Raw genomic sequence first — 142545 nt, 5'->3', positions numbered from 1 at the left:
TTAATACTTCACTGTGTGGCTTTCTAAAGTTTCTTATAAACATATATTTACAATATATGTTAATGAAATTGGGGTTATATCATGCATACTGTTTTATAAGGTTTGTTTTTTTTTTTTTGAGACAGAGTGTCACTCTGTCACCCAGGCTGGAGTGCAGTGGCGCGATCTCGGCTCACTGCAACCTCTGCCTGCTGGGTTCAAGCAATTCTCCTGCCTCAGCCTCCTGAGTAGCTGGGACTACAGGTACGCGCCACCATGCCTGGCTAATTTTTTTTATTTTTGGTAGAGACAGGGTTTCACCATGCTGGCCAGGCTGGTCTCGAACTCCTGACCTTGTGATCTTCCTGCCTCAGCCTCCCAAAGTGCTGGGATTATAGACGTGAGCCACTGTGCCCGGCCTTTATAAGGTATTTTTAACACTTAATATGTTATGAATAATATTCTATATCAAACATACTTGTATGATAGGATTTTTCATAGCTACAGAGTTGGTGACAGTATTATTAAGGTATTCCCAGCCTTCTGGAGTGATGAACTTTGCCTTCCATTTCAGAGTTTTTTTTTCCTGTAACGGAAAAATGTCTCCTTTTGTAACTGAGAATACTATCCAGACGTCAGGGGCATCACCAGGGGACATGGTCATTTCTCTCTTTTTTCTTTAGCCAGACTGTAGAAGCTGGGGGAAAAGGCAGTATATCTGTGGCAAAGTTCCTGGCCACAAAATTTTGGCTACATTTATAAAATTCTAATTCCAGGTGAAAGGGGAATATAAGCTTAATTTTTCTTAAAACTACAAAGAACAGAGACAGATACCAATGAGCTGCAGGCATCATTGTGTAAGCTGAGTGCAGAAATCGTCTGGTAGCTGGGCAGGCATCGTTGGCCAGAGCATGGCAGGCTTTCCATGGCCAAAGCCACTAAGATTTTGACTGCTCAGGACTTCATTTTGGGGCTTCTGGGGCATAAAAGGCCTTGGTACAAAGAGCATGTTATCCTTTTCAACTATGGCACCCTTTTCAGATGTAAGATTCTGAGCTGATAGGAGCATGAGACCAATTGTATTAATTCTTGGATTTAGTCCTAAGTAACTTTTTCTCTATATAACAAGTCTGAATGGATGGCAAGGCAAGAGAGGAGTTGTTCTGTTTATTACATCTCTACCTCTCCTTGAATTTCCTCCTTCATCCCCACTTCATCCTATGGCTTTGTGTTTACATGATGTTTTTATTTTATTTATTTATTTTGAGACAGAGTCTCACTCTGTCACCCAGGCTGAAGTGCAGTGACGTGATCTCAGCTCACTGCAACCTCTGCCTCCCAGGTTCAAGCAATTCTCCTGCCTCAGCCTCCTGAGTAGCTGGGATTACAGGCACCCACCAGGACACCTGGCTAATTTTTGTATTTTTAGTAGAGACGGGGTTTCACCATGTTGGCCGGGCTAGTCTTGAACTCCTGACCTTCAGTAATCCACCCACCTCGGCCTCCCAAAGTGCTGGGATTACAGGCCACTGTGCCCAGCCTACATATTTTTAATACCTCTATTTCTGTTTTCAAACACCACTATGTATTTCACTGCAGATATGAAGGACTCCAACTGGCATTAGAGGGTATGTATTTAAAATCCAAGCCCACTTAGAAATTATAATAATAAAAATAACAACATCTAGCACTTATTATACATTAATTAATACTATTTTGGTGTTATTTATTTATTTTTGAGACAGAGTCCTGCTCTTTTGCCCAGGCTGGAGAGCAGTGGCACGATCTTGGCTCATTGCAGCCTCTGCCGCCCAGGTTCAAGCTCTTCTCTTGTCTCAGCCTCCTGAGTAACTGGGATTACAGGCACACACCACCACACCTGGCTAATTTTTTTGTAGTTTTAGTAGAGATGGTGGTTTGCCAGGTTGGCCAGGCTGGTCTCGAACACCTGACCTCAGGTGATCCACCTGCCTCAGCCTCCCAAAGTGCTGGGATTACAGAAGTGAGCCACTGTGCCCAGCCTGGTTTTATTTATAATTTCATTTAATTCTTAGAATAACCTTATTATTTGTCTATTATAATTATTCCCACTTTATAGATGAGAAAACCAAGACTCAGAAAAGTTAGGTAACTTGCCAAAGTTCACACATCTAGGCGGTTGCAGAACCAGAATTCAAACCCAGTTCCATCTGACTCCAGAGTCGTTTCTGACACCGGTCTACTTTCTCTCTCAGTAAGTTTAGAAGTCAGGGAACTGGAAGGAACAACAACAACAAAATAAACCTAACAATGCCAAGAGAATTGCTGACAAGATATATCTCATTCCCATCCATGCTTAATGTCAATTTTTGTATCTTGGGTAAGGGTGCCTATTATAAAGCTATTTGCTCAAGGTTCTCCTCCTCCTACCCCGCCCCCATCATCAGATGATTTTTATTTATAGCTATGTTTAAACATCATGGGCAACACTCAGACTTGCTGTATAATGATTTTGCCATCTGAGCAAAGATTCTCAAAGCATATTTGCTTTATTTACTCTCTGGTGTTTGCCATTAAATTAAAAAGACAATTCTTTTTGGTTTGCTTTAAATTTTTTGTTCCAAATATTCTTCAGCTCTAGAATTGAGTCAGTGAGGTCAAATAAGTCAAGACCAGATAAGTCAAACTGAATTTTCATTTTCATGTCCATTAGATATTTTGTTCTACAGAATACACAAACATTCTGAATTTCTTCTAAAGAAAAATATATCCTGATTAATTCAGTTCTGTATTGTTTATGATCACGTATGCTTTACTTCACTGTCTGATGCTAAGAGCTTCCTAGAATTCGTTCCTTAAGAAGTTAAGTCATGGCATTTAATCATTTGGCAGGATGTTTTAAGTACATATAATTATTATATCTTTCCTCCATTTTGTGATAGTGGTGAGCCAAGTAACCTGCATCAAGAAAATAAATAACACCTACATTAATGCTACCAACAAGGAGCTCACAGTACTTTGGAAAAACTCGTTATAATTTTAGCACATAGTGGGTGTTCAATACTTCATCATCTACCAAACTAACATCACCACACCCTTTCCAGGTAAGAGAATCTAGGCAGGCTGGGTGCGGTGGCTCGCGCCTGTAATCCCAGCACTTTGGGAGGCTGAAGCGGGCGGATCACCTGAGGTCAGGAGTTTGAGACCAGCCTGGCCAACATGGCGAAACCCGTCTCTACTAAAGATACAAAAATTAGCCGGGCATGGTGGCAGGCGCCTGTAATCCCAGCTACTTGGGAGGCTGAGGCAGGAGATTTGCTTGAAGCTGGGAGGCAGAGGTTGCAGTGAACCGAGATTGCACCACTGCACTCCAGCCTGGGCAACAGAATGAGACTCCGGCTCAAAAAAAAAAAAAAAGAGAGAGAGAATCTAGGCAAAGAGAAATAATGTTGATGCTGTTACATATGTCAGACCTTGGAAGGTCAACTGCATGACTGTGGCTGAGACTTTGTACTTGGGAGTATGCAGTTTTAAATCCTGACCACTATCTTGGGCAAGTCCCTTCTCTTTTCTGAGTGCCCGTCTGCTTCTTGCCTCATCAGACAGTTCTCACATAGGTTCATGGCAACGGTAAAGAATAAGATTAGACAGCACACTGGGTATGGTTTTATAATCATGGGCACTAAGGGATGATTTTTTCCTTATTCATTCCACTTGGTCTTAACTCTTACCCTTCTATTGTTTGGGGATGTTAACTGCAAAACAGGGACAGAATTTGGGCTAAAGGGTCTTTTTCCCAGTCTGGTAAATTAAGTATGTGATAAGACTTCTAGAAGAGTAGATCTGAGGTACTTTCTTTTGTGCACACTAATGGGAGGTGTGAAGGGAAAGCAGAATTGCAATTTCCAGCCTAGGGAGGCCAAGCCAGTCGGCCTCGCCAAACAGGTTGTCTTGGATAAAGGAGGATTTTCAGTCCTGCTATTTGCTGATGGGGCCTCCAGTGCCTTCTTCAGCCTGTTGGTGGGGATGATGCCCTCAGAGCTACAGAGTGAGCACTCTCCTCCCAAGCATCGCTGAGCACTTGGGTGTGGAAGGGTTGCCTGATACTGAGGGTGGGGCGCCTGGAAGACAGGCGATCAGGTTCAGCTCTTGCCTTGCCCTTTATAGTTAAATGTTCTTTGGAAAGCTTCTATATCTCTCAAATCCTGGGGGCATTATGATCTCTCTTCTGCCTATCCCAAACCATATTCAGCCAGTACTGTTGGGAGAATACAAGCTCCAGGTCATGGTCCCTGGTCCGTCTGGATGACCCCTCCGGATCTGGCACAATAGTTGGCGCTCTATGGAACCAGATATTTATGTAAAAGCAGGGACAATGGAATGTGAAAACGTTTCGCAAACTCCAAAGCGATTCATAACCAGACAGAGGTCCAATCCTAGGGTATACGAGCTCTCTTTTAAGCACGTATCACAGCTGCTTCTCACGCCACCGAGACGCGGTCAGGACAGGTGCATCCATCTTCTCTGGGCTTCCCCTCCTGAAAGAAGGCCAGGGCGCGCAGGGGTTGAGGGTCTCTCATTTCCACGGGGAATCAAACTTGGAGGAAAGCAACCACCGGCGAGGAGCGGGGCGCGTGGCAGCGAGCCGCGGTCCGAGGCTCAAAGAAAAGCCCAAGCCTCGCCCCCGCTATCGCACCCGACGAGACACCTAGGTCCGGGGAGGGGTGTGTGCCGGGGAAGTCAGGTGCACTGCGCGGCACTCCCCCGATAGGTACACGCTCCTCCACCTACGAGTGACCTAATTACAAGGTGCCAGCCGCGCCCAGAGGTGGGGGTGGTTAATCCAAGCGGCCACTCGCTGCCCGTTCTTGCCCCCAAAGATGAGGGAAACCCACACGATTACAGAGCCGCTGCACCCCAGATGAGCCACGGGGTCGCAATTCTCGTTTCCGTGATCGGGCTGCCAGGCCCCAGGTGAGGAGCTGAGTTCATCACCAGAGCGGCCTTCCCAGGGGAACCAGTTCCAGGTTGCCAGTAGCCCCGGCTTCCATCCGGTCTGCGCCTGCGCGCGGCCCAAGCCCTCGCCTCTCCTGGCATAGTGCTAAGGGATTAGTCCGGTTCGCCGCTGTGCGCACTGCGCATGCTCCAGCTCCATCCTTCCCTTCCCCCCCACCCCGCCCTCCAGGAGCCACGCCCAAAAAGCCAAGGCGTTCAGTTACCAGCCGGTTACGTCGCGCCTGCGCTTTGACCCCCAGTTTGCGCCCCAATTCCGGTCGTGCGGCCGCCCCGGGTGGGCTCTGCAGTTGCGCAGCTTGCTCCCCGGCCCTTTTCCCCTCCGCTCCCCGCCGCCTCCTGACGCCGGGCGTGACGTCACCACGCCCGGCGGCCGCCATTACAGAGAGCCGAGCTCTGGAGCCTCAGCGAGCGGAGGAGGAGGCGCAGCGGCTGACGGCCGAGTACTGCGGTGAGAGCCAGCGGGCCAGCGCCAGCCTCAACAGCCGCCAGAAGTACACGAGGAACCGGTGGCGGCGTGTGCGTGTGGCCCGTGTGCGGGCGGCGGCGCGGGAGCAGCGCGGAGCGGCAGCCGGCTGGGGCGGGTGGCATCATGGACGAGAAGGTGTTCACCAAGGAGCTGGACCAGTGGATCGAGCAGCTGAACGAGTGCAAGCAGCTGTCCGAGTCCCAGGTCAAGAGCCTCTGCGAGAAGGTGAGTTGTAGTACGGCTGCGGACAGCCGTCGCGGGGCCGAGCCCGCCGAGGAAAGGCGGCCGTGAGGAGGGTGCAACATGGCGGAGGCCGCCGGCCCGGGCCCCCCGAGTCTCCGAGACCGGCGCCCATCCCGGCCGGCGGCAGCTTCCGAACGACCCGGCGCCCCCTGCCTCCCGCGCAGGGATTGGTTGTCGCCGCCACCGCCGCCTAAAATGGCGCCGTTCACCCGACTCCTGTGCTTCTGAGTGTGCCGGCTTTGGCGCCAGACGAGGTGGCAGGGTGAGCAGAGACCCTGTGGGTCATCGTCAGGGACGGTTTTGAGGGTGAGCCGGCTTGGATTCTGCGGCTTGGGAATGGAGCCTGGGCCTCTACGGTGGGCTGAGTAAGAGTCTTTCCGCTTGTACCCAGGCCTAGTTAGGTCCAGAGCTGCCCAGAGGATCCCCCAAAGGCAGTCTTGTTCGGCCATATCCCAGAACATATCTAAAAGTCACACCGTTTTAGTACCCCTTGGTGTTTTGTATTAAACTCACCAAGCGATCTTCTCCAGAAATGAAGGTAAGGGGTGTCTTTAAGAATTTTAAAATTATTCTCTTAACCTAATTTTTACGAAGGTCATGGTGGTAGCTATAAGGGAGGAGTGTAACTTATTTTTCATAGTTGGAAGAAATCGGGAATTTGGTGAGTCATACTACATAAGGAGCTTTTGATTGGAAATCAAGTGTCGGTTGAATATGATTTATATGCTGACTCAAAGCCTTCTCTATGCTTAACACACTTGGCATTTTGCCGTTTATTTTTAAAACGAACAACATAAAATGGAAGCGCGGTAAATTTTGTATCTTTGTTGCAAAAGTTACTTGATAGTATTTTGTGGCTGCAAGTAGTAGTAGTAATAATAACTGTCGACTGAGATTGTATTACAGACATTGTGCTTAGTGTTTAAATAATGTCTCACATACACTGAAAATAGGATGTTGTAGTCCACTTAGTAACACTAAACTTTATATTAGCTAATTCCGTTTTGTTTTCCCCTGGGGGTTGGGGAAACAGGTAGCTAATTTAGCTATTAGCCGTGTGTTGTATTTTTAAATTCTTGTAACTCAGTTTTCTAAAGTACACAAAATGCTGATCTCTGCTGTGAACATTTTAACTTCCCTTTTCAAAATTAACTTTGCAGCATGTCACTTTAGTACAGAATAGTGGAGTATCATATTAGCATTTTGTATTCGTGAAAAGAATTAATGGAGAACTATTATCCTGATTTGTTTGTGGTTTGATGGAAAATTAGGTTCATGAGTTTGATGTATATTTTTCCAAGACAGGCTTTTTTAGAAACCATGTTGTGAACAATTGGAATTTAAGTAAGTCAGATTTAGATTTATTTCTCCCAAGCCTGAACAAAACTACTACTAGTGGATGAGGTGGCACATCATCTGTTGGAGATGCTTTTTAATGGTAGCATGTATTGAATCTCCTATTTCTTTACCCTCTCACATCAAATGAGGTTGGTATTTATTTTAAAGGTTTAAAATTGGCCTTTAAAAATGAATGTATATTGCCAGGTCTTAATTTCTAGGTACCATATATGATGATCTTACAGATTTTTGGAATTCAGTGCATTATATGAAAGACTGTTAAGTCAATAGTTGGCTAGTTGACTAGTCTTTTGAAGAAAACATGGAAAGGAGGGAGGTAATGACGTAACTGGAAGACTGGACTGCGAGTTAGATTTGGACATGAGTCCTCCTTCCGCTCCTACTTGAGTAATTGAAGTGGGACAACCACTTCACTTAGTCTTTGTTTTCCTGTCTATAAATTAAAATGTGTTCTGAGATTATACAGTCAATTCCGTTTTAAATTAGTAGTGTGTTTAATATTGAACATTATTGAATATCTAAGATTGCGTACTCTTTTGAGGGAAATGAAAAGCAATGAAGAATAAGGATGTTTATTGTCGAGGAGCTATGAATCTAGTTGGAAAGAAAAGCATGGTATGAAAAGGTGTGGGAGATGGAGCATGGAAGTAGAGGGTTTGTGTTGGAAACTGTTGTAGAAGATAATAAGATAATACTGGATGCTAGAGTGGGGTAGGTGAAGCTGATGCATCTAATATTGCTTTCCACGTCTTTGTAAAACTAAGGTGTAGTGAGGTAAATCTCCATTGCTTGCGCTCCTTACGCAAATTTTAGTTCTGAGTGCCAAAAGAGATGGAAATAATATTTGAGAGTAGGTGTTACATAAAAGTTTCCGTGGAATGGATCCGTTTTGGTGGATATCATTGTACAACCTTCATACTGTTTATAACTGGTAAGTATTTCAACTTTCAGGATGATATTAAACTTCCAAACTAAATTAATTTGAAGACAGTTTTTTGGGCATGTAGAATCCATGAACTGATATTTTTTGTACAAGTCTTTTAGTAAAACAAAAGCTGTCTTTCACTGTTAATATTTGTGTGCCAATGGCATCTCTGGGAGAGAGCTACATTGTGCTCTTTGGTGTGATTGCCTTCTAAAGAGTAATTTTGAAAATTTGAGGGCTAATTTTTTTCATTAGTGTATAATAATAGTATTTTTTGAAGAAAAGATACTTGTTTGATAATAGTTGATAATTTCTTCAATCATAAGAAGGAATGATAATGTAAAAGCCTTCCTTCTACCCACCTAAATGCCTGATTTGAAGGGGAAATATTTAATTAGTAAAGATAGATGTATACCATAAGAGGTCATTGTTATTAAAAAATCCTGAGGCCATTATTTTGTTATCCTGTTAACAATTAACAGTGTTACATGTTCAGAACTGAGAGAATCTAAGTATGCATTTATAGACAAGAGTGAACATGGTTTTTATGTTACTGACTAGCTAAAAAGAATTTTAAGATGTGAAGGTTTATGTAAAAGCCAAGGTTGTTAATGTATGGTATACTTTGTCGTCTTGAGAATCATAATTTGTTGATAATTTAATAATTTGGTGTGCAGTTTTGTCTCAGGCTCAGTTCTGTAGTCAGCATTACATCAGTGTAACTGGCCTGGTATGTTTCAGTCTACAGATTGAAAGGAGTAAATAGTATCAACTTGCTTTTGCGTTGACTACAGTAAACAGTCTTTTATTATGTGACTTCAGCTTTGGTTTAGCTTGGGTATGATTCTTGGCTTTGTGCTTACCAAACATGTGGAGAACGTTGTTTGACAGCCAGATTTTTTTTTTTTTTTCAGAGAAGTTCTTTACCTAGGTATGCTGTTTTCCATTGCTCTGCAAGCACTATAAATAAAGTGCAGTCAGTCATTAAAATGTTAGTTTTAACATTTATTACATGAGTATGGAAAAAACAAACTGCTTCTTTCTAATTAGATGAGCTGAAAAATATTTGACCAAGATGACATTCTTATATGAAGTGGGTAATATGTTGCTGTATGTGTGTACATTTCATTTTAAAGGCTGTTTGGCTCATTTCTCTAGAAGTGATTTGAATATTGAGGACAAGCAGGTGGGGGAAGCATGTTACAGAACATTATTTTTATCATACTTTTGTAAGATCGTTATTCTCAGTTACAGATACAAACCAAAGACTCAGAAAGGTAAGGTGACTTGACTAAAGGGGCTGAAAGTGAGATTGCAAAGGCTTGTGGATTCTAAGCCTAATGTTCTGGTGTTGCTTCACAGATCCCCTTCTCTTTTCAGAGGTAGTGTTAATAGTGAAAGATGTAGGTAAATTGGGGCCAAGCTAAATTGGGAAGTCAACACTTTCGTAAAATGAAACTTTTTTTTTTTTTTTTGAGAAAAGGTCTTAACTCTTTCACCCAGTCTGGAGTGCAGTGGTGCAATCTCGGCTCACTGCAACCTCCACCTCCCAGGTTCAAGCAGTTCTCCTGCATCAGCCTCCCTAGTAGCTGGGATTACAGGCGCCCACCACCGTGCCCAGCTGTTTTGTATTTTTAGTAGAGATGGGATTTCACCATGTTGGCCAGGCTAGTCTCGAACTCCTAACCTTCCGTGATCCACCCGCCTGAGCCTCCCAAAGTGCTGGGATTACAGGCTTGAGCCAGCGCGCCTGGCCAGAACGTTATTTTTATTTTCATTTCTTGAAAGCTTCCTATTCATGTTACATACTGTTGTCCCACTTTGTCCTGTAATTATTATTCAGTTTTGGATGTAGCTGACAACATTTGCCCCTCAAATAAGATTGGTGAGATGAAAACCCTAGATAATTTCCCTTGTATTCTCGGTATAAATCATGATCCAGAGACTGAGCTCTAAAGTATTCTAATAAAGTATAACTGACTTTTTATATTGTTCATTGCAACTTATAAAATGCCTCTTTTCAGCAGGGCGAGGTGGCTCACACGCCTGTAATCCCAGCACTTTGGGAGGCCACAGCAGGCGGATCACGAGGTCAGGAGACCAAGACCAATCCTGGCTAACACGGTGAAACCCCGTCTCTACTTAAAAATACAAAAAATTAGCCGGGCGTAGTGGCACGCACCTGTAGTCTCAGCTACTGGGGAGGCTGAGGCAGGAGAATTGCTTGAACCTGGGAGGCGGAGGTTACAGTGAGCCGAGATCACGCCACTGCACTCCAGCCTGGGTGACAAAGGGAGACCCCACCCCCCCTGCCCCCCAAAAAGCCTCTTTTCATCCTCTTAGCTTCCACAGTCAAATGTCATGCATGTGTGTATTTGTTTCATGGTCTTCTAGGCAGGAAGCTGTAATGCAGTTAGTTTGGAGTTGACTTCATGAGAAACAGAAAAGGTGAACATTCCCACTATTCAGAAACACAGGTTCCCCAACCCTCCCTACGTTCTCCATTGGGGCCAGAATTGTATGTTTTCAGAAAATTGGCAATAAGGCTAAGTTGAAGCTCATGTACTGTAGAAAGAATGAAGGACCCTTCAGGAGTATGTGGGATAACATTTGTATTACCAGTCTGGTGTGGCCCTGTTTTATGGCAGCAAATACGTTCCCTATCTCATGGTAAGTCAGGTTTGTCAGAGTTACCTGTGAGATATCCTTTGCTTAGTTTGGAAGGGGTAAGTTAGGAAAACTAAGAGACTGGGTTTGGTGGGGTCTTTTATCAGGGTACTGAGGAGAGAGGCAAAGTTATATATAGCAGGGAGACACTATTTACTCTTTCTACTTTGACCCATTTCTCTTACTTCATTATCATCCTTGCCTGAGAGAGCTGTCAACCTCCACTCATACACAAGCAGATCTGAATTGGATGAGAACTATAAAGGAGGAAGATTTTTGTTTTTGTGGGCTTTTTTTTTTTTTTTTTTTTGAGATAGAGTCTCACGGTCGCCCAGGCTGGAGTGCAGTGGCGTGATCTCAGCTCACTGCACCCTCTGCCTCCCAAGTTCAAGCAGTTCTCCTGCCTTAGCCTCCCAAATAGTTGGGATTATAGGTGTGTGCCACCACACCCAGCTAATTTTTGTATTTTTAGTAGAGACAGGGTTTCACCATGTTGGCCAGGCTGGTCTTGAACTCCTTACGTCAAGTGATCCACCCGTCTCAGCCTCCCAAAGTGCTGGGATTACAGGCATGAGCCACTGGCACCTGGCCTGTTTTTGTTTTAAGTAAGTTCTCTTTTGGCTTCTGGGGCAGAAGTGGTAGACCAGGCTGAAGAAGGGAGAGGTGTCTATTGTCAGTAAATGGCTGAGAGGTGGGGTTTGAAAGAATGGTAAAGAACAACCTGAGATTAACTGCTCTTTTTTTTTTTTTTTTTTTTTTTTTTTTGAGACGGAACCTCACTCTGTTTTTTTTTTTTTTTTTTTTTTTTTTTTGAGACGGAACCTCACTCTGTTGCCCAGGCCAGAGTACAGTTGCGTAATCTTGGCTCACTGCAACCTCTGTCTCCCGGGTTCAAGGGGTTCTCCTGCCCCAGCCTCCTGAGTAGCTGGGATTACAGGCATGTGCCACCATGCCTAGCTAATTTTTGTATTTTTAGTAGAGATGGGGTTTCATCATGTTGGCCAGGCTGGTCTTGAACTGCTGACCTCAAGTGATCCACCCGCCTCAGCCTCCCAAAGTGTTGGGATTACGGGTGTGAGCCACTGTGCCCAGCTAACTGCTTAATTTCTTCACAGTGCAGTATTATTGTCTGTTTATTGGTCTGTTGTGGATTGTGGTTTAGAATGGATGAACAAGGCAGTGACACAGATAGGTGTATATCTGAATCTGGTTATTTTTTAAACTAAACGTGACCAGTTGGCGAGTCCCTCTTGCACCCTGTGTTGCTACTTCTGCCTTAGTTTAGTCATTTAGTTGCTACTGCAGATGGGGATTTTTACCCTGCTGGTGTCGGGGCTGGAAGAAGGTTGCAAACCTTTGTCCTAAATGAGGACAAGGAGTAGAATGGGAGACAAGCAGTAGCATGTGTTTACCTGGCCAAAGGCATGCAAAGTGTAGTTCCCAGAGGTTATGGAGTGTCAGTGATGCGTCGTGTGACAGTGTACATTTATTTTTGGAACCAGTATTTAATAAACCCTCATTGTATGCGTTATTGTCACTATTGAGCTTTGTCTAAAAAGCACTACCTTATTCTCGTGTATAAGGATTTCTTAGTTTGGTTTTGCTCTTATTAATAGCACAGTTCTGGATTAGTCAGGAGGTTGACTTTATAGTTAATTCTAGGTAGGGAATGTTTTAGAATGCTTGTGCCGGTGGTGATCAAGTAACTTATTTTTCTGCCACTCATCTGTAAATGAGCAATAATGCCCACTATCTATTTCTTTTGGCTGGCTTTACTTAATAAAATAGGCTTAAGAGATGCTTTAGGATGGGATAGAATTCTAGTAATGAAATCAACCTTAAAGACCATCTAGGCTGGCGGGGCGCAGTGGCTCACGCCTGTAATCCCAGCACTTTGGGAGGCTGGCGGGCGGATCATGAGGTCGGGAGATGGAGCCCATCCTGGCTAACACGGTGAAACCCCATCTCTACTAAAAATACAAAAAATTTAGCTGGGCATGGTGGTGGGCGCCTGTAGTCCCAGCTACTCGGGAGGCTGAGGCGGGAGAATTGCTTGAACCTAGGAGGCGGAGGTTGCAGTGAGCCGAGATCGTGCCCCTGCACTCCAGCCTGAGCGACAGCAAGACTCGTCTCAAAAAAAAATAAAAAAAAATAAAAAAAATAAAAGAAACAACCATCTAGGCTAATTCATCTTATACAGATGAGGGAGGAAACTGAGACCCAGAGTAGTTGAATCTTGTTCATGGTGTATTATTGTGACAATTTTTTAATAACTACATATATAACATTTCTCAGTTGTGTAGTAGATTAAAACTTCTTTTTCTGTGCAGGAATGATTGGGAATGTTTAATTCATTCACATACGTAGGTTAGTTGGTAAAGATTGAGTTTAGTCTGTTGTGCATATGAGACATAGGGCTTTAAGCATCTTTCCTTTTGGTCGGAGGCAAAGGTGATATTGCAGAAACAGATGGGAAAACTCACAAATTTTATATTTTCTTTTATTACACTTTTAGAATTATCCCTCATTCCCAACATTTTTCTTTTATTTAGGTCCTAAGCCTTAGAGCCAAACAGAAAATACTAGTTACTAGAATATTACGTGGAGGGTTAAACTTAAAATGTAACCATACTGATTTTAATCAAAGAAGATTGAAATGTTTCATGAAATATTAGTGGTATTTGTTCAGTATAGTTAATGAAAGACAAGTAGTCATGCACCACATAATGACATTTTGGTCAGTGGTGGACTGCATGTGATGGTGGTCCTATGAAATTATAATGGAGCTGAAAAATTCCTATCACCTGGTAACCTTGTAATGTCATAGTGTTAACACTTTATATTGTTTATGTTTAGTTATACAAATGCTTAACATTATGTTAACAGTTGCCTACAGCATTCAGTACAGTAAATGCTGTACAAGTTTGTAGCCTAGGAGCAATAGACCATCCAATAGCTTAGGTTCGTAGTAGTCTATACTATCTAGATTTGTGTAAGACCACTCTGATGTTCACACGACAGCTAAATCATTTGATGTATCCCTGTGGTTAAGCAACACATGATTAGTGTGAAGAATGGTTTGATAGTTGAAGGAAATTAACTCAAAACTCATCTGCTTCTAGGGCTAGTAATATGTTCTACATCATGTATCACCCCACACCTCAAACTCTAGCCCTGTACACTAACTTATCACAAACCTTGGATTTTTTTGCACAGTTATCAAAATGACATATCAAAACAACCGTTCATCTTGACATAGAAACAGTATGAGACAAAATGAAATTCTCTTGGAATATTGAAAAAATTTTTTTTGCCTGTTAATTTAGTAATTTTACTTATTAAGAGTTTTCAAATGATTTCAGTTCTTAAACTGAAAAATAAAATTCAAAAATTAATTGCATTTTTTCCAGTGTTTCTTCTATGTCTTTATATTGGTAGAACTGTCCAACTATATGGTAAGGATGTGAAATGTTAAATTTACTTGAACTAGAGTTACAGTGAACATTAGAATTAATAATCAGACTTTTTTTTTTTCTTTTTTTTGAGAAGGAGTTTCGCTCTTGTTGCCCAGGCTGGAGTGCAATGGCGCGATCTTGGCTCACCGCAACCTCCACCTCCCAGATTCAAGCAATTCTCCTGCCCCAGCCTCCTGGGTAGCTGGGATTACAGGCATGCGCCACCACACCTGGCTAATTTTTATATTATTAGAGATGGGGTTTCTCTGTGTTGGTCAGGCTGGTCTCAAACTCCCGATCTCAGGTGATCTGCCTGCCTCGGCCTCCCAAAGTGCTGGGATTACAGGCGTGAGCCACCTCGCCTGGCCAATAATCAGACTTTTAGTAGTAAAATTAGTTTCAAAAATGGAGATTCCTTTGTCAAATAGTACTATTAGTAGTACTAAGATTGTAAAGAGGTTATTTGTGTCTGATTTTGAGTTTGATCCTACAGAGAAGACAGGTTAGGCCAGCATTGACATTTTCCATCAAGGGCAGAATTGATGATACAAAAACTTGATTTCTGTCTAAGCATGGTGGCTCGTACCTATAATCCTGGTGCTTTGGGAGGCGGAGGCTGGAAGCTTGCTCGAGACTAAGAGTTTGAGACCAGCTTGGGCAATGTAGTGAGACCACCGTTTCTACAAAACAAAAAACAGGTTTCTTTAGTTAAGTACAGATCATTGATCTGTGATTAATCTGAACACTTTTTCCTCAGTATAGACCTTGGGGTTCTTCTGTGTTTGACTACCTTCTTTTGAAGGAAATCACCTTTTTTTTTTTTTTTTTTTTTTTTTTTTTGAGGCAGTCTCACTCTGTTGCCCAGGCTGGAATGCAGTGGCACAATCTCAGCCCACTGCAACCTCCGCCTCTTGGGTTCAAGTGATTCTCCGGCTTCAGCCTCCTGAGTAGCAGACATTACAGGCATGCACCACCATGCCCAGCTAATTTTTGTATTTTTAGTAAGGCGGGGGGTGTTTTGCCATGTTGCCCAGGCTGGTCTCAAACTCCTGACCTCAAGCGATCCACCCACCCTGGCCTCCCAAAGTGTTGGGATTACAGGCATGAGCCACCGTGCCCAGCTGAAACCACTTTCAATATACCTTTAGGAAAATACTTTTAGTTTCATCATGATCGCTTTCATGTAGCTAACAACAAAAATGAATATTAACCCCAAATATTGGAGCTAGTATTTTGAAGCAGGTTATTTCTTGGTATACTTTAGTGCCAGAATTGGTACTGCTATGTGATTAACTGTTTTTGAGACTAAGAAAACATTTTGCTGGACATCTGATGAAATTACCTTAAAAATAGTGCTTGGGTGTTTTCCCTGGAGTGTAGTGGCAAGAGTACTCTGTTGTCCATCAGAGCCACTTGCTGCTCTCAGATGGCATTGCTGTCAAATGGCATAATCTGATTTCATTGGAGTACCCAAGTCCTAAGACTTGAAGAATAAGGGTTATTATCTCAGTCTCATCTTTTCTCTGAGATAGCATTTGTTCAGGAAATGTTATCTGTTTTCAATGGTGAAGGGAGTGAGAGTCTGCTTAGGAGTTACTGTATACATTAAACATTGGTGACCGGCTTTTAAAGAATTAGAGGCTAGGCCCGGTGACTTACACCTATAATCCCAGCACATTGGGAGGCCAAGGCAGGAGGATATCTTGAGCCCGGGAGTTCAAGACCAGCCTAGGCAGCATAGTGAGACCCTGTCTCTACAACAAACTTTTTACTTTTTTATTTTTATTTTTTGAGATGGTGTTTTGCTCTGTCACCCAGGCTGGAGTGCAGTGGCATGATCTTGGCTCACTGCAACCTCCACCTCCTGGGTTCAAGTGATTCTCCTGCCTCAGCCTCCTGAGTATCTGGGACCGCAGGCAAGGGCTACCATGCCCAGAATATTTTTGTATTTTTTTTTGGTAGAAATGGGGTTTCACCACTTTGGCCAGGCTGGTCTCGATCTCCTGACCTCAAGTGATCCACCTGCCTCGGCCTCCCAAAGTGCTGGGATTACAGGCGTGAGCCACTGCACCCAGCCCTACAAATAATTTTTAAAAATAAATTAGTTGGGTGTGGTGGCACACCTGTGGTTCCAGCTACTCTGAGGCTGAGGCAAGAGGATTGCTTGGGTCCAGGAGTTCTAGACTGCAATGAGCTGTGATCATGCTACAGCACTCCAAGCCTGGGGAACAGAGCAAGAACTTGTCTCAAAAAAAAAAAAAGTAAATAAATAAATATCAGACACTTCTCAAGCCCTAGGTCCCAATTCATTTATTTTTTATTTTTTTTTGGACGTAGGATTCCAAAATACTTCAAGGTCATTATTAAACATTTAAAGTTAATGTCATAATGTTAACGATGCAGGTTTAAGATGCTGATATAAAAAGAAGCTTGAGTAGTTGTTGTGTAATCCTAGGATTATAGATTTTAAAATGAAAAACTCTTAGAAAATGGCGAGATGTGGTAACTTTTCTTAATAATTGTAGGAGAAAATTGCAACGCAAAAATGGGCATAGAAAATTTCTGGCTGTATATTTAAAAAATAAGAGAAACAAAATGCCAAAAAGTTACTTAAAATAACAGTTTAAAATAGTTTATACAAATACTTAAGAACATCATCTAGCTCTTGATTAGATGTTCAAAAATATGCATGGACAACTTGTATAAGAGGAGAAATAACTGATGGTAAATAAACATGGAATAAAAAGTTTGTACTCAGAAATGAAAAATGCCATTTAAGTTAGTGAGATCACATTGTATATCTGAAATAGCTGAGAATGAGTATATTTCATTTATTATTGTATAACAAATTGGCATAATTGCGTTTTATAGTACGTATGAAACAAAAGAAGTTAATGCTATTTTGCCCCATAATTCCACAATTAAAGCTTCTTGAAAGGAAATAATTCAAATGAGCAATAATACTGTACATGTATAGGTCTATTTAGAAGGGCATTATGTAGTTTTAAAAAATCACTATAATGTAGAAACGAGTTAGTGAGTATGAAACTTTAGGACACAAAATGAGATGCCAATCAATTATAAATAAGAGGTCTGTGTGGGTAAAAACTGAAAAGTAATAGAAATGAGAAGAATTCTGGTTGGTAAGAATAAGATAGTTATATATCTTAAATTTTTCATTGAAATCTTAACCTTTTAATGTTTCTTTTTTTAGCCTTTTTTTGTTAGTTTGTTTTGAGAGTCTTACTGTGTTGCATAGGCTGGAGTGCAGTGGCGCGATCTCAGCTCACTGCAACCTCTGCCTCCTGGGTTCCAGCAATTCTTATGCCACAGCCTCCCAAGTAGCTGGGATTACAGGCCTGTGCCATCTTACCTGGCTGATTTTTGTATTTTTGGTAGAGATGGGGTTTTACTGTGTTGGCCAGGCTGGTCCCAAACTCTTGACCTAAAGTCATCCACCTGCCTTGGCTCCCAAAGTGATAGAATTACAGGTGTGAGCCACTGTGCCTGGGCTTTTCAGCCTTTTTTTAATGCAAAGAATTGTGACATGGTTGTAATCATTTTGTGCTTTTATTTATTTATTTTGAGATGGTGGTGTTGCCCAGGCTGAAGTACAGTGACATCATCATAGTTCACTGGATGAACATAGTTCACCTTGAACTCCTGGGCTCAAGCAATTCTTCTGCCTCAGCCTCCCTAGCAGCTGGGACCACAGAGTGCACCACCAGGCCTAGCTAATTTTTATTTTTTGTAGAGACAGGGTCTCACCACATTGCCCAGGCTGATCTTGAACTCCTGAGCTCAAGCAATCCTCCTGCCACAGCCTTCCAAGTAGCTGGCACTACAGGTGTGTACCACTATGCCCAGCTAATATTTTAATTTTTTTGTAGAGATGGGGTTTGGTATGTTGCCCAGGCTGAGCAGTAATATTTTGAAAGGAATCTTTTTTTTTTTTTTTCTGAGCAGTAGGTCTCAATAATGCACTTAAAATACTCAGTATATCATGCTGTAAGCAGATGTGCTGTCATCCAGGCTTTGTTGTTCCATTTCTAGAGCACAGGCATAGTAGATTTAGCATAATTCTTAAGTGCTAAAGAATGGCTTAAGTGCTTTCAGAATGGTGAATGAGCATTGGCTTCAACTGAAAGTCACCAGCTACATTAGCCTCTAACAAGAATCAGCCTGTCCGTTGAAGGTTTGAGGGCAGGCATTGACTTCTCTAGGTAGTAAAGTCCTAGGTGGCATCTTCTTCCACTAGAAGGCTATTTCATCTACATTGAAAACCTGTTGTTTAGTGCAGCCACCTTCATCACTTATCTTAGGTAGATCGTCTGGGAAACTTGTTGTAGTTTCTATATCAGTACTTGATGCTTCATCTTGCCCTTTTATGTTATGGAAATGGGTTCTTAAATCTCATGAAGCAGTCTGCTAGCTTCAAGCTTAACTACTGCAGCTTCCTCACCTCTATTAGCCTTTATAGAATTGAAGAATTAGGACCTACCTCTGAACTAGGCTTTGGCTTTTAAGCGAATGTTGTGGCTGATTTGATCTATCCAGACCACTAAAACTTTGTCCATATCAGCAATAAGACTGTTTGGCTTATTTACTATTTGTGTGTTCACTGAAGTAGCATTTCTAATTTCCTTAAAGAACTTTTCCTTTGCATTTATACCTTGGCAGTTTGGTGCAAGAAGCCTACCTTTAGGCCTGTCTCGAGTTTCCATATGCCCTCCTAAGTTTAATAATTTCTAACTTTTCATTTAAAGTGAGAGATATGCAACTCTTCCTTTCACCTGAACATTTGGAGGCCATTGTAGGGTTATTAATTGGCCTAATTTCAATATTGTGTCTCAGGTTAGGGAGGCCCAAGGAGAGGGAGAGACAGAATGGCTGGTCAGCAGCAGTAAGAATATATACGACATTTATTAAGTTCATTGTCTTATGGGCACGGTTGGTAGTGCCCCAAAGCAATTACAATAGTAACATCAAAGATCACTGATGACATATCACCATAACAGATACAATACTAATGAAAAAGTTTGAAATAATTTTAGAAGTACCAAGATGTGACAAAGAGACAAGAAGTGAGCACATGCTGGTGGGAAAATGGTGCTGATAGACTTGCTCCACCCAGGGTTGCCATGAAGCTTTGATTGATAAAAAAATGCAACATATGCAAAGTGCAATAAAGAGAAGCACAGTAAAATGAGGCATGCCTGTAGTTATTGTGTGCTCTTAAGGAAATTACTGTTACTATTTTTGAGGTGGAGTCGCGCTCTGTCACCCAGGCTGGTGTGCAGTGGTGCGGTCTCCGCACACTGCAACCTCGCCTCCCAGGTTCAAGTGATTCCCTACCTCAGCCTCCCGAGTAGCTGGGATTACAGGCGCCCGCCACCACGCCTAACTAATTTTTTTGTATTTTTAGTACAGATGGGGTTTCACCACGTTGGCCAGGCTGGTTTCGAACTCCTGACCTCAAGTGATTCATCCGCCTTGGCCTCCCATAGTGCCAGGATTACAGGCGTGAGCCACTGTGCTCGGCCAAAAATGATAAATAAGTGGTTAGTGAATCCGTTGTTGGTTCATGTACTTTTAAAAATTGTCTTCTGCTGGGCGCAGTGGCTCATGCCTGTAATCCCAGCCTTTGGGAGGCCAAGGCGGGTGGATCACCTGAGGTCAAGACTTCGAGACCAGCCTGGGCAAAATGGTGAAATCCTGTCCCTACTATATAAAAAAAAATTAGCTGGGTGTGGTTTGCACCTGTAATCCCAGCTACTCAGGAGGCAGAGGTTGCAGTGAACCGAGATCGCGCCATTGCACTCCAGCCCGGGCAACAAGAGCGAAACTCTGTCTCCAAAACAAAACAAAAAAAAAATTGTCTTCCATGAAAAACAGCATGGATGATTTATGAAGTTTAGTTTAAGCCTGCTTTGTTTGTAATTTCATGTTACTACAGTGGTTATGATGGCCTGTATTCAAGAATGTTGAATCTGTGGGTCATTTATCTTATAGCTGATTGTTTTATAGTGGGTTGGAAATAAGGTTGTGGGATTTCTGAATCCAAACCAGAATACTGAGAGGACACTGGTAATAATATAGTGTCCTCAGTGGTGCATGCCTGCAGTCCCAGCTACTCGGGAGACTAAGGTGGGGGGATTACTTGAGCTTGGGAGATAAGGCTGCAGTGCGCGGACAACAGAACAAGACCTTGTCTCAAAAAAAAAAAAAGATTTTAAAACAGCATTAGGAGATACACCTAATGCTAAATGACGAGTTAATGGGTGCAGGAAATCAACATGGCACATGGATACATATGTAACAAACCTGCACATTGTGCACATGTACCCTAAAACCCTAAAGTATAATAAAAAAAAAGAAAAAAAAAAGAAAAAAAAAAGCATCCTCAAAGATTGCTTTCCTTCAAGTTAATCTGCAGATTTTTGGATTCTAGGACAGTATGAGATGTTAACTTCCCACAGTTACTTGTGATAAAGTCTTATTAAGAGAATAGTCTCATTCCAGTTTTAACCTTGTTCTTGGAAGTTTATACCAAATTTTTGTTGGCTTGAAATTCATTCATTTCAGTCTATACCATTTGACTGAATTTCAGAAGGGTTCTGATAAAACCAGCATGGTACTAATTACATTCTTTTTTTTCTTTTTTGAGATGGAGTCTCGCTTTGTCACCCAGGCTGTAGTGCAGTGGCATGATCTTGGCCCACTGGGTTCAAGTGATGCCCCTGCCTCAGCCTCCTGAGTAGCTAGGATTACAAGTGTGTGCCACCATTCCTGGCTTTTTAGTAGAGCTGGGGTTTCACTATGTTGGTCAGGCTGGTCTCGAGCTCTTGACCTCAAATGATCCGCCTGCCTTGGCCTCCCAAAGTGCTGGGATTACAGGCATGAGCCACTGTGCTCGGCCCTAATTACGTTCTTTTAAAAACTTTATCTTAATTTTTTCCCCAGATTTTGACCATATTAGCTAAGAAATTTGAGGTCCTGGAAAAATGTTTTAGGAGAAGCAAAAGGTTTGGTATGCGTGTTTTGCTTTTGCTTGTCCTTCAGTTCTTAATTCAGGTGATATGAGACTTTATTAGAAGTCAAAATGCCAGAGTAAAAAGGTGATTATTAAAAATACAAAACCTCAAATGTCAAAATTAAGTTACTTAAAAGTCTGGTTCTACCATTTACTTTGAGTATTAAACTAGGCAGTTGAGATTGTATAACCATCTTTGAAAATGATGGTTGCTAAAGGTCTGGAGGCTCTGGAGGTGATCCATAAAGCCACTCTTATTAGGTGCTTTCAGGATTTACAAGTAAGTCCTTGTGATAGCACAGCTTATCTTTATTTTTAGTTTTTTTTTTTCTGAGATGGCTGTCTACCAGGCTGGAGTGCAGTGGTATGATCACGGCTCACTGCTTCCTTGACCCTCCTGGGGTCAAGTGATCATGGCTGACTGCATCCTTGAACTCCTGGGCTCAAGTGATTCTCCCAGCTCAGCCTTTTGGGTACCTAAAACTGCAGGTGTGTGCCATCACAGATGGCTAATTTTTTATTTTATTTTCTGTAGAGAAGGGTCTCAATATGTTGTTGCCCAGGCTGGTCTCTGAACTCCTGAGCATCCTCCCGCTTTTACCTTCCAAAGTGTTGGGATTACAGGCATGAGCCGCTGCACTCGCCAAAATGATCTTTTTTTTTTTTTTTTGAGACAGAGTCTTGCTCTGTCACTCTGGCTGTAGTGCAGTGGAGTGATCTTGGCTCATGCAACCTCCGCCTCCCAGGTTCAAGCTATTCTCGTGCCTCAGCTTCCCAAGTAGCTGAGATTACAGGCATGCACCACAACACCCAGCTGTTTTGTGTTTTTAGTAGAGACGGGGTTTTAACACGTTGGCCAGGCTGGTCTGGAGCTCCTGACCTCAAGTGATCCACTCGCCTCAGCCTCGCAAAGTATTGGGATTTGGGATTACAGGTGTGAGCCATCGCACCCAGCCCAAAATGATCTTTTATATGAACATCTGTAGCTTTTATTGTTCTAGTGTTCTGGTGTAGTCTGTTTTATTGTAGTAACTATCTGAGAGCTGGTAAGTTGAGACCAAAACAACAACAACAAAACAACCAAAATCATGCTTAAAACTGGTTCTTTCCAAGGTTGCGTTTTTGTTAAGATCTACTTAATAGTTGATTGGGTGATTTTTTTTTTTCTTTTCTTTTTTTGTCTTTCTCTGGTCGAGGGATGGTTGCTTCTACTGTATACCACTGTTATCGCCAGTATTTAATTATACTTGTTCTGGTCTGTGAAGTTTGGTAGGAAGGGAAAAAAGAGCTTTGGTTGGCTTTTCTAGATTCACAAGTTAGAAATTTCACTTAAGAGTTAACTGTTCTTTTTATTTTAAAGGACAATTTGATAGTGTCAACATTTAAAAATCAAACTACTAGATACACTAGTTAAGTTCACTTCATAGTATCTTCTCTCAAGAAATGTGCCCGCATATGTATACAGAAGAGAAAATACGAGGATATATATTGCTGTAGTTTCACACCCCTCTGCTGTTGTAATTGGTCAGGGGAATACTCTGCCTCCGCTATGAGAAATTAACCAGCTGTCTCAATAAATGTTATGTATTATTATATATTGTTAGAAAAGCAGGCTGCTGAACAATATTGTTTCTCATTTAAAAATGCAAAGGAAAACTATTGTTTCTGTAGACATACAGTATGTGTGTAAACTTTGTAAACAAAGTTTTAAAGGATATACAGACAGTCCCCGATTTTTCGACTTAATAATGGTGTGAAAATGATAGACATTCAATATACTCCTCAGTTTATGATGGGACTACATCCAGATAAATGTATCATAACTTGAAAACATTGTAAGCTGAAAACACACTTTTGACTCGATTATATTTACGATAGGATTATCTAGATGCAGCTGTGTTACAAATTGAGGAGCATCTGTACATCAAAATTTTATTGATAACTTTGCCCAGAGGGGGTGGGATTGTGTAGGGTGCTCAAAGGGAACATTTCATTTTATCTGTGCCAAAATTTTTTACAAGAATGTATTACTAATTTGTGTAGTTTAAAAAATAGATAACACTGTTTATCGGTGTGATTTGCCTAAATCAAAATAAAAGCAACAAATAGCATTTAGACTTCATTTTCCTTCATGATTTGAATAGAAATTTTGAGTCAGTTGTAGTAAGGAACTTCAGGCAGTCCTGAAAGTCAACTTTTTATTATTAATACAGAGAATAGCCTTGCAGATAAACAGATATTCACAGATGTATATTAACATTTAACTTCTGATAGATTTAAATGTGCAAATTACATTATGGCAAGATTTACATGGTATATAACCATCTGTTTTCTTATGTTATGCCCTTTTAAAACTTCTGAATAACTTTTGCAAGTTTCTTCTCAGTGTAGGACTTACTACATTTAGTTATTTTCATTAATATATGATAGGTGTTAAAAAACACTAGATGTGGTATTAATGCCAGACAATCTTGGTTAATGGGATATGCCTAGTGAATTTGTGTTTTTTAGTGATAGTAAATGGGAAGTTGGAATTATCCTGCAGAGAAAAATTTCAAAATGAAGTAGGATTTGATAATAATGGGTTGTACATATTTAATAGATATCTCAGGCCGGTATAGTGGCTAACGCCTGTAATCCAGCACTTTGGGAGGCAGAGGTGGGCAAATCATTTAAGCTCAGGAGTTTGAGGCCAGCCTGGACAACATGGTGAAACCTCACCTCTCCAAAAAATACAAAATAGGCATAGTGGTGCACACCTGTGGTCCCAATTGTTCATGGAGACTGAGGCAGGAAGATCGTTTGAACCTGGGAGGTGGAGGTTATAGTGAGCCGAGATCACGCCACTGTACTCCAGGCTGGTCTCGAACTCCTGGGCTCAAGCCATCCACCCGCCTTAGCGTCCCAAAGTGCGGTGGTTCTTAAACTCGATTGCACACTGGGAAAAGGAGGGGTGGGGATGCTTAAAAATTATTGATGGCTTGATTCCACTCTCCAAAATTCTGACTTTATGAGGGGAAGGGATGGGCATTGGTGTTTTCGTTTTTGTTTTGAGACAGAGTCTTGGTCTGTCACCCAGGCTGGAGTGCAGTGATGCGATCTTGGCTCACGGCAACCTCCACCTCCCAGGTTTAAGCAATTCTCCTGCCTCAGCCTCCCAAGTAACTGGTACTACAGTCATGCACCACCATGTCTAGCTAATTTTTTTGTATTTTGAGTGGAGACGGGGTTTCGCCATGATGGCCAGGCTGGCCTCAAACTCCTGACCTCAAGTGATCCCCCCGCCTTGGCCTCCCGAAGTTCTGGGATTACAGGTGTGAGCCACTGCGCCTGGCTGGGCATTGGGATTTTTAATGTGCAGCTAAGATTGCATACCAATGCTTTGAACCCAGTCCTTGTCATCTGTGGTTGTCATGGCTCATTAGCAACAATTCTGTGGTAATTTGGTATCTTATGTAAAGTGGTCTCTCCCAGTTTCCCTCTCCCTTTCCTTTGTGACACTTAACACAGTGTACTTTTGGCTTGGTTACTTGTTTGTGGTCCTTCTCCCCTCTACGGTAGTGGGAATGAGCCATCGCGTTCACCACTATATGTCCAGTTGCTAGCATGGGGCCTGGTACATAGTAGTCACTCGGATGGTTGAGCAAATGATTTTCTCACAGGTATGAGCCACGGTGCCTGGCCAAAAATATGTTTTTAAAAAGTCAAACAGAGCTGAGGTGAGGTGGCTTATGCATGTAATCCCAGCCCTTGGGAGGATGAGGCTGGAGGATCACGTGAGACCCCATCTCTACAAAAAAGTTTGTGAAAATTAGCCAGCCATGGTGGCATGTGCCTGTGGCCTCCACTACTGAGGTGGGAAGATTCCCTGAACCAAGAAGATCCAGGCTACAGTGAGCTGTGATCATACCACTGCACTCCAGCCTGGGTGACAAAATGAGACCCTGTCTCAAAAAAAGAATTAAAAAGGAATCTTTGAGTGCTGCATTGTAGTTAGAACTCTGAAGGTAAGGAAGTAGGTACCTGAATGTCCTGTTGCATTTTCATTGATTTTATGTGACAGCTAACAATTAGTATTTAAATAGATGGCTATTTGATAGGTTTTTTAAAAACTCCTGGTATTGATGATAGGAATGCACATTTTTTTCCTAGGTAACAGGGTGAGATAGCTAATGGATTATAATCACATCTCGCTTATTTTAATGGGATCATAAATGCCTGCAATTTTATCTTAGACTGAGTCTGCCCCTTAAGCTACATTAAGTGTAAGTAAACAAATCTTTGTTAATATTGTTTAATGCCAAATGTTTTGCCTTATTTTTGTCTCCCATCTGTAGGCTAAAGAAATCCTGACAAAAGAATCCAACGTTCAAGAGGTTCGATGTCCAGTTACTGTCTGTGGAGATGTGCATGGGCAATTTCATGATCTCATGGAACTGTTTAGAATTGGTGGCAAATCACCAGATACAAATTACTTGTTTATGGGAGATTACGTTGACAGAGGATATTATTCAGTTGAAACAGTTACACTGCTTGTAGCTCTTAAGGTAATTTCAATTTTATGTTGGGGCATGTTGAAATGGGTAAGACAGTCCTCTTAAAAGTTTTTTTTCCCAATTATTTTCTCTATCTGAATGTTAAAACAAAATTCCACATTTAGGAATGCATATGTTCAGGTTTCGGACTTACAAATCATAGGCGTCTGCGTTCTGGGTAAGGGGATGGTACAGAATCAAAACAAAAGGAAGAGAACGAATGCCTCAGTCAGATTGTTTGAAAAAATAGGCTGGGTGTGGTGGCTTACGCCTGTAATCCCAGCACTTTGGGACGCTGAGGTAGGCAGATCACCTGAGGTCAGGAGTTTGAAACCAGCATGGAGAACATGGTGAAGCCCCATCTCTACTAAAAGTACAAAAAACTAGCCAGGGGTGGTGGCGGGTGCCTGTAATCCCAGCTACTCTGGAGCCTGAGGCAGCAGAATTGCTTGAACCTGGGAGGCGGAGGTTGCAGTGAGCTGAGATTGCGCCACTGCACGCCAGCCTGGACAACAGCGAGACTGTCTCAAAAAAAAAAAAAAAAAAAAGAAAAAGAAAAGAAAAATGTTAGAGGGCTGGTCAAATAGATATTTTAGTTCAGTAAATTGGTGTATGGAGAGGTAATATAATTAGGTTTGTGTTTTTAGATACTTTTGAAGTATTATAAATGTATAAACATACTAAATGTCAAAATGTTTAAATCAGCTGGTCATGGTGGCTCGTGGCTATAATCCCAGCACTTTGGGAGGACAGGACAAGGTGGGCATATTGCTGAAGTCCAAGAGTTTGAGAGCAGCCTGGGCAACATAGTGAGACCTCATCTACAGAAAAATAATAATAATAATTAACCAAGTGTGGTGGCACAGGCCTGTAGTCCCAGCTACTCAGGCTGAGGTGGGGAGAGTGCTTGAGCCCAGGAGGTCGTGGCTGCAATGAGACTTCATCTTGCCACCCTACAACTCTAGCTTGGGGAGCAGTGAGGCCCTGTCTCAAAAAAAAAAAAAAAAAAATACCGAGGAAGAAGTTCAAGAAAAAAAATTTTTCTGAGAAAGAAACTCAAGGAAACATTTGCTGTAAATATTTAACAGTGAATATTATGTACATTACATACATTATGTATGTACATATGGTTTATCTCAGTTGAATAGTTTCCAGCCATTAACCATGACAGTAATAATCTAGAATAGGCTGGGTGCAGTGGTTCACGCCTGTTATCTCAACACTTTGGGAGGCTGGGGAAGGCGGGAAGGATCACTTGAGTCCAGGAGTTTAAGAACAGCCTGGTCAACATAAACCCCATCTCTACAAAAAGTTTTAAAAAATAGCCAGGTGCAGTGGTGCATGCTTGTAGTCGCAGCTACTCAGGAAGCTGAGGTGGGAGGATCACTTGAACCTGGGAGGTCAAGGCTACAGTGAGCCATGATGCACCACTGCACTGTAGCTGTGTGACAGAGCAAGACCCCTGTGTCTTTAAAAAACAAAAATCTATAACGGTAAAAATGATAACCGAAAAAAGCAAGTTCCAAAATTACATGCATTACATGCCAGTTGTAGCTTTGCAAAGTGTACCGATGATGATATGAACATGAAGCAAAAGATGGTAAATAGCTGTTAGGGTGGCAGGCTTTCCCTTTAAATAAATTGTTTGACTTTACCTTTACCCAAAAATCTTGGGGAGATTTTTTTTTTCCTAGGCAACAGACTCATTTTTATTAAAGAATATTCAAAATGATAAATGGCTGTCACAGACTTTCCTAATATTAGAGCAGCAGTGAGATGTGGTTTTAGCGTGAGCTGAATTTTCTTGATTAATATCTGAATTGTGTAAAGTGCTACAAAATATTTTTGGAGATCGTTATTTTCTGCATCTGTAAAATGAAGGAGTTGGACTAGATGGTGGAAGGTTTCTGCAGTGACTCCAAATACTATGAAAAGAGCTAACCTGTGCTAAAAACCCAGGATGAATCCCAGTGCTCAAAGAGGAACGAATGTGCTACCTTTAAGAGTTTATGCAAGCAGCCTGGGCAACCTAGTGAGACTTCATCTCTTCAGAAAACAATTTTAGCCAGACATGGTGACATGTGCTGTAGTCCTAGCCACTCTGGAGGCTGAGGTGGGAGGATTGCATGAGCCTAGGAATTTGAGGCTGCGGTGAGCTACATCACTGCATTTGAGCCTGGGCGACAGAGTGAGACCCTATCTGGGGGGAAAAAACTTACTCATGGAGGTTAATGGGCTGAATTGTAGCCCCCAAAATTCATTTGTCTAAGTCCTAACCCACAGCACCTCAGAATGTGACTGTATTTGGACAGGTAATTAAAGTAAAGTGGGGTCACATGGTTGGACCCTAATCCAGTGTAAGTGGTATCCTTATTGGAGATTAGGACACAGATGGGGAGAAGATAAGACAGATGGAGAAGATGAGCATCCATAAATCAAGGAGAGAGGCCATCAGAAGAAACCAACTCTGCTGACACCTTGATCTTGGACTTCTGCCTCTGGAACTGTGAGGAAGTAAATTTCTGTTGTTTAAGCCACCTATTCTCTGATGCTTTGTTGTGGCAGCCTTAGCAAAAGAATACCGGGGGGAAAGGATGTTTCTTTCAGTAAATGGTGCTGAAGCAAATGGATCAGAATGTATTGTAGAACTAAATGTAAGAGCTAAAGGTACAAAACTTCCAGAATAAATCAGAAAATCTTTGTCAGTTTAGGTAAAGATTCTTAGATATAACAAAAGCACAATCCATAAAAAATTGAAAAATTTGACTTTATCAAAATTAAGATTATGTTTCTTCAGAAGATGACACCAGAAAAAAAGTACTTGTATTCAGATATTAAAAAAAAAACAAAACTTTTACAGCTCAATAACAAGACAGATAATTGTTAAATGGGCAAAATATTTGAATAGATAGTTAACCTAAGAAGATGATACATGAGTGGTCAGTGAGCACATGAAAAGATGCTTGATATCAGTTGTAATCAGGGAAATGCAAATTAAAGTAATTGAGATACTACTTCACATCTATTAGAATGGCCGTAATCAGTAAGGTTGATAATACCAAGTGTTGGTTAATACCGGAGATTAAACTCTTCATGCATTGCTGGTGGGAATATAACATGGTCTAGGTACTTTGAAAAACAGTTTGACTGTTTCTCAAAAAGTTAATTACCAGGTGATCCAACAATTGTATTCTTAGGAATCTTCCTAAAAGAAATGAAAGCATATGTCCTCAGAAAAACTTCCATGCATATGATTATAGCAACATTATTCATAGTAGCCAAAAACCTCAGTAACATAATTGCCAGTTCATCTTACCTGTGAGTAGAGAAACAAAAAATGGTATAGCCATACAGTGAAGGACTGTGCAACTATGAAAAGGAACAAACCACTGATCTATGCCAGAACATGGGTGAGCCTCAAAAATATTCTAAGTGATATTTAGCCAAAAGACTACATTTTGTATTCCATTTATATGACATTTCTAGAAAAGACAAACTCAAGACAGAAAGTAAATCAGTGGTTGCCAGGAGCTAGAGTGGGAGTGGAGAGTGACTGCAGGAGGGATCTTTTTGGGATATTGGAAAGGTACTAAAACTGGATTGTGGTGATTGTTGCATAACTATAAATTTGTGAAAAGTTACTGAACTGTAAAGTAATTTATGGGGTTTTATAGCCCATTGATTATGTTTGGTATAAAGTTGGTGGTAGAGGGAGTTTGATTTTAGTTGAGATGAGGTGGGCAAACACCCCATGGGCATTTAAAAATTTTGTAGAGCTGTGGTTTTGGTTCAGTATGATATGAGGATGTGTGCTGTTTTTTAAACAAAATTGTAACTGCATTTTTTTCTATAGAAAGTTTCTTGAATTTTCATTGGTTTTTGAAAGAGCTAGTTGTTTATGTTTTGCATTTTATCGTTTTAGGTTCGTTACCGTGAACGCATCACCATTCTTCGAGGGAATCATGAGAGCAGACAGATCACACAAGTTTATGGTTTCTATGATGAGTGTTTAAGAAAATACGGAAATGCAAATGTTTGGAAATATTTTACAGATCTTTTTGACTATCTTCCTCTCACTGCCTTGGTGGATGGGCAGGTATGTGGATCTAAAACTCATTGCTGATTATTTCAGAGAATCTGCTTTCCTTAGTGTTCAGATGCTCATGACTCTTTCCACTCTTACACCCCTTTGGGGATATTTTTTAGTAGATATTGATAGCATTCATTCAAACTTAAAAAAAGTTTAATTACAAATGTGTCCAACTTTTTTAAGTGCATTATTCTTTATATCAGGCACTGAACTATATGGTGGGATCACAGGGGTGGGGGTGATGTAGCCCATTTACCCTCTCAGACTGTTTTTGGACAAGTTTGGGAGATGTAAGGAGCTAATTATTGGCCTAGGTAGATGTGCATACAAAAGAACTTACAATAAAATTTTATGAGTATGAAGATACTAGTCTCTGGCAGGGGGCAGGAGTGATATCCAAGAAGTTTTCTCAAAGGAGCTGTTTGAGGTGGAGTCTGGGTGTGACAGTGATGGTCTGTTAGGAAGAACGGGAGTGTACTCAATAGTTTAGAGTGGGCTGGAGCAAAGATGAACCCTGCAAAGTCAAGTCTCATTCAGGCAGAGCACAGAAACACCAGAGGGGCCAAGTGATGGGGGTGCCCAGCTCATTTTTAAAAATTTTTATAGAGACACAGGGTCTTGCTCTGTTGCTCAGGTTGGTCTCAAACTCCTGGCCTCAAGCAATCCTCCTGCCTCAGCTTCCCAAAGTGCTGGGGTTACAGGCATGAGCCACTGTGCCCAGCCAAGAATGTTTACAAATTTTTTAGGTAAGGTTAACCTTTTAAACCACTCTTTTCAGATCTTTTGTCTACATGGTGGTCTCTCGCCATCTATAGATACACTGGATCATATCAGAGCACTTGATCGCCTACAAGAAGTTCCCCATGAGGTATGACTTGTATTTGATCAAATATTTTCAGAAAACTTACTAGGGAGTGGAGAAGTTTAATTGTAAGTTCATTAGATGTATTCTCATATAATTCTCAAAAACAACTTGAGGTGTGAGCACTCTTGTCTGCCCTGTTGTTCAAAAGAAGCTGACATTAAGAAACCTGCCAAGATCACAACAGCCGTGGAGCTGGGCTTATTAGGACCTAGGTTGTCTGTCTTAGACTCTGCAATTTGCATAATGTAGGCAGATTAATTAGGGCATGTTGCTGCTGGGTCCCATGGATGTCAACTGTGTCTCATAAAGTCTGCTGGAAAATACATCTTACTTGATGCAGATGTTTGACTTCAACTGCACAGTCTATTAGCATTGTCCACAAACATCACTCAAAAAGGGTGACTTAGGGTGCTGCTTCTGATGAATTACTCAAATAATGTGTTAACCATGTTTGTAAAAGGCATTTTATAACTTGAAGTTATTTTTTAGGGTCCAATGTGTGACTTGCTGTGGTCAGATCCAGATGACCGTGGTGGTTGGGGTATATCTCCTCGAGGAGCTGGTTACACCTTTGGGCAAGATATTTCTGAGACATTTAATCATGCCAATGGCCTCACGTTGGTGTCTAGAGCTCACCAGCTAGTGATGGAGGTATGCTGTGTTCTCTGAAATAAGATTTGTTTTTTTAGTAAACTTAAGGAAAGAAGATATTAGGGAGTTTTAAATTAATGACATTTGTGAGAAATTCCATCTATTCCTTCTGATGAGTTTACCACAGCCTAAGCCTTTTCAGTAGATGCATACTACTAGAATTAAAAGCTCAAGCTTTTGATTACAATGAATCCATTAACATGTTTTCAGAGAAATCTGAATGACTAGGAAGTATTTGGGATTTAAGAGTGGGAAAGTAAGATATAGGGAGTTGGAGTGCATGTATAATATTTTATGATCCCAGTGTTATTTCATATATTTAACATGTATGTATGTAGGAGAGACTGGAAAGAAATGCACGAAAATGTTTTAAGTGGTCCTTTGGATGGTACGATTACAGGTGATTTGAAAGAAGGGAAAGAGGCAAAGGTTCTTGACATGGCGCACTGATTAGCATATTTTTAAAATAAGGTCCTAATTAGATTAATACTAGTACAGCTCTGTGGTTATCAATAAAATCTGACTTTGCTAAAGATAAAGAAATTTGTGAACAATACTAAACAAAAAGTAACAAAAGTAGCTCATGCATTCAGATAGATGGATTTTGAGGAAATGAGGCTGGAGATCCTAGAGGCATATTGCATTTGTTCCTGAGCAGTGAACAACTTACAGGCCTTTACCTGTGACTGACAAAATTGGTAAGGTTCTGGTCTCCAGGATTAAGTGTATCTACTTCTCTAGGGAATGGCCACTTAAATACTCATTCTTAAATCATGTTTTAAGGCCACTGCAATAGAAGAGGCTAATGAGACACTATCATTTACAGCAAGACAGATACATGAGAAGCATTTCATTCTTTGGTGGTTGCTGCTGTTTGTTAAAAGTTTTTTTTTTTTTTTTTTTTTTTTTTGTACTAAAAAAAAAAGTTTCGTAATTAGGGGGAAAATAAATACATGTGTATCTTACAGGTTGTATGAAGTACAGCAAATTATTAAGTCATCCAGAAAAAAAGCATTAACATTTCGTAAGCCCCTTTGGCAGGGTTGGGAATGAGTAGAGATTTTTTTCTCTCTTGAGTGAAGTAACATTTAGTTGAATTGAGGGAGTAGAGTAAGATTTTTGTCTCCTTTTCCTTGTAGGGATATAACTGGTGCCATGACCGGAATGTAGTAACGATTTTCAGTGCTCCAAACTATTGTTATCGTTGTGGTAACCAAGCTGCAATCATGGAACTTGACGATACTCTAAAATACTCTTTGTAAGTATTTCTACCTGAACATTTTATTGCATTACTGCATATGTAGGTTTTTGGTTTATTTATTTTGAGAGAGAGGGTGTCACTATATTGCCCAGTCTTATCTCCAACTCCTAGGCTGAAGTGATCCTTTCACCTTGGCCTCCTAGAGTGTTGGGGTTACAAGTATAAGATACACTGCCCAGCCTGAATACACAGTTTAAATGTGAGGTTTAAGAGTTTAAGGGGGCCAGGTGCGGTGGCTCACGCCTGTAATCCCAGCACTTTGGAAGTCTTAGGCGGGTGGATCACCTGAGGTCAGGAGTTCGAGACAAGCCTGACCAACATGGGAAACCCCTTCTCTACTAAAACTACAAAAATTAGCCCAGTGTGGTGGCACCTGCCTGTAATCCCAGCTACTCAGGAGGCTGAGGCAGGAGAATTGCTTGAATCTGGGAGGCAGAAGTTGCAGTGAGCCAAGATTGCACCACTGCGCTCCAGCCTGGGCAACAGAGTGAGACTTCGTCTCCAAAAAGTGTTTATTAAGGGATTATGCTATGTTAGATTCCAACTTTTATTTTTAAGTTTTTGTTTTTTTTTTTAATGGATCTACATTGAAACACACCAACAGGAACTTATTATATATAGATCTTCGTATGAATTACTAGGTTTTTCACTTTTAAAACCATGTTTTGTGTTTTTTTGTTGTTTGTTTGTTTGTTTTTGAGACGGAATCTCACTCTGTCGCCCAGGCTGGAGTGCAGTGGTGCGATCTTGGCTCACTGCAAGCTCCGCCTCCTGGGTTCACGCCATTCTCCTGCCTCAGCCTCCCGAGTAGCTGGGACTACAGGCGCCCGCCACCATGCCCGGCTAATTTTTTGTATTTTTAGTAGAGATGGGGTTTCACCGTGTTAGCCAGGATGGTCTCGATCTCCTGACCTCGTGTTCCGCCCGCCTCAGCCTCCCAAAGTGCCGGGATTACAGGCATGAGCCACTGCGCCTGGCCAACCATGTTTTGTTTTGTTTGAAATTTCAGTCAAGGTAAAAACCATGTTTTTATAAAAGCATAGTCTCTGTGGCTGAAGTTGCCTTGACTCTTTCAAGGGGAGTACAGTTAACAGACCATTATCATTAAGGTTCTGTTACATTAAGACAAGCCGAAATTGAAGAGGAAGTGTAAAGTTTGGAAGACTCATGTTCTTGATTTTGATTGTCAGTACATGGAGGTCTTGGAACATAAACCATGAATCTGTCTTGTTTTTCAGCTTGCAGTTTGACCCAGCACCTCGTAGAGGCGAGCCACATGTTACTCGTCGTACCCCAGACTACTTCCTGTAATGAAATTTTAAACTTGTACAGTATTGCCATGAACCATATATCGACCTAATGGAAATGGGAAGAGCAACAGTAACTCCAAAGTGTCAGAAAATAGTTAACATTCAAAAAACTTGTTTTCACATGGACCAAAAGATGTGCCATATAAACATACAAAGCCTCTTGTCATCAACAGCCGTGACCACTTTAGAATGAAACAGTTCATTGCATGCTGAAGCGACATTGTTGGTCAAGAAACCAGTTTCTGGCATAGCGCTATTTGTAGTTACTTTTGCTTTCTCTGAGAGACTGCAGATAATAAGATGTAAACATTAACACCTCGTGAATACAATTTAACTTCCATTTAGCTATAGCTTTACTCAGCATGACTGTAGATAAGGATAGCAGCAAACAATCATTGGAGCTTAATGAACATTTTTAAAAATAAGTACCAAGGCCTCCCTTCTACTTGTGAGTTTTGAAATCATTCTTTTTATTTTCAGGGATACCGTTTAATTTAATTATATGATTTGTCTGCACTCAGTTTATTCCCTACTCAAATCTCAGCCCCATGTTGTTCTTTGTTCTTGTCAGAACCTGGTGAGTTGTTTTGAACAGAACTGTTTTTTCCCCTTCCTGTAAGACGATGTGACTGCACAAGAGCACTGCAGTGTTTTTCATAATAAACTTGTGAACTAAGAACTGAGAAGGTCAAATTTTAATTGTATCAATGGGCAAGACTGGTGCTGTTTATTAAAAAAGTTAAATCGAGTAAATTAGAATTTGTAGACATGTAGATAAAATAAAAATCAAGGGCGCTACATAACCTCTCTGGTAACTCCTTGACATTCTTCAGATTAACTTCAGGATTTATTTGTATTTCACATATTACAATTTGTCACATTGTTGGTGTGCACCTTGTGGGTTCTTCCTGCATATTAACTTGTTTGTGAGAAAGGAAATCTGTGCTGCTTCAGTAAGACTTAATTGTAAAACCATATAACTTGAGATTTAAGTCTTTGGGTTTTGTTTTAATAAAACAGCATGTTTTCAGGTAGAGCTTAAACTAAATGATGTGTTTACTTAGTGCAGTTTCTGGTTATGAATATTATATTGCTATGTGTATATTATATGGACTCTTTAAAATGATTGACAGATTGGCAAATTCTTAAATCTTTGTACATTGTTGAGTCATATGTTCTTAGAGTTAAATTTGTCTCAGATAAGAAAGTGTTAAAGCATTAGCCTTTGTCAAGTTCTTTGAGTGATACTAGTGAAACCAAATAGAAAACTATTGTTGGATCATGATTTAGTCTTATGTACATTCACCCGAAGACAAAAATGGTACTTAAAGTGGCAGTGTTCAACATTTAATGAGTTTTTCCCCCTTTTATCCTTCGAATAGGATTAGATGTTTAAAAAAAGTTCTTCTATGGGAACTAATATTTGATATTTTAACCTACCAGAGTAAACAGGAACACTTAATCATACTTGTGAGTGTAGTAAATAAAAGTTTTCTTGCTTTGTGCTGTGTTGAATCTGGGACCAACAGGGAAATTATAGCATATCCCCTTTCTAAAATGTTTGAGGAACACATACATACCAAATGTCTTTTCTGATCTAATTGATAGTATTTTTAGTGGCTTGTGGAGTTAATTTTCTAAAGCAAAAGGCTGTTAGGGTTTCTTCATTTCATTTCATTCTTTTCTTTCACAAGAAATACATTCTCTGTGTGTCTTTTTTGTTGCTCTGTCACTCTATGCCCTTTCTCTCCGACTGAAAAAATAGCTTATCCATGTGCAGTGGTTTTAATACCCAAGTAATCTAGACACCAAGCAGCTGTTTTTCAGGTCCTGTGATATCAGAATTGACCAAGGAATACGTATATTGTAATTGACACATGGTGTAATCTTCCAGGTACAAATTCTCTAAATTTTGTGGTTAGCAGAATGGGACTTGTGACAAGAATAGCTTGGTTTTAGCATAACTAGGGTTTAAAAGAATTGTTTAATTATAGAGACTGACTGGGCTTTGGCCATCTAAACTGGAAAGTGTTAGTACCCTACCTTCTTTTGAAAATGGCTATGGTAAGGAAAATGTGTTAGTAAATTATGTATTTTCTTTAAAAAGACATAATTATGGTTGGATGGGAATCACTAAGTTGGGTGTTAACTGTTGTCTCAATTAGTAACATTAGGATTTTCATTAATAAACTTAAAAAGCTTGCCCTAAGAACAGGCCTGGCACGGTGGCTCATGCCTGTAATCCCAACACTTTGGGAGACGGGCGGATCACTTGAGGTCAGGAGTTGAAGAGCAGCCTGGCCAACATGGCAAAACCCCATCTCTACAAAAAACACAAAACTCAGGCCGGGCTTGGTGGCATACCATAGTCCCAGCTACTTGGGAGGCTGAGGTGAGAGGATCGCCTGAGCCCAGGAGGCAGAGGTTGCAGTGGGCTGAGATTGTGCCACTATACTCCAGTCTGGGTGACAGAGCCAGACCCTGTCTCAAAAATAAAGAGGATTCTGAGTTTGTATAGTGAGGGCCTGCAGAAATTTTGAAACTTACTTTGTAAGGTTACAGTGAATTTGTACATGATGTGCTCATGTCTTGGGTTGAGTATCCTAGACATGATTTTTTCATTTGCTGCATATTAAACATTTGTTGGTTGTAGTAGGTATTTCTTAAATAGAAGTTTGTCAATATTAGATTAGTTTCAAGAAGAACTTAGCTCAGGAAAAGGATAGTTATTTCTGTGGTTCTCAGCTTTGATGCCTACAGAGATTCTGATTTACATTGCTGGAGGAGGGCCCAGGCATACATTTTTAAGTTTCCCAAGTGATTCTAATTTACATATAGGGTTAAAAACAGCCAGGCGCAGTGGCTCACGCCTGTAATCCCAGCACTTGGGGAGGCCGGGGTGGGTGGATCACCTGAGGTCAGGAGTTCGAGACCAGCCTGGCCAGCGTGGTGAAACCCCATCTCTATTAAAAATACAAAACTAACCAGTGTGGTGGCAGGAGCCTGTAATCCCAGCTACTCGGGAGGCTGAGGCAGGAGAATCACTTGAACTCAGGAGGAGGAGGTTACAGTGAGCCAAGATCGTCCCATTGCAATCCAGCCTGGGCAAAAAGAGCAAAACTCCATCTCAAAAAACAAAAACACCTCACTGCTCTGTTTCCTAAGTACATACTTAAGAAAATTGGGATACATGGTGGTGGTTCATGGACATTGATAAGGAATTAAAATGTGCCATGCGACTGTGTTTCAGTGGTGACTTTTACCTGTTTAGTATAAATATTCCTTTACTTCCAACCATAAATGTGTTCTTAGAAATGGGCCTATAGTTTAGTAATCTATAGTTTGGTAATAGGCTTGTTTGTTTTGAGATGGATTTTGGTTCTGTGAGCTAAAGCTATTTTTCATTAAAGCCTTAGTCCTCACACATTGTTTTGACATATTTCTAGTCTTCACAAACTTTTTTAATTTAGATTTTTTTCCCTTCACAAGTATACATCTGTTTTAGCAAATAGCCTTATGAAGGTTGTAGATGTATTATTTTGGGCATGCCTGGTGATCTCTATATTTTTTCCAATTACGGTTTAAGCTTTATGTTTTAGGAATATAAGTACATTTTATTTCTACTTTTTATTATATATATTTAATTGCACAAGTACTACTGTCTAGAAAAAAATGGGATGTTGCTAACACAGCATTGTTGGCTTGTAGGCAGTGCTGTTCTGTAAATAGATTGAAATGTATTTTTATCAGCTGGTATATAAATTTGAGGGAAGAAAAATGTGGACTGTGTTTGAATTGTTTAAAAGTTGAACATGGGCCGGGCGCGGTGGCTCACGCTTGTAATCCCAGCATTTTGGGAGGCCGAGGCGGGCGGATCACGAGGTCAGGAGATCGAGACCACGGTGAAACCCCGTCTCTACTAAAAATACAAAAAATTAGCCGGGCGTGGTGGCGGGCGCCTGTAGTCCCAGCTACTCGGAGAGGCTGAGGCAGGAGAATGGCGTGAACCCGGGAGGCGGAGCTTGCAGTGAGCCGAGATTGCGCCACTGCACTCCAGCCTGGGCGACAGAGCGAGACTCCGTCTCAAAAAAAAAAAAAAAAAAGTTGAACATAACAAAGATCAGTGGTAACCAAGTAAGTGATATAGGCAACAGACCCCAGTTTGTTTTGTATTTGCTGTCATGCCTGGACCAGAATTCCTCATTCCCAAGAGTGAAAGAGGAAATAATTATAGCTAATGAGTGAATGCTGGAAAAAGTCACACTTTTTTGTTTTTTAAGGAAAAGCACAAACCATCATGTCTGAGGTTGAATTTAATTAAGTACAGTCGGGACATCCATAGTCAAGGGTTCCACATCTGAGGATTCAGCCAACCATGGGCTGAAAATATTTTTGGGAAAAGGAACCAATAAAAACCAACGCAGTGGCCAGGCGCAGTGCCTCACGCCCATAATCCCAGCACTTTAGGAGGCGGAGGCAGGGGTGGGGGGGATCACCGGAGTTCAGGAGTTAAAGACCAGCCTGGCCAACATGGTGAAACCCCATCTCTACTAAAAATACAAGAATTAGCTGGGCATGGTGGTGTGCGCCTATAATCCCCGCTACTCGGGAGGCTGAGGCAGGAGAATCCCTTGAATCTGGGAGGTGGAGGTTGCAGTGAGCCAAGATAGAGCCACTGCACTTCAGCCTGGCCAACAGTGCAAGACTCCATCTAAAAAAAAAAAAAATACAATGTAACTATTTACATAGCAATTTCATTGTTTAGGTATTATGAGTAATCCATGATTTAAAGTATAGTCATCTGGTCAGTATCCACAGAGTTTGCATCAAATGAGTCAACCAACCTGGGATTGAAAATGCAGCGTTCTTTTTTCTTCCCCCTGAGACGGAGTCTCGCTCTGTCACCCAGGTTGGGGTGCAGTGGCACGATCTTGGCTCACTGCAACCTGTGCCTCCCGGGTTCAAGTGAGTCTCCTGCCTCAGCCTCCCAAGTAGCTGGGATTACAGGCGCGCCTCACTGCGCCCAGCTAATTTTGTATTTTTAGTAGAGACGGTTTCACCATGTTGGCCAGACTGGTCTGAAACTCCCAACCTCAGGCGCTCCACCTGCCTCGGCCTCCCAACGTGCTGGGATTACAGGCAAGAGCCACCGCGCCTGGCCGAAAAATGCAGTATTCTCGAATGCAGAACCCACTGGTAAAGGGGACTGAGTTCCAGACTTGACTATCCAAGGGAGGTGTCCTGGATCCAGTCTCCCAAAGTTACTGAGGGATGACTAGTTTGTATCCTCAACAGGCTTGTGAGAAGTAGCCAGGATTTTGTCTACTCTGCGTACGATGCTGCTAATGCAGCAAACCGCTGCTCTTATTTTACTACTTGGGTCCCTTTGGAATCTATTTTGAGATAGCCTCAGTCATGGTGTGCAATCTTCTCAACCATTCAGTGTTTTGTTAGTGGGAAGGATTTTAATGTGTTCTTCCTGCCGGGCGCAGTGCTTATGCCTGTAATCCTGTCACTATGGGAGTCCGAGGTGGGTGGATCACTTGAGGCCTAGAGTTGAAGATGAGCCTGGCCAACATGGTGAAATCCTGTCTCCACTAAAAATACAAAAACTAGCTGGGTGTGATGGTACTTACCTGTAATACCAGCTAGTTGGGAGACTGAGACTAAATCGCTTGAAACCGGGAAGCAGAGGTTGCAGTGAGCCGAGATCGCGCCATTGCACTCCAGCCTGGGAGACTCTGTCTTGAAAAAAATATATTTTTAAAAGCTTTCTTCCAAGAAATAATTTAGCTGTTCTTTCTTAGTGCGGTGGTAGGTTGTAGCCACCTGCAAGCGAGATTACTGATGGTGGAAGTCAAAGGCCAGAATCGTGATAGGAAAGGAAGTTAAGAGTGCTTCTTGCTCCATAGAACACTAGGAAGACCACAAGGGAATGTCATTAAAGCTATTAGAAATGCCCAAAGCTGTTGAGTGCCTCTACCTCAAGGCTTAGCATACCTTCTGATCTGCAAGGAGACTAATCATTAGGCTTTTTGCAGTTCTAGAACTGCTCTGGGTATGGCATTGGAACCTGGGGGTAGGAGCAAGAGCTAGTAATTGGGTTTGGCAGGCCTGGTCAAAGGAGAGCTTTAAGGTCAGGTATGTCCAAACGTATCAGGAAGTAGGTTACATGGTGTGGTGAAATACACCAGATGTAAAATCTGTAGAGTGTACTCTTGCTGTTGAGTCCAACTTGCAATGTAAGTCCCTTTGTAGTGAAGGTCTTGAGTATGTATTGCATGCAGCAGGCAGAGGAGCGGGAGAAGAAACTGTATAATGTATTTGGTCTTGAACATTCTTTTCCAAAACCACATTCATCTCTACCTTGGTTGAAATGTATAAAACTACCATTTTAATTTTCATCTTTTCATTGATCTGTGACTAAAATTAGGATGCAAAGACAAACCCAAGGCTTAGCCCACTGCTGCCTCCTCAGAGCTACACTGGAACTGGTTGTAGGGTAAAGGGATATAGGCAATTTAAATATGAGTCGAGATTTTTGGAATGGCAGTATGGCTCTCATGGCCTCTGGAAGGATCCAGGTGATGTGCGACCTGGTATGGCCTCTTGGCCTGTTGCCACCGCACCAGGTTTTGCCCTTAATTTTAGTTTTGGCTCTGGATTTCTTTAGGGTATTAGTGATAGCTTTGTTGGTCTTTGGGTTTTTCTAGCTTCACCACAGGTCCTAGGAAAAATAACCGTACTCTAGAAATGAGAAGCCAGGATCTTTAAAGTAGGGCTGAGAATATGAGTAGACATCTTTTGGATTTTCAAAATGTATTTGCTTAAACCACCTTTTGGCAGCAGTTGGACATTTCTGCTATCAACTTGAGTGGCAGATGGCCTACAGCATTTGGTATGTTGAGTATAGAGTAAGTGATTCGTGGCTTCTGAAATACATCAATTTGACGTTGCAGTCTTGAAAAGGCAATAGCTAACATAACCTGAACCAGCTTGGGTTTCCAGTGCACTCAGTGCTGAAATAATTGCTGTGAAGGGTTGAGTTGAATTCAGAATGACTTAGGAGAGTAGTAGCTACTGAGTGTTCAATCTTTGAAATGACAGAATTAGCTTATAGTGAATGTTGTCTAGCACTGAGCGTTTCCATGTGCCAAGCATGTTACATGGATTATTGAGTTTTCTCAACTCTGTTGAGAAGAGCAGAGAAGGTTCTGCTATTCAGGCATTCTGACTGCAGAGTTCCTGATTTTCAGGAAGCATTAGGTTTCGCTTGCCTTTGCTGAAATTCTTATTAGTGGTGTTTGAAGGGTGGGCAAGAGCCTACACAGCTTTAGGGTTTAGATGTGTCCCTCAGCCCCATTCAGGCAGCTAAGTGTGTGATGGGCCCTTTGGGAAGTGTGGTGAGGAAGGCTTGCATGCTGGGCCTTTTGAGTGTTGGCCCAAGTCAAGTAGCCTGGTTACAGCATTCTCAAGAGTTCATGGACTGCCGGGCACAGTGGCTCACACCTGTAATCCCAGCACTTTGGGAGGCCGAGGCGGGTGGATCACAAGGTCAGGAGTTCAAGACCAGCCTGGCCAAGATTGTGAAACCCTGCCTCTACTTAAAATACAAAAAAAAAAAAAAAAAAAAAATTAGCCAGGTGTGGTGGTGGGCACCTGTAATCCCAGCCACTCGGGAGGCTGAGGCAGAGAATTGCTTGAACGTGGGAGGCGGAGGTTGCAGTGAGCTGAGATCGCGCCACTGCACTCCAGCCTGGGTGACACAGTGAGACTCGTCTCAAAAAAAAAAAAAAAAAAAAGTTCATGGACTGACCTTTGTGTCTCAAGGGCATTTATTTGAGCCAGAGTTTGAAGGGGAGTTAGGTGAGGTTCAGCTGAACCACCACAGCCTAACAATTGCTCTTGAAGATAAAAGAATTTTCACAGTGGACCCGGATTAACAAATACTAAAGGAAAACCCGAAGGTATATATGGAGTGGAGCACCCCATCCCTAACTTTTACAAATTCATCTAAGTGGCACAGTTCCTCCATTTTTTATCTGAATTCCTGACTGAATTCTGGGTTTTCTTGTAGCTGAGAAATGACCTAAGTTTTTTAGACTCTTTCATAAACTTCTGGGATTCTGTACAAGACTGCTGGAAACTAGTCAGCTCTTTAGGCTGACAGTTGTAGTAATGAATGAAATCTCATGCTAGCCTATAATCACCTGACCATCTTCCCCTCCTTTTGAAGACCCTTACCTTCTAATCTGAGAGGAGCCAGAAGCCAAGACCAACTTACTTTCTTGTCTGGTGTCCTGATGGCCAGTTAACGAATTCTGATACGGAGGACTTGACCCTATGAACAGTGCCCATCTCTAATCTGTATGAGTGCACATTCTTTTTAAAAAATGGATCTTTTCTACTCTTATTAGTATAAAATACATACTTGTAGTAAAGGAATAGAGATGAATACAAAAAAAGTTTCCCCTCCAGCCATATTGGTCTGAGTTGGTTACTACTAATGGTTGTGGATGTTTTCACAGTCTTATCAGCAAGTGTGCTGTGTGTAGGGTGGTTGGGCTCTAGTCTTCCTTCATGATGATGTGTATTAAATTGCTTCTCTGGGAGCAATACTCCTCGCCCTTTTAAAACAAGTGGTAACAGACACCATTCCGCACATTGCATATTTTCATTTAGCATCTTGAGTATTAACCAATGTGAGCTTTTATTTTACAAGCAACAGTAGTGAGTTGGTAGAAGTATGATGGGTTCCTGAAGTAGTTAAACATGGAGGCAAAACTAAGTAGACTCAGCAGCTTATTAATGTGTGGCCACAGTTGGGCACAGCTCCAATATAGGGTGACCAGTTGACCCGGTTGCTTAGGACTTGAAGGTCTTCTTCTTCTTCTTCTTCTTCTTCTTCTTCTTCTTCTTCTTCTTCTTCTTCTCTTCTTCTTCTTCTTCTTCTTCTTCTTCTTCTTCTTCTTCTTCTTCTCCTTCTCCTTCTCCTTCTCCTTCTCCTTCTCCTTCTCCTCCTCCTCCTCCTCCTCCTCCTCCTCCTCCTCCTTCTTCTTCTTCTTTCTTCTTCTTTCTTCTTTCTTCCTCTTCCTCTTCCTCTTCCTCTTCCTCTTCCTCTTCCTCCTCCTCTTCCTCCTCTTCCTCCTCTTCCTCCTCTTCCTCCTCCTCCTCCTCCTCTTCCTCCTCTTCCTCTTCTTCTTCCTCCTCTTCCTCCTCCCTCTTCCTCCTCTTCCTCTTCTTCCTCTTCTTCTTCTTCTTCCTTCTTTCTTGTACTACGAAGAAAAAGCAAGACAGGAGGCCAGAGGGTAAAAGGAGGTAGGTATCCTTTTAGCCAAAACTTGCACATACTGTTGTGCACATTGCTTACTGCCCAACTCAGGTTTGTGAATTTTGACAATTTTTTTGGCTGATGGCAATAGTATGTCTTGATGTGATGGCTGTTAAATTTTTAAAGTAAGTTTTAATATAAATGTAATGTACCATTTAGGCTGGTGGTCTCTGAGGAGGTGACACTGAGCTGAGACCTAAAGGATGAGAAGGAGCTATTCCTTCTCACCAATCTGCATTAGATGCTGTTTATCACAAGGTGACAAATCACTTGTTTTGAAAGAGAATGCTGAAGTGTAGTTTGTAGAAAAGCACTGACCCTGACCTGATAACATCCCTAGAAATTTCCGCCATCTGGGGCAGCAGTGGGGAAGCTGCTGGTTGGGAGACTGCTGTAGTCCAGGCTGCGCTGTTCTGACCAGAGCCTGCTGCCTACAGCTGAGTGGCAGGATGTGGCTAGAGGAATGGACACAGCTGTACTGGTGGGACTCACACAAATGTCAGATGGACCATAGTTACTGCTGGATAGTCCTCTATACTTCCTTAGATTCTTGGGCTTCAAAAGGACTGATTAACACAGTCTCTTCTCAAATTGCCACCTCCTCTCTGTACTCTATAACACTTAATAACCTTGCCAATATTAATACTTCAGGGCACAGTCGATAGTGTCTCTCTCTTCTTCCTGCCATCACATCCAGCAATCTTTTTTTTGAGACGAAGTTTCACACTTGTTGCCAGGCTCAGGTGTAGTGGCACGGTCTTGGCTCACTGCAATCTCCGCCTCCCAGATTTGAGTGATTCTCCTGCCTCAGCCTCCCGAATAGCTGGGACTACAGGCGTGCGCCACTATGCCCGGCTAATTTTTTGTATTTTTAGTAGAGAGGTGTTTTCACCATATTGGCCAGGCTGGTCTCGAACTCCTGACCTCAGGGGATCCGCCCGTCTCAGCCTCCCAAAGTGCTGGGATTACAGGCGTTAGCCACCCCTCCCAGCCGACATCCAGCAATCTTTCTGCAGCTGTACCTCTATCCTTGGCCTCCTCAATTGGATTATTCCTATCAGCATACAACATGGCTCTGTATCTTCAATCCTAAAAACAGACTCCTTTGACTTCACAGTCCCTTTAAGTGCCTGCTCTTTTTCTATACTGCTCTTAGCAAAGCTCTTTGAAAGAACTGTGTCCTCTGTACACCTTCTCATATCACACTTTTCTCAACACACCAACCCACTGAAATTACAGCTTTATCAAGGTGATTTTCCCATTGCCAAGTATAGTAGATTTTTTTCTGACTTTAATTTTGTTTTTAGCATTTGAAATGATTGACCAAAACAATTTCCCAGATATAGTTTCTTTCCTTGTCTACCATTACACTACATTTGCTTGTTTTCCTACTTTTTTTTTTTTTTTTTTTTTTTTGAGACAGGTTCTTCCAGGCTGGAGTGTAGAGGCATGATTATATCTCACTGCAACCTCAACCTCCTGGACTCGGGCGATCTTCCCACTTCAGCGTCCAGAATAGCTGGGACTATAGGCATGTGCGACCATGCCCAGCTAATTTTTACATTTTTTATAGAGACTGGATCTCACTGTGTTGCCCAGGCTGGTTGTGAACTCTAGAGCTCAAGCGATCCTCCTGCCTCGGCCTCCCAAAGTAGGCATGAGCCACGGCGCCTAGCGCCTCCTACCTTTTTGACTGCTGCTTTCCAGACTGCTTTGCCAGTTCTTCCCATCCTCTAAATATGGAAATGACCCAAGGCTTAGTACTCACACCACTTTTTCTCTCCTCTTCCAGGTGATCTCATCTAGCCCTGTCTATATGCTGAAGAGTCCCAATTTGTATCCTTAGCCCAACTTCTCTCCTGCACTCCTGTTAAATATTCAACTGCCGGCCGGGCGCGGTGGCTCACGCTTGTAATCCCAGCACTTTGGGAGGCCGAGGCGGGCGGATCACGAGGTCAGGAGATCGAGACCATGGGGAAACCCCGTCTCTACTAAAAATACAAAAAAATTAGCCGGGCATGGTGGCGGGCGCCTGTAGTCCCAGCTACTCGGAGAGGCTGAGGCAGGAGAATGGCGTGAACCCGGGAGGCGGAGCTTGCAGTGAGCCGAGATTGCGCCACTGCACTCCAGCCTGGGCGACAGAGCGAGACTCCGTCTCAAAAAAAAAAAAAAAAAAAAAATTCAACTGCCTACTTCACATGACTCAGATGTCTAATGTGCATCTCAAACAATTCCTGATCTCCCGAACACCTTCCACCCCAAATCCTGGTGTTTCCTATCTTAGTAAATATTACCACCATTCATGCAGTTATCCTTGACACCTGTTTCTTTCATCCTCCACTTGTGGTTCATTAGCTATGCCTCCAAATACATCTTTCTCTTTTATCTCTATTGACCCTGTCCTGGTCCAAGCCTTCTGAAAGGTCTTGCTGCTTCTCTTCTTCCACTCACTACAATCCATCCACACAATCACAACAGTGCTCTTTCTATACCGTAAAGCAGATCCTGCCACATGCTGCTTACCCTCCATCACCTGAGGCTACTTAATGAAAATGAGATGAAGTGGCCAGCGGTGGCTCATGCCTGTAATCCTAGCACTTTGGGAGGCTGAGGTGGGTGGATCGCTTGAGGTCAGGAGTTCGAGACCAGCCTGGCCAACGTGGTGAAACCCCGTCTGTACTAAGAATACAAAAATTAGCCGGGCATGGTGATGGGCGCCTGTCATCCCAGCTACTCGGGAGTCTGAGGCAGGAGAATCGCTTGAACCCCGGAGCCGGAGGTTGCAGTGAGCCGAGATACCACTGCACTCCAGCCTGGGCAAGAGAATGAGACTCCATCTTAAAAAAAAACAAAAAAAAAGAAAAGAAAAAAAGAAAATGGGATGAAATTCCACTTTCTTCACAGAGCTTTTCATGATTTGGTCCTTACCTGCTCTTCTGCCCTCATTTGTTTTCACTCTCCCCCATTCATTAATCTCTAACCATATTAGCCATACTGTTCTTGGGACATATCAAGCTCATTTTTAGAGACACTTTTTCCATCTCTTTCTGTGGCTGGGGCCTTCTTACGCAGGTTTCTGCTTAAATGTATTGCCCTCCTCTCCCTTTATAATCCCACTTTGTTTACTTCTCAGTATTTATCCACCTAACATTCTCCTATTTGTGCTTATCACATCGAACGCACTAGATGGTAAGCTCCCTGAAGGCAAAAATCCTTCTCTTGTTTACCACTGTCTACAACATGATGGGGAGAGGGTGGTAAACAAATACTCATTGAATGACTGACTGGCATAGTCTATACCAGCAGCTTGCTGGGCCTAGACTCAGAGATTTTCCTGGAGAAATCCCTGCCACTCAGTAGTCCCTTGGCAGACAGGCCTTCCTGACTGGGCAGTGAACAGTCAGGCACTTGGCTTGCAAGACATACCCATGTCATACTTGACTACCTCATTGATGATCCCAGTCTAGCTCCTGGGACGTTCAGCAACTCGGCCTGCCTGGAGCTCCATTGGTTGCTGACTGGCTGGGCTTTGCAGAGTTTTAAAATTGCCCTTTCTCTCTGGTAGTCTTTGCCCCAGTGTGCTGGCTCCAGATGACATATTGGTGCTGGGGTCCTCTGGGCTGAGGGATAGGGAGACTTAGCCGGTGATGATAGGTGATGCCTGTCATTGTTTTCTCATCTGTGAAGGAGTCCTCGCTGCATTGTACTGCACTGCTCTGCTCCTAACTGAGTCTTCCTGACCCTGCTACCAGGTCCTGCATTTCACAGGTCTCTGTCAAACTCTCCATTTCACAGAGGGACACTGTGACCCAGATGGCTGGGGGCTACTTCCATGGTCACATTGTGGACATGGGATTAAGTTGCACTGGCATTCAGCCTCTGGTGGCCAGACTGGGTTTCTGGACAGGAGTCTGCATCCTGGAGGGGAGAGAGGGCAACCTTCGGAGGGGCCAGAGGGCAAGCCTGGAAGAGGGCAGGCTCAGTGAAGATACACCCTTGGGACAGCCACCTGGCTCTCTGGTGCCATCTGTTGGTCAGAGCCAGTCAGTACTGGTAGTTCTTGGGGGTTGACCTGGACCAGATGGACTGTAGAGCAATCCCGTCCCTGTCACTGCCTTAGCTTGGGCCCAGCATGGCAACTCTGAGCACATGGGGGGCACTGTGCACCCCTATAGTCTTCTCTTCTTGGAGAGAGGTGGGTGTAGCTCATGCTCTTCCGCAAAGTCAGACTCATCTGTGGTGAGTTAGCCAGACCTAGGTTCAAATCACACCTCCCCACTTTCCTGCTTTATGGCCTGGGGCTGGTTATTTAACCCATCTCAGCCTTGGCATCTCTCCTGTAAAATGCAGATTATAATAGTAACCACCTCCTAGGGTTGCTGTGAGATTAAAACATTATAAAGAAAGAGCTTAGCTCAGTAATCTGGCAGGCCCATGCTCCAGGAATGTTAGTGGCTGTGCTCACAGGCTTGCTGATTTGGGCAGGATTACTGTTCAGTCCCTCCTTCATGGGTAGGCCCACTTTGGCTTGCCAAGACTCTCCAACCTACCCCAGGCCCAAGGCAGTCTGGGGTTCCTGAAATCTGATGGTGCGGGGTACAGATGTGGGTCAAGAAATGTTTTCCTCTACCACTTAGATGTAGATGTCACTTCTGCCTAGAGATTCCACAGCAGCTTCCCAAGGGCAGGTCCATAGTCCACCAGGGAAGGTATTGCACTGGCTGGCTCAGATAGAGGAAAGGAAGCTGTAACTTTCTGTAGCTTTGTCCAAGGTCTTAGTTGAACTCCTGGGCCATGGGCAGGTAAGTCCTCCCTGTGGTCTTGCAGAAATTCCTCACCTTCCCTCCCAACATCTCCTGTATTCCTCCAGCCTTGGCTGTGAAGGGTTGGGAAGCCATGTGAAGGAAAGCCTCCAGGGGCTCAGACTTCCTTCAGGAATTGGCACTGGTATCATGTTAAGAATGTTACATGCATTCACACATTGTCACTCCCTCCTTGCTTTTTTTTTTTTTTTAAACAGACTCTTGCTCTGTCGCCCAGGCTAGAGTGCAATGGTGCAATGTTGGCTCACTGCAACCTCTGCCTCCCAGGTTCAAGCGATTCTCCTGCCTTAGCCTCCCGAGTAGCTGGGATTACAAGTACCTGCCATCATACCCAGCTAATTTTTTTTTTGTATTTTTGTAGAGATGGGGGTTTCACCATGTTGGCCAGGCTGGTCTCGAACTCCTGACCTCAGGTGATCTGCTGGCCTTGGCCTCCCAAACTGCTGGGATTACAGGCGTGAGCCACCATGCCCAACTTTTCTCCCCTTTTTCTGCTGAGTTATGATTTACATGCAGTAAAGTATACAAACATAATTGTAGTTCAGTGAATTTTTGTATGTACATACACTCATGAAACCACCATCTGGACCAAGATACAAAATGTTGGCCGGGCATGGTGGCTCACTTCTATAATCCCAGCATTGGGAGACCAAGGTGGGAGGATTGCTTGAGCCCAGAAGTTTGAGACCAACCTGGGCAACATGGCAAGACTCCATCTTTAAAAAAAAAAAATAGGCTGGGTGCGGTGGCTCATGCCTGTAATCCCAACACTTTGGGAGGCCAAGGCGGGTGGATCACCTGAGGTCTGGAGTTTGAGACCAGCCTGGCCAATAGGGTGAAACCCTGTCTCTACTAAGAATACAAAATTTAGCTGGGCATGGTAGAAGGTGCCTGTAATCTCAGCTACTCAGGAGGCTGAGGCAGGATAATTGCTTGAACCCAGGAGGTGGAGAGGTTGCGGTGAGCTGAGATCATGCCACTGCACTCCAGCCTGGGCAACAAGAGTGAAACTGTCTCAAAAAAAAAAAAAAAAAAATAGCACAAATATACTACAGTGGCGTGCACCTGTAGTCCCAGCTACTCAGGAGGCTGAGGTGGGAGGATTGCTTGAGCCCAGGAGGTCAAGTACAGTGATTGTGCCACTGCATTCCAGGCTGGGCAACAGAGCAAAACCCTGTCTCAAAAAAAAAAAAAAAAAGAAACAGAAAAAGAAAAAAATATTTAGCATCCCAAAAACTTCCCTCATCAATACTTGTCACCTGCCAAAGGTAACCATTCTTTCTTCTCTCACCACAGATTCGTTATTTCCTAGGGCTTTTTTGGTCTTTATTTAAATGGACTTAATATTCTTGGGTTTAGCTTCTTTTGTTCAACATTGTCCATGAGATCCATCCACATTGTGTATATCAGTAGGTTCTTTTTCATTGCTGTTTAATATTCCATTAAGTGAATATACTACAGTTTTTTTTTTCATTTTATAGTTGATAGATTTGTTCTTTCTTGACTCTTATGACTAAAGCTGCTATGAACATTCTTAAACATATCTTTGGTGGACATAAGTACTTATTTCTCCTGAGTATATATCCAGAATTGGAGTTGCTGGGCCACTGGGTACATGAATGTTTAGTTTTAGTAGATACTGCCAGTTTTCTGAAGTGTGCCAATTTGTACTCCCACCAGCAATGTATGAGAGCTCCGATTGTTCCACATCCTTACTAACACTTGGTATTGTCATTCTTTTAAGTTTAGCCATTCTGGTGACTAAACTCATTGATTTTCACAAAAATCCTGTGATGTGTTGGTATTGTTATAATCCCCACTTTACAGACAAGGGGGCTGGGGCTCAGCGAGGAGAAGCCACTTATCCCAGATCATGCAGGATGTTAGCAGCAAGTGGGTAACAGCAGGTCTGTGTGATTCCTCTGCATCTGTGGCTGCATGATTTTTTTTTTTACTTTTTTTTTTTTTTTTTTGAGATAGAGTTTCACTCTGACACCCAGGCTGAGGTGCAGTGGTTCTATCTTGGCTCACTGCAACCTCCACCTCCTGGACTCAGGTGATCTTCCCACCTCAGCCTCCTGAGTAGCTGGGACTACAGGCGCACACCACTACGCCTGGCTAATTTTTGTATTTTTTGTAGAGGCGGGGTTTCGCCATGTTGCCCAGGCTGGTCTCTAACTCCTGGGCTCAAGTGATCTGCCTGCCTTGGCCTCCCAAAGTGCTGAGATTACAGGCATGAGCCACAGCGCCCAGCCTGCATGAAATTTTAAAGTCAGAATATTTGAGTGTGTCAAATAATCTCTTATTTTCATAGTTACTTTCTACAGCACTTATTTCCATTTGACAGCAGAAATATAATCTGGTCACTTCCTGGCAAATTCAGTCAAGTAAGTGCATGATCACCCAGTCATTCTAGGGAATACTCAGTCGAGTGTTCTGTCCCTCCACTCCTATCCAGGGGCATGGCTACATTCTGTGGAGGTTATGTGGTCATGGCATGGAGTGGGAAGTGAGGGGGTTAAGGTTGTCTGGTCCTTGGTCATCATCATCTTCCTCTACTGCTCAGGGAGGCAGGCAGACTTCACCCCTGCCAGTTGTGGGTTGTCGTCTCTGGTTTCTATTGTGCCCAGAGATGTCTGCATTCGTGCCATGGTCTCTGGCTTGGACTGTGGCTTTAGTGCTCCCTTTATTATGTTTATTATCCCAGAAGTTCTTTCCTGGTTATCTGCCCCCTCTCAGCAGCTTCATGCTGTTCTAGGGCCTCACGACACATGCTAATGCTTCCTGGGATTCTCACACATTAGGCATGGGCCTGAGATGCTCCCAGTGCTCCCTGCTTAGGCATACCCAGCTGCCATTTCTACTTGACTGCTACCATACTTTCTCATCATGGAAGATTATTTAGACTTTATCCACAGACAGATTCTCCCCTCTCTCAGAACCTCCAAACCTATCTGGAGTCCTAATCCCTCCCTATCCCTGGGTTGAGGGGATGGGAGAATGAGAGAGAGTCCCTTCTCAGAGACCCACACTAGAAGCTAACAGCATGCAGTGTTCTCCTCCCCACTCCAAGCCTGGCATCATACCTTCTTTCCAACTCTTTCAACAGAGGAAGGTGAGGCCCAGAGAGGTGAAGTAAGTTACCCAAGATCACGTAACAGAGGCAGGTGGCCTGACTTCAGAGTGGCTATGCTTACCCCTGTATTAGAGGACCAAGTCTGAGAGAGTTGACACACAGCAGGATGCAGCCAGGGGACCCTTCACCATGTGGACTGACTACTTCTAGCTTACATGCTGTCCTATGAGATGGAACACATATCTAAGTCCACAGTCTGTCCCATGGATGGGTGCATAAGAAATGGAATGAGAACTGAATTCTGGGCTGCAGAGTCCTGTTTGTTTGTTTGTTTGTTTACTTTGAGATGGACTCTTGCTCTGCTGCCCAGGCTGGAGTGTAGTGGCGCGATCTCCGCTCACTGCAGCCTCCACCTCCTGGGTTCAAGCAATTCTTCTGCCTCAGCCTCCCGAGTAGCTAGAATTACAGGCGCCCACCACCATGCCCGGCTAATTTTTTTTGTTTTGTTTTGTATTTTAGTAGAGACGGGGTTTCACCACGTTGGCCAGGCTGGTCTCAAACTCCTGACCTCAAATGATCCTCCTGCCTTGGTCTCCCAAAGTGCTGAGATTACAGGTGTGAGCCACTGCGCCCGGCCCAGGGTCCCGTTTTAGATGCACTGACAGGGTTGCTCCTCATAGGAATCCTCCTGTGAATGCTTTACAGCAACGAAGACTCCAATGAAGACTTAAAAAGGGAGATCATTTCTGGAAATGAAATCATCATAAAAACTGGATTTTCCCATCTGGAATATTTGAATCCAAGGCCTTTAGTTTCCCTGGAGGTAGTATGCTGGGAACAGCTGTAAATCAGAAAATGTTCCTGCATTTGAGGAATGGGGCTAAGATTCACTGCCTGGGCTGTGATGGCAGATATGTAGCTGGGGCTGGAGTGATGGCTGGGAAAGTCTCTTTGGTTTTGTTTCCTTCCTCTGTAGGACAAAGGGTTTTGATTGCCCCTTGGTGTAGAGCATGTGGAGTGATTGGAGTAAGGGTGGAGCCTCAGCTTCCTCAGGGCCAGCTCTGGAAACATAGGTACCCCTGCTCCTCACACCCACACATGTATCCACACGTACCAAGGGGACTCTGTGGGGGCCAGTCCTTTCTGACCTGGGGTGATCACTATGGATAAATGAATGGAGAAGAGTCACTCCCAACCTGTCCCACAGTGCTACAGCTACCTTGGCCCTCCCAAGTGGAGGTTTGAGAGAAGGTAGGGTTGATCCAGAAAGTATGGCACTAAACTAGTCACCTCTGACGAACACTCTTGGCTCCTTCCTGGCAGTGCTTCACCACTGATACCCTGCTACACAGGTTTATGCACTTACTCTGGGCTTGAGGATCACCTGGAGAACTGGTTTAAAGGGCAGAAAAACCTGCCCCCAGGGAGTTATTAGATTGAAAGTGGACCCAGGAATCTGCATTTTTCTTAAGCCAATTTATTTTTAAAGTTAAAAAATTTGAATATGTAATACATTCATGTGAATTGATACCCAAAAGGTAGAAAGGGGTATAAGGTGAAAAATTATTCTAACCCGTCCCTCAGTGACCTAGTTCCCTTCCTCTGAGGTGACCAATTTCTTGTGTATCTTTCCTGAGATAATCTATATATATAGCACCATATATAAGCAAATGAAATATGTTTTATTTATTTATTTTTGTGACGGAGTCTCGCTCTGTCACCCAGGCTGGAGTGCAGTGGCGCAATCTCGGCTCACTGCAAGCTCCGCCTCCCGGATTCACGCCATTCTCCTGCCTCAGCCTCTCCGAGTAGCTGGGACTACAGGCGCCCGCCACCACGCCCAGCTAATTTTTTTTTGTATTTTTAGTAGAGACGGGGTTTCACCGTGGTCTCGATCTCCTCACCTCGTGATCCGCCCGCCTCGGCCTCCCAAAGTGCTGGGATTACAAGCGTGAGCCACCGCGCCCGGCTGTTTATTTTTTTGAGACTGGGTCTCACTCTGTCACCCAGGCTGGAGTGCAGTGACACCACCTCGGCTCACTGCAACCTCTGCCTCCTGGGCTCAGGTGATCCTCCCACCTTAACCTCCAGAGTAGCTGGGACTACACACTCAGGCCACCACACCCAGCTAATTTTTGTTTTTTTGTAGAGACGGGGTTTCACCATGTTGCCCAGGCTGGTCTGGAACTCCTGAGTTCAAGTGATCTGCCCACCTCGGCCTCCCAAAGTGCTGAGATTACAGGCATGAGCCTCCACGCCCGGCCCCGAAATCTGTTTTAAAAGCAGGCATTTCTTGGTGATTCTAATAAAGGGGGATCTCAGACATATTTGGAAAAACATATCCCTACTTTTATGCCCGACCCTGTGCTGGGTCCCCGGGCTAGCTGTGTGACCTGACACTGCACAGTCCTGCTTAGAATGGTCAAGGAGAGTTTATAGGGTACCACCTTGTATGCCATAGGCAGGGAGCAAAGGGGCACCAGTGGGCCCTGCCTAGGAGGCCTGAAGCTAGAGCTGCTGAGCTGGGCTGCAGAGAAAATGTCTGAGAGCTGCAGGCGTTTCATCTTCTGTCATCAGCTGTGGCACCTGGCAGACACTGGATACCACGGCTTGTAGACAAAGACCTGGTAACTCAAGGAGCTGCTTGGCCTTCCTGCCCAGTCCCATCCCAGAGGCACTGTACATCTCTGGTTTCTTCAGGGGGCCCTGTGTGGAAGTATCTTTTGTCCCTGGTGTCAGGGATATCATCACGTGCCTGCTGGCTAGGCGAGCCCGGCGCCCAGTCTCCTAGGATGGGGAGAGTAATGTTCCCGGGCAGAGCAGGGTGGGGCTTCCAGACTACTCCCTTTCCTTTACAGCTGGCTTCATTCCTTCGACCTTATCAAAGCCTTCCTGGGAGCACCCTAGAGAAGAGTTCTGTCCAGGCCGGGCCCTGGCTGCCTGGTTCACGGCCGAATCCCCAGCACCACGCCTCGCACGTCGGGCTCAAAGCATGTTTAGTGAAGGAATGGGTACCTACTGCTAGATGGAGGCCATCTCTCTAGACTTGGGGTTTCCCTATAACGATGGCTATGTTTGGCATGGAAGCCTCTTTAGAAGTCAATAGTAGGAAATAAGGGCTAACAGCACCTAATTGTGGAGTAAGGTTGAAATCCTAGCTCTGCCACTTAACCGTTCCGAACCTGTTCCCTCACTGCAGAGGCGAAAAGGCTAACACTATTTCACCTCGGAGGGTTACCGTGGAGAATGGAGGCTGGACAAGCTGTATCAGTTCAGTAGTAAAACACACACACACAAGCACCCCCCCGCACCCCCACCCTCACCCCAGAAATGAACACACACACCCGCGCGCGCGCACACACATACACCTCAGGAATGAACACACGCGCGTACACACACATGCAGCCCCCCAAGAGTGAACACACACAAACACACACACACACACACACACACACACACACACACACACACGCCCCGTTCTGTTGTTCCCAGGAACACACACAGAGGCGCACACACACGCCCCGTTTTGTTTTTTCCAGGCTTTTTAACTGGGGTCTTTCACTCGGCTTAGGGCACCCCTGCCTGAAAGACCTTTCTGGGCCAGTCGGCGTTCGGCACCCAGTTGACGAGACAGGGCGGCGCTTTCAGAGCTAGGGAGAGGCGAAAGCTCTCCCGGCCCCCCGACCCCCCGACCCCCCGGCCAGCCGCCACCGGCAGCTCCTTGCCGCCTCCTGGCCTGGGCCTTCCCCGCCGTCCTCGGCCTGCCGTCAGGCGATCTCGGCGGCCAGCCCAGCCGCTGTGTGACGCCGCGCGCCCAGGGGTCCTCGGCGCCTGCGCCCTCTCCTATAAAGCAGACGCCGCTTCGCGTTGCGACGCTTGGTGGCTTCGTTCTCTGCTTTTCTCTTCCTCCGCTGACGCCTCCCAGCTCTCGTCAGCCTCCCGCCTGCCATCTCCTTAACACCGAACACCGTGAGTAGCCGTCCACTGAGCTGGAAAGGGTCGTGGCGCCCGGATTGCGTGCCGGCTAGCCACACCGCTGCGGTTTGGGCCTGCCCGCGGCGGGCGGTGACTGGGCCTGGCCTTCTTTCGGGCCCGGTGGATCGCGTTGTCGACCCCGTTCTTCGGGAGACACTATCAGGTCCCGTTCACCCGCCCCGCCCCCGACTCAGTGAGGCCTCCTCTGGCCGGGCGTCCTCACGGCGCTCCATAAGTGTGAGCCGAACCCCGGGCTGGGCCTTCTCTGCACCGGCCGAGCGTCAGCCGGCGCGGGGCTCGGCTGCAAGGCCCAGGCTGCGGCCGGGGGCCTCTCTTGGCCTTAAGCCTGCTGTCCCGGGGACCAGGGCGGGGGTGGCGGCGGGGTTGTGAATGGGGGTCCCTTGGCTGTCGTGAGCGTGGGCGTGTGTCGGTGTCTGGCTTTTGTTGTGATCGGGAGGGAGAGCTGCGATGGTGGTCTGAGGCCGCCCGGTTCTTGGCTCCTATCCTTTCTCCCCCGTGTCTGGCGTCACTAGCTACCGGTCGGTCCTGGCTAACCGTGTGCGGTCGCCGATTTTCTGCACATAGCCGCCTGCTCCTTCTAAATATTTCTTAGCGTTGTTTTACCATGACTTGGAGTCGTTGAAATAACTATTGTGATAGCAGATACCATCGTCAGAGTGGTGTGACTTGTAGGAGCCTTAGCTGTGTATAACTTAACTCGAGGTGTTTGGCTTTTAAAGAAATAGGACGTCCACCTGCTTTGGTTCACTTTTAATGAAAACTTCACATTTGGGTTTTAGGGACATGCATTTTTCCATTAGAGCGTGACAATAGAATGTATCTGTGTCGTACAACAATACCGTCTCCTCCACTGTGCAGTCTAAAAAGCAGTGTCAGAATTTCGGGTCACTTAAAACGCAGGGTTTTTTTTCCCTTTATGATGTGATAGAACCCACTTTATACTGGCCATGGAGAATTATTTACAAGTGCAGGAGCCTTTAGGCCTCTTTCTTTAGAATGGAATTGTTTTGAAAGCATTTCAAATAAATATTTCATTCATTATTACTTAAAAATTGTGCACTTTATTCTACTGTAACACTAAAACTTATCTTTGAGTTTAGTATTACCAAGTGCATCGAATTACAGATTAGCCGATTGCCCACCTGCTATTTAGTAAGGTCTCAACTCCCTTAAGAGTAACCCAATCCACGAACTTGACTATGACTAAGCACTTACCTTGAGTTATTTGAAAGAAATATGAAACGGTCGTCTTGCTTTTAATTTTAATCAACTGCATTGTTAGACTTGTGATTCTGCACTGTTCATTTCAGTACTATCTGATATAAAAATTAAATGTTTGAATGTTTTATAATTAAAAATTGGGCTCACGTTAAAATATTTTCTTTTGGAGATACCTTTTGTTGTGGTCTTGTCACAGGAAGGGTCCTCTACTCTGCGTTCTTCTCCATTAAGCAGGGACAACTGCATTATTGGTAAGCGCTAAGCAACATGGAGAAGCAGACATGTTTGTGAATCGCAAAGTGAAATCTGATTCTCTCCAACCATGGATGAGTGAGAGTAGGATATTTCAGTGGCTGGTTTTAAAACATGCTTTACTTTTTTGCTTCCTTTGCCTAACAACCTGTTTGCTTCGGGGTTGGGGACAATTGTCTCAGAGAAGCTGAATGAATATTTTAACCGATGTAATGGGTCATAAGTCTTTGAACATGAAATGGGTGTGATGCATGTTTTAAATGCCAAATGATACACTTTTGGGAAAAGATATGCGATTTTTAATACAACACACCTAGAAAACTTCAAAGGTGCCATAAGTTGATAGTGACATCACCGGATTATGAATACTTGAGAAGCATGGGCCTTTTAAAAGTTGTATGTGGATTTTAAGAGGCCTTGAATTAATCTGTACCAGGTATTGCTATTCTTTTTGTTATTGTTGTTTTCCTTTTTTGTATGTTTTCTTTTTTAAAGAATTTGAAGATGGTAAAAAAATTGTTGGACTTTTAATTTTAAATGCCTTTTTTTTTTTTTTTTTGCCAGAACTCAAGACCTTTGAAATTAATTGCTTAACTTTTTATGTAAGATTATATCTTTTTCCTAATGACTCATAATCTGAGTTAATAAATGCATTTTCAGAGCAAGTAATAGGTTATTATTATGGAGATCTTGCCAAGAGATCTCAAAGTTGGTCACTTGGACAGTCAGTACTGAAAGATAAAAAGGGCTCTGAAATGAAGCTTCTAACTGGATTTAGGGAATTGTACTCACATCAGCTTATCTTTAAATCATTTTATTCTCGTGTATATGGTCTTGCATTGCCTTAGACATAAATGAGCATATTCTGATTTACTCTTTGGGTCTGAACTCATCTTCACAGGTAGGTCTCACTGTGGGGAAAATTTCTATCTTATTTGGTAGCCTTGTTTGTTTTGGACTGACCTTCCTCAGGTTTGCATGTAGTTAACTGTGGCAGTTAACTGTTCAAATGGAGTCCAGTATTCAGTGGGAGACAAAAGGCAGGCAGAAAGCAAATACAAATATGTATGTTTTATTAAATTTATACCAATAGTGAGTTCAGTAAGGCAGGCCTTAAAAGCTTCTGTTCCTAGTAGTTATACTTTGAAAAAAATTTAATAGAAATGCTTGGAGACTAACCTGTGAATAACTACTTACAACAGTGCTTTACAGGGTTATGTATTGTAGGTCCTTAGAACTTTGTGGTCAATAAGTTAGAGCCTTCTGATGGACTGTAGTTGATGAAATGTCATGTAGAACTCTCTTAAATTTTACATTTAATGTACTTTTTTTTTAGATGCCTTCAATTAAGTTGCAGAGTTCTGATGGAGAGATATTTGAAGTTGATGTGGAAATTGCCAAACAATCTGTGACTATTAAGACCATGTTGGAAGGTAAGTTCATTGGAAAACCTGGGTGGGAGGAAATGTGTAATTTGAGATAGTTTGTGAATATCAAATTTATATGAGCAGCAGGCTGTCATAAGGTGCTTGAGAGTATGAAGAGGTAAAGTTTACATTTTTTTCTTTATAACTTACATTTTTCTGATACAGGTCATCCTTTCTGTATTGTCTGAATTAGTGAGGGTTGTTCTCTTATTAAATGGATAAAATCATAAGGTAATAAACATTGAAGTGATTGCCAAGCCTTAGGCAATGGTTAATTTTTGTTCAAGTAAATTTGGATTCATAAGTTCCAGTGATAGAAATTAAAGTCTTTGGAAAAGAGATACCATCCTATAATGGTGGCTGAATAGAACACCTTATTTCAGTGGAGGGAGTGAGCTCTGTGGATTGCTGTGTAGATTTTATTTATTGATTGATTTATTTGAGACAAGAGTCTCACTCTTGCCCAGGCTGGAGTGCAGTGGTGCAGTCACGGCTCACTGCAGCCTCAACCTTCCAGGCTCAATCAGTCCTCCCACCTCAGCCTCCCGAATAACTGGGACTACAGGCACGTGCCACCACATCCAGCTGATTTTTTTTGAGACGGATTTTTTGCTCTTGTTGCCCAGCCCGAAGTGCGATGGTGCAGTCTCAGCTCACTGTAACCTCCGTCTCCCTGGTTCGAGCGATTCTCCTGCCTCAGCCTCCCGAGTAGCTGGAATTAGAGGCATGTGCCACCAAGCCCGGCTAATTTTGTATTTTTATTAGAGATGGGGTTTCTCCATGTTGGTCAGGCTGGTCTCGGACTCCCGACCTCAGGTGATCTGCCCGCCTCGGCCTCCCAAAGTGCTGGGATCACAGGCGTGAGCCACCGCGCCCTGCCCCAGCTGATTTTTTAATTTTTTTTTTTTTTTTTTTTTTTGAGACGAGAGTCTTGCTCTGTTGCCCAGGCTGGTGTGCAAGTGGTGTGATCTCAGCTCACTGCAACCTCTGCCTCCCGGGTTCAAGTGATTCTCCTGCCTTAGCCTCCCGAGTAGCTGGGATTACAGGTGCGTGCCACCATGCCTGGCTAATTTTTGTATTTTTTAGTAGAGATGGGGTTTCACCATGTTGGTCAGGCTGGTCTCGATATCCTGACCTTGTGATCCACCCGCCTGAGCCTCCCAAAGTGCTGGGATTACAGGTGTGAGCCACCATGCCCAGCCTAAATGTTTTTATAGAGACGGGATCTCCCTGTGTTACCCTGGCTGTTCTCGCACTCTTGGACTCAAGCCATCCTCCCACCTTGGCACCCTAAAGTACTGGGAAGAGCCACATTACAGGCATGAGCCACTGTGCCAGGCAGAATTTTTTTTTTTTTTTAAACAAGCTTTCTCTTTTGTCTGTTTTGTCATTCCTGTGAAACTGCTGCAAAGTATATATGCAGCATAAGGAAGTGAGTTAGAAAACAGGTCTTGAAACTTTCACTAGTTAATGTGGATCTCTTTTTAGTATTACCAGTGGGGTGATACAAATCAGTGTCTGGAATTGATGAAAAAAACTTAGTAGTATTGAGTGTTCTTTAGTACTTAAATGTCAGAGGTTTTTTATGTAGGGAAGATCAGTAGGTTATAAATACTTAAACAAAGAGAAGGGTTATGTGCCAAGCTTTGGTGCTGGTGAAAAGAAGGTGAGACATGGCCTTTGCCCTTGAAGAATTTATAAACTAGAAGGGAAGTCAGACACAAACAAGGCAAACTTGTCACATGGTGTAATTAGTGCATTAATAAAGTTGCACACCAAGTGGCGCTGTGGGAACATCTTGGCTAGTGTTATTCTTCAGTCTTGAAGAGATTGCAGTATGTAGTACTGGTGAGGATATTTCTTTTATTTATTTGTTTTTTTGAGACTGAGTTTTGCTCTTGTTGCCCAGCCTGGGGTGCAGTGGTACGATCTCAGCTCACTGCCACCTCTGCCTCCCGGGTTCAAGCACTTCTGCCTCCGCCTCCCAAGTAGCTGGGATTACAGGCATGTGCCACCATGCCAGGCAAATTTTGTATTTTTAGTAGAGACGAGGTTTCTCCACGTTGGTCAGGCTGGTCTCAAACTCCCGACCTCAGGTGATCCGCCCACCTCAGCCTCCCAGAGTGCTGGAATTATAGGCGTGAGCCACTAAGCCCTGCCGAGGTAATACTTCAACTCTAGTAAAATTAGAATGTTTTGGGAGATCATTCTGAAGTAAAGTAGACAAGGTGTGCTAGGGAAAGTAAAAATATGGTTTTTAGTTGGGGTAGGTTGGAATTGTGGTATTGTAGTTGGTAGAGCTGAAAATGGGTTTGAGAGGAATGGAGAAGAAAACAACTTTGAGTTTAAACCATGTTTGAGATTCCTTCAGAAGATCTACTAGTAGCAGTCTACTAGGTGATTGAGTTTTTGGATATTGGCCCCAGAGTTAGACTGCTAGAGATAAGTAGACTTGTTTTATATATTGGGTTATGGGAGTTTAACTCTGGAAGACGATGATGTTGGGGCTGGGGTGCTAAGAGTATAGAAGTCAGTAGTAGAGAATTAGTAGAGTAGGATTTTTGGAAGCCAAGGGAAAAGGGGACATTTCTAGGTGACTAGAGTGATTGCCAGATATATATACTGTAGACTGATCCTTAGAATTTCATAGTTAATAAGTTAGAGGACTTCTAGCAGCAGATACTTAGGTGTGGTAGAGGCAGAAGCTGAATTGCAGAGGATGTGTCTTCCGTTTTGTTTTCTAAGTGGGTGACTTCTGTTTTCTGATAAACGCTTAGAATTCTCTTTAGTAATTGGTACCAATCATGGTGGCCCTTAAAGTCCTGTATTCTGGTAACTTAAGATAACTTCTATTAAGTTGTAAACTCCTTGGTACATCCCACAGTCACTGTTCATCAAGTACCTGTTGAATGAAGAAGTATGTTATGCTTATTAAAAAAAACTGAAAGCAATCCAAGTGTCCCTAAAAGGCAGGTGAGTAAGGTTTTATCCAGAAGATGTAGAAACTGATACCCAAATTGCTGCCTAAATACTTGCTTTGGCATTGAAAGTGTTCTTTATTTTATCTTGGTGCCTGACGCACTAATCTGTCCTGTGCTGCCTCAAAGAAGCATTCGCCAATTTTAAGAACATAGGGCATCTTGAAGACTTACCATGCCAGCTTTGATCACTGAAGTAAGTGGACCGATAGGCAGTTAGCAACAATTAAATTATTCTTTTACACCATTGCCTTTAGGAATCAGAAGTGAATGGTTTTAACTTAAGTACCAATGGCTTACATAAGCTTCTAGCCTCTTGAGGACTGGAGTCTTTTGAATTTGGCAACTTTCTGCTTTTCTTGTTTTCCATCTGCAGTATCTCTGGTTGTGGGTTTTATGTGACTTAGAAAACAAAAATAAAACCTTTTAATCCACAGGACAATCAGAAGTGAGACTCTTGGCACATTTACATGTGGATTGGATGATTAGTTCAGGTCCAGGGTACAGTATCAGGATACAAGTGTCTTTCAGAAGTCCCTGAAACTAAATAGCTTAAAGGAATGACTGTTGCTACTTGTGCGTTTAGTCTGAAAGCAAAAAATATTGTATATCCTTAGTTTAAATGCTAGATGATTTAAAGAGGATTGCTTGAGCCCAGGAGTTCAAAACCAGCCTGGACAATATAGTAAGACCCTGTCTTTACAAAAAATAAAAAATTAGCTTTATGATCCTTTACAGTCATAAAAGCCTTTTTTTAATTTTATTTTTTGAGATGGAGTTTCACTCATGTTGCCCAGGCTGGAGTGCAGTGGCGCAATCTCGGCTCACTGCAATCTCTGCCTCCTGGGTTCAAGCAATTCTCCTGCCTCAGCCTCCCAAGTAGCTGGGATTACAGGCATGCACGACCACACCCAGCTAATTTTTTTTTTTTTTTTTTTTTTTCCTGAGATGGAGTCTCACTCTGTCACCCAGGCTGGAGTGCAGTGGCACAATCTCGGCTCACTGCAACCTTAGCCTCCTGAGTAGTTGGGACTACAGGCGTGTGCCACCACACCCAGTTAGTTTTTTGTATTTTTAGTAGAGATGGGTTTTTACCATGTTGGTCAGGCTGGTCTCGAACTCCTGACCTCATGATCCGTCTGTCTCTGCCTCCCAAAGTGCTGGGATTACAGGCGTGAGCCACCATGCCTGGCCAATTTTTTTGTATTTTTAGTAGAAATGGGGTTTCACCATGTTAGCCAGGCTGGTCTCGAACTCCTGACCTCAGGTGATCTGCCTGCTTCGGCCTCCCAAAGTGCTGGGATTACATGCGTGAGCCACTGCACCTGGCCAAAAGCCTTATTTTTAATGTGAGTTAAGCCTCGTTCCAAATTACATTTGGATCTAAACAAGCTGGTCTTCTGTATGTTTCCTCTAATATCTTAGTTCTCAAGATAAAAGTATTTTACGTTTTATAACTTCTTTCTCTCACCTGATTAAAAAGATTTCATACTTGTTCAGGAAAGACATAAGCGACTTGTTCCACATAGAGCTTTACATGAGACATTGTCATTTTACAGTTTCACTCTAAGCTGAGATAGGATCAGGGATAGGCACTGGTGGGAGGGAGAAGAGAGGGGAGATGAGTGAATCCATCCATGCAAGATAACATGAATTATTTTTTAATCTACTCTCCTCTTTACCACTCCACTGGAACTGCTTATAAAGCTCAGTGAACCCCATGTCATCAAGTGCATTGTCTGTTTTCAGTTTTTATCTAGACCTGTTGACATCATTTGATGTTTGATTATTCCCCTCTTCACTTGGTTCCCAAAATTCCACTTACTACTTACCTTACACCCTTCTGTCTTCCAGTCTTTAAAGCCTGCAGTTCCCCAGGGCTTCATCCTTGGACCTCTTCAGTATATCTATTCACATCCATTTGCTTGATCATAGTCTCATAGCATTATAAACTAACTATACAGCAGTTCCCAAACTTACCTACAGTTCTGATTTCTTCTCTTGATTTCTGGACTGGTATATACAACTGCCCTTGGATATCTAATATTTTACGTTTATGAAAACTAGAGCTCTTGATCCTCTCTTCCTAAAAATAATAGTTCCTCTGACAGCCTTCCCCTTATCAATTGGTGGCATCTTCATCCTTTTCATGCCATAAACCCTAGTGTACCCTGACTCTTCACATTCTACTTGCCATCTGTTGGCAAATTCTGTTGTCTCTACCTTCAAAATGCAGACGGAATTAGGTCACTTCTTACCACCTCCTTAGCTACAAACCTTGTCCAGGCTATCATCATGTGCCTGGATTATTGATAGCCCCATAATTGTGTCCCTTAACCTATGTTATTTAACTTCGTTACACATAATATTGTTAACTGTTCCTCGTATATCCTGTTGGAAAAAAGTGTATTTCTATTTTTATTCGGGTAATTTTCTTTTTTAACCTAGTTTAAAAACTTTAATCTTAAGATCATACCATTATGTTTGGAGCTCCCCGCCTTGTTTTTGTCAGTGGCTGCATGATTTGTTTTGTGCGTGCGTGTGTGTGTGTGTGTGTGTGTGTGTGTGTGTGTGTATTTTTAGTATTTTTAGTGTGTATATGTATACACATCTGTGGGTTTCAGATTTGAATAGATTGAGATTTTATTACCTGTAATAGTTTTCATTATTTTACTTTTTAAAATACAGTTCATCTGGAGAATTTGATATAAAGGGTAAGGAAAAGGTCCATCTTTAATTTTTTCAGATGGCTACCCAGTCATTCAAGCCCAACTTACTAAATCACTTTTCCTGCCAATTAAGAACTTCTTTTATGTAATATTCCTTTATTTGTGTACTCACACAAGTTTATATAGTTTTGGGTGGTTTCGTGGACTCCATCCTTAGGAGCCACTAATTTTTAAATGCTCCTAAGAGAGCTGTTCTAAGTAAAGTCCTTTTTATATTCTTTCAGACATGTCTTATAAGTTACAGTCGTCCCTTGGTATCCATGGGGGACTGGTTTCAGGACACCCTTGTGGATACCAAAATCCACCAATACTCAAGTCCCTTATAATAAAACAGTGTAGTATTGGCATATAACATATGCACATCACCTTGTATACTTAAAATCCTCTCTAGATGGCTGAGCGCGGTGGCTCACGCCTGTAATCCAAGCACTTTGGGAGGCTGAGGCGGGCGGATCACAAGATCAGGAGATTGAGACCATCCTGGCTAACATGGTGAAACTCCGTCTCTACTAAAAAATACAAAAAATTAGCCAGATGTGGTGGCGGGCGCCTGTGGTCCCAGCTACTTGGGAGGCTGAGGCAGGAGAATGGTGTGAACCCGGGAGGCAGAACTTGCAGTGAGCAGAGATTGCACCACTGCACTCCAGCCTGGGCAACAGAGCAAGACTCTGTCACACACACACACACACACACACACACAAAAACCCTCTCTAGATTACTTACAATACCGAATACAGTGTAAATGCTATGCAAATGGTTTTTATACTGTATTGTTTAGGGAGTAATGACAGGGAAACAGGTCTACATGTTTAGTGCAGACACAGCCATCCATTTTTTTTTTTTCCGATATGTTCGACTGGGGTTGGTTGAATCCACAGATGTAGAACTCATGGATATGGGGGGCTGACTCGTATGTTTTGAGACATAGCCTGGTTGGTATAAGTATTATAATGGAATTAGGAAATAGAAACTTTCTTCTGGTTTTCTTAGATTTGGGAATGGATGATGAGGGAGATGATGACCCAGTTCCTCTACCAAATGTGAATGCAGCAATATTAAAAAAGGTAAGGTCTTTGGAGAGTTTACGTTTATTCTGCTTAATATATAACACTAATTGATTAAGTAATTCAACAATCTATGTTAGAATTTTATAATTTACTGCTTAAAATTACATTTAAATTTGCATGTTCTTAAACACTTACTTGAGTGATGTTTGTATGTTAAAATATACAGAAAAAAGTTCTGTCTGCTTTCTTGCCACAGTTGACTATTGTCATTTATTGGGCATCTGTACTGTGTCTACCTATGCAAATACTTCTCTAGGAAGGATGATCTACATGTAGAATATCTGGATCGCAGGTTGGCTTATATACCTAAATTCTGATAGATATTGTTAAATAGTCTTCTGTAAAGATAGCACTTCTAGAGCATGGTGGAATTGAATCGTGACTGTCTTTCTTAGATTTATAATTTTGAAATGGCTAAAGTCAAAATAAAGGAATATGTAACACTTAGTTCCCATTTCTGTCCTTATCTATTCCAGTCCCCTTTCAGGTAGCAATTTATCCTTTTAGTATTTTGTAACACAGGTATTAACAAGTAAGTATATTTTTTTCCACATTCTTTTTTTTTTTTTTTTTTTGAGACCAGAGTCTTGCTCTGTCGCCAAGTTGGAGGGTAGTGGCGTGATCTCGGCTCACTGCAACCTCTGCCACCTGGGTTCAAGTGATTCTCCTGTCTCAGCCCCCTGAGTAGCTGGGACTACAGGCACACACCACCACGCCCAGCTAATTTTTGTATTTTTAGTAGAGACAGGGTTTCACCATGTTGGCCAGGATGGTTTTGATCTCTTGACCTCATGATCTGCCCACCTCGGCCTCCCAAAGTGCTGGGATTACAGGCGTGAGCCACTGCACCCAGCATTTTCCCTCATTCTTAAGGTAGCAAACTATACATTTCTATGGGTTTTTTTCCATATAACAAAATGAAAGGTGATATGTCTATGTTAGTTAATACATAGCATCTTTTTTTTTTTTTTTTTTTTGAGATGCAGTCTCGCCCTGTCGCCCAGGCTGGAGTGCAGTGGTGTGATCTCAGCTCACTGCAGCCTCTGCCTTCTGGGTTCAAGTAATTTTCCCTGCCTCAGCCTCCCAAATAGCTGGGATTACAGACGCCCACCACCACACTGGCTAATTTTTATATTAGACAGGTTTTCACCGTGTTGGCCAGGCTGGTCTCCAACTCCTGACCTCAGGCAATCTCCCTGCCTTGGCCTCCCAAAGTGTTGGGATTACAGGTGGAGCCACCATGCCCGGCTAACCTGAATTTTTTTGTGTGTGTTTGTTTTTTGATCTCACTCTGTTGCCCAGGCTGGAGAGCAGTGGCACAATCTCGGCTCACTGCAGCCTCCACCTTCTGGGTTCAAGCAATTCTCCTGCCTCAGCCTTCCAAGTAGCTGGGATTACAGGCACTCGCCACCATGCCTGGCTAATTTTTGTATTTTTTAGTAGAGATGGGGTTTCACACCATGTTGGTCAGGCTGGTCTTGAATTCCTGACCTTGTGATCTGCCCATCTTGGCCTCCCAAAGTGCCGGGATTACAGGCATGAGCCACTGCACCTGGCTTTTTTTTTTTTTTTTAAGACACTCCGTCGCCCGGGCTGGAATGCAGTGGCACAATCTCAGCTCACTGCAACCTCTGCCTCTTGGGTTCAAGCGATTCTCCCACCTCATCCTCTCGAGTAGCTAGGATTACAGGCACCTGCTACCATGCCCAGCTAATTATTATTTTTGTAGAGACGGGTTTCACCATGTTGGCCATGCTGGTCTTGAATTCCTCACCTCAGGCGATCTGCCTCCTTTGGCCTCCCAAAGTGTGAATGTTTTTACATGTGTTACTGGCCGTTTACATTTTCTGCATTGTCTGTTTTCATTTCTCTATTTTCCTAATGGTCTTAGAAAAATAGTGATAAAATATACATAACATTGATCATTTTCACTTTTTGAAAGTACACCATTCAGTGACATTAATTACATTCACAGTGTTGTGCAGCTATCACCACTAAGCATTTTCAGAACTTTATCATCCCACACTGAAACTCTGTACCCATTAAACTGTAACTTCCTATTTCAGTACACCCTCCCCCCTCAAAAAAAAATTCCCTTAGGTAAACACTATTCTACCTTCTGTATCTGAATTTAGCTATCCTGGGCACATAATATATGGAATCATACAATATTAGTCCTTTTGTATCTGGCTTATTTCACTTAGCATAATATTTTTAAGGTTCATCCATGATGTTGTCTAATGGGCTTAAAAAATTGTGGTAAAATACACATAACAAAATTTACCACCTTAACCATTTTTAAGTGACAATTCAGTGGTATTATCTAATAGGCTTTTTATAGGAACTCTTTAAAAGTTTCTACCAGTTTGCTTATGTTAATTCATGTTACGATTTAGAGGCTTTATTTTATCTAGTTAGATCTCATTCTTTATGACTTCTGAATATGTCTTGCAATTAACATATTCTATTTTATACTAATGAAAAATGTTTCTAAAAGGATCTTTGCTTGTAGTCAAATGCCAGGTACATTCAAAATGCCATCCAAAAGCTGGGGGGTATAGCAGTGAACCAAAGAGACAAAATCTCTGCCCTTATGGAGTTTACCACCTGAAGGGGTGGGGAAACATGCAACATAAGAAATACATCAAATGGAAAAACTATGGAGAATAAAGAAGGGAATGGGGAATTTAAAGGGGTGAGTAGGTGAACAGTTAGCTGTTTTTAAAATAAAGATGGTCAGGAGATGTCTTACTGAGAAGATAATCTTTTTTTTTTTTTTTTCCTTGAGATGGGGTTTTGCTCTTGCCCAGCCTGGAGTACAGTGGCACAACTTTGGCTCACTGCAGCCTCCGCCTCCGGGGTTCAAGCAATTCTCCTGCTTCAGCCTCAGTAGCTGGGATTACAGGCGCTTGCCACCACGCCCAGCTAATTCTTTGTATTTTGAGTAGAGATGGGGTTTCACCATGTTGGCCAGGCTGGTCTCGAACTCCGGACCTCAGGTGATCCGCCCGCCTCACCCTCTCAAAGTGCTGGGATTACAGGCGTGAGTCACTGTGCCTGGCCGAAGATAATCTTTTAAACAAAGACATGAATATGTGGGGGAAAAGAATTCTGGGATTTGGGAGCAAGTACAGTGACCTTAAGACAAGAGCATGCCCTGCCTTTTTAGGAAAGGCAAGGAGTTTAATGGAAGCTAGAGCAAGAAGGGAGTAGATAAGGTTAGAGTTAAAGGGTTGGGTGATGTAGGGCCACTTCTGAGAATGAGAAGTGTTTGGTTTTTGGGGTTTTTTTTGTTTGGTTTGTTTGTTTGAGATAGGGCCTCACTGTGTTGCCTAGGCTAGAGTGCAGTGGTGCACATGGGTCACTGCACCTTCTACCTCCCAGGTTCAGGTGATCTTCTTACCTCAGCCTCCCGAGTAGCTGGAACTACAGGCACATGCCACCACACTTGGCTAATTTTTGTATTTTTTGTAGAGATGGAGTTTCACCATGTTGCCCAGGCTGGTCCGGAACTCCTGGGCTCAAGCGATCTGTCTCCTTTGGCCTCCCAGAGTGCTGGGATTATAGGTGTGAGCCACCATACCCAGCCAAGAAGTTTTTTTTTTTTTTTTTAAGCCTGTTTGTATTGAATATATATCATATTTTGAAGGATAATTACATGATGCCAAAACTATGAAAGTGTACAATAAAATCTCCTTTCCCTGTGTCTTATCTGATTGGAAACTGCTCCCCCCACAAAGTAATGTGGCATTTTTTTGTTTTTCTTTTTTACTGGCACTACCCGTTGTGAACCTAGGCATTAGTTTCTTACATATCCTTTTAAGAGTTTTTTATTTTTAAATTTTTATTTTTTGTTAGTAGTGGTGGTGATTTTTTTTTTTTTTTTTTTTTTTTGACAGAATCTCACTCTCTTGCTCAGGCTGGAGTGTAGTGGCATGATCATGGCTCACTACAGCCTCAACCTCCTGGGCTCAAGTGATTCTCTTGTCTCAACCTTCTGAGTAGCTGGGACCATAGGTGTGCACCACCAGTCCTATCTCATTTTTGTATTTTTCACAGAGACAGGGTTTCACCATGTTACCCAGGCTGGTCTCGAACTTCTGGGCTCAAGTAAGTCACCCACCTCGGCCTCCCAAAGTGCTGGGATTACAGGTGTGAGCCACAGTACCCAGCCTATTATTATTATTATCATCATTTTTTATAGAGACGGGGTCTCTCTGTATTGCCCAGGCTAGTCTTGAACTTCTGGCCTTAAGCAGTCCTGCCTCAGCCTTCCAAAGTGCTGAGATTACAAGTATGAACCACTGTGCCCAGGTTTAGAGTTTTTAAAATGCCTGGATAAGCAAATATTAATTGACATTTTTTTATTTTCTTATATAGTTGGAATACTTCTTAAGAAGCTATTATTTATTTCATTAAAAACCCTTAGCCGGGTGCGATGGCTCACGCCTGTAATCCCAGCACTTTGGGAAGCCGAGGCAGGTGGATCATCTGAGGTCAGGAGTTCGAGACCAGCCTGGCCAACTAAAAATAAAATTAGCTGGGCGTTGTGGCAGGCACCTATAATCCCAGCTACTCAGGAGGCTGAGGCAGGAGAATCGCTTGAACCGAGGAGGTGGAGGTTGCAGTGAGCCAAGATAGCGCCATTGCACTCCAGCCTGGGCAACAAGAGTGAAACTCCGTCTCAAAATTAAAACAAAAACAAACACCTTTTGCTGGCCAGGCACGGTGGCTCATAGCTGTAATCCCAACACTTTGGGAGGGCAAGGTGGGTGAATTGCTTGAGTTCAGGAGTTTGCAACATGATGAAACCTTATCTCTACAAAAACAAAATACAAAAATGAGCCAGGCATGGTGGCATGAACCTGTAGTTCCAGCTACTCGGGAGGCTGAGGTGGGAGGATCGCTTAAGCACAGGAGGTCGAGTGAGCCATGATCGTGGCACTGCATTCCAGCCTGGGTGACACAGTGAGACCTTGTCTCAAAAACAAACAACCCTTTGCTTGGCTTTTCCCTATTGAAATTGTTCTTTCTTTTTTTTTTTGTATCCTGGCAATATAATTTCTTGGCTCTGCCATTTTCTCTCAGCATTGTTGATTCCTCCAGCGTTTTGCTATGAAAAAGTTTTAGCCATACAGAAAAATTGAAAGAATTACACAGTAGACACCCATGTAGCCACTGCCTAGATTGTACAGCTGAAAACACTTTCAGTATTGATTTTGGTCTTTACACTGGTATGTATAGTCTAGGTAATCAGCTTCCTGAAACTTTATGAAGTAATTATTCTCCTATTAAGGGAATTTGGGGGCTTTTCCTGCTTTGTTCCTACACCAAATAATCTTACACATGTGTCTGGGGTATTTGAGATTTCCTGGTTACAATATATGTAGATATTCAGCTTTTCTGAGGAGTGCTGGATTAGCTTTCAAAGGGGTTATACCAATTTATACTCTCTAGAAGAGTTTGTGTTTCCTTTCCACTATTGCCCCACAATTAGTATCAGTTTCTTGATTTTTTTCAATCTGGAGAAGTATCTGTAGTGTTAGTTTGCTTCTAGTAAAGTTGAGCGTTCCTTATGTTTGGCTATTCAGATTTCATTTATTGGCTGTACATATCATTAACCCATTTCTCTGTAATGAGTTTTGAAAGGTTTTATATTCTTTCAGCTAATCATTGTTGTACATATTGCAGGTATCTTCCAGTCATTGTCCTGTCTAACTTTTCTTTTTGCGTAGAAGCTTTTTAATGTAGTCAAGTACAGTACTTTGTCTGCATGGCTTACTTTTATCTAATAAGATCTTCTCCCTTCTAGGGTTATAACGATTCGTCAAGCTTCGTTTTTGTTTTTCAAGCTTGGCTGTTAATGGCTCAAGTCAACCTCTAGCTAGTTATTATTCCAGTATAGGGAAAAGTTGTCCCAGCAGTGGAATGAGTACCTTGTGACAAAGTGCCACAGAGGAATGAACTTTTGTTGTTGTAGGTCATTCAGTGGTGCACCCACCACAAGGATGACCCTCCTCCTCCTGAAGATGATGAGAACAAAGAAAAGCGAACAGACGATATCCCTGTTTGGGACCAAGAATTCCTGAAAGTTGACCAAGGAACACTTTTTGAACTCATTCTGGTAAGTTTTTAATGTGTGAGATAGCTCAGAGCCTTTAAACACTTCTTATAGATTTAAAATTTGCTAACTTCATTGACACTGAATTTTAATACTCTCCAAATTCAAATGTAACGCCATATTTAAATCCACATGTCAGTAACACACTAAATGTAAATGGTCTAAACACAGTTAAAAGGCAGAAATTACCAGATCAGAAAAGCAAGCTTAGCTATGCTGTCTGTAAGAAACCCACTTTAAATATATAGACACAACTAGGTTTAAAGAATGGAAGAAGATACAGTATACTAACACGAATCAAAAGAAAGCTGGATTGACTATATTAAAATAGGTTTGGAGGCAAAGAATATTACTAGGGTTAAAGAGGATTATTTCATATTGATAAGGGGATCAGTTTTTTAAAAAGACATAACAATTTATAAATGTTTATCTACGTAGAAGCAGAACTTCCAAGAAGTGAAACAAAACCCAGTAGAACTTGAAGTCCACAAAGTGACAATCAGAGATTTCAGCACCTCTCTCAATTAATATAACTAGACAGAAATCAGGATAACTTGATATAACACTATTGACCAAATTGTCTTAATGGACATTTATAAAATATTATATATATATATATTTTTGAGACAGAGTTTCACTCTTGTCACACAGGCTGGGGTGCAATGGCGTGATTTTGGCTCACTGCAACCTCCACCTCCCAGGTTCAAGCGATTCTCCTGCCTCAGCCTCCTGAGTAGCTGAGATTACAGGCATGAGCCACCACGCCCAGCTAAGTTTTTGTATTTTTAGTAGAGATGGGGTTTCACCATGTTGGCCAGGATGGTCTTGAACTCCTGACCTCAGGTGATCCACCTGCCTAGGCCTCCCAAAAGTGTTGAGATTACAGGCATGAGCCACCATGCCAGGCCTAAAACATTATATGTAATGATAGCAGAATACATATTCTTTTCAAGTGTATATTACCAAGATAGATCATGTTCTGGGCCATAAAACAAGTCTCAGCCGGGCACGGTGGCTCACGCCTGCGATCCCAACACTTTGGGAGGGCAGGGCGGGTGGATCACTTGAGGCTAGGAGTTCGAGACCAGCCTGGCCAGCATGATGAAACCCCATCTCTACTAAAAATACAAAAATTAGGCCGGGCACAGTGGCTCACGCCTGTAATCCCAGCACTTTGGGAGGCCGAGGTGGGCGGATCATGAGGTCAGGAAATCGAGACCATCCTGGCTAACATGGTGAAACCCCGTCTCTACTAAAAATACAAAAAAATTAGCCGGGCGTGGTGGCAGGCACCTGTAGTCTCAGCTACTTGGGAGGCTGAGGCAAGAGAATGCTTTGCAATATCCACCACTGCCTCCCACCTGGCGACAGACAAAAAAAAAAAAAATTAGCTGGGCGAAGTGGCACCCACCTGTAATCCCAGCTACTTGGTAGACTGAGGCAAGAGAATCGGCTGAACCTGGGAGGTAGAGATTGCAGTGAGCCGAAATCACGCCACTGAATTCCAGCCTGGGTGACAGAGTGAGATGGTGTCTTAAAAAAAAAAAGTCTTTATCCTAAAAGGATTCAGGTCATACAAAGTATGTCTTCTGACTGCAATGGAATTAGAAGTCACAAACAGAAAGGTATCTGGAAGAATCTGCAACTACTTTTAAACTAACACATTTGCAAGTAACCTATGGGTCAGAGAAGAAATAAAGTATTTTGAGCTGAGTGGAAGTAAAACACATGAAAAATCTGTGAGATGCAGCTAAAGAAGTACTTAGAGGGAAATTGATGGAATGAAATACCTATATTATTAGAAAAGAAGAAAAGTTTCAAATCGGTGATCTAAGCGTCCACCTTAAGAAACTAGTAAAAGATGAAATTAAATACAAAGTAAACAGAAGAATGAGAATATTAAAGGGCAGAAATCAGTGAAATAGGAAACAGGTAAACAATAAAGTCAGTGAAACCAAAACCTGTTTTTTAAAATGAGATCAATAAAGTGTAGTGCTATAACTGCTTACGTTTGAACTCTTTAAGTGTGGACAAATATTTTTGCCAAGACCTGATGTGGCATTTGTGTGCATGTGTACACACATACACAACAGTAGTGGCCATTATTTCACATTTGAGCTAGTGTAGTTTGGTTAAGGAAGCAGAGGATTCAGCATTATAGAGGTATAACAAAGAAGGTCACATAAAAGTCTTTCACAGAAGAACTTATGAGTGATTTATTCTTCTCCCTTTAATTTCTTAAAATTAGCATTTTAAGCTTTATTAGATATGGAGTGTCAGTCATTAACTTGGATTTAGTTTAACACATCAAGTATGCTTTAAGGAAAACAACTGTCTCTTTACAGGCTGCAAACTACTTAGACATCAAAGGTTTGCTTGATGTTACATGCAAGACTGTTGCCAATATGATCAAGGGGAAAACTCCTGAGGAGATTCGCAAGACCTTCAATATCAAAAATGACTTTACTGAAGAGGAGGAAGCCCAGGTAGGTAGCACACAGTTTTGTCTTTGATCACATGCTCTTAAAAAGGGACTAACACCTATAACATGCCAGGAAAAGAGGTGACTGTATCAAGTAGTCTTGATACTTTAGGGATAATATGTACTTTATGTGTCTTAAACATACTCTTACTGTCCTGTCTTTATGAATCTGAACACTTAGATGATACTGCATTTTAAGCATAAGAACAATAAGTTTTCAATGAGAAGAGCTCTTGTTAACGTATTAACAGTTACTAGTTTTGGCACCTGCAACTTTCTGTATAGACCATACATATCTGACTTCAGAAAAGCAGGCCCTAGAGAGACGTGTGTGCTAGGGTACTTTAGAGCAACTTAATGAGGGGAGGAAATGAAAGAATAGATCAGAATGATTTCGTTGACATGACTACAGACTGAAATAATGTGAATGAATTAACTGAATTTGCTCTGTCAACTTTAGTAAATTGTCCGTTGCCTTTGCTTTGTTGATAATTTCAGCAGGGCAGAATAAAAACCATGGGAGGCAAAGAAAGGAAATCCGGAAATATAGTCTTAACCTGGTGTTCTAATTTTCCATCTGTTCTTCTGACTCAACTCACTGGCTATTGATGAATCAGTAGGTAGTATTTATAAGTCTTAGAAAGACTACTCAAGTTAAGGTATTTCCCTATATCCATCTCTTTCAGGTACGCAAAGAGAACCAGTGGTGTGAAGAGAAGTGAGATGTGCCTGACACTGTAACACTGTAAGGATTGTTCCAAATACTAGTTGCACTGCTCTGTTTATAATTGTTAATATTAGACAAACAGTAGACAAATGCAGCAGCAAGTCAATTGTATTAGCAGAATATTGTCCTCATTGCATGTGTAGTTTGAGTACAGATTCCAAACCTATGGCCGAGTTTCTTCTAGTATGATCGAAAGTTTCTTTTTTCTTTGCTCTGAATAAAACTGAACTGTGGGTTCTCTATAAGTGGCATTTTGGGCTTTCCCTCTTTTTTGTAAAGCAATGTCTGCCTAGTTTATTGTCCAGTTAACTTTAGTGACCTTTGAAAAGTTGGCATTGTAAATAAAACAACTTGCAAAAAAGTTTTCTGGAATAGAATTAACAAAATATTATCTTTATTCATGAGTTGGAAACTGGAAAAAGGCTTCTTGAAGTAAATGTTCTGAGTGGAGTTACTAGGATGTCTTCCAGCCCCCTGCAGTCAAGGAGTACCACTATATTGATTAGCCTGTATGTAGCAGGGCTCCCTTCATTGCATCTGGAGGACTTGTTTTCTTTTTCTTTAATTTTATTAATCCTCTTCGTTTTAAATGTATTGCCTAGAGACTCAGTTACTACCCAGTTTGTGGTTTTTTTGGGAGAAGTGTAACTGGACAGTTTGTTAGCTTTTCAATTAAAAAGACACTTAACCCATGTGGGATGTCATCTTTTTATAATTAGTGTTCCCATGTGGAGAAAATTATTCACACTACTTGCATGTAAAAAATAATTTAACTTTTAACATTAAAATACGTGGTAAAACCCAGAAAGCATCCATCATGAATGCAAGATACTTTCAATAAAAAGTAAGTTATATAGTAGGTAGTTAAGTTTGCTTTTGTGGACTTAAATGTGTGTCTTCACTTAAATGGGTTGAATGTGTATGTATTTCTTCAGCTTGAAAAGACTTAGTTTATATCCTACCTCACTGGAGGCTGCTGACATAACCATAACTTCTGTCCCTTCTAATTGTCATTTATATGCTTAACTGTAGCTAGTACTTTAATTCTTAACACAAAATTACTCTGCCATTGTTTCCAGCTTCCCTCCTACAATAGAATGAAGTTTTTTTGATGGCTTGAGATGGCTCACAAATTTTGATTTTTTTTTCTTCCTTGTGCTCCCTTCTTTTCTCCTTCCTTTTCCAGTTAACATCTATATTCATTTTTTTTTTTTTTTTTTTTGAGATGGAGTCTTGCTCTGTCGCCCAGGCTGGAGTGCAGTGGCGCAATCTCGGCTCACTGCAAGCTCCGCCTCCCGGGTTCACACCATTCTCCTGCCTCAGCCTCTCCGAGTAGCTGGGACTACAGGCGCCCGCCACCACACCCGGCTAATTTTTTGTATTTTTAGTAGAGATGGGGTTTCACCGTGGTCTCGATCTCCTGACCTTGTGATCCGCCCGCCTCGGCCTCCCAAAGTGCTGGGATTACAAGCGTGAGCCACCGCGCCCGGTCTAACATCTATATTCACATGTAATCTTGTTTTCTCTTCACATTCACTGAGTTGTTCAGGCTTAGATCATCCCTTGACAGTAGTTTGCCTTCATCTCACCTTTCATTTGTCCCAAATTCACCTTATTTAATAAAGTCCCATATGTTGTCTCACTTAATTCCAATTTGTTGTCTGTACCAGAGATAGGAAACTATAACGTCTGGGTCAAATCAGGCCCATAGCTTGTTTTTGTAGTCTTTGAGCTAAAAATGGTTTTTACGTTGTAAAGAGTTATTTAAAATACACACACACATACACACACTTCTCTCTCTCACACACACACACACACACACACACACACACACCTCTCTCTCACCAGAAACTGTATTTGACCAAAAAGCCTAACACACACTTCTCTCTCTCTCTCTCACCAGAAACTGTATTTGACCAAAAAGCCTAACATATTTTACTATCTGGCATTTTACAGAAAATGTTTGCCAACCCCTGTGACTACTTTTGGATTCTTGGTTCCCTTTACTCTTAGGAGATAAGCTTGTTTTCTGTTTGTCCTGGTTTTAGTGGGGAAGGTAGCAGTGTATAGTCCTAGCTGAATTGTCTCATCTACCAATTCCTGCTATTGTAAGATCAACTTCTGCAAAAACCTTGTCCACCTCAAATATCCTTAGCAGCTGGGCATGGTGGCTTATGCCTGTAATCTCAACATTTTGGGAGGACAAGACAGGAGGATCGTTTGAGTCCAGGAGTTCAAGACCAGCCTGGGCAACACAGGAAATCCCTGTCTCTCCAAAAAAAAAAAAAATTAGTCATATGGTGCATGCCTATGATCCCAACTACTTGAGAGGCTGAGGTGGGAAGATTGCTTGAGCCTTGAGAGGTCGAGGCTGCAGTGAGCTGGCATTGCACCACTGCACTCCAGTCTAGGCAATAGAGCGAGACCTTGTCTCAAAAACAAACCAAAAGTATCCTTAGCAGTATTATGACAAATAAATCTTCACTGAAGGTCCAGGATTACTGCCATATGCCATGTTTAACTTGTAAAGGAAGTATCACCTTCTAAGAAACTGGAGCTTGTTGTTATTACCACTTGATCTGTATAATACTCAGGAGTTGTTAGAATTATATGAGTAAATAACATCACTATCCATATTTAAAGGATAATGGGATCTTTCAGAAAGATTGGATGGACAGACAATATAGTAGTAATTTAAATTTTTGTTTCTTGACTTTCTATAGTCCCTAAACAAACAACAAAAAATCCTAGTAATCTTAAACTTTTGCATTAATAGAGATCCAAGAGAAAATAGGCCATTTGTGACCATTGTGGACCCAAATAAATCATAGACATGGTATTAAGAAGCCCTTTTCAGTCTGGTTGCAGTATTCTTTTCCTACCTTTCTTTTTCCTGTTCTGCTGTATGCCCACTATTCCTTTAATATATCTACTAGGACTTTTCTAGGCTCTCACCTAGAGTGAATGGTCCTTTCTCATTATCACAGCAGCCCACCCTCAGTCTTCAAAACTCCACTCATTTCTGGCTACTCTCTCACTTCCCAGCCATTCTTCTAAACTAATATTGTGGCATTAAGTCATACCTTGAGGCTGGAGTTTTAGTGTCTACATGGCCTTGGGCAAGTTGGAAATAGTAGGTACTACGGTTTTATAGATGTAGCGCAGTCTGCTTTATGTTAGTTCCAAGACTTCATTGGAAGTCACTTGACAGCAGGATTTAACTTGTATTTAGCAGCACTACTACATGAATTTCAATATAAGTAACATAAGTGAAAAGTCCTTGTGAAATGCAGGTACAGGGCATAATGAAAACAAGAAGAGCAGTTTAAATGCATGAGAGGGGAGAGCTTGATAATAGCTGGTAATAGCCTTGGTTTGGAGAGTGGTTACTGATGAATTATGAAGACTTTCTCTAATTACTATTACAGTAGTAAAGGAAAGAAAACCCTTGTTGATAAAGTAACCTTAGGGATTAATTAGGAAATGCCTTTTATTTCACCAGGAAAGAGAATGAGAGGAAGAAGGTATTTGGCAGATTTGGGTGATTGAAGAATGTTTGTCAGTTTCCTCTGTAAACAACATGCTGCTTTCTGCAGTGTGCTGCTTTTAATGATGAAGTCCTTTCAAGGACTCCATGACAGTCCTTTGGCTTCTCACCTTTTCATTGATTATGTCACTTGTGATCTAAAAGTAAACCAAAACCTTCCTGAGTGTTAGCTTATTACTTTCTCCTTAACCTTGTCATAGGCTAAAGATGTGCCCCCTCAAATTCTAATAATTTTTTTTTTTTTTTTTTTTGAGACAGAGTCTCACTCTGTCGCCCAGGCTGGAATGCAGTGGTGCGATCTCGGCTCACTGCAACCTCCGCCTCCTGGGTTCAAGTGATTCTCCTGCCTCAACCTCCCGAGTAGCTGGGATTACAGGCACATGCCACCATGCCTGGCTGATTTTTTTGTATTTTTATTTGAGATGGAGTTTTACCATATTGGCCAGGCTGGTCTCGATCTCCTGACCTTGTGATCCGCCCGCCTTAGCCTCCGAAAGTGCTGAGGTTACAGGTGTGACCCACCGCACACGGCCCTAATAATTCTTAAGTTGTAGAAGCAAGTTACTCTTTTGCAGTGCCATGTGTTAGCTTGCCTTAATCTATTCTTGATATACAAAATAGATACTGCTTTACGCTTCTTATATTTTCTCAAAGATCCACAAAATCATCCTGTAGCTCCCTATGTGGGATTATAGCTGTGACTTTTTACTCTACAACTGTCAGAATACACCAGCTCCTGGAATTAAGCAAGAGCTATATTGTGACTTGGTTGGACAGGTAACTGCAGCCTTGTAACATGACATCATAGTAATGCTGAGCTTATCTTAAAACTAGCTGGGGAGGGAGGATAGTAACAGTGAGTCACTGTGGGCATCTGACTTAGGGCAGGCAGATATTCCAAATCACATGATCTTTCAGTTTATCTAAAAATTGGCCAATCCTATGGGCTGTTCTGATCCCAACATAAATTTTGTTTAACTTAATTTGCCTAGGCTCTCAATAAGGCAGTTTGGGAATATAAAGTGGTTTCCACCAGAAAAGAGAAAATTGAGAGAGCAGCAGACCTCTTGCTCTAAGCACCCTTTACAAGCCTAACTTTTGCTTGCCACCATTACCTTTTGAAGATTTTTTTTAACTGCTCCTTGCAGAGCTGGACTACCCCATAGGCAGTGTGCCCAGAGTAGCCCGAAGAGCTTTTTGATTCTTCTTTTAAGAGACAAGGTCTCACCTCTGCTGCCCAGGCTGGAGTGCAGTGTTCTGATCACAGCTCACTGCAGCCTCGAACTCTTGGGCTCCAACAGTCCTCCTGCCTCAGCCTCCTAAATAGCTAGGACTACGTTTGTGTACTACCATGCCTTGCTAGTTTTTGTATTTTTAAATTGATTTTTATAGAGATGAGGTCTCCTCATGTTGCCCAGGCTGTTTTCGAATTCCCGGGCTCAAGATCCTCCTGCCTCAACCTCCCAAAGTGCTGGGATTATAGATGTGAGCCACAGCACCCACCAGTTTTTCCTTTTCTAAAGCTCAGTGTACATTCTGGTAGGAAGGAATCAACCAAGTAAATGTTCTCCCTACAAAGTTGTTTGAGGATTTGAAAAGTTAATCTTTAATTATCTGGATTTGAAACCAGTGTATAACTTTTTAAGCTAGGAAGAAGTCAAGAATAAGAAGATTGCAAGCAAAGGGAAAGCTTACAAAATGGCTGAATCCTTAAAGTGTAGCTCCTGGCTTCTCCTTGGTAGGAAGCATTAGACCTGGTTTCCCTCTTGGGAGCTGGGAGCTTTTGGTGTAGTTCAGTAGAGAAGGCACAAATTCTGCTGGGAGGGAGTGGATAACTCTAATAAAAATGTTCCTGGGCTGGGCGCGGTGGCTCACACCTGTAATCCCAACATTTTCAGAGGCTGAGGTGTGCAGATCACAAGGTCAAGAGATTGAGACCATCCCGGCCAACATGGTGAAACCTCATCTCTACTAAAAATACAAAAATTAGCTAGGCGTGGTGGCACATGCCTGTAGTCCCAGCTACTCGGGAGGCTGAGGCAGGAGAACCGCTTGAACCCGGGAGGCGGAAGTTGCAGTGAGCTGAGATCACGCCACTGACTGCAATCCAGCTTGGCGACAGAGCGAGACTCCGTTTCAAAAAAAAAAAAAAAAAAGTTTCTGGACAGAACAAGATTAATGAGCCAATGGGGGGCTACAGAGCTGAAAGGTGCTACGAAAGGTTCTGTAAAGTGAAACCAATTTGGTTTCAAGAATCGAGTTGGATTTGTTTGGGGGTGGAGAGATGCCAAAGTGAGGAAAAAGCAGTGCACAGTCAAGAACTAACAGCAGAAGTTTGAGTGTTGCTACATTTCCCTGAGAACATAGACTAAAGAGAAATTAGGGCAGGATTAGTCATAGTACTTTGCTGACACTCAGTAGTATTTTATCAGCATTTATTCATCAGACCCACATTAGGCAGGGCAATTTTTGAGTGTTTGAGCTAAATTCTAATTTTTTTAATTTTTATTTTTATTTATTTTTTTGCTGTTCAACTAAACCAGTGTTTTGAATGTTCGGGGTTTTACAGTTAGAGTCCTGATGACTTTTTCTTGTTTACTGTTGTGAAAAATCACTAGCTCCAATGGTCACAGAGAATGAGTAAGAGAACTGGCTGTGCATATCAAGATGAAGTATGGTGTAAGAAATATTTCAGAGCATGTCCTTTGGCCCAAGATTGAGCCGTTTGACACCTAAGCAGGATTGGCTGAATGTTATCCTTTCTGCTGAGGCGTCAGTGGAGATGATCATTAGTGGTGGCCGAAAAGTGTTGTCGAAGGTGCTCTTGCTTGACACGCTTCCAATGCGGGACATAGTTTGAGTGATAGATGGCTAATTCATTGATAATGTACTTGTTGCCTTGCAGTCTTGTGTACTGCTGGCTACCTCTGGTCTGTGTGCCAGTATTGAGCAGCATTCTATGGGAGGAATGTAGTTGCTCATAACAGTGTCTGCTTCCACATCTGTAGTTCTTGTGACCTTCTGATATCTGTCAACTTTAAATTTTCTGGAAGTATTTAAGTATATTCAGACCTTCTGATATCTCTTAACTTTAAATTTTCAACCTGCTATATAGCAGCCTCTTACTGCACACTGAGGATCAGCTTATTTCATTAAAGTGCTCTCACTTTGAATACCTCCCACCTATCTGGTGAAAATTCTTATTTGTCCTTTCTTTCCTGAATGTACCATTTCACAACCTCTAACTCTTTGCCTTCTTCAATTGCTTTGCAGATTTTTCTGTTCCAGGAAGCTTACGGAAAGGGGTGGGAAAATAGAGAAGCCATACTCTGTACCCTCAAGTACTCAAGCTGGGTTTCCAGAGTGGCTTTATTATTTATTTATTTATTTTTTTTGGTGAATGGAACCTGGCTTTTCCTCTTCCCTCCCCAAGCCCCCCACCCCACTTCCTGACATTGCACATGCCTGAAAGAACAAGGCTTCAGATAAAAGAATGAGAACACTTGAATGAAAAAGGAAGACTTGGTCCACAACCCCTGGTGAATATGAAAGAAGTGTCGGCCTGGACTATCTCCCGCATAATTCACAGCTGCTATCTTGTCTTCAGAAGTGCAACATCCCTTACCAATAGTGACCTAACTTGTGAGGACTGCTTGTGATAGGATAGTTCCCACCCCCGGGACATAAGTTTTCCATTTCCAGTTAACATGCCTAATCCCATGCTATCTTTAAGAGCTTGAAAATCCTTCCTGACCTGAGCTAGGCTTTTATTCAAAGGGACTGTGTATGCGAACATCCCCACCATCTATGTTTCCTGTTTTCAAACTCCCTGCCGTTTGCGTATTTTCAGATGCTCACTGCCAGTAATGGTTTGTTAGTAGCTCCAAACCATTAGAAAAGAGCTCAGGAGTCAGAATTTGAAAGATGCCCACAGGGTGATTTGAGATTTGGAACAGGTTATCACAATAAGTTGGGATTGGGGGAGTTGACACAACCAGGGTCTGCTTGGGTGGGCAGCTGTTTCAGAAACGCTTGGTGAACTCTTAAAGCCCTGAAGAGCTTAAAAAAAGCTCTGAAGAGATCTGAGAGTCACACTTAAAAGCAGCCTTTCTAACCTCAAAGAAAAACCAACTTAGCCTTTTTATACAATTAACTAGATTTGGGTCTTAAATTCTACTTTGACATATAGGCCTAAGAAGTAGTTTAACATGGCCTTGTTACCCTTACCCCTTCTGTTCTGTGCTGTTTTCTGAGAAATGGATGCAGGAACTGATTCCCTTTCTTCCTCTCTGGAACAGGATATAAAGAACCCTTCTGCTTCCCTTTACTTGTGGCCTTCTTGGCCAGGCTTACTGTACACTGAACAAAGCTAGGGAGCAGTGCTTCTGAGCTAGCTGTTGGGGGTCCACAGCCAGAAGGAATGGGAGACCACAGGAGCCATTCAAAAGATAATTACATGTCAGAAGAGAGTCCAGCCATGGGGTTCTGTTAGACACCTTCAGGTTGGGAGACATAGGCTTTGTCTGCTTGCTGGGCTGAACCCTCACCATATCCACTGAGAACAAAATGGGGAGCAGCTGTACCAGGGGAGGGATGAATGTCTTTCACCCAAGTTGCGAGTCTGCTAGTTGTCTGGAAACGTTCAAGGGAGGCTAAGGTATCTTATGTCGTCTCAGGAAACAGGGTTGGTTCTCAGCTGGCAGTGAAGGGGGACTAGTGTGGTATTAGAAGTTGAACTTGAGGTTGCAATCTCAAATCACCCTCTGGCCTCACAGGAATGCACCAGGGTGATCTGGGAGGATCTGAGTTTCCTTTATGAAGTCAGATTAAAAAAAAAAAAGCTGATCTGATTTAAAGAGTTGCCAAAGGCTTCCCCGCCAATACACAAAGACTGCATTGTTCATGTACCCTGTGTACTCTAAGTGAGACACCAAATCAGATGCAGCAACCTGGTCTTGCATAAGCCCTGGTTAGAATGTAGGTTTTTTTTTTTTTTTTTTTTTAAAAACAACTAGGCCAGTAGCCAGAACAGAATTCTTTAAAATAGGACAGATGTCCAGAGAATGGCTAGTGTCCTCTAGCACTCTCTCAGAAGCAAAAGAAGCAAGTCTGGGGTTACAACTTCCAGTGGCCTACTTTAAATAGACGCTGCTCTGGAAAATGACTTTCTTTATAAATATCTTTAAACACAAAATCCAAAAAATAGAACTCAGTGGAATGACAATGACAATGCATGATGATGGCCCAGTGGCTGTCCCATGTGAAATACTTCTTGCCTGACATTTATCATCTACTTGTTGACTGACCTATTGAGGTGCCTTCATGACACCTTTTACATTCATGATAGGTCTCAGGAAGACAGCAGTGTACTTGGTGGAAACTGTCACGTAACAAGTGGGTTGTAGGGAGCTAAACAGTGAGTACACATGGTACATGGATATGGAATGGAATAATAGACATTGGAGACTTCAAAAGGTGGGAGATGAAAGGGGGATGAGTTATGAAATCCTACCTCTTGAGTACAATGTACACTACTTACGTGCACAGTACACTGTTTGGGTGAGGGGCACACTAAAAGCCCGGACCTCACCGCTACACAATATATTCATGTAACACAGCTGCACTTGTACGCCCTAAATGTATACAAATCTAAAAATAAAATGGATATGGTGGCTCTCGTGTCCACCGACAGTGTATATGACTTTTTAAAAAGTGGGTAATGAATTTATCAAACTTGAAAGCTTATGTGAAAATATGAAAAATACTTTGTGTCTTTTTTTTTTTTTTTTTTTTGAGACGGAGTCTTGCTCTGTCGCCCAGGCTGGAGTGCAGTGGCACAATCTCGGCTCACTGCAAGCTCCGCCTCCCGGGTTCACGCCATTCTCCTGCCTCAGCCTCTCCGAGTAGCTGGGACTACAGGTGCCCGCCACTACGCCCGGCTAATTTTTTTGTATTTTTAGTAGAGACAGGGTTTCACCATGGTCTCGATCTCCTGACCTCATGATCTGCACGCCTCGGCCTCCCAAAGTGCTGGGATTACAAGCATGAGCCACCGCGCCCGGCCTACTTTTTGTGTCTTAACAGATGCAGTCTTTGGGAGGAAAGGGTGCTATTAAAAAATCCTTCTTTAGGATTTTGTGGTGCTAATAGGTTATAAAACTCCTGTTTGCTCTTGTTTTCCTTGAAATAGGATATGCACTTGTGGAATATTTTCTTTTCTCTCTGCCCTCAGACGAAAATGGAGCCTAGTGGTCATGTGTACCTATTTCAGGTTGGATTGTCTTTTCAGCGTTTATGGACGGCAGTTGGCAACTCATTTATTCTTATATGAGCACTGGGGAGCAGGCTGGCCTCCATCATTGTGGGGTCAGAGGATTGGGGGTTAAGAGCAAAGCTTGGGGCCGGGCGCGGTGGCTCACGCCTGTAATCCCAGCACTTTGGGAGGCAGAGGTGGGCGGATCACAAGGTCAGGAGAATCGAGACCATCCTGGCTAAGAATGAAACCCCGTCTCTACTAAAAATTCAAAAAATTAGCCGGGCGTGGTGGCGGGCACCTGTAGTCCCAGCTACTCAGGAGGCTGAGGCAGAAGAATGGCATGAACCTGGGAGGCGGAGCTTGCAGTGAGCCGAGATTGCACCACTGCACTCCAGCCTAGGCGACAGAGTGAGACTCTGTCTCAAAAAAAAAAAAAAAAAGACACCAAAAACACAAAGCTTGGAATGGGAGTATAGGCCTAGCTCTCAGGTGAGGCAGGCAGGGCCCACACCCCTTTAGGGGAGATGACAAGTATAATCCCTGGTTTCTGCGGGCTGAAGGTTTGGGAACATATGTACCATACGGAACAAACTCCAAGTTTCCTGACTGTGGAGAAGGAAAGAATATCATGCTCTGTTTTGAAACAGCTTATTCCTCAGGGTCAGGCTTTGAAAAACAAACCCAGTAAAAAGTATCTTTATTCTCATGTTTAAAAAAGTTTTTCTATGATGATGCAGTAACAATACAAAAATATTTTGAACACTACAATAATCTTTTTCTCAAGACTTCTTGCAGTGTTACACTAGAATATGTGATCTTTGGATTCTGAGAAACCAGTGGCTAAAGTAGGAACTAAAGGCTTTTTTTGAGGGGTGTGAGAGTACATGGACAGCCCTTTTTTTTTTTTTTTTTTGAGACGCAGTCTCCCTGTTACCCAGTCTAGAGTGCAGTAGTGCCATCTCGGCTCACTGGAACCTCCGCCTCCCGGTTCAAGCGATTCTCCCGCCTCAGCCTCCTGAGTAGCTAGCTGGGATTACACGCGCACACCACCATGTCCGGCTAATTTTTGTATTTTTAGTAGATACAGGGTTTCACCATGTTGGCCAGGTTGGTCTCAAACTGACCTCAGGTGATCCACCTGCCTCGGCCTGCCAAAGTGCTGGGATTACAGGCGTGAGCCACCGCGCCCGGCCAGACAGCCCTTTTTCTTTGGATTTATGCTATGTGAGGAGGCAAAAAACAAAAATTAAATTAAAAAAATGACTTGTTTTTCAAGGCTCAGGGTTGAAGCTTGGCTCAAAAATGGGTTAACGCAGGCTATGGTGAAAACCTGTTGTCCACTACTGGAGATTTTCTGGGCTCCTTGATCTAGTTGTAATGGTCCTCTGTCCCGCAGCCCCATGGGGAAACTGGAGCCAGCCTGGACTGAATGCTGGAAGACAGGCTCTGGCTGGCATGAGGTTTTGGGTTTGCCATCTCACAGCTGCCCAGGAGCTGGCTGGACTGCCACAGATGAACTGGAAATGGAATTGTGAAAAACACTCTGTGAATGGGGAGGGGTGCACACGGGATTTGGGCCATGACTTCTTTGAACTATTGACTGCAGCTGCTAGTGACAAGCCTGGGGCCTTGGTATCAGAGCTTCTTAGGCTGGTGAGTTTCTCAGGGAACACTTCCAAATAATTTGAACTAGAGCTAGATACACCCTCCCCTCCCCAATTTGCCTGATAAGGTAGTGTCAGATTCTTTGCTTAGGTTGATAGGCCTAAACTTAACCTATTCCATTCCCCTTCTTGCAAGCTCCTGAGATCATGGTAAGGGGCTTCCTCTGGTCCAACTTATGAGTAGCAGCTGGCTTTGTTTTTGTTTTTATAAAGAGAGCTTCTCCATTTCCTTAGAAGAGTTGTCATCTTGAGCTTTGTGATTGTGACCATGCTCACATGTTGTTTGACAAACCAGCTCATTCTTGGTCCATGAAGTGTCTGAATGGGGAGGGTGTGGCAGTGGGGGATGGGGGAGATGGGTAGAGAAGGTAGCTAGGCTCAGTTCAGCCCATCTCTGACCTATAGCAGAAAAGCTAGGGAGGCAGAGGCTTCTGGCTGGCAAGACAGATGGTACAAAGAATAGATGCAGGCAGCCATAGGTACAAGGGATTCCCTTAATTAGATGACACATCAACACAGATCTGATTCCCACCACTTGGAGCAGTTTGAATCGATGGCCTCAGGTTCAGGCAGAAGTTCTGCAGCCTCTGAAATCTTCAGGGTCTGGACCCTGAGATGACGTTAACAGGACCCCTGGCCGGTTTCCATGCGATCTGGGTCTCTTGTCATTTTCTCTCAGGGGGTAGGCTCCTGGAGGCGGCCAGGTATCCTGTGCCTGCTAGGCCGCCTGTCTCTGAGATTCCTGTTGCTGTACTTGTGTGCTCTGCAGGGTGCTGCGGGGGGCCTGTCGGGGCCCTGGGGCTGGGAGGCTGAGAGCAGTGGAGAGACCTGGGGATGTAGGTGCTGGCTCCACAGGGCTAGTAAGCAGTTCTGTGGGGAAGCGGGGCAGCAGACGGTATGAGGGTGAGTCCTGGGGAGCTGGGGACCCGGGGCAGCCTAGAGCACCGTCATCGGAAGGAACGGGGCTGGGGCAGCGGCCTTCTCTGGGTAAGTACCGAATGCATTTCTTTTTCCTCCTAGGAATAGTGAAGAGAGTTATCTGTAAACAGAGGGTGAATTCATAGTCATACACCACAACCAAAAACTGCTGCCTTTGCACAGGCCTGGCTGATTTCTTGTCCTGTCTTCCTGGGACTTGGGTGGTTAAGTCAGTGTCCTCAGACTGCCACTCTGCTTTGGCCTGGCCCAGACCTAGGACAGGTGCAGTTCCCAGAACAGCCACAAGGTGGCAAAGGGGCCTTTTGTCACTAGGCCTGTGGGCTGTCACCTGTCTTCCAAGGGAGTCATCTCCCAGTCCCGGCCTTTGAGCTTCTCCAGGTGTGATCTGCACCAAGGCAAGGGGCCGCAATGCCTATGGCTTTCTTGCCCAGCCATCCCAGTCCTCAGGCTGGGCTAGAGGAAGAAGACATGGACAGTGACTCTTGTCCATTACCATCCTTGAGTTCTCCGGGCCAGTTTGTCTCTGATGGAATAAATGGAATAGAACTTCCCCTGAAGACAGGGTTGTTTCCCACTGTGCATACGTATGTGGGTACACAGACACACCCCAAACTCCTCCTTGCCCTTGGACAGGGAGTGTGGTGGGTACACTGAGAGGCTGGACAAGTGTTCCTTAGAGCCAGTGGCCTTACTGCCTGGAGTACCCTCCATCTTAGCCCTGCCGGGCCTGGCCTGAAACTGACTGAGGAAATTTTAACCACTTGTTGGGTAAACCTTGTCACACCCAAAAGTATTTGTCTGTCGTATGGTGAAACACATGAGCCCTTTCCCTTAGACAGCCCAGGGTACCCTGGCTCCTCTCCCCCAGCCTCTCCAGCCCTTTGGTCTCAGTAGGTACAAGATAGCAAGTCATAAGGCTACCTGGCAACCAGATGGTTGTGTGTTGTTGTCACCTTGTTTTTTTTCAGATTAAGGGCTCAGGATGGTACAGACAGGGATTCCCATCTTGAAGAGGAAGTGAGGGAGCTGATGGGCCATAATGACTTTGAGGCCTGGGAGAATGGGCTCCAGGCCCCCTTACTGGTGGTTGAGCTGTCTGTTTGCTGAGGACCTGCTAGGCCCACTGGCATCAGAGCTACCTTCTTGAGTCTGTCCTTCCTTTCTGGAACATTCTGTGTCTTTCTCTCCAATCCTCCTAGAGTTAGACCCAAGTGGTCTTCTCCACATGCCGTGTTCAGTATTTACTACTATTCTCAGGAGGCCTGGACTCCCAATCTGCTGAGTATGCTAGTGGGCTGAGGGGCCAAAGGAGTGGGCTGCAGGCCCAGTGGAACATGTGCAGAGGCAGGGAAGCAGCTTAAAGCAAAGGGAGAACGATGGTGGGGACAAACCCACCTGCACGGACCACACCAATCCGTCTGCTGGTTGAGGCCAAAGCGAGCACGGCATTTCTTAGGCGAGCCAGGGTCTGCTCACAGCCATGCCAGAGGGGCAGAGCAGGGCAGAGGGCGAGCAGGCAGCAGGGCAGAGCAGGGCCCAGAAAGAAGAGGTAACATCAGTGTTAGCCAGTTATAGACACCCTACAGCCCCCGTAGGCAGAGTGGGCCTCTCCATGGCACAGCCAGCCCCAGTGGGAGCCCAGAGCCAAGGTATCAGGAAAGGTGGGCACCCAGCTATGCAGTAGAGGCAGTGGGAAGAATGGGAGGGAGGGAGTCCTGTCAGTCTAGCTCATCTCTGTGGCTTGTGGGGCCCTTGCAGCATGGAGGCTGCAGAGGGGCCCAAGGAAGACCAGGGAGATCCAGCCTCTTCTGCCCTAGGGCCACCCACCTCCTCCCCAACTCCCTACCCATTTTATCCAGTTTTTCTTCATTCTTGACCTACATTCCTTCAAGGGCTAAGGCTGAAGGCTATACCTTATGCCTGTTCTACACACTTGCAGATGGAAGGAAGGGCCCATTCTTTGCCTTGGAAAAAGGGCTAGGAACTCTGCCCTGCTCTGTCCCAGTCCTAGCCTCCAGCTTCCCTGTGTGGGGACAGCACGGCTGAGGTGGTCAGGGATGTGGAGTCTAAGTTACCAGAGGGGCAGGAATTCACCCACAGGGAGGAGGCCTGCAGTAGGGTGTGGGCTTCTCTACATAGAGCACTTTGCACTGCCATGAAAAATGTTGAAGTGGGGGGTGATAAATTGCCAGGCTCCAGCCAGTAGGCTGTGTGACTACTGGGCCTAGTCATGGGGCCTAGCTCAGCCTCTCCCAGTCTCAGCAGAACTAGCCAGGACATTGTTTGGGCTAAGCATCAAACCATACAGTCAGTTCTTTGCTAGTTTCTCTGGTGAGTGGAGCTAGCAAAGGTAGTGGGTGCAAGGCAGAGGAACACACCATCTACCCCAATTCTACCCAGCAGAAGCCAGGTCTGCTGGGTTTCCCAGGGACTTAGTATAATATAGCTGTTTCTTGCATGGGAATTTGACTTGTGAGATGCAGGCCTTATTTTCATAGGCCCCAGGCCCTGAAGGCTCCTGGCTGGGTACCGTGTTCCTCCCTTTGGGTCAGAGGAGGGCTGCTGTTGAAATGGGGACATGGAGAGGAGCCTCCACTACTGCTGAGGGAAGGTCTCACCTGTGGTGGATTCTTGGTGCTTTTCCCTCGACCGCCTCTTCTTCTTCCCCTGCAGAGAACAAAAGGAGGGATGCTAGATCTGGGAGGCAGACACTGGGATACCCACAGCCTGCTGCCTAGCTTGGGTACCCCTGGGATTCTGGGCGTACAGGCCCCTCCTACCTTGGGGATGCTGGTGTTTCTTGATTGCTGTTCTTGCTAGGCTGCTATGGAGTGCATTTAGAAGCTCTTCCCTCACCCCAATCTGGTCTCCAATTTGAATGGAAGGAGGTGACTTCCAGACCCCTTTCTCCCCTTTGCCCATGTGGCCCAATCAAATGTTGGATAACAGCCCATGTGTGAGCATATTCTGGAGTGGAGAATAGGATGTGGGCTTGTCCTCTTCTGAGGCAGCCATGGGAGGCCTTGGACCCTCTGTGCCCTTCCTCATCGGTGCCTTCAGGACAGTAGTTCTGCGTTCCTTGCTGAGATTGTGGCCTGGGGCATGGTATCTCGAAGGGTCCCCTGCCCACCCCTGCTGTGTGTCACTAGGCACTCACGTAGTTGTCCCGCGCTGACCAGCCTGGGTATAGCTGCATGTGCAGCTGCCTCTCCTTGCGGGCCAGCTCATAGTACTTGGCCTGCTCTTCTCGCGACAGCGCATGCCACTGCAACACGGAAGGGGGGCAGGTGGGGTGCATCAGGGAGTCAGCAGGCTGCACCAGGCTGAAGATGGTCGGGGAGCATCCCTGCCAGCCCACCTGCCCATGGTCTCACCCTGCGGCCCAGGATCTGGTTGATGGCAGCGCTCTCCTTAAGTGTGCACTCTGCGATGACCTTGGCTCTCATCTCCTTCATGTACAGCATGAAGGCATTGAGGGGCTTCTTGATGGTTGGCTTCTTGGCCTCCTTCTCTGCCTTGGACTCTGCTTGTGTCTTCCTGAGGGGCACAAATCCAGATTGTTCAGGAGCCCCCCTAGTGCCCACCTAATGGCAGCCTCCTCCTCTAGTGTGGGCCTAGAGTGTGTGTAAGTGTATGATACCAGAGTTTTCTAACTGGAATCTTTTCTAGCTGCCCCCAAGTGGGTGAGCAGACAGCTAAGTAACTGTCCCTTGTAGGAATACTACAGCCAAGTGGGAAAAGCATGTGTTAAGGACTTCTGAGCCCCTCCTCTGTTGGCTCAGAAAAATCCTTGTTCCCCATCCCACCCACCCCCTCCTACTTCTGAGGATCAAAAACACATAGCCAGAGGCACAAAACAGCTTAGCCAGGGACCTCGTTGTGGCAGTCCTCAGGCCTGGTGGGAGGCCTGTGTATCCTGACTGACACACTCCCTGCCATCATTGTCTTTTCACTCACAGGTTGCGGTCGAAGGGCTGCAGCTCCTGCTTCCCTGAGGGGGGCACGATGGCCGAGTGGGGGATGGCTGCTGGGTGACCAGGTACACCAGAACCTAGCATCAAGGATGGGTGGGTGAACCTGGAGGCAGGAAGAAAGTTAACACTGAGCCAAGAATTATGGGCCAGACCTTTGGACATACACGGAAGCCCCTGCATAGTACATGACTTGAAGACACAGGTGAACAGATATTCTATCCTACTGGCCTAGACATAAGTACACAGAGATAAATACAAATACCTGCTCCCAGCACACTACACAGACACACTGCAAAAATCTACATAGATTGCCATTCAGGTGGTTACTACATAGGTCCCAAGTAGCTTTTGAATCTGTCCCCTTTTCACGTCCTTCCCCTACCAACCCAGCCTCAGGAGCCTGTGGGCTGCCCTGTGAGGCCTCATCCCTCTCCTGCTTGACCCTTCCAGGCCTCTCTCCACACAACAGCCAGAGTGACCATTAAAAACACCTGAATGTTCCTGGCCTGCTCCGGCTGAAATTCCCCCAGCGTCCAAAGAATAGAATCCAGGCTGCTCCCAAGGGCCTGCACACCCCTGCATGAGCATCCTGCTGCTGTTGCTAGCCCCTTCTCTTCCCCTCTGCTTCCTGTCCCTCTCCATTCCCCATCAGCCCCAGTTATGGCTGTTCCCTTGTTTTCCTCTCGCAAAAGATTACTCTTTCCGCGAAGCTCTGCCTGACCCATCAGGCCTGGTGAGGTCTCCTTGGGGCTTCCCCATCACTCAGCTGGCCCATTAAGCTGCTGGTGCCATGTCTGCACTTGCTATACGGGGCTGTGCGCTCCAGTGGGCAGGAAATGTCTGTGGAATCCCCTGCCATTGCATATTTGGCACTGAGTCTGTCACTGAGGGAGTGACCTAAGTGAAGGGATCCATGTACACACACCTCCCATTTAAGTTTCTTGCTGTTCTGTGGAGACCATTCTGCCCCTTACTGCTTGCACAGGTGTTATCCCTGAGCCAGCAGCCCCTAAGGGTCAGAGGTTGGGGACTTATGTAAAAGGTGCTGTCTCAGCTTGGGCAAACCTCAGGGGATGCCCAGGAGAGTCCTACTAAGTAGGGATGAAGAACAGAGGTGAGTGCACACACATCTGCACACGGGCTGAGCCACATATGCATGTACTGTCCTGGCCTCTGTTGTGCTCTGCTGCACGGTGTGGCCCAGGCTGAGGCCTCTTGGCACTTGTACTAGCTTCATTCTCAGGCACAGGACAGCAGGGGGCTGCAAAATGACAGACGGACAGATGGACAAACGACTAACACAGGGCAAGCACTGGCCCGGGCATGGCCTTGTGTGGGCACTGAAGCCTGGGCAACAGGAAGCAGGAGCCTAGCTGCAGTGTAGGGGACTCACCTGGGGTAGGGGGCGCCAGGGGCTGCAGTGGGGGCAGGGAAGTGCTGTCTATATCCGCAGGAAGGGGACAGGGGGTAGAGAGGAGGGCTGGGCCTGTGGTTGGGAGAGACAGCTGTTAGCAGTCTGGCTGCTGGCCAGACACGAGGAAAAGACTTCCCTACCTTGCTAGGCAGGCCTTGACCCATCTTGAGACAGATGGGCCTCTGCTGGAATTTCAAGCATCTGCCACCAGAGGGCAGCTTGTGCTGTTTCCCTCTATAAACTTGTATGGGTGCTTGAGGGATGGAAATGGTATCCTCCTCCTGGGACCCAGCTTAGCAGGCCCCTGGGCCCCTCCAGCCTGCTTCTGTTTCTTTGACGGTATAGGGCTGATATCTGTCCTGGGGCCATTGCAGCCACTGTTAACACTGGATTGTTTTGCACCACTTTGCCTGCTTCAACTCCTGGTCATCCTTCAGGTCTTCCTTGGCTAAGTGACCCTTTCTCCTCAAATCCCTGAGATTCCAAGCTGGATGAGGTACCTCTCTGGGCTCCTACAGTCCCTAACCAGAGCACTACCAACAGTGCCCTGTAACTGTCTGGTTTTTTGCCTGGGTTGCCCACTAGGTAGACTGAGTTCTGAGAGGGCAGGGATCTAAGGATCAGTCGGCTTCAGCAGTGCTGACTTCCCTGGTGCCCAGAACCCTGCCAGGCACACAGTAGGGCTCAGTGGAGAGATGGCTTAAATACCCCTACTTCTTTCCTCACAGCCAAGAGCCACCAGGTGGAAGCCAAGAGCACAGGGCTGCCTGAAGTCCCCTCCTTACAGACTTGGTGGGTAAAATCTGCTGTAGGCTCAAGTCTCTTGGTCTTCAGCACTGCTGGCCTAGGGGATGTTTTTGAAAGGCTGGCCTACAGATTTGCATCCACGGAACCCTGGTCTAGTCCAGTAAGGCTGGGCTCTTGAGCATCTTGCCACACTTTGATCCTAGGGGTATTCATGGGAGTAGTCTTAATTTGTATTCATAATGGATTGTCCAAGGAGAAGCTGGAACGGAGGAGGGTGCTGACCATGGGTAAAGGGCAAGTGGGCCACAGGTTGGGCCTCTGGCCTGCCCGATCTCCTTGGGAAGCCAAGTTTTCCTGCTGTTGGGTGACTGCCACAGCCCAGCTCTCTGAAATAGGCTAGAGACCTGCGCAGCTCACACTATCGTTGATGAGTAAAGGGCCAAGTAGCCTGCCAAGGCACAACTCCAGCTGAGGACAGGCCCTTTGGCCCATAGGCAGGCCTACTGACTTACTTAGGGGGCCAGGCTTCCTTTTCCTGGCCCAGCCTTAAGAATCTCCAAGCAGGCTGGTCAGAGGCTTGGGCTCAAGCAGGCACCACAGGGGCAGGGAGGGACACTGCCCCTCAAGCAGCTCAGCCAAGGAAAGGACCAAAAGCAGTAGGCACTGAGGCCAGTGAGCTGAGAAGCAGCAGCCTCTCTGGTAGCCACTCATGCTGTCCCCTCCCTCCTCGGGCCAACCTTTCTTCCTCACATACTTATATGGCCCTGGAGGTCCCTTAGCAGCCCAGAGTTCTCCCATCCAAGGGGATCTCTTGGACGCTGAGGGAGACAGGGCTGGGACCAGGGACCAGCTCTCCTGCCTCCCCAAAGGGAGTATGTCAGGCTCCCTGGGGAATGCAGGCCAGGGGTACATGAGGACCCCTAGCTCAGAGCCAGGTTAGGACAGAGTTGCTGGCCAGCCCCTGGCATCTAAACAGAGCTGGCAGCAGAGTGGCCAGCCAAAAGGGATGGAGGAGGAAATGGAAGGGCAGGCAGGTCTTGGTCCGACCAGCACACAGTACCCCTTTCCCATTGGGCCCACACTCACCAGCTCACAGTGTGGGGGAGCTGCCCCATGCTGCCTGAGGTCAGGGAGTAGAAGCCAGAGAGGTCAGGGGTCTGCAGAGGCCTGTGAACTGCAGAGGAGAGAGGCTGAATGAGTGGGCTAGCCTGACCCAGCAGGCCACATCAGCAATTACTGCGTCCTAGAGCCTCCTACAGGGGCCTTAAGATCCCACCAGTTTGCTAGAGGACCAGACATAAACTGGTTTATTCAGGAGGATCCCAGTGTGACAATAGTGCCCCTTTGACAGACAAGGGAACCCAGGGCAGAGGGCTGGGGTGACTTGCCTAAGACATTAGGGGGCCAGTAGGCAGAGCTGAAGTCACTCAGGCATGGAGGCATTGGGGCATCTCTGCTCTGGGGACTCCAGCCTGGCTTTCTGGGCAGGAGGCAGGCCCCTGGTCTAGGGGAGCCCAGCCTGGGGAGCCAAGGCTCCACCTGCCCCCCAGGGTTGAGTCAGCATGTTTCCCACAGCTGACAATGAGGCATTTCAGAATGACTTTGCCTGAGGCTGAGGTGAATCAGCCATCACAACCACCACTTTCCATTTTCTCACTGAGAGGAGGAAAGGCTACAGTTTTACAGTTCTCAGCAATGCACCACACTGGCAGCGGGGTCACCCATGGGATTTAGGCTTCAACCTGAAGCCTTCACATTTTGACCTAGCACCCCCTTTTCCAGTTTTCTGATGCCCTCATACCCCCAGTCCATCTTTCTGGAATTTTCTTGGGGCCCTTAGTTTGCACAGCCCCAGGTTCTCCAGTTATAAAATGGACCCAGCTACCTGGTCTCAGAAGCTGGGGTCTTGGCCCTTAGGCTCTGGTTTCACTGGGCCCCTCCCCATCCCAGGCTTGTACCTTGCTTCTGGCTGATGTCCGCAGGTGCAGGGGTGGGATGTGGGCTGTTGAAATGTTCGTAGAGAGAGAGTTGGGGGACACCGTGGGGGGGCTGATTGGCCTTGTGCTGAAAAATGAGAAGGAGGGTGGGTGAGTGTGGGGAGTCCTGAGGGAGGAAGGCACTGGGATGAGGGTGTGCAGGAAGCCCAGCTGTCAAAGAAAAGTCGTGGTGGCCAAAACCACAGGCCTCAGCGAAGGGGGTACCACTCAAGTCACAGTGTCCAGTACCCCTGCCCACTAGCCCCCAAGACTTTGCCCAAGCAGTCCCACCCCCTAGAAAGCCTCTTGGTCTTTCTGGGCACTCAATTCCTGGAGGTGCATCTCCGCTGTCCAGAAAACCCTTATTGGCCTCCTCATCTCAGGTTTGGCTTGTCTGGGGGGTTGCTTACAGCCTCCAGCCCACTAAAGCAGGGCATGGCCTAAGGACCCAGGCCTACCCCAGCACACCCTGGAAGAAGCATAGCTATCTATCTTTCCTCCTCTTCTAGCCCCCAATCTGGGGATTCTGAGTCTGACCATTTGTCTTAGCTCAGGCCTAACAGGACTTTCTGACACAGGGAAGGGCCCTCCTCAATCCCCTAACTCAGGGGAGATGGGGCCTGGCTTCCTCCAGGGCCATCCTTGCCCAGCCCCCATACTTCCTGTTTCCTCAGCACCGCAGGACTCTTACTTTTCTTTTTTTCTCTGTTTTTTTCTTTTTTTTTTTTTTGAGACAGAGTCTTACTCTGTGGCCCAGGCTGGAGTACAGTGGTGCCATCTCGGCTCACTGCAGCCTCTGCCTCCTGGGAGTTTAAGCGATTCTCCTGCCTCAGCCTCCCGAGTAGCTGGGATTACAGGCACCTGCCACCACACCCAGCTAATTTTTATATTTTTAGTAGAGATGGGGTTTCGCCATGTTGGCCAGGCTGGTCTCAAACTCCTGACCTCAAGTGATCCACCTGCCTCGGCCTCCCAGAGTGCTGGGATGACAGGCGTGAGCCAACTGCCCCCAGCCAAGACTCTTAACACTAGTTGCATTGCTCTATCAAGAGATGATTCAGTCAGCAGGCTGGAAGGAGGGGCTCCCCAGGAAGACCTGGCTGCAGGGAGTCACTGCCAGGGCCAAGGCCCAGCTCTGTGGCATTCTCAGTGCACATCTGCATGGGTCAGGGCCCCGGAGACATCATCTGCAACCAAGGCTCAACTTCCCACTTTGAAAAGCCCGTCTGCAGGGATGCTGTTGGCTGGGAGCATGGATGAGTGATCTCTGACTCCTGGCACAGAGGAAACGGGACATCTTTGGAGCCAGTCAGTAATGAGGGGCTGTGGCCTGGGTTCCTCCCCACTCTGTGAGTGCAATTCCTGACTGGGTGAATTTAGCCAGACTCCTTAAGAGCTTCAGGCATCTCTCCTAGTAGTGAATAGGGTTCATGGCCCCTTTATTACCAGGCCTGGGGAAGGGTGGCTCATGGTGAGGAGGCCTGGCACAGTCCCTTGGCACTTGGTTATTGGAAGCCCAGGGCAAGCCTAGATGGAAGGCTGGGTATGAGCCTCACTGTAGCCAAGGCATGAAACTCCCAGCTGGGCACAGGCTCCCACACCTGCCAGCAACAAGCCCTGTTGCTGGCATCTTTCCTCACATTCCTGCCTCCGGGCTACAGCCTTCACCCTTCCCCTCAGGTCTTGGGGAAGGTGCTGACACTGCCACCTGTCAGGGCCCTGCTCATCCATCTGCCCACCGGGAGGAGCCTTGCATAACAGGGCTTCACAGGCTTCCTCCTTTCCTCAGGCAGACAGTGGCTGACGTCCCTATAGGTGGCTAGCAAGGAAGAGGAGAGGCTGGGGCAGCTGTAGGGTATGTGGACACATGTGCACTCCTTCAGGTATCTGGTACCTGCCACATGCCAGGGACTGTGTCATGCACTTCGTAAACCCTGTCTCATTCCCATCAGGGTACAAACAGGCTGCCATTTCTCCCATCTCTAAATCCTCCCCCAGCTACCACCTCCTGTCTCACTACCTCAGCAGACCTGTCCCCATTCACTGCCCCTAGTTCTCAGCCCTCATTCTCCTTTCGACCCAGCCAGACAGTCTCTTGCCCCATCCCTCCATCAGATGACTCTTGTCAAAGTCCTAGTGACTTCCACAATCCTGAACTCAATGGTCAATTCTCAGTCTTCATTTTACCCAACCTCTCTGCAGCATCAGACACAATTGGTTTCTCCCACTTCCTTGAAAGAGTTTCTTCACTTGGCTTGCAGAATGCCACACTGCTTGATATTCCTCCAGCTTCATGGGCCACTCCTTCCTGACCTTGTTTCTGGCTCCCATCTTCCTCTCATCTGGGTTTACAGCTTTAAACATCTTCATGTGATGACTCCACATTTCTTCTCCAGCCCCACTTCTAGGAACTCTACTCTCCAAATGCTTACTCAGCTCTACTTGGTGGTCTGAAATGCCCCCTAAATTCAACATATCCAGATCGGAACCTCTAACTTCTTGACCCAAACGCTCCTCCCTGTCTTCTTCCTCAGTTAATGGTAACTCCATCCTTTCAGCTGCTCAGACTAAAGATCTTGGAGTCATCCTTGACTCCTTTTTCTCTGACATTCCATATCCAATTTGTTAGCAAATCCTAATGCTCTACCTTCAAAATGTATCTAGAATCCCACCACTTCTTCCTTGTCCCCCACCCAGTCCAAGCCTCCATCACTTTGCACCTGGATGACTGCAGCAGCCCCCTCCTTAGACCCGTGCTTCTCTCCTGCCCCTCCGCCAGTCCTCAATCCAGCAGCAACAGGAATCAGATCATGTCACTTCTGCCTAAAGCTTCCAGTGGCTTCCCACGGTATCTCCTGACCTGGGGCCTACAAAGTTCTCTGTGGGCTGGGTGCAGTAGCTTCATGCCTGTAATCCCAGCACTTTGGGAGGCTGAGGGAGGACTGCTTTAGGTCAGGAGTTCAAGACCAGCCTGGGCAACATAGCAAGACCTTGTCTCTACTAAAAATAAAATAAAAATAGCTGGGCATGGTGGTGCGTGCCTGTAGCCCCAGCTACTCAGAAGGTTGAGGGAGGAGGATCATTGGAGCCCTGGAGAGCGAGGCTGCAGTGAGCCGTGATTGTGCCACTGCACTCCAGCCTGGGTGACAGAGTGAGATGCTGTCTCAAATAAGTAAAGCTCTAGGTGATCTGGCCCCTGCTCCCTCTGTAACCCCAGCACCTTCTACTCTTCCTTGTTCACAATGCCTGGGGCTTCCCATGGGTGCTTTAGCCTCCAGCATCCTTCTTCATTTACTCCGGTGATAATGCTGAAAGTGTGCCATGATGTGAGGCAGGTTGGGAAGCCTGGCTCTAGGCTTGCTGACCTTTTCACTGACCTTTTACTGGAGGATCCTGGGCCAGTCTCATCCTTCTCTGGGGCTGCATTTTCTCCCCTTGTAAAATGGAGATGAGAATACCAGTCCTACTCACCTCAATGGTCACAGATGCAAAAGTTCTGCTCTGTCCTAAAGTTCCAGGGAGAAGGAGCCAAGGGCCTGTTAAAAGTAGGAAGTTTCCTGGAAACCCCTGGGGTGTTTTTATCCTAACAGGTTCCTAGAATAGCACCAGCCAGCCAGACAACATCAGCCCTGACCAGGCCTCGTGACAGCTGAGGGCACGAAGACTGAGCCTCAGGGCCTACTCCTTCAGGAACATTGGATCCTGCCAGAAGGCATTCCACCATTCACCACCTTAGGGCACAAATGCCTGGAGCATGGGGGGCTTTCGAGTCTAAGCTCCTGCTTCAGAGGAGGCCTTGCCATCCAGCCTTGGCTCTGGCTCTTTGACCCTTGGGATGGACCGAGCGCCTGGCTAGCAGAATAGGCAGGGAAGTCTAAGGAGCTGAGCCAGGGGTCCACAGTGCCAGCTCTTGGAAGACAAGTCTCAGAGTCTCTGCTCTGCCCAGAGTTGGGGCTCTGCTCCAAGGTAGTGAGAGCATGGCTCCATGGTGAGTTTCTCAGTAAACGACCCTTCCCCTGGGAGTAGGTGGTTTACCGAGAAACTACCCACAGGAGTTTTGGCCAGGAAGCCATGGAGAGCCCTCCTGCCAGGAGTGGGGAGGCCAGAGCTGACCCTCCTTGGCCATGCTGGGCCTGGCCCAGGTCCAGCTTTGCCACTTGAGCCCCAGGTTGCAGCACAGCTCAGGCTGGTCCTAGGAAACCTCCAAAAGAATCCAGCCCAGTCTACAGCTGCTGGCCTGGTATACATGCATGTGATGGGCAGTGCTGTGGCGTGTTGCCTGGCAGGCTGTGGGCTCATTCTGTCTACCAGCGTTCCTTGGGAACTGGAAAAAAATGCACTAAACAGGAGGTCTGCTGTCAGGCCACAGGAGAAGTGCTGGATGGGCAGGGGTGGGGCAGAGAACTCACTGGCAGCTGGAGGTCCTGGGGTGGCCAGGGCTCCAGGGCAGAGCATCAAGGGCCTGGCCAGCCCCTCCCACATTCATGCAGGCTGCCTCTTAGCCTCAATCCCCAGCCCGCTTTGTGCCCAGTGGTAGGAGCCAGGGGAAACCGTCTAGCACAGGGCCTAGCACCCATGTCCCCCTCGCCCAGTGGGATGTCCCACTCCAGGGCCTCAGCACAAGGCTGTCTCAGGGACAGGCTGCCTAGACAACAGGATGGGGTCACCTGGGGTCTGACATGTATATGGGAAGCCCGGTGACCGGAGCCCCCCTCCCCTGCTCTCCCTGATGGTGACTGTGCCCAGCCCTCAACGGAAAAAGGCAGGCCTAGGGTGACTGTCCCCACCAGGCCCTGAGCATTTCAGTGGCACACCTTCATCTCTCTTGCCCTCACCCTCTGAGGGCAGAGTACCAAACCTAGAGCTGGGTGCACAGTAAAGGGTGAAAGCATGTTGGGATGTTTAAATGCATTGATGCCTCACCAGTGCCTGTCCAGCCTTCTACTGGATGCCTGGTGACAGGGCTCACTCCCAGCAAAAGTGGTCCTTCCTGCCACTGCATTGCTCTTACTGCTCAAAGACTTCCTCAGGCCACTCTAGTCCACTGTCCCACAGGGGCTCCTCGCCCTTCTGGACTATTTCCTTAGCCCATGGCTAGGAATTCCTCATACGGGCGCTCCAGCGTGCCTTCTTGTTTACCAGACCGGAGCCCAGAAGAGAGCCAGGCAGGGCCAGGCAGGAGGAGGTGGAAATGGAGACTCCTGAGGTAGTTCTCCTCTGTTCTGAAGTCAAGCTTGGGCCTGGCTTAGCATCCCCCTTCACCACCACCCCCCAACACCCCCCCACCAACTTCCTGCAGGCTCAGGTGAAAAATAAACACAGTCGGCATTTTCCCTGCAGACCGCAGCGGTCTGCTCGCAGGCTGTGTGCACGCTGACAGCCCTTGCCACCGCCAGCAGAGAAACTCCCTCGCCTCTGACGGTTGACTCTGAAAACCCCCAAATGCTTGAGCCCCACAACACTTTCCCAGCGAAGAAAGTTGCTGTTTCCTCTGGCCTCAAGCCTGTGGGGGTAGGGGATAGGTGAGGCCTGTTCAGGCCCTCCCAAGTACGCCTCCCAGTGGCAGGGGACTGTGCCAGCAGAAACAGCCCCCCAAGAGATCAGGATGCTCAGCTGGTCGCTATTGGTACCATTCGGTCAGGGTGTATTTATGAGCTCCTATCATGTGCCAGGCAAAAAAATGCTTCAGGCCTAGAGAAAAGCATGTGCTAATGTGAGCGGAGTGTTTCCCATGTGTGAGGCAGAGTTCTGAGCACCGTGCAGAGTTGAACTCAGATACTCCTAACACAGACCTATGATATTAGGTACAACTACTATGCCCACCTGACAGATGGGGAAGCTGAGGCACAAGGTCACACAGCTAGTAAGTGGCAGAGCTGGAATGACACCCACGACACTGCAAAGGGCCTACGGTTATTGTGCACAGGACACTGTCCCAGTTCTAAACAGTCTCTCCCTTTCCCAGCCTGGCTGGTCAGGGTGACCTGAACCAGTGCTTCCCTAACCTGAAAAATGCTCCAAGTTTTAGGACCCCTGGGATGGGGGTTCTGGCTACACTGGCAGCCTGCCTGGTGGCAGTAGCTGAGCATGGCCCCAAGGCCCCAGCCATGTCCCCTGCTCGCCATGGCACAGCCATGCCGGCCTGCTCCTCTGGCCCAGGTGCCTTCCCTCTGCAATGTTCCATACTTCCTCCTGCTCTGGGCCAGGCTGGCCCACTCTCATCCTGACCTCAGTCTAAGGGTCACCTTGTGGAAAGGCCTGTGGCCTGGCTTGGGGTGCCACCAGCCTAGCTGGCAGAGGTTGGCCTGGGGGTCCTGGAAGGCAGGGTCTGCTGGTTAGTCATCTCTGTCTGGGCTCTGCACTCAGCAGGCTTGTTGCATGAAGGCCTCTAGAATCCCGGTGCCTCCAGAACCTGTGCATGCCCCCCTCCTCAGCCACAGGGCTGTGACTTCTTCCCTCAGGTCCCTCAAGCAGAGGGCTGCTCCTGAAGCCTGGTCTGGAGCTGGGAGAGGCCTTGGGGAAAAGCCCATGGAAGGAAGGGCAGATCCCCACCTTGAGCCTTGTGCTGCCTCCAGGGCAGAGGCTGACGAGACAGAAAGGTGGGCCATTGCTGTGGTTACTGTTCTGTTCGCCAAGCACACAGAGGTGATACTCAGTAACATAAATGCCACGTGTGACAACCCACTTGAGGCGGGCATGATATATTCTTCCCATTTCGCACATGTGGGAAGCAAGGCTCTGTAAGGTGAGAAAGTCAGTCGTGGCCCCACAGCCCTTCCTCCACCAGGTCAGTGCCAGGGCCCTTTATGGGCTCTCCAGGTCTTCAGTGATGCCAGCCTCATCCTCCCCTTCTCACTCTGTGCTCCAGCCACATGGGGACACTGGCTCTGAGGGCTATGATTCCCTCTGCTTGGAGCACTCTTCCACCACTTGGCTTGGCAAACTCCTATCCCTCTTTCAGGACTCACATAAATGAGACTTCCTCCTAGAAGTCTATCCTACCCTCTTCATCTGAGGAGGGGTCCCTTGCCATGCCCTCATCCCCAACTCCTTCTGTAGCACCGATCCACTGTGCTATAGTTGCCTGTTATCTGTCCTGCCCTTCCTGTGGTCTGGGATTGTGCCCTGAGTTATTTATATTGAATGTATTAGAGCTGGGCCCTTGAAGTTGAGTCCAGTGCAGGTGGGGTGGGAGATGCGTGTGAGCCTGTGTTTAGGGAAAATGTGGCTGCGCTAAATAAGGCACCCTGGCTGGGGCTGGGCACAGGGTCACTGCAACATACAGGTTAGGAAGGTGGGAGGAGCTGGGGCCACTACTTGGACTCAGGACATCCTACCTGGTACCTAAGACCCTTTGGCCTCCTCCTACCCCTGTCCTCTCCTGCCTGCAATACTTTGGGAGTCAGAATGACCAGTCAACATCAGGGCTGCCATTAATTCACATGGGGCATTTATGCTAATTAGAAAAAGCACCCCTTCTTCTGGACAGACACCCGGGCCATGCCATGCCAGGGCAGTGGCTTGGGAAGCACAGTGCAGGCTGGTCTCAGCCCTTGGCCCAGCTCCCCTGGCACAGCCCCTCCGGTTCTCACTTTCCTTCTTTGCACTGCTAGGGCCCACCAGTCAGCCCCACAGCTCCCTAGGCGTCTGTGTCTAGAGCTAGGGACCCACTGTCCAGCACCAATGGCGCTTTAGTGCCGAGGAGTCTGCCCAGTTGCTGAGCAGGATGCCCCTCAAGCCCTCAGACTGTAAGAATCAACTTCCTGGGGGGCAGGACGGGGCTTGCCTGCATATGGACCAGGCCTCGATTTGTGGGCTTTCGCAGACCCCATCTCTGCAGATATACTCCAGTAGAGCCGAGATTGCCAGCCAGGCTGGAGGCGCCCCTGCTCATGCCCTTTTTTTCCTAGCCCCCGCTCCAGGCACCACTGCCCAGGACACAGTGCTCTCCAAAGGATGGCCCGCAAGCTCCCTGCCCACAGCGTGCTGGATGCCCTGTGCCAGACGCCCACCACAAAGCACAGAAAAGTACAGAGTGTGGCTGTGTGGCCACCTGAGCTGGAAGGGGTGGGGGATGGCAAGGCCACACCCTCCTGGACCAAGAGGCTTCAGTGTCACCTGCTGGCACAAGGCTGTTGCCACAGTTGCACAGAGCTCTGCTGGGTGCGTGTGGCCAGTCCACCCACCGCCTGGCCTTGACATCAGATAAAGGGGCCTGCCACAGCGGAGGTGGGGACTAGAGTCCCTGCATGCAGCCTTGGCAAACCACAGGCCTGCTCTAGGCCCAGCCCGGCCCAAGGCACCCTTGGAACTCACTGAGCCCCACTTAGCCGAGTGGTGTGGCCCATGGCCTCCAGTGGTTACTATGCATTCGTTTACTTGCGTTTTCCTTCCTCCACTTTGAGGTGAACGCCCCTCAGGACAGGATGTTTTTAGAGGAAAATATAAGCTTCCGGGAGCTGCTGCAACTGAGCTGCTAGTTGATGCTACCAACACAGCCTGGAGACTGCACAGCAGCCCTGAGACTGGGCAACCCCCAGCCCAGGCAGTTACTCATGCAGCTCCTCATCAGTGCGCAGCCGTCCAGGAGCCCACCGTGGACCGAGGCAAGGCCCAACCTCATAGCTCCGCTGTCTTTGGCAGTAGGGAATGGAAAACAGGGATCTGGGGAGGGAGGTGTTTGAGGAGTTCTGAGGCTGTTTCCCTGGGGGCTTCGCAGAAAAGGCAGGAAAATACCAGAGGTGCAGATTTAGAGATGGCAGCCCCCACCTAGTAACAGCCAACTGAATGTCTCGCAGTCTGCAGAGCTCCACCCCTGCTGGAATCCCACCAGTCTTCCCAACCACTTTGTGCTGTGCCTACAGACTTCGCAGACAAGGAAAGTGAAGCACAGAGAAGCTAAGAATCTTGCCCGAGGTCTCACAGCAAGCAGTGATGGATCTGGATTAGAATCTGGCCCTCTGGGGTTCTTGGCCACAGATCTTTACCATTCAGTGACAGGCCTCAGCAGGCAGCACTTCTGCTGGCAGCAGCCTGCCAAGAATCTTTCTTGAAACAAATTGGCTAGCAGTGTGGCTCTGACCTCCCCCGGCCCTAGGTGAGGGCACTGTGTCCTTGAAGGAGGTGATTTTGATTCTCAGTCATAGATGACCAAAAGAAAAGCAAGAGGTCATCCTTCCCACCGGGTCTGGCTGGTGCCCCCTGGCCCCATGTGTGAGGAGGGGTGGGACAGCCACCGGAGGCTGGGGTGCTCTCGCCGCAGCTTGTCCAGCTCCAAGCCCGACAGTGAAAGCTGAGAGCCCAGGCAAGGTCCAGAAAGGCAGGGGCTCAAGGGCAGAGGGAGGGAGCCTTGGAGATCACCTCCCCAGCCTTGGCCCTGCATTCTTGCCCCAAATTAATCTAGCAGCCTCTGAGGAACAAAGACAAGACAGGGGTCTCTGAGTCATGTGTTCTGTCCCGCAGCCTGCACCAGCCCTAGGAGGACAGTCCTGCCCTGAGGCCATGGTCATGAAGCGCTCACTCCCCCAGCTATGGCCAGTCAAGGCCCCTGGGGCTCTGTCTGGACTGTCTAGCCATTTATCCAAAGGGAAACAAGGCATGGAAAGGAGCTCGTGGAGGCACCAGGCCCTGGGGTGCTGCTGCCCGAGCCCTCACACCCAGTGTGAGCAGAGGGAGGAGGCTGGGCAGTGCCAACTGCATGGGAGCCTCAGGAGAGCCCTTCATGAGGCAAGTGAGGGAGGGTCACACAAAACTGCCCCAGACAACTCTCAGAAACACACCTGGGTGTAGCATTACGCAAACAGGGCAGAGGGTGAAATACCAAACTCCTGGGGTTAAGGAGTGGGAAGGGATGGGACGGGGGAGCCAGGCACCCAGCTGTGGCTGCAACACACACGTGCGCGGCCAAAGACACGACGGAGTGTAAGGGGAGGGACAGCGAACGCCAAGTCAGATATCTGGGCTCAAATCCCTCCTCCAGTACCCACTAGGCGCGAGTCTCTCTATGCCTGGGGGTCTCCACTGTAAAACGTCCAGGTCTCATGGGGTTGCTGTGAGGATTAGATGAATTAATATTTGTGCTTTTTTTTCCTTAATATTCCTTTTTTACTTAAGAACAAAATGAAACAAAAGGAGAAAAATCAAAAGCAAGTATGTCCCAAGACAAAGGCTTTTCAGGAACGCCAGCATTGTGCCAGGTTGGGGCCGCCAGCCCTTGATTTCCTCTGGACCGCTGCCTGATTCCTGTCAGGCCAGATCACTGAGCTCCTGGCTGGACTGCAATGACCAGAGTGAGAGGATGGGAAGCGGCGGGGCAGCGAGAGAAGACGAAATTGCCCTCAACGTGCCCCAGTGGGGCTGGCAGCGGCTCTGGTTCCTAAGCAGCTTTCCCATGGGGGAATAAGGTGGGCGGGCACACCCATACGCTGGGACTCCCTCAGCTGCCTCAGTCCAGCCATTTCCCATGACTCAGAGCCTAGGAAACCCCCTAGCCCAGCCCGGGACCACACAGAGGAGGGTGCCTGGCCCAGGAGTCCAACAGCAGGCACTGAGCTGCATCAGGACCAACACTAGAAAGAGGAAGTGATCCACCTGTAGACAGGTCTTAACTGTCCTTCCATCACGCACCAAATTGGAATCGATCCTAATGTCATTTACGGATACTTTTCCATGTAACATTTCTTCTGGAAGCCCTGGGCACCTGCCTTTCAAGTAAGAAAGACAGCCCTTTTGGTCCTGGGAGCCCTGAACTTACCAGGTGTCTGGGGAGGAAAGGGGTCATCCCTGATCCAGGCCCAGAGCTATGAGGTGCCCCTGGAGAGGCAGTGAGAGAACTATGACCTTTCTCTGGGGCCAGAGGAATCCAGCTGGGTCCAGCTTATGAACCTGGCAGTGTGCTGGGGGTACCACCCAGCTTCTTGGCCCGCAGTGCCTCCATCTCCACACATTGTACAGCAAATGGGATAGAGCAGGGAGGAGCATGGGTTTCAGGGTAAAACAGACCAAAGTTCAAATCCTGACTCTGCCAGGTATTAGCGCATTCCTTATCCTCTCTGAGCCTCAGTTTCCCCATCTGCAAAAGGGAGGCCACAATAGTACCTACTTTCTTGGCTTGTACAATCTTTTTTTTTTTTTTTGAGACGGAGTCTAGCTCTGTCACCCAGGCTGGAGTGCAATGGCACAATCTTGGCTCACTGCGACCTCCGCCTCCCAGGTTCATGCGATTCTCCTGCCTCAGCCTCCTGAGTAGCTGGGATTACAGGCGTGTGCCACCGCGCCCGGCTAATTTTTGTATTTTTAGAGAGACGGGGTTTCACCATGTTGGTCGGGCTGGTCTCGAACTCCTGACCTTGTGATCCGCCTGCCTCAGCCTCCTAAAGTGCTGGGATTACAGGTGTGAGGCATTGCGCTCTACCGACTTGTACAATCTTGATATGAGTAAAAGCCCCTGGCACAGGCCTGGCACTTGGAAAGTGCTTGACACATGAACTACTGTAGTTGTTGTTATTCTTTCAACAACTGCTTACTGAGCACCTACTGTGTGCCAGGCCCTAGGGTGGGCACTGAGAACCCAGTGGTGAAATGAACAGATGTGGCCTGGGCCCCACAGATCCTCTCCGGCCCTTTCTGATCCCAACTCTATCCCTGACACCACCCCCTGCAACATGGCCATCAACCCTGTGGCCTTGGCTCTCCCAGGTTCATCTGTCCCCACACCCCCGCCCACGGGGCTGCCCACTGCCTCAAAGGCTGCCAGCGAGCTCTGGGGTGGCTGCTGCAGCCAGGCACGCACTCGGTGGCCAGCCCGCCTGGACCTTGGCTATACCCAGCTAGCAGAGACCTCGCTGCTGCCACTGCCGCAAGGCTCTCCACAGGCTGCCTCTCAGCATCTGAGGGCCCACCCACCTCTGCCTGCCTGGCCACCACGCCAGCCACAGAGCCATCTGATTTGAATGAAACTTCAAACTTAATGACTTTCATGCTGGTTATTTAAAACACAATGTAATTTTCTAAAACACCCTATTATTTCCTTTGATAGCTACAAAGCTTCCCCCAATCCCATAAGCATGTTTATTTTTAGGGAAAAGAGTGGTTTGCAGTTGGTCATAGAGACCATAAGGAGAGGGAACCCACAGACAGCAGGGCAAAGAGTCAACCCTAGCAGCTCGGAGGGCTGTGCTGCCCTGCCTCCTGCTTAGTGGGTTTTCCACCGGACACCGGGGTCTCCCGGGCAGGCCCTGCCCTACTCCCGCAAGCACGTTGGCAGTGACTCTCTCGTCCAACATTGGACAGTGGCCAAGTAAACATCAGACTAGCACCCTCCCAGCGCTCCCCCTCCTTGGGGCCACTGTATCCTCTTCTGTAAGATGGTTCCACTAGCTTTCCAATAAGGTTCCTACCAGCATTCCAGGCATGACAAGTCTGGGGAAGGGTCCTGAGACCACTACCTCACCCTCACCAGCCTCCTCCTGGCTCTCCCAGACATTCTGCCCTGGGTACAGCCACAGGGCCTGAAGCTTTGACCAGCTGAGTGAGACCTGTGCCCGGATAAATTGGCCCCAGGCAGTGGCTGCCCACACTGGGAGGGTGAGTGGGTGGGGCCCTGCCAGTTGGGGCTCCCTGGCAAGGGAGGTGGCCTGGTGGTGGGTGGGTGTGCGTGCAGAGGTCAGCTGAGCCCCACCAATGCGGGGCGTCCTCTGGGAGCAGCTATTTTTAAGTCCCAGGCTTTCATGTGGCCAAATGATGTGGAGTTTACAAAGCATCAGTAATGCGTTTCAGATGGCGGCCCAGCAGGCCAGGAGGCTGGGCCCGCTGCCACCAGAGCCAGGTCAGAGTTAGTCAGAATCCCTCGGCCTAGACTCCCATCACCTGTCCCTCCCTCCCCATGACCCCTTCTTGCCTGGTGGGGAGGCTGGCTCTGGAGCAATGCTTGCAAGGAGCTGCCCAGCAGACCCCGGCTGAGGCCCACCCAGCACACAGGCCTCTCCATGGCCAGGGATTCCCACCCCATTTAAGAAACTGAGACCTAGAGAGGTTCACAGATTTGCGTGAGGTCACACAGCGGGGGAAGGGATGGCTTCCTTCCCATCACAGCTCCCTGCCCTCATGGGAAAACTGGGTTTCCTGGGAAGGGGTGATTTGCCACCACTGGCACCCAAACCAGCTCAGACATGGTGAAGTGGGGGCAGCCCTAACCGTGTAAACCCCCCAAAGTCCACACCCACTGTTCCCTGGGGCCACGTCCTGCCCATCCATGCCTGGAGCCTCTGCCGCACACTCATCATTTGGAAGCACATGGTGTGGGGCCCAGACAGCTTTCCTGTCCTTGAAGAGCAAGCTGGTGGTTTTAATGAGGGGCAGGGCAGGGGGGTTAGGAGGAAGCTTATTTGGCAGAGTGTCTGCTCCTCTGATCTCCAGGGAGTTCTAGCTGTGGAGTTGGGGCTGAGGAATGAGGGCTATGTGTCCCCAGGCTTGTTCTGGCTCTAGGATAGTCTGCTAGCAGAGCCCAGGCAGGTGACCTCCTCCCAGGAGAGGGCCAGACGCAGGCTCACCCCAGCTATACCCCAGGCCAGAGTCCCTATCCAGCAAGGGACAGAGCCCCTCTACTTCCTGGGGAACTGGCCAAGAGGAGCTCCATGTTCCAGCAGAAAGCAGGGGAAGGGGGAACCCTCTGAGGAGGACAAGCCCACCCAGGCTGTAGACAGCTTGTGTGCAGCAGCAGAAGCGGGCCACACATTTTTAAGGGAGGAAGGCGGTTTCCCAGGTCCAGACCCCAAGCATGACAGGTCTGCGAAACAGGGCAGCAAACTGCCTGAACCAAGAAGCTGACAATGTCCTGGTTTCTCAGAGATGCCCACCCTCCACCCCTGCCAAAGCCCCTGGGACCTTGGAGCTCTGCTAGAGACAGAGCTGGTCAGAGATGCTCTCCACACCCTGGCTGAGTCACCAATGGGCCTTGGGACCTGACCCAGCCACTGACCTCTGGGGTAGAGTTCCCCTCAGTAATCGGGGCCAGACCCTAGGATCCCGAACCCCGAGAAAGCATGAGAGTCAAATGGAAGGATGGGAAAATGGAAACTTCTCACCTCTGAGGTACCCCTGCCTTGCACTGCCCAACACCCTTGGGTCTTCTCCACCCAAAGCCTACCCCTCCCTTGGCTCTGCTCGAGTTTGTCCCACGATCCCCATGCCTCCTAGCATCCACCCTGCCCCAGCAGCTGGCTCTCCCCGCCTTTGTCCGCCATGTCCAATTCACACCATCTGCGGGTGGGTACCGCCTTGCCCTACCATGATGCCAACATGCGGCATGTGCCCATCAGCCTCTCCCAGGCTCCGGAACCAGCGCTGCCCCAGCACCAAGGTCACAGGCTGGGACCTTCTTCTCCAGCCTCACCACACATCCCTCATAGACCCTGGGCCTCTGTCTTCCCCTTTGCTAATGGAGCATGCCAGCCTCTGCCTCTCTCCCCCTTTGTTCCGGTGGGGCCCCCACCCAGAGTGTTCTCCCCCTCTCACCTGTGCAGGTCCCTCTCTCAGGGGCCTCCCCTGCTGCGCCCACTGGCCTCTCCCTCCTCTGTGCCCTTTTTCCAACTCCAGCAGAACCTCAGAGCTGACTTAGAGGCTCCCAGCGAAAGTCTCTTTGTCTCCCAGGACTGAGCTCTGGAAGGGCAGAGGGAGCCCACCACATGCTGAGCCAGGCGAAGTATAGAGAAGGGGCTCAGTCGGGGTGTGGACCCAAGATTACAGCAGAGAATGTGTAGTCTATCGACAGGCTGAGGGCCCAAGGGTAGGGTAGGCCAGAGGGCACTGCCCCGGGGGAGCTGGGAAAGGAAAGTGCAGCCAAGGCCCCAGTCCCACCTCAGCTTTTGGAGCACTCACACTCCTGGTAAAGGCCTTCCCTCTACCACCGCTGCCACTCAGGAGGCACCTACTGTGTGCTGGGTGTTTCACATACACTGTCTCTTTCCATTCCACACTGACCCATACAGGTGAGAACTCTCGTTATCCTCAGTTTTAGATAAGGAAACTAAGGCCCAGAGGGCTAAGTAACTCACCCAGGGCCACCCAGCCAAAGAATGGCAGATACAGTGTCAGAGGGTGCATCGTGCAGACTCAACGCCTTCCCTCTGACCACTCCTCCAAGGGGCCTTGGATAAGTCCCTTCCCTGATCTGGCCTCCCTGTCCCCACCTGCAGCAGGAGGATCTGTGCACTGTACCATTGGGGGTGGGGGCCCCTGTGACCCGATAAAACACCTGTTTCCTCCACCGGAGGCTTGTTTGTACACAGCAGCAGGAAGCACTAGTCACAAGGTGTGAGGGGTGTGACTGTATGGCTTTGGGACCACAACAGCCTGCGGAGGCTCAGGGGGGCTGCGGCTTGCCTTGCACCTCCAGGAGGCTCTGGGCCCACCCTGACCTGCCTGACCTCAGCAGTTATGCGACTTTAAACCAGCACCCCCGGAGCCCTGCTTAAGCTCAGCTAAACCTCCCTCCTTGGAGGGGCTGGGGATGGGGTATGGTCTCCAGAGATCCAGAAAGGGGGCCACCCTCATCTGCTTCAGCCCCACTCACTTGAGTCTCAGAGTAGCTGAGGAGGTGGCAGTGCTGGTATGAATATTCCCGTGTGCTGCTGTGGAAACTGGCTTGGTGGAACCTGGTAGAGCTGGGGGAAGGATCCCAGGTTTCAGCAACCAATCCAGGGCTCTTTGCCAGCCCTGGGCCTTGGGAAGGTCTTTTCTACCCTGCTGAGCTAGTACTCACCCTGAGTTTCCAGAGGAGGGGCAAGCCGCCCTAAATTCCCAGCCATCCCTCCCTGACCCCAGGACAGGGTGGTGCAGGAAGCCTGGCTCTAACCAGGGGTCTTCAGGATCGGCCCCCTTCATGGTGCTCTCCTGGCTTTGAAAGGCATCAAGGCTTTGAGGGAGCCACCCTCAAAGTCCCATCTTGGAAGCATCGGAGAAGGGGCTGCAGATTTTCCAAATGTGATAGCCAATACTATGCAGCCTTCCAAAGAAAGAAAGGTAATTCAAAATAGCTCATAGTCGCACTGCCCACCACAAACCTATTCAGTGCAGAGCAACAAAGGCAGAACTCCGTATCAGCTGTGCTGAGCCACTGTAAGCATGGGACACTCACAGCTCAGAACGTACAGCGCACTGGGGCACCAGGGAGGCAAAACACCTCGACTCTTCCTGCCTCTTGACCCCATAATTCTGTTTGGGTATTATGCTTCAGGAAAATAGTCAAGGTGGAAACGAAAGAGTGATGTGTACAGAACATCGTTCACACTGGGAAAGAAGGCGGCCCGGGAGCAAGCCAGAGCCAGAGCCACAGGGGAGGGTGCAAGGAGGCTGCCCACATCTGCGGCATCGTGGCAAGAATGAGGGGCACGCGCAGGGTGGCCACGGCTTCCCAGGCTGATGGCCATGAGGGTTTTTTGCATTTTTTTTTTTTTTTTTTTTTTTTTTTGAGGAGTCTGGCTCTGTTGCCCAGGCTGGAGTGCAGTGGCGTGATCTTGGCTCACTGCAATCTCCACCTCCCGAGTTCAAGCGATTCTCCTGCCTTAGCCTCCTGAGTAGAGTAGCTGGGATTACAGGCATGAGCCACTATGCCCGGCTAATTTTTTTAGTAGAGACCAGGTTTCACCATGTTGGCCAGGCTGGTCTTGAACTCCTAACCTCAAGTGATCCACCCACCTTGACCTCCCAAAGTGCTGGGATTATAGGCATGAGCCACTGCACCCAGCCAATCTTTTTTTTTTTTTTTTGAAACAAAACAGCTTAAGCTTCCAACATCTCATGTAAAGGACTTCTACATGACTGAGGAAGGGGAGTCTCTTTCAGGTCAATCTTTGGGGTGGTAGGAGAGAATTCTGAGGAAGGAGTGAGTGGCTGTGGCTCCCTGCCTGGCCCCAGGGATAGCACTTTCCCCTCCTAAGAATCCTGGGTCAGGCAGGGCAGTGAGTAGGGGGCCTGTACCCCTGAGTCCCCAGTCCCAGGGTTCAGACCTCCAGACCCCTCCGTGCCCAAGTCCACGTGGGGCCCAGAACTGAGCCACCACTGGCCCCAAGGGAGCCAGGCCAGCAAGGGACAAGGGTTCAGTCATGGCTGACTCCCCCTGGCCAGGCCGCACTGGCACCTCCCTGGGCCCCTCCCTGGCACTGCTGCTGGTCCTCACTCCAAATCTGGGAGGAGGGCTCACCCCTCCCATTATGCAGAGGAGGAAACAAACAGCAGGGCTTTCTTAGGGTTAAGCATGGTGAGTGCATGGTAAAGCAGTGCCAACCATTTGAGCCCGAAGAGTTGCCAGGGCGGGCAAGGCAGCTGGGGCCGAGGGATGAGGAGGGTCCTACTGGGAATGGTCAGAGGAGGCTCCCTGAGGCGGAGACATCTGAATTGAGCCCTGAGTGAGGAATGAGAAGGTGGCGGCTATGTACAGGGCTAGGGAAGAGACTTCCGAGCGGAGGGAAGCAGTGCAAGAGTCCTGGAGTGGAAAGAAGTTGCTGGCTGTAAGACCCCCCTAGGACAGGGAGGGGACTGCTGTTGGGGAGACAGCAAGAGGCTGGTGCAGGTGATGAGGGGCGGCTGGCAGGGGCCACCCAGGCACTCAGCTGTGATGAGTGGCTTGGACTTCAAGAGCAATGGGAAGCTAATGCGGGGTTTAATCAGGTGAGAGATGTGATCTGATTCTGTTTTTAAAGGACCCCTTTGGCTGCTATGTGAAGCCTGGACTGTGGGTTAGGATGGGGGTTAGGGGGTGAGGGAGGGGTCCCCTGGAGGCTGTCGCTGCTGTCTGGGTGAGAAATGGCGATGACTGGGGCTTCGGGTGCTGACTGCAGAGAAGTGGGGAGGTTTGGGACGTGTTCAGAGGGAAGCCTGGGGCCTGCCAGTCCCTCCTCTGTCTTCATCTGTTGGACATCCTGTGGCCTTCAGAGTGCTGCTCAGTGGGCCCTCCCTCACAGCCAGGGCTGGGGCTGGCTCTGCCCGGGACACCTCAGTGACAGCGCTCCTCTTGCCAGCTCTGCTTCAGGTCTCTTATCTGTCTCCTCCGCTCACCCGGGCACTCCCGGGGTAGAGCCTGGTTCCAGTCTGGGGGTCCAGTACCTGGTACCAAGCTTGGTGCCAAATTCCCTCCTAATAGGCTTCACTCCAACCAGGGCTGGTGCTCAACACCAATAACTAACGCTTCCCAGCAAAGCCCACAGCTCACTCTGGGGCGTGTGGAGACCAGTGGGTGCTCCTGCACCTACTCATCTCTGCAAAGCTCCTCGGACAGGCTGGCCGTGCATCAGCAGCACTTCCTTCCTCTGCTGGAGCCTTGCTCATACCCTCACCTCCTGCTCCCCCAGGCACGCTCTGGACCTGCCAGGAGGCCCAACATGAGGCCACTGCCTCAGTGAGGCTCCTTCTGCTGGACCTGACACCTGACGCCTGACCCCCTGGCTTGGGGCATCCCCAGGCACCTGGACAACTGTGGAGATCAGGGACAGGGACACATGGCCCCAAGTCTGCAACAGCCAAAGGCCTCAGCCTTTTTATTTAAATTGAGATGTAATTCATATATCATAAAATACACCGTTTTAAAGGGTATATAATTCAGTGGCTTTTAGTATATTCATAAGATTGTGCAGCTGCCACCACGATCTAATTCCAGAACCTATTCATCACCCCAGAAAGTATCCCCATACCCATTAGCAGTCGCTCGCTGGGCCCCTCTTCCGTCAGCCCCTGTCAAGCACTAATCCTCTTTCTGTCTCTATGGATGTGTCTATTCTGGATATTTCATCAAAATGGCAAAAGGCTCGGCATCTGTCTAAGCTACAGACTCCAAGTGGAGCTCATAGAAGAAGCCACAGCTCAACGCGGCCTCATATCAATTTTAGATATGACAAGACTGACTGCACTGAGTTTGAGCCTGAGTTTGCCTAAGGAATGATGCCTTACTCATCCCAGAATCCCCCCGAAGTACAGCCTAAGATCAGCTCACTATCTCCCCACTCACCACCTCCACCTACTCTCAGGTCTCAGAGCACAGCAGAGCAAACAAAACCAAACCAAAGTCCAGGCAACACAGTGAGACCCATCGCTACAGAAACAAAAACAAACTTAGCCGGGCATTGTAGTTCGTACCTGGAGTCCCAGCTACTCAGGAGGCTGAGATGGGAGGATCGCTTGAGCCCAGGAGTTTGAGGCTGCAGTGAGCCAAGATCACACCACTGCACTCCAGCCTGGGCAACAGAGTGAGACCTTGTCTCTAAAAAAACACAAACACAAAACAAAACAAAAAAACCCTTGTTACTGGTCTAGGCCAGTAACTGCCTGCAAGCCTACATTAGGTGCCTGACAGTGTTCATGGAATAAACTTTGACCTAATTTTTTCTCCCTCAAACAAGCTTAAAAGAAGCCAACTACCAAAAAGAAGGAATCTTTTTGGAAGAAAAAAAAGATGTGTCCCGTGGCAGTTGGCTGTGGGGTGGTCATTCAGCCTATTGCTCCCGGCAAGGTTCGAGCTGACCTGTTTTGAGGTCTCTAACACAGCAGCCACATGGGCAATCCCACCCACACATGGGCAGAGCAGGTCCCTGGTACAGGCTTTCCCTGCTCTCGAGGGAGGTGCAATGACTGGCCTCAAGCCTCTCAGCATAAGTGTTGACCACATGGGTGCCCTCAGAGAGGGCCGGGCAAAGGGCAAGGGGGCCTGGATCTAAGGCCTGTGGCAGGGCCCGAGCAGCAAGCTGTCTGTCCTTTAAAGATGGGCTTGGGAAAGTGACCAGCTTTGGAAAAATCTTCCAAAGGCAGTTTTTCCTCAAGGCCCTTGCAAGGGGCTCCTGACCCAAGATAAGATCATTCCTGGTTCCAGACACATGAACCTTGAATCCAGTGGTAAATATGCTTCTAAAATGTGGGAGTGGATTCACTTTGCTTGGTAAAACCCAACCACATTTTCAATGCCCACACGTCTTCAGGTAATGCAAGCAAATACTCTGACTTGCTATGTGTTTATAACTGGCAGGTTTGCTTAGAAGAGGTTCTCCTACATTCACATACACCCTCCTCACCCAGTGTCACTCCAACTTACACCTCTGCCTCTGTCCTTTTCTGCAGCCCCACAGAGCAGCTGAGGCCAGGGCACAGAAAGCCAGTGTCAGAGCCCATCCTTCTCCTCCTCCTGTGTGCCCAGAAGCCAGACAGTGGGGACTGTGGCTGCATGGGGAGAAGGGCAAGGGGATTTGTACCTACAGGAGCAGGTGCGATACATAGAAATGTATCTGCTGTAGCTTGAGAAAGACTGAAAGGTGAAAAATAAATGACCCAGGCCAGTGGTGATGTACCTCCCCCACTGTCCTGTTAGAGCCTACTCTTGACCCATGTGGGCCAAAGGACACCAAATGGTCCCATCACCCACACCCTGACAGCAGAACGAGGCCCTCCCTGCTCCAGATACTCTCCCAGCACTTGCCCACACCATGAGATGACCTCCGAAAGGAGGCCTTTTCCCTGTGCTGCTGTGGAGCCCCGGGACGCTGGAGTAGAGCCTTGGGCCTAGGCCTTTTGTCTAATCATGGTTCCATGGTGACCCCAGCCCCTATGCAAGTGGCTCACCTGTTGGAAGTTTGGCACTGGTGGGTTATGTCAACCTGGTCCCAAATCTAAGGGTTTACATCTTGTAGGGATCCAAAATGCATCTTTGTTAAGCATGGGCTCACACAGGGTGAGTTCTCTGGATATAGTCACTGCATCAGCGGGGGAATGCTGGGGGGCACACCCCCCATCTCACAGACTTGGAAGGAAGTGAACCACCTCATATACCAAGCCACCCCAGAGCAGAAAGTCAGATACAGAGACTACTCGGAAAACATGCTCATTTTACAGATGAGGAAATAGGGGCCCAAAGGGCAAGGAGCTCATTTCTAGAGCTGGCCATACAACAGGTTTTCCAGCCTGGGCTTCTGGAAAGAAGCCTGTATGTCTTCTCATTCCCACCAGCTTGGCATGCAGCAGCTCTCAGAACCACCCTCTTCACTCGTGGTCTGAAACAGCCTAGCAGTTACTCTCCTCCCTCTGTTGACCCCACCGTAGCTATGTGAGCCTCCAGCCTGCCAGCCCCACCTGCACTGGGCTTACATTCACACCCAACACTCGCTTACCACAGTCCTCCAAACCTTCCACGTACCTTCACCCCAACTTGGACCAACTGAGAAGAGCATGAAACACGAATAGGAATTTCTTTAAAAGCGCAGCTGTACTGCTCTAAAGCACTCAGAATAGGCTCTTCACAATTTAGGTCATCTGTACCAATGGGCATGGTTTGTAAAGATCATGAAATCTTTTCAAAGTACTGGGACTTAAAAATATTTAATTCACGAATTCATTAAACTGGTCCCTTCTCAACATCACTGATTTGTAGCACCTTTGCCAACCCTTCCTGGTGTGTCCGAGACCAAGCCAGTTTCCTAAGAACCCACTTTCCACACATGGTGTTCAGAGTCCTTCTTTGGCAAAGGTACACTCACGCCCGTAAGGACACAGCCAACCAAACACAGCACGTTTCTCCTGCACAACCAGGGTACCTGAACAGATCAGCTTTCCTGCCCATTCCTCCAAGCGCCAAGGAGGCTCAGGGTTTCCTGGGCTAGTTAGAAAGTTAACTGCAAAGCTCTGAGCTCAGATCAGAGCAGCGAGGAGCAAGGGTGGTCTCGGCTCAAAAGTTCTCTAAGGAAGACCCCACCCTGGCATCACCCAGCACCAGGACAGAGCCTGCACCTGCTTATGAGCAAGCTGGGAAGACAAAAGCCAAGAGCCAGAGAGCAGGGGGGTGCCCCAGGGCGGCCCCTCCTTCCTTCAGCAAAGCTCTCCTTTTGGTTCAGATCCCACTGGGTGTGTATGGGAAAAAAGACCAGCACAGGAGTCTCGTCTATTTTGTTGCAGGCAGAAGTCTCTTGCCAGTGCCTCACCTACCTGGTCAAGGAGGCTGCAAGCACAGGGCGGCACTGGCTGCGGGGTCCACTTACCAGCGGGGGCTGCGGCTGGGGGTGCTGCCCTGCTCCCGAGGCGGGTGGGTAGTGCATGAGCAGATTGAAGGCGGAGTAGACGGTCTCTTTGTACATGCCGCTGGTGCACTCCGGGGCCTTCAGGCCTGGAAAAACCACAGCTGGGTCAGACACACCAGCCCTGGCAGCGGCTGGGACTGAAGGCTGTCTGCTCCTGAGAGAAAAAGAATTGCCAAGGGGTCCCCTGCAAGTTCCTGACTTGGGAAGGAACGGGCTGGGAGTATCCGCAGTGCCAAGTTTTAGGGGAAGGACCTGGCGTGCAGGCCTCCCGGAGGTGGCCCCTACTTGACCTCCCACCCCCCGCCCTCCAACCAAGAAACCTTGGCCAATTCTGTCTCCTGAAGACGGCAGATTAGTCAGTCACCTGGGCAGGAGGGGAGGCGGGGGTCTGTTTACTCCTATAAAGGTCAGGGCACCGGAAGTGACTCGACCCGGCGGCGCCCGGGAAGCCCGCCCCCCACTCCCCACCCCTGGGTTCTGCCGCCTCCTGAGCTGCGGTGGGGGAGGCACCCGGCTCCCCGCGGTCCTCGGCGTCCCCGTCCCACCGAGGCCAGGGCCTGAGCGCGAGGAAGGGAAGCCGGGCCGGGCAGAAACTCACCGTCCTCCAGGGGCTCTGGAAGTTTGTCCGGGAAGAGTCTCTGCGCAGCGTGTTCCCGCCCGAGAGCCTGGAGGGAGAACCGGAGGGGAATGAGGGGCGGTGGGACCGCGGGGGTCGGGGCCGACGCCGGGGCAGGGACGCTCTGCGCGCTGGAGACCCCGAGGGCCGCACGCAGGTGGGGCGGCGGGGCGCGGCGACCGCAGGGGAGGAGCCGGCGCCGGCGGGGGCTCACCTCGGCCCCGACCTCGGCCTCGCCGCGGGCCCCAGCGCCGGCCCCCGGGACCCCCGGGATCCCTGCGCCGCCGGCCGCGCCCTCGGACTCGTTCACGAGCGACGACTTGAGCTCGGCCAGGTCACGCTCGGGACCGGCGGCGCTGTCGCGGCTCTTGTCGTCCTGCTCCTCGCCCTCATCCTGGAAGGCCAGCAGCTCGTCCGGCGCGCCGAGGTCGTCGCCGCCGCCCGCGCCGCCCCCGCCGGAGTCCAGCTGCGGCATGGTGCGCTCCGCCCGCCGGGGCGCGGGGCGCGGGGCGCTGGGCGCCGGGAGTGCGGGGCGCGGAGCCGGCCCGGGGGGCGGCGAGCCCGGAGTCCGAACCTCCGAACCCGGATCGCGGCGGGCGGAGCGCGGGCTGACTCCGCCTGGGCGGGCTGCAGGCGCGGGCTAGGGCGCGGGGCAGAGCGGCTCCGGGAGCTGGCGGGTCCGAACATCAAAGGCGCCGCCGGCCGAGTGCTGGGGGCGGGCCCGGCCGGGGGCGGGACACAGGCCCGCCCCGCCCCTCCTCTCCCGGGAGAGGCCGGGACGCGCCTACTCGGCATAGCCTTAAAGGGCTCGCTCTCCCGGAGTGCACCCCGAGCGAGACTTTGGACAAGCCTGAGAATGATCACCCTTCACCCGAAACGCAGAGACTCTAAAGGGAACTCCTGACCCCGCTTACTCACCTACAACCAGATATTCCCCCTGCTTCCTGCGCCCAGGTTTCTCCTCCGGCTGTGGAGGGCGGGGGTCCCCTAGGCCCTTGGGACTTGGGCGTGGCTTACCATCGCAGCCGTGGTGTGAACTGTATCGTGCCCAGGCTCCAGTGCGCCCTGTGCTTTGAACTGGGGGCTTCCTAGGGCTTGAGGCTGTGCTCGTACCCCAGGGAACCGGCAGCGTTGGGACTCCGCGGCGCTGTCGCGGCTCTTGCCCCATCCTCCATCCCTGTGCCAATCAGGGACTTCCTTCTAGGCCGCCTGCATACAGCGCGAACACAAGCATACCCCCCTTCGCACATTTATGGAGCTCCTGTTGCATGCAGAGCTTATACATCACACATCTGTGACGGGCCCCTCAGCCAGGCGACGGCTCCGAGCCGCGAACACAGCCAAGAGCACCGGACCTCAGCCGATCCTCCAAGTCCCAGCCCCTACGACTCTCCCAACTCGGTTCCGTGACTAGAACCTGCAGCCCGGAGACTCGGAACTTTGGGCAGCCACGTGGGCGCGGGATTCCGACGTGGGTCCCTCGTCCACAGCAACAACCCTAGAAGTCGCATTTAGGGAGCCCATGACTCTGAAGTTGACCCTGGCCTGATTAACCCTCTAACCCTCGCTCGATCCAGGCTGAACATCTAGATTTGCGGAGCGCGGGAAAGTGCCTGGATTCCTGCGCATCTGTATGGCACCCGGGTCTGCGTCCACGCGGGCCTCCACGGCACGCTTGGCCTGGCTCAGCCACTGCATCTACAAAAGACGCCGGTCCTTTGGATCGCGATGCATTCAACAGCAGCCCCCCTTGCAGGTTTCTGTGCTGGATTCACTGTAGACGCTCACGCCTCTTCTGAGAGCAGTTGGAATAGAGGGTGTTTGGGGGAGGGCCGGGTATTGGACGCCTCTCCCGCTGAGGGCCCCACAGGACCCCTGGCAGCGGTGCAAAGCCGGGCCGGAAGACAGCCGTGCCTCCCTCCGGGTCCAGGCCCGGCGTGGCTGGCTGCGGATCAAAGAGCTAGGGCATGCTTCCCTGTGTTCAGATCCTATCTGTGCCCGCCCAGCGGGGTGCCTCGGACATCAGCTCCCACACCCCCCTCCCCCGCCACCTCCGGGCTAGGGTGCCCACTTTTCCTCCTTTCCCCAGGCTGGGGTGGGGGGTGGCATGGGCACGAGTGCTCAGCTTGGTGATGGAGTTGAGGGGGACCCTGCCCATTAGGTCTTCCCAGCCTCCTCCCAGGGTGGGCTTGCCGCTCAGTCTCGCCTTATCTGCTCCTGATTGGCGGGGAAGGTGGGGCTCGGCCCTGCCCGGAGGGGAGAGGTACAGGGACAGGAGTTCAGAGCCTCCGCCACCTCAGCTCTTCAGGTTATAGGTAGGGTCTGGCTTGGGCTGAGCCTCCTCTGGGACAGCTGAAAGGGAATCCGGATCTGCCCAACCCAATGGCTTTAGGGGTCCTCATGTGTTTGTAGGGAACCCTGGTTCAGCAGGAACCTCCTCCAGAATAGCTGTCCCCAGACCCATGAGTTCCCCCAACACAGATCAGTGGAGGCTGAAGTGTTCTCCAGTCCCTGGCGAAAGGAGAAAAGTCAGAACAACAGTGAGGTTCTTTTTGTTTTGTTTTGTTTTGTTTTCTCAATAAGGTTAAAACTTTCCAGCTTCGTGTTAGCCTTTAATCAAGGATTATGCCCTTACTGCTTTATTGGTGTGAAAACATCCTTTCTTTACTAAAATGGTGGTGGGACAAGTGTTTTTTTTCATGTCTTTATTTGGTGAAAGAACATAAGGAACATTTTTTCCCCATCTGTTAACTCCCCCACCCTCAAGTTTCTTTGGACATTTTATAGTCTGGGAACAACTGTCCCATGGGGTCATAGCTCCAACTCCCCACCCTGCTGGCTGGAACCAGAGGAGAGGGTGGGTGAGTAGGGAGAGTGGGACTGTGAGGAGGAGTGAGGGAGAGAAGGGCTGAGTCACAGGCATCCACAGCCACACTGAAATCAGTCTGAAGGCTTGCTAAGGGATCATCTACTGTGTACCTAGCCCTGGCTTGGGCTGTGGAGATGGAAGGGTTAGAGGTGTCTGCCTTCCAGGAGCCATTGGCTGCTTTGAGAAGCTGAAGAGTTATTAGAGCCGATTTAGGTGCTAGAGTAGTCTATACAGATAATGGACAGAAAGAGCTCAGATATGGTGAGATCAATGTGGACTAGAGTAGTCAGGGTAGCTTCCTGAAGGAGGTAGATTTCATGTGGGCCTGGATGGCTTAGGAGGGTTTGGAAAGCTGAAAAGGAACAAGAGCTCTGATTTGTTCCCCAGAAGTTGGTGCAGCCCCACAGGAGCCCCTGGTCTAGTCAGCACTGATTCCTTCACCATCATCTACACAATGACCAACCTCATATAATGAGTGATTACTATGTGCCAGGCATCCTGTCAAGAGCTTCACACACATTATCTCTATTTAATCATTACACCAACCCTGTGACATAGGGACTCGTATCCCCATTTGACTAATGAGGAAACTGAAGCTCAGAGAGGTTAAGTCACCTAAGTTCTCACAGCTTGAAAATGAAGGTGTCAGAATTTGAAACCCACGAAGTCTGACTCCTGAGCCCACATCCTAACTATCACACTCTAGTGTTCCATTATAAAATTCCAGAGGGAGTCCTTATTTGCTTTGTGGTCTTGGCAGACAAATGCTGACAAATGAGCTGTCACTAATCTGGAGCCCTGACTTTCTGGGTGGCTCATGTTGCACGAAGGTGGCCATCAACAGGATTAGGGAATCATCTTGGTGGTCTATATAGGGGGCCCAAGACCTTTGCTGGCAGAGAGGGCCTAGAATCTCTCCCTTGAGCCAGACAGATCTCAGTGTGTACCATCTCTCTCCTGAGCCCACCCAAGGCCACCTGTTCTGGGAATTGGCTCAGATCACATACAGAGATGATAGACACTGGGGTTCTTCCACAGGGTAGTGAGTACAATCTGCTGTGGTTGCCCCCGTGGAGGTGACCAGGGAGTTTCAGGACAAGGACCAGCTGCAAGGAGGCCCCAAAGTCTTCTGGATTCATCCAGACCAGGCCAGGGCTGGTGATTTAATAAGGCTTCATCTTCATGCAAATGAACTTGCACTACTCAGATGCTGGAAACAGGACTAAGTCAGGACTCCCAAGGCTTGAGGGTTGTTGGAGCAGAAGAGCTCCAGCTTTAGATTTGGGCAGTCTTTAGTTTCCATCTCTGCCCTGCCACTTACCAGCTGTGGGACCTCAGGCAAATTGCTGACCCTGTCTGAGCCTCAGTCTCCCCATAGCGGGCCTGCCCTGCTCTGTTGGAGTGCAGTCGAGATGAATCACTGTACCCTAGTGAAGAGCTTAGAACAGCAGCCTGGTGCATTCCAAGTGTCTAATGGGTGCTCTTGAACGAGATATTTTTCGGAAGTTGTTAGGCTAATTGGCTCTTCATGTAACGTCATGTAAATCATCTGAATGTTCTCATGGCCTGAGCCCATTAATCATGGCTAAAGCTGAAAATATACATTTCCTTTCCTTTTCTTTCAAGCTCCTTTAACATGAAAGGCCTGCGTGAACTCTCTGACCTTTTCTAACAGGGAGACCCTTGAAATGTGGCATTTCCAGAAAACGGCTCAAAGGAGCCCCAGATGGATTTAGTAAATTACAGCAAGGAGAGGTTGTGAGCGGCGTCTCTTCCTGCTCACCAGCCCGCCTGGCATCCTGTTGGGGCTTGCCCAAAGCCGCCTGGAGGCTGGGCTGCTGGCTCTGGGCAGGAGCACTTCCCATGGAGCATCCTCTCAGGGCAAAACCCGGTCACAGGTCCTAGAGGTAGACTGTGGTTTGTTACTAGAAACACAGTTTGCTTTCTGGAAACTCTGTGTAGTTTCGCTGTTTGTTGAGGCGTGTGTGTCCATGTGTGTGCATGTAGGTGGCTGTGACCTACAGAAAGGCGAGCACACACAATTGCTGGGATGCTGCTACTCTGCATCAGGTACCAGACAGCTGCCCTTAAAATGAAGCAAGGGGGCTTTGGGGTCAGTTCTTTCTTCATAAGGAAAGAAGGACTCTTCTGTGGGTTCTCCCCTCCAGCTCCATCCCTCGGACTTCTTATAATAACCAAGAATTTTTATTAAAATAAAGACAGTAACGAAATTGGCAGTTCATATTTCCTGATGAAATCCTAAGGAAATTTGGCCAAATTGGCTTGAGAGGTGATGGGCAAATTATGAGAAGAGCTGCCCCAGAGCTTCACAGGGCTTGTTAGGGCTATTTCCCATGGGTTATTTTTCCCACATTGTGCCAGCCATTGTTCCTGATGAATGGGATTGTGGTTCCCTCACCAGAAGGAAACATTAGGCTTGAATTTCCCCAGGAAGGGGTCTAGAGTCAGAGACACCAAGGTGGCGACAGCAAAGGCAAACGTGGAGTGGCCACTGTGTGCCAGGTCCTAGGCTGCCAGGTGTACCAGTTGTCCAAGGGGTTGGGAGTGCCAGCCTATGTCCTAGTCCCTGACCCAACACTGGCTTGCTGAGTGAAGTCAAGTCAGTCCTCTGCCTTCTTTGGACCCAAATTCACCTGGAAGCTGCAGGTGCCTCTAGGTTCTTTTTTTTTTTTTTGAGATGGAGCCTCGCTCTTATTGCCTAGGCTGGAGGGCAGTGGCACGATCTCGGCTCACTGCTGCCTCTGCCTCCCAGGTTCAAGCAATTCTCCTGCCTCAGCCTACCCAGTAGCTGGGATTACAGGCGCCTGCAACCACGCTCGGCTAATTTTTGTATTTTTAGTAGAGATGGGGTTTCACCATGTTGGCCATGCTGGTCTCAAACTCCTGATCTCAGCTGATTCAACCGCCTCAGTCTCCCAAAGTGATGGGATTACAAGCGTGAGCCACCACGCCTGGCCAGGTGCCTCGAAGTTCTAAGGATGCCATGAAGAGCTTATGGCCTTGAGACCAGAGGTGAGAGACAAGAGGCGTCACAAATGCAGCAGAAGGTGGAGCACACCAAGGCCCGGTGTTCATGTGGGAGTCACCTGCAGCTTCACAGAGGAATGCGCCGGCACTAAATCCTATGTGGCCTGGGGAGACAGCCTCAGACACATGGAGAGAGGAATGTCTTATTGAGAAAGAACTATTCAATATCGCGTTTTGAGACAGGGCTATACAGGGCTTTGTTGCTTATCCTTAGGGCCTGGCACAGAACTGGCAACCTGCAGTGCTCAGAAGTTTTTGGATGGATGGCTGAATGGAAGGATGGATCATCCATAGCGGTGATCACTTAGAATCCAGGGAGTAGTTAGCAGGCCCCGTACCTGCCGTCAGGCAACTCACCATCTTGTGGAAGACATTAGGTGCAAAAGAGGCTCTGGGAGCCAGGGGTTCAGAAACCCTTCTGGCTGTTTTATGCATGTCATGGCACACAACATGGCAGTTAGGGAGGGCTTCCTGGAGGAAGGAGGTCCTAGGTCAGCCTAGGAGAGAAGAGGGATTAAAGAGGATGTGGCCTTTTCCAGGTGGGGCAATAAGCCACACTCTGGGTGATGGTGGACTTTGACCCCATAGGGTCCCTAGGACCTAGGTGAACTAGGTCCTGGGGGAGAGTTTGGCCATCCATTGAGCCTTGCCTAGAATGGCACCTTTTCATGTCTCAGTTCCTACAGTCCTCCAACCCCTGCCACCTGGGACAATTCCTCCAAGTATTCTCTCCCCAGGACACTGGCTCTCCCTGTCTGTCCCCTCTCCTAGAATAGACTACCTCCCAGTATATGACCCACTGCCTTGCATGGGGCTTCAAGACTTTCCTGGCTCAGTGCCCCGAGGAAAGCTCACCGTCTTATTCCATATTCACCCCTCTCCAGCCCAGGACAACAGGGGTAGTAGGGGAAGGAGCAACAGGATGTGGTGGGCAGGGTAAATTTGAAGAGGACCCATACCAGATCCTGTAGTCACTGCTCACCACAGCTCTAACCAGGCCTCCTGCCTGCCCAAATGGATTCTCACTTCTTGGGATCATGGCACCTTCATCTGTGGCCCTGCTGAATACTAACATGGGCCAAGCATACTGTGGCACTTAATAAATGCTTTCTGACCAGGGGATGGGGCTGTTGCATAATGGTCCAGTGTGTTTCCTCAGGCTCCCAGGGTGGGCGTTGGGAGTGGGGACGGATGGGTTTCCAGTTTGTTTGTTAGCTGGGTATTCTGCAGTCTGAGGCGTCTTTTTCTTTTTAAGGCCCATTCCTGGTCTCTCCCTAATCCAAGAAGCCTCCCCACCTCCCCAGGTCTGCAGAGATCCTTTCTCCTTTCAGGAGTCCCATTGCCTTTAGAATTGAAGCCACCATCATATCCTGAGCTGTTGGCCTCTGTTTCCTGTGAGTGAGTCTCCTGTCCCTCTGCTGCTGTGTCTTTGTTTTCTGTTGGTCAAGAGCTGAGCTTGAAACTCACAGCCTGGGTGTGAAATCAGCTTCTCCACTTACTCAGTGTGAGCGGGACCTTGGGCAAGCCACCTCCTTCCTGGAGCCTTCTTTTTCGCATCTGTTAAGTGGGGGTAAGAGTAATACTTGTCTCAAAGAGCTGGGAAGATGGGATGAGTTCCTGCTTGTAGAGTACTTAGCCCAATGTCTAGGGCAGAGTAGATACTTGCTGAGTGGTGACTGTTGTCACTTATTATTATTGTTCCCAGGCAGCAGGGCTGAGCTCAGGACCAGGCCTGTCACAGTGCTTAGCATCTGTTGCCTGAGCAAGCAGCTGCCTTTGCAATCCTGCAATCTTGCAGGGGTCATGGGTGGAGAGTGGGGACCAGGGTGGGGAGGGCACCAGGAATCCTGCTTTCTGAGGCCAGGCTGAGGCTGCCAGGACGTTCAGCCTGAGTGGTGACTCCTCTTGCCAAGAGATGGCCACCTCCAGATGTCTGCAGGTTGGAGGAGCCGGCTGGCCATGTAGGGGCCTGGGGGCAGAGACGGGACTAATGGGAGGAAATTACACAGAGAGATTTCATCTCAGCTTGAGGAAGCACGTCTAGCAGTCAGAGCTGGCCAGCCATGGCCCGCCCGAGCTGCAGCAGAGGCAGTGAGCTCCCTGTCACCAGAGGTGTATGAGCAGAGGCTGGGGGCTCTCTAGGGAGGGAAGCCACGGAGGGGCTGTCGGCCCTCCTGGCCCCTCTGAGGCTGTGAGCAGTCCCTTCTACTTCCTGTGTGGCTCTGCCCATTGCTTGGCCTGGTTGAGCCTACTGCAGGCATCTGACCAGCTGCAGGCTCTGAGGTGAGTGTGAGGGCAAAGGTTTGGACACCTCTGGCTCCAAAGTGGGGCTGGAAGCTGGAGCAGGGGTGGTCTCTGTAAGAGTCTGATCTCGAGGGGGCCTCATACCAACAACATCACCTTCTTTTTGGAGAGGCAGCCTAGTGGAGTGGCTGGTAGCCTTAGGCCTCCTGGGGCCAGGGAGGACAGGGACCAGAGGGAGAGATTATTCTTAAGCCAGCCACCCTTCATGGGCTTCAACTTTTTCTAAAACCAGGAACTGGAAGGAGAAAAATGGGAAGAAATAGGAGAGAAGAGAGCCTGGGTTTCCATTTTGCTCCCGCCACTTGGTAGCTCTGTGGCTTTGGCAGGTCACTTACCCTTTTTGGGTTCGTAAGTCACTTACCCTCTTTGTCATTTACCCTCTTCGGTATCATCTGTAAGATAGGATGACGGGCCAGGTGCGGTGGCTCACGCCTGTAATCCCAGCACTTTGGGAGGCCGAGGCGGGTGGATCACGAGGTCGGGAGTTTGAGACCAGCCTGGCCAACATGGTGAAACTCCATCTCTACTAAAAATACAAAAATTAGCTGGGCGTGGAGGTGCGCGCCTGTAATCCCCAGATACTCGGGAGACTGAGGCAGGAGAATCGCTTGAACCCGGGAGGGGGAAGTTGCAGTGAGCCGAGATCGCGCCACTGTACTCCAGCCTGGGCGACAGGATGAGACTCCGTTTCAAAAAAAAAAAAGATAGGATGACAACACTGCCTGTCTCACTGGATTCTTGTAAGGATTAAACTGGTTATTGTTTTTAATGTACTTGGAAGAGGTTGTGGTCCTGTGTTTGTTAAATGTATACAAATTAACTGCCCAGCTCACCCATGCCTAGTATTATGCGAGGGGCTTCACATCAGTTACCTTGTTTGGTCTTCACCACAGCCACATGAGCTTGGAATGACTATTATTAGGGAAAGTGGACCCAAGAAGGTCAAGTTCCTTGCCTGAGGTCACACAGCTAGTAAAAGGCAGAGCAAAGGTTGAAACTCAGGATGGTCTGTCTCCAGGTCCGGGGCTCTTCACCACTCAGCCCTGCCTATTCCAGGGCTGGCAGCCTCTCTACGGAGGTGAAGCGTCTACTGGATCACTTTTGACCAACAACACATCAGCTGGTAGAGGGAGGAGGGGTGGGCCAAGAAGGGCCCCTTCCCCCTCGGGCCGGAGAGATTCCTCTGACTAATTTGCTGGGTGACTTTGATGGCAAACTGCAGCCCTGTTCCCTCCAGCTGAGTAAGCTCCATCTTGGGGTCCTAGAAAGAGGGGGTTTCTGGTGTGGGCAGCTCCCAAAGTCAGATCAGGGGTTGGCTGTGTTTGCCTGGGCAGGGGCACTGCCAAGGGAGCAGGGCCACCCCAGATGGCCTCCAGGAGCAAGGCACAGGAGCTGGGAGACCCGGCTCCCCGTGCGGGTCCCTGGGGGTGGGTGGTGGCTGCAGCCTAGGGTGTTTTGCTCACTCTCATTTTCTGTTTTCTCCCAACAGGACTCCTCAGTCTTGCTCATGACTGGGTCCCCTGGGCAGAGCCAGGGCCTGGCAGAGAGCAGATGTCCAGTAAATACCTGTTAGCCATAAGAATGACTGGGAACACTCATGCAGTGAGAACACCTTCCTGTGTGTTATCTCATCTCATCCTCACAGCAGCCCAGAGAGGTAGGTCTTTTAACCCCATTTTACAGACGTGGAAACTGCGGCTCAGAGAGCGGAAGTGACTCGCCCGGGTCATACAACTCAAACTTTTGGGCTCCAAAGTTTTAGGGCTCCAAACTGACTCTAGTTCTGCAGCCTACAGAGAGCTCACCCTGTTCCTTTTGTGAGGATAGTGGGGAGCAGCAGGAACCCCAAGTTATTGGAGGCCTCCCCGGCCTCCTTTAACACAGAGGAGCTCCTGAGAGATCAATGGGGATGGTGTTATCAGCCAGCAGGGGGACAGAGCCTGGGCCTGCAGAGCTTCTGGTGGAGGTGGGGCATCTCAGGGTTGCTGATGGTCATCCATTCACGGAGTTCTTTCCCAGCCTCTGCTGGGTGCCAGGGCTAGACAGGGCCACGCTCTCAGGAGCTCTTGGGAGGTAGGCTAGATGGGTCCAAGTCACTGTCCCAAGGCAGGGGCATCAGAGTGCTGCCTCACTTGCAGGGAATAGCATGCTGTTTACGGGAGACAGTATCAAGGAACCGCTTGGGACCCCTGCCCCCATGCCTACCGCCTTCAGGGCTGTCTGGGATTGGGCGTGGCAGGGCAGCTCCTCTGAGTGCATCCGTTGTGAGTGGTGAAAGTATATCCCCTCGCTTTGGGGTCACTGGTGGGCCCCTGTGGTTTTCCTTGTCAGCTTTGCTGTTTTTAGTCTTTGTTCACTGCTCTGTTATTACCGACATCTTAAAGGGTTTCCCCATCGTGGTCAAATTGGTCTTTTGTTTTTAGAATTTTAGAATTTCTCTCCTTTTCTCCTCCTGGCCCATGGTTTTGGAAAAAGCTGAAGCAGGAGGTAGGTGGGGGAGGGAGGTTAAAAGCAACCCCACCCTGCATCCCTTGCCTCCTTCTCCCTACCCCCAGCAGGCCTGAGGGGCCCCCAGGGTGGACCTAGCTCAGAGGGCAGCATCTCGGGGAGAGGGCACCCTTATAAACTGGAGATTCTTGTTCCTGTTCTATGCGAAGCTTTGGTGCCTCTCGCCCTGCACGTACAAGACCCTTTGTGCGGTGATCCAGCCATTCTCTCTCCCTCTGGGATTCTCACCCGCTCAGGGACGCCCACCCACTGTGGGCAGCCGCCAGCACCCCTGCACCCGCTGACTGTGAGCAAGTCACCTCCCTTCTTGGGGCTTGTAGTGGCCTGGGAAAATGGGTACATGGCAGAGACAGATGAGGGATGAGGGGAAGGGCTTTCATGGGGCCTCTCTGCTCATTCCTGATTCATTGTGGGACTGGTTCTGTGGCCAAAAACTCCCCTTTTGAAATTCACAGCCCCTTGGTTGGGGCGGGGGTTTCCTCAGTTGCAGCAGGCTGGGCCCTAGTGACATAACTTGCCCATCATGGTGGATTTCGGGACCCAGGCCAGGGCTCAGGGTGGGCTGGGTGGGTCCCTCCAATCTGCCCCTGGGGCTGGTGCCTGGCATCTGGTTCTGAGAAGGTGGGAACTGAGGAGCTGAGGAAGCCCCAGGTCCTCAGAGATGAGCCTGCCTTTCTACTCCCACCTAGGAGCCGAGCAGTGCTCCTAGTGCCCCTTGCTGAGCCCTGCTCTTAGGGCCTCAAATTGGGGAGGGACAGAAGTCCCAAGGCTTTTTGTCCCCGCTCCTTCTGCTACAAGGTAGCTCAGCTGAGCTGAGCTATCAGTGTGGTGTTCTGGCCTGTGCCTGAGCTACTCACGCTTGTGTGGCAGTGCTGGTAAACATTTCGTTTTATGTTTGAGGATGAGATTTAAATCTGCAGGGGGGAAGCACTTAAAAACAACCCTTTGGCTGCTGGGACTCATACCTGAGACAGGCTCACAGTGTGTCTGCATTTCCAAGCGTGAGAAATGCTGTCTGGGCCTTTCCTATGCGCCCACAGAAAGTCTCGAAGTACTCAGGGCACCAGCTTGAAGGCTGGCGGAGAGCTAAACTATGAGGCCCTTGCAGAGGGGAGTCGATCTCTGCCATGGGAGGTGCCAGAGCACCCAGAGAAACAACAGTGTCAGTTGGTGTGAAGTTAAAGAATGACACCAGCTTGGCACAGTGGCTCATGCTTGTAATACCAGCACTTTGGGCAGCCGAGGTGGGAAGATCACTTTGAGCCCAGGAGTTTGAGACCAGCCTGGGCAACATGACAAAACCCCATCTCTACAAAAAATACAAAGGTTAGCCAGGCGTGATGGTACATGCCTGTAGTCCCAGCTACTCAGGAGGCTGAGGTGGGAGGATGGCTTGAGCCTGGGAGGTGGAGGCTACAGTTAGCTGAGATTGCACCACTGCACTCCAGCCTGGGTGACAGAGCCAGACCCTGTCTCAAATAAATGAATAAATAAATAAATAAATAAAAGAATGACACCGTCTGGACAGGGCGTGGGGTCATGATGTGCCCCAAATAGCAGAGACTCTGAGCTGAGCCGGCCCTCAGAGGGGAGGGAGGACAGTGAGGGCTCCTGTGGGAGGGGCAGAGGCCTTGGGAGCAGAGGCTGAGGTTTGGTCCTCCCTGTCCCACCTTCTCTGGGACCAGGCTTGAACACCAAAGAAAGAGACTCTAACAACTCCCTGAGAACTCAGGGAGACTCAAGAGAACACTAGGACCTCCAGACATGCACCAAGGGGAAACTGAGGCCCAGAGGCAGGGACCCTCCTCTGCCCCATAGCCCAAACTCAGGAAATCCTGAAGCATGCAGCTAAGTAAAACAAACCAGAAAACCCAGAGCACCCATGTCATGAATTGACCATGAGTTGCTTTTGTAATTAAAAAAAATTATTTAATGTTTTTATTTTATTTTATTTTTTCGAGACAGAGTTTCACTTTTGTTGCCCAAGCTAGAGTGCAACGGCATGATCTCGGCTCACCACAACCTCCGCCTCCCGGGTTTAAGCGATTCTCCTGCCTCAGCCTCCTGAGTAGCTGGGATTACAGGCGTGCGCCACCATGCCTGGCTAACTTTGTATTTTTAGTAGAGACGGGGTTTCTCCATATTGGTCAGGCTGGTCTGGAACTCCCGACCTCAGGTGATCCGCCCGCCTCGGCCTCCCAAAGTGCTGGGATTACAGGCTTGAGCCACCGCGCCAGGCCTAATATTATTTTTAAAATGCAGGTGGAAATAAAAGCTTTGGGGTAGGGGGTGGGGGGTGGGCTGGGGAATCTGCTCCATTCACACCACCAGTGTGGCGCGTTTCTCAGCCTCCTCCCCTCTCAGCCCAGGCGAGGCCCAGAGTCCCCCGAGGGGCGGGGGCTGCTCACAGACCCCCCCTGGTGGCTGGATTTGGAAGGGGCCGTGCCTCTCAACTGCAGGAGTGGGAAGTAACCAGGGTGATGTTTGGACCCCGGGACCCTCAAAAGGAAACCGCTCCCCTGTGCCTCCCGTCACAGCTGCTGCCACTGAATAGTGGAGGATGGGCACGTGGTCTCGTTCCAGTCACCAGGGAGCTGCGACAGCGTTCTCGCCTGGACTCCGAAGCTGGCCTAGTGGCCAGCATGTTGGTTCCCATGACTCCTAGAAGGGTGTCTCTTGGAATGAAGTCGCTAACATGGGGCCTAATGGGAGGGCCAGGCTGCATCTGAGCCCTGGCAGCTGCTCAGCAGTTCTGAAACTCCTGCTGGAGCCCCACGTCAGTGTTGGTGACAGCTGTGACACACAGCTGACGAGGACCCCAGTGAGGGATGGCACAAGGTGTCCCTGCGAGTGACCCAGCGGTCAGGAGTCCCGACCCTACCCTGACTCAGCTACTCAGGCTGGTGGGATAATAGCAATAACAATGGTGACAGGAACAATGTTAACTCACATTTACGGATTACCTCCTGTGCCGACACTGGTGAAGCTCACAACAGCTCACAGGCCAGGACTCTTTTTTTTTTTTGAGACAGAGTCTCACTCGGTCGCCCAGGCTGGAGTGCGGTGGTGGATCTCGGCTCACTGCAACCTCAGCCTCCTGAGTAGCTGGGACCACAGGCATGCACCACCACGCCCGGCTAATTTTTTTGTATTTTTAATAGACATGGGGTTTCACCATGTTGGCCAGGCTGGTCTCAAACTACTGACCTCGGGTGATCTGCCTGCCTCAGCCTCCCAAAGTGCTGGGATTATAGGCGTGAGCCACCGCGCCTGGCCAGTCCTGTGTTTCTTAATTAACAGCATCATCTTCTAGGTGAGAGAATTAGGGGCTCGGAGAAAGGAAGTGCCCAAGGTCAGGCCCCTGGAAACTGAGAGGAGCAGGATTTGAAACCATGCTGGTCCCTTGAGGGTGGCAGAAAATCCAGACATGTGTCAGGAGCTGAAGGTGGCCTTTGTCAAGGCCTTCAGGGCATCCTGCCATCACAGAGAATGTCTGGTTTCTGTTGGGATTACTCCCTGCAAGCAACAGAATTCAGCTCTGGTGGTCTTGCAGAATAGTTTGCTGCATGTGTATGGGTAGCTCAGAGAGAATGGATCAGAAGGAGGAAGCCAGGCCAAGAAAAATATGAGCATAGAGCCCTGGGGCCTCCAAGGCAGCAACTGCTCCCGGGTCCAGTTCCAGCTCTGCCCCTGGGATGAATCCACTTCTGCCTCTTTCTCTGCTTAGATGTAATTTCTGAGGCCAAGAACCCAGAGAGAAAGTCAAGGGGCCTGGATGAAGTGACATGGCCGCTGCCCATCCTAGATGGGAGGCACAGCACTTTCTTGGAGGGTTCTACAGTGCTGGGCCATGGCCAGGGCTTTTTAAAGGAGTGAAACAGAGAGGGAGCTGGAGGGGATTCCCCGACGGAGTCTCAGCCGGCTCTGGTTTATCACACTGTAATTCTGCTTCTGGTCCTTGGTGTGAGTCACATGTGAAAGTACCTTGTTTTGCTAGGCCTGTGTCTGCTGCTGCCACCTCCTTCACAGGAGCTGCTACCTTTAGGCAGGAGGCCACAGGCTGGGTTCCAGGCTGCAGGGAGCCCAGATCTAGATCACAGGCAGGACCCCGTCTGTGACAGGGTGCCGCAGCTGTGGGAATAAAGTATTAGAGACTGTAATCTTGGGGCTAAGCACTGGGGGAATTTTCCATTCTTTACATTGTATGCAAATCAAATGTGAATGTACGTAAATGAGGGGGATACTCTCAAAGCTTAATGGCTGGGTAAAATTAGAAAGGAAGGTAGTTCTGGCTGGTTTATGCCTCCTCTGCCCTAAAAATATTTAACCCCAGCTTGCTTTCAGGGAGAGCCCTGACTGCCTCGTCCTCCTGGAGACCAGCCCAGGCCACTGCTAGGGTCTATACTCCTGGCACTTAGTACTCCCTGAGGGGCCTCCACTCCTTGTGAGAAGGAGGTGGGGCATCAAAGCTAGATTAACAAATAAAAAGCATCCTGCTGCTTCTGTTTTCTCTGCCTGTGCCTATGCACAGGGCCAGCCACATAAGGCTGGGCTCACAGGGCATGTTTGGATTGACCCCATATCAGCCAAGGGGCCAGGCTGTACCAGCGAGGCCTGGGGAATGTGGGATGGACCCCTTCCCACTCTGTCTCAACCCCGGGCCTGGACAATAGATTCTGGGGAGATAAAGAAGGTAGTTGGGGCCAGGCGTGATGGCTCACACCCATAATCCCAGCACTTTGGGAGGCCGAGACTGGAGGATCACTTGATCCCAGGAGTTTGAGACCAGCCTGGGCAACTTAGGGAGACCCTGTCTCTACAAAAAATAAAAACAAAATTAGCTGGGGATGATGGCATGCGCCTATAGTCCAGCTACTTGGGAGGCTGAGCTGGGAGGATTGCTTAAGCCAAAGAGGTCAAGGCTGCTGCGTGTTATGATTGCACCACTGCCCTCTAGCCTGGGTGACAGAGCAAGATCCTGTCTCAAAAAGTAAAAGTTAAAAAAAGAAGGTGGTTGAGAAAGGTGAGAAAGGCTGCCTCCAGGAGGCCGTGCAGCATGTTCATTATGACTCCCCATACGTGATGCTCTGACCCTCTGCAGCTGTGCCAGACTGTGCCAGGCTGGTCAGATAAGGAGCATGAGCCAGAGGAGGAAGTGGAAAGGAAGGGGGTGAGAGGGATCCCATGGGCTCCAGCCTCCTCTAGCATCCCCAGATGGCACCTTTAGGGCCCTGAGAAGCAGAGGGGTTTTCTGGGAATGTAAAAGCCTTGTCCCATTGAAGGGCAGTTCTGCAGTGACAGAGGGTAAGCCAGAGCCACCCTCCCCAAGCCAGACCCAACCAGATGCTGGCTTATTTTGACGGCCCAAATCACAGTCCACCCAAAGCCCTACTTCTAAGAGGCTGTGCTCGACCTGAAGCACACAGGCTGTGAGCTGGTAAGTTTCAATGAGTTCTGCCTTTCCTGCCTGTCCATCTCTCTGCCCGCCTTCCTTCTCTCCTACAGTGTCTCTCTATGAGTCTCCGTTTCTCCTCTGTGTCAGAATTTTACCCAGTATTTGTGCAGCCCCAGCGGCGCCTGGTCTGCCTTCTCATTGCTCCTTCAGGATCAGAGCCTGGAGTCCAGCCTGGCTTGCCCTCTGCTCCTGAACAGGTTGGGCCTTCAAAATTACAGGCCTTCAAACATGACTTTGGATCTGGTGCAGCTGAGCTGGTTTGTTTTCCTACCCATTGTGGACTAGAACTTGGACCTTTTGCTCTTTGCTCCCTCCCCAAGTGACTCAGCCCTCTGGGAGGGCCCCTCAGGGTAAGAGTAGGAGCTGGGCTTGCCCCGGTCACCGTGGCCTCAGTCCCCTCACTTGTGCAGGCTGCAGACAGCCCCAAGGAAAAGATCAGGCCCAGCTCATGCAGAAGGCCTCAGAGGCCTGGGGCCAAGGGTCTTCATGTTATAAAGATGGAGCTGGTGGTCAGGGCCACCAGGACACCACCACCTGTCCAGGAGGTTGAGAGGAGAGCATTGTCAGAGGTTAGCAGAGGACTGGTCCGAAAGAAAGGAGTCCTTGGCCGGGCGTGGTGGCTCACGCCTGTAATCCCAACACTTTGGGAGGCTGAGGCAGGCGGATCACCCGAAGTCAGGAGTTTAAGACCAGCCTGGCCAATACGGTGAAACCCTGTCTCTACCAAAAATACAAAAATTAGCGGGTAATGGTGGTGGGTGCCTGTAATCTCAGCATGGTGGTGGGCACCTGTAATCCCACCTATTTGGGAGGCTGAGGCAGGAGAATTGCTTGAACCTGAGAGGTAATGGAGGTTGCAATGAGCTGAGATCGTGCCACTGCACTGCAGCCTGGGTGACAGAGCAAGACTCTGTCTCAAAATAATAATAATAATAATAAGAAGAAGAAGAAGAAGCAGGGCATGGTAGCTCACACCTGTAATCCCAGCACTTTGGGAGGCCGAGGCTAGCGGATCACCTGAGGTCAGGAGTTTGAGACCAGCCTAGGCAAAATGGTCAAACCCCGTTCTCTACTAAAAATACAAAAATTAGCCAGGCGTGCTGGCGGGCGCCTGTAATCCCAGCTACGCGGGAAGTTGAGGCTGGAGAATCGCTTGAACCTGGGAGGCAGAGGTTGCAGTGAGCCGAGATCTTGCCATTGCACTCCAGCTAGGCAACTAGAGCGAAACTCCATCTCAAAAAAAAAAAAAAAAGAAAGAAAGAAAAAGAAAAAGAAAGGAATCCTTGTGTTGGCAAGACTTGTCCTGTGAGAGTCCAAGTGGAAAAAGCTTCAGAACCTCCTTGAGCTGCAGTTGCAGGCAAAATTAGACGTCTGGCTCCTTCTGTCTGTGGGCCTCATTTTGAGAAAACACACACTCTCCTATTCTCCCCGCCACGTCCAGAGGAGCATTTCCACCACCTTCACCAGCGGCCCCTCCACCGTGGGTGTGGGCTGCGGGACCAAGCACCTTCCAGCCGTTGAAATGACCTCTACAGGGTGAACTGAGGTGGCCGAGGGCTTCCGGAAAGAGGCTCCCCTATGCCTGTGCTCATCTGTGATCAGAAACATACCCTCACCATTTCAACAACCAAAGGCTTTTTGAAAGAGTTTTGTGTTGTGGCTGTTCTGGATGAAGTTCTTGATGATCTAATTTTAAAAACCGTTTTTTCCCTGGACCCTCTGTGAGTTGCCATAGAGATAAGTTAGAGGCAAAAAGAGCTAATGAGCTTGGTTGGGTCTTTTGTGTTCCTGAATGTTTTCCATTCTGAGTCCTTAACATGTAATTAGACAGATTATTTAGTGAGGACTTTTTCTTTTATTGTAAATTAATTTCAAAACCAAGTTCTGAGGTTAAATAATGATTGTATTTGTTAATCAATCCAACCTGGGTTTCCTTCCAAAAGAAAACAGGATGCCATTATCAAAATGTTGCAAACAGGATGTTTGAGACTGTGGGGTTCATTAACTGCAGTGATGTGAAGGGTCCTGACAGCACTAATGCTGATATCTTTTTATGAGACAGGCATGTACTTTGAGAGAGGCAACACTGGAGACGCTGGTAGGGATGTGCGCTGGGACCACGAGTCTCTAGCAATGGGCTAAGTCCCAGGAAATCCACAGCTTCCCCAGAGGGGGCTGCAAGCCCCTTAGCTAGGCCTTAGTTTGCCTGCTGGAGAGCCCATAACTGTCTATCTAAAGATGGGGCTGGTGCGGTGGCCTATGCCTGTAATTCCAGCACTTTAGGAGGCGGAGGCAGGCAGATTGAACTCAGGAGGTCAAAACCAGCCTGGGCAATATGAAAAACCCTCTCTCTACATAAAATACAAAAATTAGCCAGGTGTGGTGGCACACACCTGTAATCCCAGCTACTTGGGAGGCTGAGGTCGGAGGATCACTTGAGCCCAGGAGGTGAAGGTTGATCATGCCACTGCACTCCAGCCTGGGTGACAGAGTGAGACCCTGTCTCAAAATAAAAATAAAGAAGAAGAAGAGAAAAGAAAAGAAAATATAGATAAGCATAGAAAGGAGGAAGGCAGGGGTGTGGGAGCAGATCACCCTTAGTTGGCTAGATAAAGGAGAGATCGTGTGGCCCACAGCCCCCTTCCCCAAGACTGGGATTGGATAATGCCGAGAGCCCTGGCAGAGACAGCTCCTAGAAGCTGCCGCAAATCCTGCAGCCGGGGCTGCTCAGTCAAGCTGTCGGCCCGGTCCCTGGCTGGGGGCAGAGGCAATCTTTTAGATGCCTTGTCACCTGGCATGGAGGGTGAGGGCACCCTGGGACTGGGACTCCACAAAGCAGCACTGGAGAGAGGAGCGCAACCCCTCACTTCCCTCTTCCAGGACTCACTGCCCTCGGCAGTGTCAGTGGGGCCTGGGGAGGGCTGAGGAGGAAGCCCCTAGGAGGGAACCGAGGCGGGGGAGTCAGGGGCTGCCCCACACAATCCCGGGCCCTGGGGAAAGGAAGCACACACTTCCTTGCAGTTTCAGTGAAACTCCTCTGACACACGGCGTAGAGTCTGACTCGATGGCTGGCACCCATGGCTTATCGGTCTCAAGGGAGCTTGGTTCTCAGATTCTGAAGCCAAGAGTGGGAGGGTGAAGCTGGTTTGGCTCTTTCCTAGAATTTTTCTATGGCTCTGGGCTTGTCTCCCAGCCTCTCTAGAAGCTAGACGAGCACCATTCTTCCAGAACTTTCTGCAGTGACGGAAATGTTCTCTGTGTTGTCCAGTACAGTAGCCACTAGCCACATGTGGCCATTGAGCGTTTACAGTGGGGCTGGTGTGACCGAGGAACTGCACTTTACATTTGATTTAGTTGCAATGAATTTAAATGTAAATAGTCACGTGTGGCTGGTGGCTGCTAAACTGGGCAGTGCAGTCCTAGAGTGCTGTGCCTCAGCTCGTCTCTCCCAGCTCACTAGGATCACTGGGCAGTGGGAAGGGATGGCAGCATTAGGTATAGAGGAAGGCCACCCAAGGATTCCAATAAACCCCAGTCTTGTGATAGTCTGTGAGAAAAAGTTAGATTACATCTGGCAAATAGTCCACTCTGTCTTCCTCTTGGATTTATTTATTTACTTATTTACTGAGACAGAGTCTCACTCTGCTGCCTACGCTGGGGTGCAGTGATGCAATCATAGCTCACTGCAGGCTCAATCTCCTGGGCTCAAGCAATCAGCCCACCTCAGCCTCCTGAGTAGCAGGGACTATAGGCACGTGCCACCACACCCGGCTAATTTTAAAATTTTTTTGTAGAGATGGGGTCTCCCTGTAGTGCCCAGGCTGGTCTCGAACTCCTGGCGTCAGATGAGTCTCCTGCCTCAGCCTCCCAAACTGCTGGGATTATGGGTGTGTGTTATTGTGCCCAGCCTCCTCTTGGATTTTTGAGATGTATATTTGCATGTTAAATAAAGGCACTGAGATATTCTGCTCAGAAAACAACCGTTTTATTTAATCTCAAATTTTCCAAATGTATTTGACCACATCACCTTTTTTACATGGCACATCTATTGGCATTTTGTGGAGTTCCCCTTGGGAAATGCTAGAAAAGGAAACTGGACATGTGGAGGAACTGATGCTCCCAAATGGGGTGACTCCTGGGTTCTGCAGCATGTACGTGGGAAACTCAGAGCTCTTGGTTAAATTGAAGACATTTCCTTGGGTTTCCCCAGGCCTTTGCAGTCTGGGCAGGAGCCCAGCAGTGGCCCTGGCAGCCCCATCACTGTGTACTCTGCCCTGGACATGGCAGCTGTGGGGCCCAGGGCAGCTCCTCCCTACTCTGCAGGCTGCCCGTTGGCATTAGGGCCTCTCACTGGGGAGCACAAAGGCAGCTGCCCCATTTCATGTCTTTTTTTTTTGAGATAGAATCTCACTCTTCACCCAGGCTGGAGCGCAGTGGCACGACCTCAGCTTACTGCAAGCTCCGCCTCCCGGGTTCACGCCATTCTCCTGCCTCAGCCTCCCGACTAGCTGGGACTACAGGCGTCCGCCACCATGTTCGGCTAATTTTTTGTATTTTTAGTGGAGACGGGGTTTTATCGTGTTAGCCAGGATGGTCTCGATCTCCTGACCTCGTGATCTGCCCGCCTCGGCCTCCCAAAGTGCTGAGATTACAGGCGTGAGCCACCGCGCCCAGCCTTTTCGTGTCTTTTCATTCTGTTGCTCCTCTAACACACCAGAGTTCGATATGGAAGAAACTCTGTCGTTGTTCCGGTACCTGGGCTGGACCCTGATGGGAAGACAGACAAGGCAGGGCGGATATCCATCAGGCACTCCCTCTGACTGCCCAGGTATGCATTGTGGAGGCCAGGGCCCAGAGCTGCCTGGAACGCGAATGACCTGCACCTGCAGGAAGGATCCAAGCGCTCCGGCTGGAATAGCTTCGTGCTTGGTTGGATGAGGCAGTGCTCAAGCCTGTTGACTTTGCATTAAGCCAAGAAGCAGGGCACCTGCCTTCCATCCCCGCCCCACCTCGCTCACTGGCCTCATGGAGTCCAGGATCACACAGCTCTGGTCTCTGGGGTATTTCAGTGGGGTTGATGCTACAGATTGCAGGAAAGTAACAATTACTCTCAGATGAGGCAGACAGGAGACTCACAGCTGGGGGACATTCAAAGGTATCTCACAGTGCTTCCCAGAATAGGGAAAGGCCCACAAGAGAGGGGCTGCCTTGGCCACTTTCTATCCCTCTCTGGGGAGTATCAGCTCAGCAGCCTGTTTCTTCCTGGGCTCAGTCCTCTGGGCAGCAGAGAGTGGTACCCTCGCCTCCACTCCCCCTAGAACTCTGTGGGTGCAGGTGGAGCCATGTATGCTCAGGGCTGACCCAGGAGGCCCATTCTCCTGTACCCAGCCCACTGCTTTGAGCCTGATCGAAGAACCTGGATGGAAGATCTGGAATGCTTCTCTCTGCCGGCTCACGCTCTTGACACCAGTGCTCATCTGAAGTCACATCTGGGAAGCCTGGTAAGACTCTGTGGAAAGACATCACCAACCAGCCAGGAAATTACAGGTCTGTTGGGCTTGGCCAGAGATGGGATTCTCTGCTTTGCATCATGAGGGGACAGCCTGCCCTGGCCTGGAGTGCATGGCGTGGTCTGTTTTCCTGTAGACATGCTATAAACATATGCATGGCTACCGTGTTGCACAGCTCTGGGACACCACTCTAAAGGAACACAACCTGGGCCATGCTGGACACACACACACACACACACACACGCTTATATGTGTGTGTGTCAATCTTGCCACTGTGCACACCTTCCTCACCATACCTCATACTCCCAGTACGTCAGTATATAACTGCGCTCAAAAGCCAGGCAGTGGTATTACCCATTCTAGGAAGCCAAGGGCTTCCCCCAGGGCATTTGAAATGAGGTTCTCTTTACATCTAACCTTTCAGGACCCATATCCAGTTCTATCAATTGAAATGCACCTGTGCTCAGATGACTCACAAGTACATGCAGGCTTGCCAAGGGCCAGAAAGCTGCTGTTTCCAACTGCAGCAGATTGCTGGTAGATTTATGACTCAGGGTCATGAATCCATAAATCACCTTTATCCCCATGGAAGGATCATTGTGCATTAGCTTGAAAGAGGCCTTTGCTGCAGGTGTCTTTGGCAAAACTTGGTCAAAGCTGTGAACCACCAGACAAGGAAATTCTAGCAGCTCCACTGGTCCCTGAGAAGTGGCAAGGGTTGCAATGGAGAGGGAAGACTTGCGTGCAAATCTTTAGTAACCTAAGCCCTAGCATTTACTGAACTGTGTGTCAATCCTATAAGTATAGTACCTTTGTTCCTTCTGTGTGGGGGATCGCTGGGGTTTTGGGGTAATCTGACACCAGTGATTCCAGAATCAGTGTCAGAGGTCACCCAAGGAAACCAACAAATCTTTTTTTTTTTTTGAGACGGAATCTTGCACTGTTGTCTGGGCTGGAGTGCAGTGGCACGATCTCAGCTCACTGCAACCTCTGTCTCCCAGGTTCACGTGATTCTCTTGCCTCAGCCTCCGGAGTAGCTGGGATTACAGGCGCCCACCACCACACCTGGCTAATTTAATGGATCCAGAAATGTCAAGACACTACCCCAGAATTCAACAGCACATGAGGGACAAAGCCAGGACCCCACCCTTATTCTTTCAAGGCTGGCCTGTGCCCTGGAGCTCTTCCATATACCTCCCTCTCCAAAACAGGGAGAAGCCCAAGACAGTGACTCAGAGCCCCCTTGGCAGTTTTGCTGATAATTTTTTTGTTTTAAAGTGAGATGTTCTGCCTCTATTAAAGTCTTTAGGAAATTATAGTGATTTTGACTTTTTCAGACATGTTTGAATTACTCACAGTCTGGAATTCCTAGGCAGGGGGTGAGATTTAGAGAGGCCTTAGAATACAGAAGTTAGGGGCACAGGATTTTGGATTAGAGGGATCTGAGTTCAGATCCCCACTCTACTACTTAGTAACTATGTGAGTTAATCACAATGAGCCTTGGTTCCTCATCTGGTTTTGATAACAAACACCAGGACTTAGTTCAAGGGTTGCTGGTGGACTAAATGAAGCAACGAGCAGAGAGTGGCGCAAAGGAGACCTGAGTACACGGGCACTGGGGTTATTCCCTGGACACCTACTGAAGCAGGAAGGCCAGGATCTGACTTATCAAGCACACATCCAGCCTGCATGAAGGCTCGAGTGCGGCCGGCATGGGCTTATTCGTCAGGAGCTGGATTGCATGGTTTCAGATCTGACTCTGTCACTAATCTGGGGCCAAAGAACGTCCCCTCTCTGAGGCTCTGTTTCCCTCTAGGAAAAATGTGGACAATGACAACTCAGTTCTGTTGTCAGGACCCACGTGGTCAGTGCTTAGAACGGTGCCTGGTACACAGTCTGTTTATAGATGATCCTTTTATCACTGTCTCTGTTTTTTCTGCTTGTACCTGTGTTTCCAGCAAGGCAGCAAGAGCTCATGTGTCTGCAGACCTTGTGGGAGAGTTTCCATACTTCTATTTCTGCCAAATATGGTGTGCATTTGTGCTTTTCTTGTTCAATGTGGCCCAGCCTTTGCCCATGCTCTTCCCTTTGCCAGGAACTCCCATTACTTCTCTGTCCCCATCGGTCGACATGCTTCCAATGTCCAGTTCACAAGGCTGTGTGAAGACCTTTCCCCATCTGCCCAGTCACATCTGATCTGACCACGCACAATGATTCTGTGGTGTTTTGGGGGAAAACCTGAAACGTTCTAAGTGGTTACCCTACGTTGGAATAGTGGTAACCTTCAGTGAGGAAGAGGGAAGGATGTGGGTGGGACAGGGAGCATTTCCAGGGCACAAGCCATGCTCTATTTCTTGATCTTCATGAAAAGTTCAACACATACTTATTGTCTGTGCTGTCCAGGGACTGTGCTAGAGTTAGACCCTCCATTCCTTTTTCACAGCCCATTTCTGTGCTTGAGCACTGATTTTATTCTGCTCTACCCTATAGCATTAATTTTTCTCCCTAGAGTGCAGATAGTAAAGGGCCTTATAAACTTGCATAGTGTTCTGTGGCCAGTTTGTGCCCTGGCAGCCTCTCTGTTCTGGACTTTTCTTCCTGACCATAGATCGGGGTAGGACCAGCTGTATGAAGTCTCTGAGCCACTGCAGTTGGATCTGAGCATGCTCAGAAGGACTATAGGTTACCACCACCCAGCTGGGGATTCAAAATCCTTGAGAGGTAGACCCCAAAGGAAGATGAAGGCTTTAAACTGTTATTGTAAGTGTGTCTTCTCCTCCGTGGGTTGCATGGAGATCAAAGCCCGAAGGAAGTAGAAGGTTGCTCTCTGACAAAAACACCGTATTTTTAGAAGCATTCGGTGGTTTAGGATGTTTGCCCCAATGCTGCCTTTCAGTGGCAGGGGGTGGGGCTGGGGGTGGAGGCCAAGAGCTGCGACCTTGAGTGGAGGTTGGTGGGAGCAGGTTTCCTGGCACAGTGCCCAAGGGTGGAGGCTGAGGGTGGGAGGACAGCCAGTCATCACTTACCTTTCCTGAAGACCAGAGAACCAGGCCAAAGCATTTCATGGTTGTGGGGAAGGGGGCTTATGGAGTCTCTGTGCCATCTCCTTCTTTCAGAGATGGAAAAACTGAGGCCCAGAGACGAGCAGAGGCTTGGCTTAGCTCCACCCCCACCATCCACGCACCCTTCCCATCTGGGGATTTGGGGCTTGCACATATGAAACTGTTAGAGAACAATGCGTCCATTCTGTAATCAAGGCTAATTGGTGTGGTTCAGAAGAGGAGAAACGCCAGGCGTTTGGGGGCAGAACATCAGTGGGTCTCTGAACCAACCACCCAGGAATATTCCACGAAGAATTAGAGTAGCTCCTGGGGCCTGGGAAGGGCAAACCTTGGGTAGGTGAGAGGACATTCAGGCAGCATGGGTAGTGCTCGGAGGTGGGACCTAGCTTGGCCTGAATGTGGGGACTGATGGAAGGAGAAACTGGGGCAGAAATTTGGGTCCTCCCCAGACTGAACGAGGCCTGAGAATGAGCACTTTGGTGCCCATCTCACTAATTCCTACTGAGCCACATTTTCTTTCTTTTTTTGGGGTGGGGGAGAGGG

General features: G+C 47.5%; 3 protein-coding genes across 3 annotated transcripts; 2 read left to right on the top strand and 1 right to left on the bottom strand.

Annotated features, from left to right (window-relative positions):
• The first annotated feature begins 5312 nt into the window (after window positions 1–5312).
• On the top strand, window positions 5313–34882 carry PPP2CA (protein phosphatase 2 catalytic subunit alpha). The gene is made up of 7 exons (XM_032157919.3): window positions 5313–5665; window positions 25460–25669; window positions 29580–29753; window positions 30526–30615; window positions 31102–31263; window positions 32403–32521; window positions 33763–34882. The coding sequence occupies exons 1-7, from the start codon at window positions 5564–5566 to the stop codon at window positions 33833–33835; spliced, it is 930 nt and encodes a 309-aa protein (XP_032013810.1). The 5' UTR covers window positions 5313–5563; the 3' UTR covers window positions 33836–34882.
• A 19992-nt stretch (window positions 34883–54874) lies between these two features.
• SKP1 (S-phase kinase associated protein 1) lies at window positions 54875–74757 on the top strand. Its single transcript, XM_032157917.2, has 6 exons — window positions 54875–55033; window positions 57870–57966; window positions 64658–64731; window positions 70715–70858; window positions 73201–73341; window positions 74024–74757. Exons 2-6 carry the CDS (start codon window positions 57870–57872, stop codon window positions 74057–74059), a joined length of 492 nt encoding a protein of 163 aa, XP_032013808.1. The 5' UTR covers window positions 54875–55033; the 3' UTR covers window positions 74060–74757.
• Window positions 74758–84307: 9550 nt separating this feature from the next.
• On the bottom strand, window positions 84308–117721 carry TCF7 (transcription factor 7). Its single transcript, XM_032157916.2, is given in 12 exon segments — window positions 84308–86377; window positions 86379–86547; window positions 87866–87938; window positions 89089–89137; window positions 89628–89735; window positions 89845–90007; window positions 90428–90547; window positions 93692–93779; window positions 94564–94669; window positions 116592–116716; window positions 117229–117295; window positions 117461–117721. Coding segments are annotated over 12 exon segments (1500 nt in total). The 3' UTR covers window positions 84308–86206.
• Window positions 117722–142545: the final 24824 nt, after the last annotated feature.

The sequence above is a fragment of the Hylobates moloch genome, unplaced genomic scaffold (genome assembly GCF_009828535.3).
Source record: "Hylobates moloch isolate HMO894 unplaced genomic scaffold, HMol_V3 SCAFFOLD_6, whole genome shotgun sequence".
NCBI classification, from domain to species: Eukaryota; Metazoa; Chordata; class Mammalia; order Primates; family Hylobatidae; genus Hylobates; species Hylobates moloch.
The sequence above is the reverse complement of the archived record's forward strand: the minus strand, read 5'-3'. Positions and strand labels throughout refer to the sequence as shown.

Coding starts and splice junctions, on each gene's coding strand:
- PPP2CA (XM_032157919.3), top strand. CDS start 5,564: ATGGACGAGAAGGTGTTCACCAAGGAGCTGGACCAGTGGATCGAGCAG. Junction 25,670..29,579: donor CACTGCTTGTAGCTCTTAAG/GTAATTTCAATT, acceptor TTATCGTTTTAG/GTTCGTTACCGTGAACGCAT. Junction 30,616..31,101: donor TACAAGAAGTTCCCCATGAG/GTATGACTTGTA, acceptor GTTATTTTTTAG/GGTCCAATGTGTGACTTGCT.
- SKP1 (XM_032157917.2), top strand. CDS start 57,870: ATGCCTTCAATTAAGTTGCAGAGTTCTGATGGAGAGATATTTGAAGTT. Junction 57,967..64,657: donor TATTAAGACCATGTTGGAAG/GTAAGTTCATTG, acceptor TGGTTTTCTTAG/ATTTGGGAATGGATGATGAG. Junction 64,732..70,714: donor ATGCAGCAATATTAAAAAAG/GTAAGGTCTTTG, acceptor TTGTTGTTGTAG/GTCATTCAGTGGTGCACCCA.